We start from the raw sequence: 142,457 nt of genomic DNA, 5'->3' as shown, positions 1-142,457 counted from the left end.
CATTAGTTACCTGGACGCACCTCCCTTCCCACCACAATGAAAAATGCTTCTTCACGCTGCTTTCGGGACCCTCCCACACACACTCGCCCATTACCCCCAAGGAACAACACACCCGTTAAGAGCTCTTCAAGACTTCTGAGCCCCTGAATTGCTGGACCCCTCCTGCTAGGGCCCAGCTCCCCCCCCCAAGCAAGCCTCAGGCTACTACTTCCCTCTGAGGGGAGAAAGGTGGGCTGCCGAAATAACACATTCTTCACTCATGTTTCCCTAGCCTGAAGGAAGAGGATAAAAGGGAATTGCTCCTGCACTCAGTAGCCTTAAGGGGAGTCAGCCACACAAACTCTGGGAACCCTAAGACTGATGGGAGAGACAAGATGCAGCTGATACTAGTGGAGTCAGTGCTGTCCCATCTCGGAAGAGGCAGTTCCAGTCTTATGCAGACCCACTCTCTAAGGAAGTTACCAAGGTGACTTGGGAGGCACTAAGCCTAACTTTTTTTAGTGGTACTGGGGATTGAATACAGAAGCACTTGACCACTAAGCTACATTTCCAACCATTTTCATTTTTTAGAGACAAAGTCTCACTAAGTCACTGAGAATCTCACTAAATTGCAGAGGCTAGTCTTAAACTTGTCATCCTCTTGTCTCAGCTTCCCCAGTAGCTGAGATTTTAAGCATGTGCCATGAGGCTGGCTACACGTAACTTCTTAAGGCAGAGACCACAGATTTTCAAGTCAGAAAAGGAAGACACTGTCAACTTCTGAGAAGGATAACTTGTCACGTACCCATAGGATAGTACTTTTCAGATTAAAAAAAAAAATTGCTTGTATTTTCACTGTATTGTGTGTGTAAAGTCCCTCAGATGTTATTGCTAATTGTGTTTTGCAGAGAGGAAGCTTGAAGCATAAAGAGGTTAAAGGCAATTTGCCTAAGGTCACCTAACCTGTAAGGAAGCAAACTGAGATTCCAATCCATATCGACTTAACTCCTGTGTCTGAGCAATGCTCAGGATAGAACCCAGGGCCACACATGCTAGGAAAGCACTCTACCACTGAACTATGCCCACTAGCCTCTAAGAATCTGAATATTTAAACATTTCCTGTCCCTGCTGTGAAGACTAGGCAGCACTTACCCTCAGGATGGACTAGATATACATATCAGCACTCACAGTGTTTGTCCCATGTTTATCACTCTGTGAATTGCTTTTTTCCCAATTCTGCTTTCATAATAGTCTGTGAGCTCCCAAAGGGTGATTCCTCCCCATATGGAAGAATAAAAACCTACTCTCACAAATTCAGCTTATAAAGCTTTTCATGCCTTTCTCCTAAAAATGTTTTGGTCATTCCTCCTGACCTTTCCCTGACAGCTGTTCCACTGACTATGAAAGAATCATAGACTTTGGAACTAGAAGAAAACTTTATCATCTATCAGCTGCAGTTACAATTGATTATTTTCTATGAGAGGTACTCACTTGTGCACTCATCCCCCAGTCATGTCCTCTATGAATGTCTACACATATGTGTACACATATACATTCACACATACTAACTCATTTGACCCTCACAACCACTTTATGAGTTAAGTATTATTCTTATTCCCATTTTACACAGAAGAAACAAGAGACTCAAAAGGTGGTTAGGGGCTGGGGATATATCTCAGTAGTTAGGGTACTTGCCTAGCATGTGCTAGGACCTGAGTTTCATCCCCAGCACTACAAAGAACATAAAGTTAAGTTCAAAATCAGACATGGCTCCAAGCCATTAGTATATTCAGATTAACTGAAGAGAAGAGAGAATTTCCTAACAAATAGAGCTGGACTACTTTGAGAGGGTATGAGTTTTCTCTTTCTGCTAGTAGAGGCTATATAATCACATGTCCAGGACACTCTAGAAACAATTATTATATTGGGTAGATATTTAATTATTCCAATATTCCCTGATTTGGTTTTTGGAAGCAGACAAACCTTATTTAAATAAATATGGAAGCTGGGCACAGTGATGTACACCTGCAATCCTAGCGACTCAGGAGGCTGAGGCAGAAGGATTACAAAAGTTCAAGGCCTGCCTGGGAAATTGGTGAGGCCCTGTCTCAAAATAAAATAAGTAAATAAACAAATCCCTAGTGCCACAAAACAAAACAACGATAACAACAACAAAAAGCTTATGGCAGCAAATGAAAATAGCTGCCTTTTTCTCTTTAAGAGGATCAGCTGAAGCTGGGCATAGTGCAGGCCTGTAATCCCAGCAATTTAGGAGGCTGAAACAGAACAGCAAGTTCAAGGCCAGCCTCAGTGACTTAGACTTAGCAAGGTCTTAAGCAATTTAGTGAGACTCTGTCTCAAAAAAAAAAAAAAAAATCGGGGTGAGGGATGGGGTGCTAGGATGCACCACAGTGGTAAAATGCCTCTGGGTTCAATCCCAGTACAAAAAGAAAGAAAAAAAATAATTTCATTGTTTAAACAATTAATGAAATAAAACCTCTTTTAAAACTTCTGGTTGAAAAGATTTTGTTTGGTACTGGGGATGGAATCAGGGGCAATTCACCTCTGAGCTACATCCCTTATCTTTTTTTTTTTTTTTTTTTGGTACTGGGGATTGAACTCAGGGGCACTCAACCACTGAGCCACATCCCCAGACCATTTTGTATTTTTAGAGACAGAGTCTCACTGAGTTGCTTAGCACCTCGCTATTGCTGAGGCTGGCTTTGAACTCTCAATCCTCCTGTCTCAGCCTCCCAAGCTGCTAGGATTACAGGCATGTACCCCCATACCCAGCTTGCAAAGTCTTTTAGGGTTACAATCTAGATCACTGTGAGTAAAGGATGAGACTCATTGTTTTTAGTTTTTCCCTTCATTTAACCAAGTTGGGGAGGGACTATGGCACAGAACAATTTGATGATTTGCCTAAAGCCCCAAATTGTCAAGGGTCCAGATTATACACTCCAGTCCTGGAGTCGTTGGAGAGTATCTTTTTTTTTTTTTTCGTTTTTCTTTTTTTTCTTCGAGAGAGAGAGAGAGAGAGAGAGAGAGAATTTTTAATATTTATTTTCTAGTTCTCGGCAGACACAACGTCTTTGTTGGTATGTGGTGCTGAGGATCGAACCCGGGCAGCATGCATGCCAGGCGAGTGCGCTACTGCTTGAGCCACCGTTGGAGAGTATCTCATCTTATCTTATGCACATTACACTTATGGTTGGGCTGTTTCTTCCACTTGGAATCATTCTCCTTCTCCCATTTACCTACTGATTCGTTTCCTTCTTGAAAATCCTACTTAGCTAGGCTACCAAAGAATTAGCCCATCTTACTCCCCAGACTTGAGTCTAAATCAGAGTCAGATTGTCCCTATTGGTTTTCCTTCTTGGCTTCTCCACCCCACTTCATTCCTATGAAGAAAACAAGCTCTCTGTCTCACATAGCAACATGTTTTCCTGTTTGAACTATTCTGATCACTAGGTAGTTGGATTTTTTAAGGGGGCGGTGAAAGGGAGGTATTGGGGATTGAACCTAGTGTCTGAGCATGCTAGGTAAGAACTCCATTACTAAGCTACACCCCCAGTCCTTTTTTTAAGGGTATCACTAAATTTCTCAGGCTTGCATGAATTTAGTAACCCTCCTGCCTCAGCTGGGATTATGGGCCTGCACCACCACACCTAGAATTCTTTTTTTTTTTTTAATAGTTGTGTGTGGACAGCATGCTTTATTTGTTTATTTTTATGCGGTGCTGAGGATCAAATCCAGTGCCTCACACGTGCTAGGCAAGCATTTTGCCACTGAGGTACAGCCCCAGCCCAGTAGCTTTTAATAATATAGTTCTTATTTTTTTTGTCCCAACTCTGTTCTCTATGGCAACATAGGTTTTGTGTATTAAATGAAGGGTTTGGGGCCAGTTTTGAGGGGAATTTGTAAAAGTAGTTGTTAATTTTTGCTCTGAAACTTCAGATAACAAAGCTCTTCTCTCCCCATTGAGTTTTCTCTTTCCCAAGCTAAATGTCTTTCAATCCAGTCCAAAAAGGCAAAGATTGCTACCAGTGGGGATTCAAGAAAATATGTCAGGGGTTCCTGGGCATTTCCAAAAGAGGCATTCTTCTGGTATTGGGGGTTGAACTCAGGGGAACGTCACCACTAAGTTGCATCCCCAGATCGTTGGAGAGTATCTCTTTTTTTTTTTTTCGTTTTTCTTTTTTTTCTTCTTGTTTTTTTATTTTATTTTATTTTTTTAGAGAGAGTGAGAGAGGAGAGGGGGAGAGAGAGAGAGAGAGAGAGAGAGAGAGAGAGAGAGAGAGAGAGAGAGAGAGAGAATTTTTAATATTTATTTTCTAGTTCTCGGCAGACACAACATCTTTGTTGGTATGTGGTGCTAAGGATCGAACCACATAATTTTGAGACAGAATCTTGCAGAGTTGTTGAGGCTGGCCTGGAACTTGTGATTCTCCTGCCTCAGCCTGCCATGTCAATGGGATTGCAGGCATTCACCATCCCACCCGGCAGTAAGTAATAAATAATATGATCACTAGTAGCTTAAACACATGAGATCAAGTTTTCTCACACAAGAAACCTTGAAGTAGGTGATTGCTGAAATTAGTTCACCCAGTCTACATAATTAATTTCTACTTTTTCCTGCTCTAGAATCTTTAGTTTTCATTTTCCCTATGGTGACAACATTGCTGCTACAGTACCACGCATCAGGGCAGAAAGAACAAAGAAAGAAAAAATGTAAATGCTTTTTATAAAAAATAAAAAAGTAAAAACCCTTTAGAAGACGTCAACAGATTTGTTCATGTCTCACTTGCCAGCAAAGCACATCTTGCAATCTATCTACTAGGTAGGTCTGGAAATGTCAGGGAAGTGATTATTTTTTGCCATTTCTAGCCTGTGTGTTGTAAGAGGAAGCAAAAGTAAAGAAATTGAGGTAAGGATCAGGACTAACCAACCAGAAATACCTGCTACAGGACACTTAAAAGTGATAATTTGGAGCATAATTCAAAATCCAAGACCCAAGCCTAGTTTTGTATAGTCAGACTCTTTAGTAGTGCCAATCAAAAATCAGAGCAGATGACATCTGCTGATCAAACTCCAGACAGAACAAGTAGAATTCCCATGTTGTTGTTTTTTGGGTTTTTAAAATATTTATTTAGTTGTAGATGAACACATAGTATCTTTATGTATTTTTATGTGGTGCTGAGGACTGAACCCAGTGCCTCACACATAGGAGGCAAGCACTTTACCATTGAGCCCACATTCCCATGTTTTAACACACAGGAGGAATAGTCATTAACCTTGCTGACAATAGACAGAGTGTGGTTCCTTTCTCAGGGAGCAGGATACTGTGCCCAGGCACTGAAACACCAGGACCATTACCTGTTGAATGAGCAGGTACTTTAGCCTCTTATTCCCTACCCATAGGGAATTCCATACATCACCACCTACTTGACAAGAGTTAATTGTAGAGATTCACAGCATGTTTGCATGTTGAAATTATGACATTCAATTTTAAAACACCAATGAATTTGAGGACTGGCATTACTTCACTTCAAGACTTATTTATGGGTTAAAGAATTGCCAAATAGATCAAAGGAACCAAATACAGAACTCAAAAGTAGACCCACACAAATATAGTCAACTGATCTTTGACGAAGTAGAAAAAGTGATTCAATGCAGACAGGATATTCATTTTAACAAATGATGGCTGGAACAAATGGACAGCCATATAAAAAATAAACCTAGGGTGATGGTCTGAATGTTCATGCCCCTCTCTCTCCCACACATATATTGAAATTCTACTCTCCAAACTGGAGACATTAGGAAATAGGGGCATTTGAGAGGTGATTAGGTTGTGAGGGTGGATCCCTCCTGAATGGAATTAGTGCTCTGATGGAAGTCACCCCAAGGAGCTTGTTCAGTCCCTTTTACAGTGTAGAGATAAAGCAAAAAAGACATCTGCCTAAAACCAGGAAGTGAGATGTCACCATACTCTAAACTTACCAGTACCTGGTCTTTGTACTTCCCAGCCTTCAGTATTGTGAAAAATAAATTTCTGTTTTTTTGTTTGGGGTTTTTTTTGTTTGTTTTTTGTTTTGGTTGGGGTTTTTTTTTGGTAGTGGATATTGAACCCAGGGACACTTTGTCACTAGGCTACATTCCCAGCTTTTTTTTTTATGATTATTATTTTTTATTTTGAGACAGGTCTCACTAAGTTGCTAAGGGTCTCACTGTGTTGCTGAGGCTGTCCTTGAACTTGTGATCCTCTTGCCTCCCTAGTTGCTGGAATTACAGATATGTGTCACCACACCTGACAAATTTCTTTTGTTTATAAACTATTCAATCTACAGTATATTTTTTAAAGAGAGAGAGAGAGAGAGAGAGAGAGAGAGAGAGTTTTAATATTTATTTTTTAGTTTTTGGCGGACACAACATCTTTGTTTGTATGTGGTGCTGAGGATCGAACCCGGGTGGACGCAAGCCAGGCGAGCACACTACTGCTTGAGCCACATCCCCAGCCCATCAATCTACAGTATATTTTATTATAGCAGACTGAATAGACTAAGTAAGACATTGAGACACTGACAAACTTTTTATAAATTTAACTCAAAATGGATCACAGGGGACTGGAGTTGTGGCTCAATGGTAGAGCACTTGCCTAGCACATGTGAGGCACTGGGTTCAATCCTTAGCACCACATAAAAATAAATAAAATAAAGGTATGTGTCCATCTACAACTAAAAAAATATTTTAAAAATGGATCATAGACCTAAATGTGACATGTCAAATTATAAAATTTCTAGAAGATGTTATAGGAGAAAACGTAGGTGACCTTGAGTGAATGTGTTTTTAGATCCATGAAAATAAAATGGAAGGGTATGGGGGAGGAAGGAAGGAAGAGAGGATGTTTAATGGGTACAAAGGTACAAATGGATAAGAGGAATTAGATACAGAGAATGATTATGGTTGACAATAATGAATTAATATTTTAAATTAAGAAAAAGAAATAATATATGTCTGAAGTTTTTTTAATATGCCTATTGTACATTTTATACATGTATTTAAATGCCAAACTGTACAATATGTACAATTACCGTGTCAATTTAAAATACATGTTAATTTAAAATTGAAAAAAATTTATGAAAAAGCAAACAATTTAACACACACACAAAAGTAAAAAATCCTAAGTTGAACTTCATTAAAATGAAAAACTTCTCTGCAAAAGACTTGGTTAAAAGAATGAAGACCAACCACATACTGGAAAAAAAAATTATAAAATGCTTATCAGGTAATCTACTTGTAACCAAGATGTTCTTCAAAAGGTGAATGGAGGGCTGGAGTTGTGGCTCAGTAGTAGAGAGCTCACCTAGCACGTGCAAGGCCCTGGGTTCGATCCTCAGCAAAACATAGCAATAAATAAATAAAATAAAGATATTGTGTCCAACTACAACTAAAAAATAAATATTTTTTAAAAAGGTGAATGGATAAACAAACTAGTACAATTTTCAATGGAATATTATTCATGATAAAATGAGCTACCAGTCCACAAAAAATGTGGAGGATACTTAACTGCACACTGCAATGTGAAAGAAGCCAGTCTGAAAAAGCTATAATAGTATGATTCTAACTATATGACTTTTGGAAAAAGCAAAATTATAAAGACAGTAAAAAGATCAGCGGTTGTCAGGAGTTTTGGGGAAAGAGGGAGGAGGCAATAAGAAGGATTTTTAGCAGTAAAACCATATTATATGATATTGTAACTACTTTGTAACTACTCCATGCTCTTAATCATTGCACTAGGCCACCTTACAAATAATTCCAGGCCTTGTCCACTTGAAAGAGTGAAGAGAGGTGATAAGATTTGGGGGCACTGACTCTGACAGCTATATGACATTATGCATTTGTCAAAACCAAATTGATGCTGGGCACAGTAGCACAATCCTGAAATTCCAGTGATTCTGTAGGCTGATGCAGGAGTTGTTCACAAGTTCAAGGCCAGCCTGGGCAATTTAGGCCCTGTCTCAAAATTAAAAATAAGGGTTGGAGATGTAGCTCAGTGGTAAAGTACACCTGGGTTTAATCCTCAGTACCAAACAGATCAATAAAAAAAAACCATGTTGCTACAAAACCTAGTGAACCATAACAACTATGGACTTTAGTTAATCATAGTGTGCTAGTATTGGTTTGAGTGTAACAAATACACCACACTAATGCAAGATATTAGTAATAGGGAAACAAGGTGGAGAGTAACTCATTGGTAAAATGCTTGTCTAGCATGTATGAGACCCTAGTGTGGGTGCACAGAGGATCTCCCCAGCCCCCACGGAAAACTATGAGGGAAGTGGAAATTGGGAATACGGGAATTTTGTATTCCCAGCTCAGCTTTTTTTTTTTTTTTTTTAATTTTGAGACAGGATCTCACTAAATTACTTAAGGCCTTGCTAAAGTTGCTGAGGCTGGCTTTGAACTTGTGATTCTCCTGCCTCAGCCTCCTGAGCCACTGGGATTATTGGTATATGCCACCATGCCCAGCTTCAGTTTTTTGTTTCTGTTTTTCTTTTTTCTTTATGATATTACCACTGAGCTACATCCCCAGCCAATATTATTATTATTATTATTATTATTATTATTATTATTATTATTTTAATTTGAAACAGGTTCTTTCTAAATTTCCCAGACTGGCCTACAATTTATGATCCTCCTGCCTCAGTCTACAGAGTTACTGAGATTATAGGTGTACATCACTACACTCAGCAGTCTTTTGCTATTTTAATAAACAATGCCGCACTGGGATTGATTTCATGCAACTTTCCAAACAAGGCAACTTCTCATAAAAAAAAAACAACACATTAATTATTTACATAATGCATAGATAAATACCTTGCCCTTTGAAAATTGCATGTGATATCACGGTAATAGTTGGTTTCAGAAGTTCAGTTGATGGTCAGCAGCAAAAAGAAAGGCCTGGCAGAAGGGCAGCCTCTTGCTGACAGGCACTAATGAGGAGACTATCTTGGTTAAAAAATTTCCAAGGGATCAGTTTGGGTAGGAGAGGTGAGGCCTAATCGAAAGAACTAGAAAGCCCAGATGAGAAGTTGAGAGTACATCCCCATAGGCACTAGAGAGTCTGTGAAAATGCCTGGTCAGGGAAATGCATTCAATCCTCGGAGATTCACTGAATATCCACTCTGCATTGTGCACCAAACTTGGTAGATATCAGGCACTGTGCTAGGCAATCATAATATAGTGAGAGACGTATATACATCCATGGTCAAAGCAATAAATTTGTTGTGTTTCATAGAGGTTTATGTGGTTTACCCACAAAAAGAGCAATATACTCTGTTTGGGGGGAAGGGAGCCAGAGAGGGGTTCAAAGTGGGCCTAGAGTTCAACAGAAGTTTAGGCATGGCATGAAATCACAGACTTAAAACTTATATTCAAAAAAGTAGCTACCAATAGGCATGGTAGTGCACACCTGTAATCCCAGAGACTTGGAAGGCTTAGGCAGGAGAATGATAAGTAAAAGGTCAGTCTCAGCAATTTAGTAAGGCCCTAAGCAACTTAGTGATTCCCTATCTCAGTGGTTAAATGCCCCTGGGTTCAATCCCTAGTGCACCCCAAAAATAGACACTACCTTTAGGTGAAGAACAGTGGCTGTAGGAGAGGGGAAGGAAGGAGGTTTATCTGCTTTTTGTTTTGTACCTTTGGTACTTTGGAATTTAGCACATGCATCAGGATCTTTCCTAAAGTTTTGTTGTAAGATCTGTGTAACTACTCCATACTCTCAATCATCGCACTAGGCCACCTTCCAAATAATTCCAGGCCTCGTCCATTTGAAAGAGAGAAGAGAGGTGATAAGATTTGGGGGCACTGACTCTGATGGGTGAAGGAGACAAAACTCAAACAGAATCCCAAGGGTAATGCCAATGACCAATGGGTAATCCTGCGAAGGTCCGTAGTTTGGGAAGGAAGATAAAGAGTTTGTTTCTGGAACAGTAAAATAGAAATTTGGTAGAAACATTTAAACAAAGATACCTTGTAGACCAGACCCCAAGACCCTTCCAGGGAATCTGAAAATTCAAAATAATGTCCACCAAAGAAAAAAATTAAAATAGCTGGGCACAGTGGTCAATGCCTATAATCCCAGCAATTTGGGAGGCTGAGGCAGGAGGACCACAAATTTCAGGCAAGCCTGGGCAATTTAGCAAGATCCTGTCTCAAAATAAAAAAATAAAAGGTCTGGGGATATAGCTTAGTTGTAGAGTGCCCCTGGGTTCAATCCCCAGTACCACAAAAGAAAAACAAACAAAAAACCAAAAGCATCCAATATTCTTAATTAGAACTAAGTACATAAAGTAAAAAGTTACCTTTTGAGGGGCTGAGGTTGTGGCTCAGTATAGAGCACTTGGCTAACATATATGAGGCACTGGGTTCAATCCTCAGCACCACATGAAAATAAATAAATAAAGGTGTTGTGTCCATCTACAACTAAAAAATAAAAAATTCTTTAAAAAGTTATCTTTTTTGCTGTTATTCTTTCACAAGGGTACAGTGTTTTCCAGAGGCTTCAAGACATGTAATGACAAATTCATTCTGTTAACTAACTGCATATGTGCTTGCATATTCCTGTAATTTAATTTTTTTGTTTTAATTTTATTTATTTATTTATGGAAATGAATCCAGGGTCTCACACATGCAAGGCTACCACTAAGCTACATCCCCAGTCCCCTTAAGTTTTAATTTCTAATATGGCAAAATACCAATAGATAAAACCTAAAAAAAAAAAAATGGGGGGGAGGAATTCTCATTATTCTTTTAAAATTAAAGGGGGTGCTAGGACCAAAAGTTTGAGATGCTCTGCTACTTAATATCTTTTAAATTCTTCAACAAGGCCTAATAGGAAGAAAACCATTTTATATCATGACCCTGTATCTGCATGTGCAGATGTGTAATCGAATCAGACTTCCACAGGACAGTACTCTGGCTCACTATTTGGGTTGAACCATATGTTTTCTGTTTCATTTTAAAAAATTAAAATGTTGGTAACAGTTCAATAAATTGATTTCATGATCCACTAACAGATAAAAATCTGCAACCTGCAAACTGCTGCTCTGAGGCCTAGCTGATGGGAAACATGGAAGGAAGCTAGGGCATTAGAAAGAGCCACCCTCAATAGAAAGTGGCATGTACTTAATATTAGTCAAGAAAGTGAATAGAGTGATCATAATAGTCCTTGAGCCTCTAGTTCTCCAAGTGTGTAACATTTTGCAGAAAGTAAAGAGGCCATGGGCTGAGTGCATCCTTATCATGCTCTGGGTTCAGTGCCCAGCACGGACAAAAAAAAGATTATTATAAGGATCAATTAAGAAAATATTGGTGAAGTGTTTCTATACCACAGAATGCCGCAGAGATAGGAAGGTTTGCTGTTAGAATAAACTGATGGAAAAGTATAAAGATCATTGGCCGCAGGCCTGGCCCACTCCGGTAATCCCAGTGGCTCCAGAGGCTGAGGCAAGAGAATCAAGAGTTCAAAGCAGCCTCAGCAATTTAGCAAACCCCTAAGCAAGTCAGCATGACTCTGTCTCTAAATAAAATATAAAAAGGGCTAGGGATGTGCCTCAGTGGTTAAGCGTCTCTGGGTTCAATCCCTGGTACAAAAGGTGGGGTGGGGAGGGGTGGCGGTGGTGGTGGGTTGTCATTGGCTGCTATGGTTTGAATGTATCCCCTAAAGTTCACAGTTAGGAACTTAATTCCCAAATTCATACATTGATGATACTTAGAGGTGTGGGCATGTGGGAGATGGTTAGGGTTAATGGGGTCATGAATGAGGACCTCTAGGATGGAATTAATGGCTTTATAAGGAAAAAAAGAGAGACCTAGGTTTACTTGCTGCCCCTTCTTATCATGTGATGACGTCCAACAAGTGATGACTTAGCAAAAAGACCTTCACCAGATATAGCCCCTCTGCCTCAGGCTTCCAGCCTCTAGAACTATGACAAATTTCTTTTCTTTACAAATTACCCAGTCTCAGGTATTCTGTTATAATACAAAATAGACTAAGGCACTGGCCTCATGAAAATTTAGGTTTAAGTCCAGGTCCCAGCTACATGATTTGTTAACTCCATGACTTGGGTATCACTAACAATAACTGCTATTGATTGCTTACTGTAAGCTTGATATGGAGCCAAGCTTTCATTTTATATACATGGAAACAGGCTCAGAGAGTTGACTTTACAAGGTTATTTACTATAGGCTCAGAGAGTTGACTTTACAAGGTTATTTACTATAGCAGACTTGAAATTTCTGTTAGCTTGTTTGCCTGTCTAGCATCTATTCCCTTTCTTCTTCTCCCTCTCCTTCTTCTTTCGGTGCTGGAGAATTAAACACAAGACCTTGAACATGCCAGGCAAGACTCTTCCACTGATCTATACCCCTAGCCTGCTTTTCTTTGAAGAACACCTACATCCTTGGGAAAACCACTCCTCCTAAGGCTCAGTGGTAGAGCATTTGCCTGGCAGGTGTGAAGCCCTGGGTTTGATCCCCAACACTCCAAGAATCAGCCCTTCTACCACTTCTATCCATGTGGTTTGAAAGAACCTGGCTCCACCATTTAGACTCAGGGCTGTATATATAACCAGGATGGCCAAGCAGCAGAGCTCTCCCTATTAGTTACAGTGATTGATTGAGGAAGGGACATGTGACTCAGGTAAGACCTGAGAAGAACTCAGAACTCATGGTGCTGGGGATTGAACCCAGGGCTTTATGCATACAAAGCAAGCAGCACTCTACCAACTGAGTTATATCCCCAGCCACCCAGAAGGCACCTCTTATCTCTGGTAGTTGCTGAGGCTGTCACCCTGTATCTGCAGCAGCCACCTTGCCAATATTGGGTTCGAAGTAGAGCAGAGCTGAACTGTAAAGAGGTTGGGGAAGAGGGAGGAGAGAAGGAGACGTGGGGATGGAGTGGATAGAGATAACCAGTGACATACTTTGAGGCTGTTGGATCCAGCATAGACACCCATACATTTTTTAGTTACAAGAGCCAATACATTCGCTTCTGTTGTTAAATCAATTAATTAACTTTGGTATTTAGCACTTATATAACACTTGCTGAATGCCAGGAGCTCTTACAAGCACTTTACGAATACTGATTTATTCTTCATGATAACTCTAGGAAGGGAGGTAATGAAGTTATTTTCATCTTAAAGAAGAGAAAAATAGGGAACTAGGCCTAGGGAAGTTAAATAACTGATCTGGCTCTTTCTTGGAAACTGGCCAGGATTTGATCTAGTTCTGGATTCTAAACACTTACTCTTTCACCAGTATTTCCCACATTCTCCTCATTTACTATCCTCCTTTATCATTATTACCAAAGTAATACTTGAAATTATTACTATTATTATATAATTATTCATTTAATAATTTCCCTTATGTCCACCTTAAATCAATTTACTTCTTTATTTGTCCAGAGCTCCAATAATAATTGAAATCATGAGTGTAAAGTCGTAGACATATTTTTCAATGAAAAAAATTACATGAATGGTTAACATACAGAATGTTTATCTGTGTGGCACCTGAAATCCCTGAGACTCCTGTTGCCCTGCATCTCCTCCCACCTCAGTTCATGGATGCTTAGTTTCTTCATCTGAAAAATGGGGCTATTGGGGCTGGGGATGTGGCTCAAGCAGTAGCGCGCTCGCCTGGCATGCGTGCGGCCCGGGTTCAATCCTCAGCACCACATACCAACAAAGATGTTGTGTCCGCCGAGAACTAAAAAATAAATATTAAAAATTCTCTCTCTCTCTCTCTCCTCTCTCACTCTGTCTTTAAAAAAAATGGGGCTATTAATGTATTATCCTTCATGAGATTGTTGTTTGAAACAAATGAGGAAATAGCTGAGACCTCATTTTGTTGTTTGTAAAGCACTTTAGCTGTTAAGATGATAAATTCTGGGCTGGGGGTGTAAAGCGCTTGCCTAGCTTGCAAGAGGCCCTGGGTTTGATCCCTAATTCTGCAAATAATAATAAGAAGATCATAAACTCCTCAGGCTGTGAGCATAGCTCAGCGATACAATGCTTGTGTGGGCCCTAGATTGCATCACGAACACACAAAGATCCACAAAAGAAAAACTCAAGGGAAAGGAAAGAATAAGGGCTCTGGTTTTCAACCCCTTAAGCCTCATCTTCTACCAGTTTCTTCTCTTGGCTACATGCCATCCTTGCTAGGCTCCTTTAGCCCTGCCTTCTCCCACGGAAGACTTCTGCTCAAGCACTCTCTCCCACTGACACCGTCTTCCCACTGTGGCAGATTGTGTTTTCCAAAAACGGTCACAGCAATATCTCTGCTCTTTTAGAACCTTGCCACTCCTGGACTGAAAGATGAAGTCTGTTTCCCTCTGCCTTGAAACTAAACGGGGAGCTTTGGACTGTTACCAATTAGAAGGTAGTAGAAGTAATGCCAAGGGCTGGGGCTATAGCTCAGTTGGTAGAGTGCTTGCCTCACATGCACAAAGCCATGGGTTCAATCCCCAGCACCACAAAAAAAAAAAAAAAGTAATGCTGAGTAACTTCTGAAGTTGGGTCATAGATGATAATGTTTCTACCTGGCCCTCTTTCTTGGATTTTTTTTTTTTTTTTTTGTACTGGGGATTGAACCCAGGGGCACTTAACCACTAAGCCACATCCCCAGCTCTTTTTTACATTTTATTTTGAGAGAAGGTCTCACTGAGTTGCTTAGGGCCTCACTAAGTTGGTGAGGCTGGCTTTGAACTCATGATCCTCCTGCCTCAGCCTCTTGAGCCATTGGGATTACAGGCATGTTACACCACACCTGGCCTTTCTTGGGATGTGTGTTCCTTAGCAACCCTACTAAGGAAGCCCAAACTCCATCACAGGGAGAGACCACTTGGAGAGACTCACGTGGAGGGGAGCTGAGGCTCCTGACAACATCTACCATCAACCACCAGACAAGTGATAAACAACCTTTCAAGGACTCCAAGCCTTGACCTCTGAGTCTCCCAGCTGAGACCCCAGACACTAGCATAGAGACAAGCCATCCTGTAGAACCCTATCTGAATTCCTGACCTAGAGAACTTGTGATTGGAATAAATGGTTGTTTTATGCCAATAAAATTTGGAGGAATTTGATATGTACACATATTAATACCTTTTATGGGATATAAAAGGGCTAACTCCTACCTTCTCCATTTTGGGGTGTGTGGTACTGGGGATTGAACCCATTTAGCCATATCCCCAGTCCCTCCTACCTATTCTTTAGCTTTTAATTAAAATTCTTTTTCAGAAATACTTTTCCTGCATCAAAAGATAGAGTCTGTTTCCCTTTGCCTTGAAATTGAGTGGGGGCTTTGGACTGTTTCACCAATTAGAATGTAGTAGAAGTAATGCCAAGTGACTTCAGAAGTCGGGTCATTTTCTGGCCATAATCTTTCATAGAACCCTCTACTTGTACTTTTTTTTTGGTACCAGGGATTGAACCCAGGGGCATTTAAGCACTGAGCCACACCCTCGGCCCTTATTTACTTATTTATTTATTTATTTATTTTTTGGAGACAGGGTCTCTCTAAATTTCTTAGGGCCTTGCAAAGTTACTAAAGCTAGCTTCAAACTTGGGATCTTCCTACCTCAGCCTCCTGAGCTGTTGGGATTACAGGCATGCACACTGCACCCAGCTACTTGCACTTTTTTTTTTAAACACTTATCACACTTCTCATGATTTTGCCTTCACTGTCTGCTTTGCCATACATTAAGCCCTGTGAAGGCTGGGACCATGTTTGCCTGCAGAATCCTCCACAACTAGCCTGGCAGATTCCTGCACACAGGATGCTTTCAGTGAATACTTACTGAGTGACACTGCTATGGTTTGGATACTGTGGGAGTGTGTCCCCCACGGGTTTCTATACTGGAGACTTGGTCCTCAGTGTGGCACTGTTGAGATGGTGGATCCAAAGACTACCTCATAGACCCTACCTCTTAAAGATTCCATTACCTCCCAAGAATGCTACCCTAGGAAACAACTATTTAATACATGGGTGTTTGGGAAATATTGACGATCCAAACTATAACAAGATGTTTTCCTTTTCATTTGTCTGCCATGTTGTGATTCAGCCAAGGTTGCCTTCCCCAGAGGCCAAACAGATGGGCCCTCCTGATCTTGGACTTTAAATTACAAGAGTCATGAACAAAATAAACCTCTTTTCTTCATAAAGTATCCAGGCTCAGGTAGTTTGTCAGAGCAAAATGGACTAATACAGATGCACCTGATAGAAATGCTGGAAATGCAGCAGGAGTTGGACTACCATAGAGGGGTTATTTTTGGCACTATTCCTATGTGGGGTCCTCCATTACAATGGGAGTAGTCTTGAATTACTATATAAATCCTTTATTATTGCCATAAAAAGATATCCAAAATATTTTTTTTTCAGTTACAAAAGGTAAATTTCAAGAAAGTTTATAGGCTCCCACTTCTACCTGGCGTGAAGAAAGTAGCAAAGAACATTGCTTCCAACCTAACAGTGAGGAAAAGGCACTTGATTTATGATGTCAAATTTTTCTTAAACTCACCAGAGAGCTTAAGACTACAAGAAAACCAAGTCAACTGAACTGCAAAGGGAAACAAGCTTTTCAAAGGTGTGATGGGCTGGGCTGGGGCTCAGCGGTAGTGCACTTGCTTGGCATGTGTAAGGCACTGGGTTTGATTCTCAGTACCACATATAAATAAATAAATGAAGGTCTATAAACAAGTTAAAAAATTTTTTAAAATAAATTTTAAAAAAAGATGTGATGGGCTGGGAACAGTGGCATGTACCTGTAATCCCAGTGACTAGGGAGGCTGAGGTAGGAGGATCATAAGTTCAAGGCCAGCCTCAACAACTTACAGAGACCCTAAGCAACTCTCAAAATAAAAAAAAAAAGAAAAAGAAAAAAGGGCTGAAGATGTGGTTTAGTGGTAGAGCACTCTGGGGTTCAATCTATGGTACCAAAAAAAAGATGTGATAGAATACAAATGTGTCACCTTTGTTACAGCATGGGGAAAAGGTGGCTACCATCCAAGTGGGTAAGGAAAAACCAGCTGAAATTTTAATAAGATTTTAAAGATCAAATGTGGCCTGATGGGGTGCACCTGTAATCTCAGCTACCTGGGAGACTGGATCAGGAGAATCTCAAGTTTGAGGCTAGCCTGAACAACATAGCAAGCCCCTGTCTCAGAGAAAATCAAGATAAGTAAGGTCTGGGAATGTAGATCAGTGATAGATCGCTTGCCTGACACGCTCAAGGTCCTGGGGATTGAGTCCCAGCACTGAGAAAACAAAACAAAACAAAATCCACAAAGGGAGATTGCATTTACTCCAAGCTCTTTACCACAGACTTCCAGTGGGTGCCTCAAGAATGACTGGAGGCAGGGAAGGGGGAGAGAGGGGGAGAAGAAGAGAGAGAGAGAGAGAGAGAGAGAGAGAGAGAGAGAGAGAGAGAGGGAGGGAGAGCAAGCATTCTCAGTGGCACAGGTCTGCAAGAGATAATGGGCTGCTACAAATATGAGCATAGAGTCTTTTCCAGATTCAAGCTTTTCCAGATTCTTCTATCTTCCCAACAAAGCCATCTGGGATAGGAATAGCCAACCCCCTTCATGGTAGCTCTCAGCAAAAATTAATCCTATCCAGGTGGAATAATAATAATAATAATAGTAATAATAATTTTATTAATTCTGAGGGAATAGTAGGGAAAAAAATCATTTGCCTGGGGTGGTGAAAGGGTAGGAAACACTCATGACACAAATAAAGACACACAGCATCTGGGGGAAGGCTAGATTTAAAAAGCCTGCTGCTGCCAGGTGTGGTGGCACATACCTGTAATCCCAGTGGCTCTAGAAACTGAGGCAGGAGGATCACGAGTTCAAAGCCAGCCTCAGCAACTTAGCAAGGCTCTAAGCAACTCGGCGAGACCCTGTCTCTAAATAAAATATTAAAAAAATGACTGGTGATGTGACTCAGTGGTTAAGCACCTCTGGGTTCAATCCCCTGGCACCAAAAACAAAAACAAAAAAACCTTTGTCTTCCTAGAAGGGGCAGGAAACTGCCTTGGGCCTAGGATCCTACATCAGTCCCAAGCTAAAGTCTGCTAACACTAGTGGAGTCCAACCAAAATACAAGGTGGAATTTGGCTGCCACCAGGAGGAGGGGCAGGAATTGAGAAAGCTCCAACTGGAGCCCCAGATGCAAAAGGCCTACCTGAGACTGAGGCTGGGATCAGGAGGTATAGCTCAGTGGCAAGCACTCGCTTAGCATGCCCCAGGCCCTGGGTTAAGATCCTCAGCACCAACAAAACAAAACACTGAGACTACCTCAGGACGAAAGGGAAAACTACCCCACTCTGTGAGGAGCGCAGGATCAATTAATAGGCATCAGCAGTCTGCCACGGGCAACAGCCTCTGCCACAGGAAAGATGTCACAGCGTGGAGAAGGAGTGCCTCTGTGGCACCCGTGTGCAGGGGTGGCTGAATGCCCATGAAAATAGCAACAAAATAGCTGGGACAATCCATTGTCCGCAGCCCTCCTCCTTCAGGCAGGAGTATGTTTCCAGAGGCAAATAGGAACTATATAAAGAAACGAAGAGGCCAGGCACGGTGGTGCACCACATAGTGGATTGGGAAACTGAGACAGGAAGATCACAAGTTCAATTGCCAGCCTCAGTAATTTAGCAAGGCCCAAGCAACTTAGTGAAACCCTGTTTCAAAAAAAAAAAGTGTGTGTGTGTGTGGCTGCAGATGTAACTCAGTGGTTAAGCACCCCTGGGTTAAATTCCCAGTACCAAAATAATAATAATAATGATGATGATGATGATGATAATAATAATAATAATGGAAAACAATTTCTGCTCTTTAAAAGATACAATGAGGCTGTACATTTTGGCTACTCCTGTAATTCTAGCAACTCAGGAGGCAGAGGATCTCAGGCTCAAGACTGAGAATTGTCCTCAAAAAAAACCCCAAACAAACAAACAAAAACCTGCTGGGAATGTGGCTCAGTGGTAAAGCACATCCTCTAATCCTTGCACAGAGGATTCACAGGATACTAAAGCTGGGAGCACATTCAATGTTGTCTAATAGAACCATCTGCAATAGTGGAAATGTTCCCTATTTATGCTGTCCAATATGAAGTTACTATCCACAACTATCTCCTGAGCTCCTGAAATATTGCTAATGTAACTAAGGACTGATTTTTTTTTTAAAGAGAGAGTGAGAGAGAGAGAGAGAGAGAGAGAGAGAGAGAGAGTGAGAGAGAGAATTTTTTAATATTTATTTTTCAGTTTTCGGCGGACACAACATCTTTGTTGGTATGTGGTGCTGAGGATCGAACCCGGGCCGCACGCATGCCAGGGGAGCGCGCTACTGCTCGAGCCACATCCCCAGCCCTGAGGACTGAATTTTAACCTCTAATTAGTTTTAAAAAATTTAAACTTAAAAAGTCTCATGTGGCTAGTGGCAACCATATTGACATCAGGGATCTAGACTAATCCTCCATTCCATGGACAGAAAGACTGAGGCTCATATCAGTGACTTGATGGGTGGAAATCTGCAGATGTGCTTTAATGATCATGTAAGGGTAGGTGCTCTATACCTAGACCTGGGTCTCCAGTACTGGCTCAATCACAAAACTGGGCAACTTGGATAACTTCTCTGGACTACCCATCTCTTCTACAAAACAAAGAGTTTACATTTCCTTGCTCTAAAATCCCTTCAAGTTCTTGAGGTTGAGAGGGCTAACAGGGTATTTGTGTGCCCTCCTCTTATTGTGCCACCTAGTGGTTCCCTGTAAACCATGCATCTTCTCCTGAATCAATTTCTTGGTGAGGGAGGATGGAAACCCTTGGGACTGACTACCCTCTTATTGCAAGTGATCTGGCCATCAGAACCCACTCCAACCTATTTTCCTTTTCCTTACATAATATGTGGGTGACATTTCAATTCTGACACTGCTAGAAGATGTCTCAGAGTTTTCCTTGACCATCTCTCACCCACTGCATCCACAGAACCAGGGCTTTGTGATAGTGCAGCCATATTTTAATTCCTTGTCAGTGGTATGACAGCCACCTCCCCTGCTGTACTCCCCATCATACTTTTTCCTCTTTCTCTGGACACAACTCATCTGATAACCAAGAGAAGATCCAGCAGTTGGAAAACCACAAGCCTTTTAACATCAACCTGGAGACAGGGTCAGAAAGAGTCCCAATGCCCTTTCTCTAAGGTCCCCAAAACTCTGTGACCTTGGATAAGTTCCTTTTTTTTCCCTGAGTGTCAGGTTGCATAGTGAAGATTTAAAAAATAGCTGTCTCTTGGGTAGTTTTGAGAATTAGAAATAATATATGCAAAGTACTTAGTGCATAATAAGTGATCCATAAATAGTAGTTGGTTATAATCATAGAAATCACATAACACCTATTTGCTGGACACCAATCTCTGAAAGTTAGGGGATGCATAACAGCCAGAGAAGGCGTGATTACAGCCGCTGGGAGCTTGCCTTCCACACAGAGAACAGAGAGCAGATGATTGGAAGCAGAGTATGATGAAATTCAGAGGGCAAGTCATGGCCTGTGGGTGCTATAGGAGCACAATACCAGGGAAGAGAATCATCATCCTCAGGTCTACCTAACAGACTTGATGCTCTGCTTTAGCATCTGTAATTTTACTCATAACCATCACGAAGTGGATATTATTAATGTGATCATTTCCATTTTAAGTGGAATTGAGGTTCTCAAAGAAAAAGCACCATGCTCAAGGAGGTCACATGACTAGAAATAGTAGAGGTGAGACTTGAGCTAAGAACATCCTGAGAATGCCTTTTCACTCCCCAGGTTTTCTGGATAACTCCACACTTGAGACAGGTCTTAAGGAATGAGAGGCATCAGAGAAGCAGAGGAGACTATGGAAACAGTGGCATCCCTTTGGAAAATGAAGAAGGGTAGAAAATTGGACCATGTGACTACTGGGAATGCTCCAGGTTGTGGGAATTCCAATTTTTTGGGTGGGCGGGGGGTGCTGGGGATTGAACCTGGGGTACTTTACCACTGAGCTATATCCCCAGTCCTTTTTACTTTTGTTTTGAAACAGGTTCTCACTAAATTGCTGAGCTGGCCTTGAACTTGCCATCTTCCTGCTTTAACCTCTCATGGGATTATAGGCTTGCACCACCACACCCAGCTTCCCTAATTCTATATTTTAAGGATTCTTATTTGAGACAGGGTCTCTTTGGCCAGGTGGAAGAGATTGGGAATGGCTTTCTGGAAAAAGTGACAACCAGGATGAGGCCTGAATGATGATGATGAGGAGGAGTTAGTCAGAACTTCTAGGCAAAAGAAATATCATTAGGAACAACCAACAATAAAAAAAAGAAAAGAAATATCATTAGGATATTTGGAGAACTACAAGTAGTTCAACCAAACAGAAGAAGAGTGTGGTTAAAAATGAGGCTGTGGTCAGATTGGGAAGGGTTTTTAAACCACATTAACATTGTGGATTTTGCCTCAAGCAACTGAGGACTCAATGGGATATTTACCCAGGCAAAGAAAGCTATAAAACTGGGTGTAGTGGTGCACACCTGTGATCCCATCTACTCGGGAGGCTGAGGCAGGAGGATCACAAGTTGGAGACCAGCCTCAGCAACTTAGTGAGACTTTGTCGCAAAATAAAAAATAATAAAGAAAAAAAAAATAAAGGCTGGGGATGCAGCTTAGTGGTAAAATGCCCCTGGGTTCAATCCCCAGTACCAACCAACCAAACAAAAAACAGAATTGGAGATGTAGCTCAATGCTTGCCTCAGCTTAACTAAGTGTTTATGCAAAGCCCTGGGTTCAATTCACAGTACCTCAAAGAGAGAGGGATGTATAGATCTGTTTCTCTTGGGTCCAAGAATGGAGGGAAGGAGGCTGGTGAGGAAGCTGTTGAAGTAACTGAGGCAAGAGAGGAGGTTGCCAGTGGAGGGGCAGCAGAGATTGGAGACAATTAAGAGGCAGAATGGGACAGGTACAGTGGTGAGTGCCTGTAGTCCCAGCAACTTGGGAGGCTGAGACAGGAGGATCACAGGTTCAAGTCCAGCCTCAGCAATTTAGCAAGGCCATAAGAAATTTAGCGAGGCTATAAGCAACTTAGCGAGACCCTGTCTCAAAATAAATTTTAAAAAATTTAAAGGACTGTGAATGTAGCTCAGTGGTAAATTGCCGCTGGGTTCAATTCCCAGTACCAAAAACAAGAAACAAAAACAAACAAACAAAAATAACAATGACAAAAAAAAAAAATAGAAGGGAAGGATTATATGGCTCAAATCAGTGGTGAGAACCATAAACAAGGTTTTAAGTTTTCTCTAAGATGCAGGGATTCTTGACCCACAGCCATTTCTGCCTGCTACGGAGCAAGGGGCATTTGTGTATAGACCAAGGAGAACTGGGAGAAGTGCAAATGCACTCAGGGGTTGCACTATGAGTGCCAAATGCGCATTCTCAACTTGGTTACTGTAAAAAAGGAGAGAATATTCCTGTACTGACCAATCCCACTGTGCATGGTTGCTTGGGGCCCCAAAGAGTGAGCAGAATCTGCACAGTTTTCAGTATCTCTAAAGATGACGATGTGTGCCAATACATTGTCAGAAAATCCTTAAAGAAGATGAGAAACGCAGGACCCAAGCACCCAAGATCCAGCGTCTTGTTATTTCACCTCTTCTGCAACATGTATTTGGCAGACTGCTCTGAAGAACCAGAGAATTAAGAAAAATAAGGAAGTATATGATAAGCTTTTAGCCAAAGAAAAATGCCAAGAACAGATTGCCAAGTGACACAGGCTGTCCCCTCTGAGAGATGCCATTTCTGAGTACAGTAAAAATGGGAATTTTAAAGAGGAACAGATAGGCTGGGGGTGTGGCATAGTGGTAGAGCATTTGGCTAATGTGAATAGGACCCCGGTTTTGATCCCTAGCACCATGAAACAAAGAAAAGAAACAGTGTTTGAGAATGACTTCTGGTTTCTAGCTGGAGCAGCCACAGGAATAGCTGTGTGGACCCCTGTCCTGGGGAAGATGCGTGAACAGTGGTCTCTGCTGGGAGAGCAAAGGACAGAGAGGCTTGGAAATGCAAGAGGGCTTTATATCAAGGCTGATGGAGAGGCAGGGCCAAATACTCTGGAAGAGAGATTAATTTTCCCTTCTTATTCATTCAACACATGTTTGATAGAGGCCTGCTATGTGTCTGTCCATTATTCCAAGAACTAGGAATACATAAGTGAAGAAATTAGCCCAGATCCTTTTCCTCATGGAGTACATATTCTAGTGGGCAGAGACAGATAAGTAAAGAAATAAGTCTATAAACATGCACAGGGGTGTTGAAATGAGACATTTTCAAACCCATAAGTTTTCTAAAGACTTGAACTTGTTTTGCTATCTCCCAGCTTTGGCACTTACCAATTTATGTAATCTTGAGCAAGTCACTAAACCCAAACCTCAGTTATCTCATTTATAAATATGGGTATACCAATAGCATTGCTGTGAAGATCAAGTAAATTATGCCACATGCAGAACAGATTGTTCAATAATGTTAACCTTGCCAGGCACAGTGGTATGTGCCACAACTCAGGAGGCTAAGGTAAGAAGATTACAGTTTGCAAGTTTGAGGTGGGCCTGGGCAATTTAATGAAACCCTGTTTCAAAATAAAATAAAGAGCCAGGAGCTTGGAGCATACCTGTAATCCCAGCCACGTGGAAGGCTGAGGCAGGAGGATGGCAAGTTCAAGGCCAGATTTAGCAATATAGTGAGACCCTATCTCACAATAATAAATAAAAAAGGCTGGGGATGTGGCTTAGTAGTTAAGCACTCCTGGGTTAAATCCTCAGCCCTCAAAAGTAAATAAGTAAAATAAAAAGGGCTGGGGGTACACCATATTTAAGCAAATGACAGCTGGCTGGCTGCCTATCTTTGTAAATAAAATTTTACTAGAACATAGCCAGGCTTCATTTATTGCAACAAATACAATAAGACCAACAAAGCTAAATATCAATACTAATTATGTCAAACCCTGATGCATCTAAATTGCCTGAGATTCTTTCTGCTTCCCTTATCTGTTCTACATATTTTTTCTATAATATTTGAATACTTACAACAAATGTAATATTTTTTAATTAACAAAAATGGGGGCTCTGGGGGAGTGACTCAGTGGTTCAATCTCCAGTTCCCCTCCCCCAGAGTTAGCCTTTTGTTTTTCCACAGAGGGATAAAAAAGGATCCAGAAAACTAGTTTCACTGGGTATGAGAATCTGATTATTCTACCATCATTGCTATTATTGCTGGCAGTAAGAGTGTCTATTGATCACCCCCTTCACTTCCTTTTATCTCCACCCCCCCCCCCACCGGTTGCTGGCCTGTACATGTTTGTGGTTCCAAGCAGGCCTATTGAACAGAGGCCCATAATAGACAATTTACCTTGTGGTACCAGCACTTGGCTCAGTCTTGAAGCTCCTTTTTCTGTCCCAGAACTTCCTCCCCCCACCACTGGACTGGGATTCTTTTCAAGCTGTGAAGAGGGAGTGAGCAGGGGGGATGAGGTGGAAGAAATGACTCAGTGGAGAACTTGTGAAATTTGACACAAATATGCTCCACCCACAACTCTCTGCCCAGGGGTCTACGGGTTGGGTGGGTTGAAAGGTGGCTCCACGCCTTTACCAGGTGTGTCAGGTTGAGATTCTAAATGTTGAGCCAGAGCTGAACCTGGCTGGGGTTGGGGGTAGGAGGGTGGGCAGTGGAGGAGACCATCTCTAGTTTTAGTGACTTGATTCATGCCAAAGCTAGACCTCTGGAGGCAAAGAAGGAAGAGTGTGTGGAAAGAAGGGGCATTGGGTGGAGGAAGGGACCTCAGGAAGCTGAACTAAGTGAGTTTAGCTGAGTCATTAAGTAATCAGGCCACACCCTTGCTGAATAGCCTCCCTTTGCCTCTCCGCTGCCTCAGGATAAAGTCCCAAAGACCCACCCTTCAATTTCAGCTAGGCCTTCTGGGCTGCTCCATCCTTTCCCCTTCTGGCAAGGCAGCCTCTTTAAAAGAGTTACCTAAAGATTACAGGAGACCAGGGTTGGGGATAGAACTCAGTGGTAGAGCCTGTGTTGTGTAGGCCCAAAGCCCTAGGTTCAATCCCCAGCACTGCAAAAAGAAAAAGAAAACCACAAGAGTTGATTATTTTGGACTAAGCGCCTTGTATCAGGCTCCAATGGACTAGAGTAAAAACCAAAACAGAGGGAGTAGGGACTTAAGCTCAGGGTAGCGTGCATACCTGCATACTTGAGGCCTTGGATTTAATCCCCAGGAGCACATAAAAAAATAAATAAATAAAAATGGAGCAATTCATACTAAAAGTCAAACCAAAAAACCAAGCTGTTTCTGGGTGCAGTGGTGCATGCCTATCATCCCAGCAACTCAGCAACTCTGGAGGCTGAAGCAAGAGGATCACAAGTTTGAGGCCAGGCTAAGCAACTCAGCAAGACCCTTTCTCAAAATATAGAAAAGGCTAGGAATGTTGCTCCACAGTAAAGCATCCTGACTTCAAACCCCAGTATCAAAGTAAATAAATAAATAAAAGGTTGTTATCTGATCTTTAAGAAGAAGGGGAAATGAGAGATAACAGGCAAACTTTCCAGAAAAGCTAGTTTCAATTCTTGTGATAATCAAGTTTCCTCCATCTTTAATCCTTACAGAAAACAGTATGTTGTTAATTATCCAAATCAGTTATTTTTCTAATGCTGTGTCCTTGCTTTACAAGGTAACTTTGTAATGAACGAACTATTATTTATTTTATTTTTCTGCTTTTTTTTTTCCCCCCCAGCCTTTATGTGTCTGTAAAGCCAACTTCTTGTGACTTAAGAGGCTGAGGCAGGAGGAACACAAGTTTAAGACCAGTCTGGACAACTTTTGAAACCTGTCTCAAAATAAAAATAAGAAAAAAAAAAAAAAAAAAGACTTGGGGTGTAGTTCAGTGGTAAAGCACTTGTCTAGCATTTTTGAGGGTCTGGGTTTAATCCTAGCACTGTAAACAACAACAACAACATCAAATACCTAGCTTCTTCTGCTGAACTCACCAAGGCAGAGCATTTTATGGAATTAAGGGCTGACTGATTCTAGAATTGAAAAATAAAGCCAATTAAGACCTTTAAGCGGGATGTGAGGGTGATCTGGCTGTGACATCTGTCACTCCATTGATCTCTAGGCTGATCTGGCTGGCTAAATCTGTGTCCCCTTCCTCCCTCACCATTCCTCCCAAGGTTGCACACATTCTCTCAGTTGAAGAGGATGACCTTCTCCAGTGATCTTTCTTAGATCAAGGATTTGTGAGTAGCTGTGCTCCTCTGCTAGAACCTCCAAACAAGCTCTCAAGACCTTTAAGCTAAATTGCAATTTTGTCCTTTAACAAAAGTCTCAGTTTGAAATAAGCAAGACCTACTTTCTCTCCTTTCTCTTTTTTTTATAACTCTCCCCAGATTGGTTGGTTGGTTGGTTTCTTTCTTTCCTTCTCCTTCTTCCTTTTTTTAAATTTATTTTTTTATTTTTGGTACTAGGGATTGAACCCAGAACCCAGGAGTGCTTTACCACTGAGCTACATCCCCAGCCTTTTTTATTTTGTATCTTGAGACACGTTCTTGCTAAATACCTGGGGCTGGCCTTGCATTTTCCATCCTTCTGCCTCAACCTCCTGACTTGCTGGGATTACAGATATGTGCCACTGTGCCCAGCTTCCCCAGGGTTTTATATATACTATAAACACATTGTATGTTTACACACACACATATATACACATTGTGTATACATACACATATATACATATATGTAATAAAATTTTACTTTGGAATAATTTTACATTTACAATAAAGTTGCAAAGATAGTGTTCCAGAACAACCTGGTCCTAGTACATCAGAACCATCTTGGAGGTGCTATGAGATCAAAGAGCGAGGGTCATATCCAGAATTGCAGAGAGTGCAATTTATTGGGGGAGCTTGCTGATGGAAGTGTGGTCCAAGGCAGCACCAAGACCAATTGGATCCCTGAACTTTGGGTAATAAGGAGGGATGCATAGCTGGGTTCAGTACTGCACACTTGTAATTTTAACCACTTGGGAAGCTGAGGCAGGAAGATCATAAGTTTGAAGTCAGCCTGGACAACTTAGGGAGACCCTGTCTCAAAATAAAAAATGAAGGGGCTGGGGATGTGGCTCAAGCAGGAGCATGCTCGCCCAGCATGCCTGCGGCCCGGGTTCGATCCTCAGCACCACATACAAAACAAAGATGTTGTGTCCGCCGATAACTAAAAAATAAATATTAAATTCATTCTCTCTCTCTCTCTTTCTCTCTCTCTCTCTCTCTTAAAAAAAAAAAGAAAAGAAAAAATAAAAAATGAAAAGGACTGGGCATTTAGCTTGATGGTAAAGTGCCCTGGATTCAATCCCCAGTACCAAAAAAAGAAAAAGAAAAAGGAAGAGGAGGAGGAGGAGGAAGAGGAAGAAGAAGGAAGAAGAACATTCAGTGTTGGTATATTATCATCAATAAACTCTGGACTTTATCTTTTTTAAAATATTTTTTTAGTTGTAGATGGACACAATATCTTTATATTATTGATTTATTTTACGTGGTGCTGAGGCTTGAACCCAGTGCCTCACACGTGTGGGGCAAGTGCTCTACCACTGAGCTTCAACCCCAGCCCTGGACTTCATCTTCATCTCTTTCATTTACTCATTAATGTCCTTTTTCTGTCCCAGGATCCCATCCAGGATATTATGCTGCTTTAGTCCTCAGGTCTCCTTAGTCCCCTCTGGTCTATGACAGTTTCTCAGTCTTTCCTTGTTTCTGTGACAAATACAGGCTTAAGGAATACCGATCGGGTATTTTGCAAATGTTGCTCAGTTTAGGTTTGCTTGATGTTTTTCTCTTGACTGGGTTATGGGCTTGGGGAAGAATCCCACAAAAATAGGATTCTTCTCTTTATATCATGTCAGGGGGCACATGCCTCATCATGGGTGATGCTAACCTTGATTATTTGGTAATGTTTGCAGGGTTTCTCCACTGTAAAGTTACTTCCAGCCATACCCACCTGCTCCTTCCTGACAAGGGAGGAACATAAACATAAATTAATGGAATTCTTTATTTATTTTTCTTATTCTGATACTGGGGATTGAACTCAGGGTCGCTTTACCACCAAGCTACATCCCGGGCCCTTTTTTTTAAGGGGGTGGACCGGAAATTGAACCCAGGGGCACTTAACGACTGAGCCACACTCACAGCCCTTTTTTACATTTTATTAGAGACAGGGTCTCCTCAAGTTACTTAGGGACTCATTAAGCTGCTGAGACTGACTTTGAAATTGTGATCCTCCTGCCTCAGCCACCCAAGCCACTGCACCCGGCTTCCCCTGCCCTTTTTATTTTTTATTTTGAAACAGGGTCTTGCTAAATTGAGAGGCTGGCTTTGAGCTTCCAATTTTGCCTCAGCCTCTGAAGTAATAGGATTATAGGCGTACACAACTGCACCTGGCTGAGATTCTTTAAAGGGTTATCTTTTCTTTCCTATTTATTTATTCATTCAATCGTGTAGCTGTGTCAGTATGGACTCATGTATGTTTATTTTATATTTTTGGTTCTAATCCCACCCTGTTATATTTTTGTGCCTGAAGTCAAGTCATCTCAACTTTGGTGATTGGGAACTCTTTCAAGTTGACGCCTATGACATGTTCCCATCTTTCGTTTTGGAACATTTCCTTACTTTCTGGTATTACAAGTTGCTCAGGACTTCTCTTGCTTTTTCCATGTCCAATTCCCAGAATCCATCATTTCTCTAAAGTTCTTTTTATTGGAGAAGAATGTTATTTAGAAGCCAATATCTGAGTGCCTGTTCATTGCTCATTGCCAGTGGGAAGTAGACCTGTTTTGAAATTGTGAAATATGTCATACATAAAGAAGAGTACAGCAAGCATGTAAATACAGTTTAAAGAATAATTATAAACTGAACCCAGTCGATCTGTTTTTAGCATTAATTATACTCATTCCTCTGTATCTTCCTCCTGCAAACTTTCCGTGACCTGCAAAGCTAGGATTGGTTGCCCCTTTTAGGGGTGCTCATAGAACCTGGTATTTATTCCTACTTTGATTGCATGTTAAATCATGTCCATGGTGCCGGCACAGTGGTGCAGCAACTTGGGGAACTAAGATAGGAGGACTGCAAGTTCAAGGTCTGTCTCAGCAACTTAGTGATACCCTGTCTCAAAATAAAAAATAAAAAGGCCATGCACAGTGCTGCATGCCTGTAATCCCAGTGGCTCAGGAGGCTGAGACAGGAGGATCATGGTTTCAAAGAAGGCCTCAGCAATGGTGAGGAGCTAAGCAACTCAGTGAGACCCTGTCTCTAAATAAAATACAAAATAGGGCTGGGGATGTGGCTGGTTGAGTGCCCCTGAGTTCAATCCTTAGTGCCAAAAAAATAAATAAACAACAAAAAGGGCTACAATGCAGCTCAGTGGTAAAGTGCCCCTGGGTTAAATCCCTAGTACCAATAAAATTTGAAAAAATAATAATATTCATGATAAACAAGTGAGAAGATGCAGAAGATTTTAAAGCAGAAACCAAATCAACTTTATTCTCCAGCCATACAAGGGGAAACTGTCAAATGACCAGAGGAATCTGAGAATATAATGTGCTTCCTCTGTATTTGTGCTTCATTCATTAGCCACCCAGGACTAATGAATGCATGAAATAAGCTGGTATAGACTAAAATGATTTAGTACAAGAAAATAATATAAAGTATCTCATCAACAATTTTTATAGGGCTGGTAATGTTATTTAGTGATTAGAGTACTTGCCTAACACCAGGGAAACTCTAGATTTGAAACCCAGCACCACAAAAAAAAAAAAAAAGTTGTTTTTTTTTTAATTGATTACATGTTGAAAGGATATTATTTGGAAATGTTGAGTTAAATAAAATACAAAAGAAATTTTATCTGTTTATTTTTACTTTTTTTGATAATTACTAGAAATTTTTAAATTATATACATGATTCGTGATAGACTTGTATCAGACAGGTGTGCTCTATAGAGTGAGTTTCCCATGACCAGATGTTCTTGAGCATTTAGTGGATTTGGGTGTGTGGGGGCAGGGGTGGTAGATGTGGAAACTGGACTAAGTTATTTATTTATTTTTGTGGGCAACATAAACCCTGGCCTGCATGCCAGCATGCATGCTAAGGATGCCCTCTATCACTGAGCTATACACTCAGCTCAGATTTTTAAGGTGGAATTTAGCCTTTCAAGGGTTTATGATTGGGCTGGGGATGTGGCTCAAGCGGTAGTGCGCTCGCCTGGCATGCGTGCGGCCCGGGTTCAATCCTCAGCACCACATACCAACAAAGATGTTGTGTCCGCAGAGAACTAAAAAATAAATATTAAAAATTCTCTCTCTCTCCTCTCTCACTCTCTCTTTAAAAAAAAAAAAGGGTTTATGATTCTACCAGGTGTGATAGTGCACACCTGTAATTCTAGCAACTTGAGAGACTGAGACAGGAGGATCACAAGTTCAAGGCCAACCTTAGGAACTGAGATCCCATTTCAAAATAAAAAAATAAAATAAAAAGGGCTGGGATGTAGTTCAATGGTAAAGCATTCCTTAGTTAAATCTCTGGTAACAACAACAAAAAAAAGGGTTTATGATTCTGAGGCTAGGGACATAGTTCAATGATAGAATACTTGCCTAGCATGTACAAGGCTCTGGATTCGATTGTACAACCACCACCACCACAAAAAAAAAAAAAAAAAAAAAAGTTTATGATTCTGTGGGTATAACTACTCAGGAGACTGAGAGAGGAGGACAGAAAGTTCAAGGTTAGCATGGGCAATTTAGTGAATCCTGTCCCAAAATAAAAATAAAAAAATATAGGAATGTAACTCAGTGATAGAGCACTTGCCTGACATGTACAAGGGCTTAATCACAAGCACCAAAAAAAAAAAAAAAAAAGAGTTTTGTTTTATGTCTCCATTATTTTCTCCTACTCTGCCTATGCCTAAACCATTTCCACCAAACCAGTGGTTTTTGTTCTGTTGTGTATTTTGGTACTGGGGATTGAACCCAGGGGTACTCTATCATGAGCTACATCCCCAATCCTTTTTAATTTTTGTTTGGAGACAGGGATGGAGACCTGGCTCAGTGGTGGAGGGCCTGCTGGGCATGCATGAAGCCCAAGTTTGATCCCCGCACTGCCAAGAGGGGAGGCTGTAGGGCTGGGGATCTAGCTCAGAGAATATATCTTATTTCTAGGCTGGATTTCGATAAATTAGCCCAGCTGGCCTCAAACTTGTAATCCTCCTACCTCAGCCTCCAGAGCCACTGGGATTACAGTTATGCACAACCACATCAGGCTTGTTTTTATTTCCCAAACATGCCTCTGGGTTCTTGTCTATAAGTCTTTCTTCATGGTTACACTCCATCTGGAATGCCCTTTCCATTATTTCTTCTGTCAAAATCCTACCTAACCTGGAAACAAGCTCCCTCATCACCTAATCCATGAAGCCTTTCCTGGTCCCCCACAGCCAGAGGTAAACTCTGAGGGCCTCCAGCCCCTCAGTACATTTTATCCCTTGGCAATTTGCTAACTTCTCTCCCTTAGTGGACTGGAAGTGTCTTGAGGGCATGCTTCTTACCTATTCCTAGGTGGTGGAGGGGGAGGAAGAGAATCATGCAGAAGTAGGCTTGGATCATGGCTGTACCAATTCCTTGCTGGATGACCTGGCATGTTAACATCACTGAGCCTTTGTTCTTCCTCCTCCTTCTCCTTCTGGATTGAACCCAGAAACACTTAACCACTAAGCCACATCCCCGGTCCTTTGTTGTCTTTTATTTAGATACAGGTCTTACTGAGTTGCTTAGGGCCTCACTAAGTTTCTGAGACTGGCTTTGAACTGGCAATCCTCCTGCCTCAGCCTCTGGAGCCTCTGGGATTACAGGTGTGCACCACCATGCTCAGCTGCTTCTTTATTTCTTTACTTTTCTGTAAAATGGGGATTAGTGAGACCTATGCTTGATGTCGAGTAGGTCTGCTCTTTCCTAAAGCATAGTAAATGCACAGTAAGTGTGGAATGCATGAAGGGTAACCCCTATCCTCAAAGTTTATAGTCCTGTTGGGCTGAGAATCTAGCTCAAGGGTAGAGCATTTGACTAGCATGCACAAGGCCCTGGGTTCAAACCCCAGTTTGGGGGAAAAAAAAAAAAAATATATATATATATATATATATATATATATATACATACACACACACCCACCCTGTAAGGGAAGGCATGGTGGGTGAGAAGGTACCCTGAGGCAAAAAAAAAAAAAAAAAGAGACCCACAGAGAAGGAGGAGGTCACTGAGTGCTGTAGGAGAGGGAGGAAAGGGATGGTGGAGGTGAAGAGGAGCAGGCAGGTCTTTGGGGCCTTAAGAAGCCCAAGTTGGGGGCTGGGGATGTGGCTCAAGCAGTAGCGCGCTCACCTGGCATGCGTGGAGCGCTGGGTTCGATCCTCAGCACCACATAAAAAAATAATAATAATAAAATAAAGATGTTGTGTCCACCGAAAACTAAAAAATAAATATTAAAAAAAAAAAAAAAAAGAAGCCCAAGTTGCTGAACAACTTGATTGTCAGGGGGATAAGTTGGTGAAGGGACAAGGAGGATCTACAGCCAATGACCAGCACTAGAGAACAGAGTATAGGATCAGGACTCTCTGCCCCACGTTTATGTGTTTTGGAGACCTGTAGGCTGCACAGCTAGTACTTCTGGAAGTAGCACTTTGCTGCTGGCTTTCAGCCTGAAGGGAAACCTGTTTTTTCTTAACTTTTTTTTTTTCTCAAGAAGCAAACAGGTTTCTTTTGCCAGACCCACAGCCCTGTGTGATCTTCCATGTGATTAGGGTATTTGGGCTCAGCCGAATACACAGGAGAGAGGTGAGCACCAGCTTACCATCCTAGTCCTGAGGGCCCCAGGTTCATGCTGACAGTTCCAGTTGAACACACCTGGAGTAAAGCCACGTCAACACCTTCTCTGGAACAATAAGGAGAACAATATCTTGAGGACCCCATCCTCCTGGGAAAATGCTGGGCCACCAGTGAATAGAGCTGTTCTTGCTTGGAGGTTTACTTTGCATTTTCATTTTACCTTCTATCTTTAATTCTCTCAGGAATCTCATTCTTTCCATCCATTTCTTAAGTTCACGGACAACCTGTCCTTCAAATGCTATTCATTCGTTCATGCATTCATTCATGCAGCCAGTGAGTTGAGCATTTCCTGAGCCTTCTATGCCTCAAGTCTTTGCCAGCCCTGGAAATTCCCTGGGAAACATGTTCAGTGTGGGAAACAGGAGCAACAACTGAAGTGCAGGTGGTTGGTTCCCAATCAGAGGAGCCAAAGTCAGCCTGGGAGGGTGGGTGGTAGGAGCCTTTTCTGACCCTAGCCTCTTTATTCCATTGTGGAAGTTCCCTTCTTTTGGAATCCCAAGGGCATAGAGCATCTTTCTTTTGCATTGGTTTCCTGTGTTATTTTCTTGTCTTCCTAGCCAAACCAGCAATCTTCAGATCTTGGTTCATGAAGATTTTTCACAGGTGGCACCAATAACTTCAAGTATACTGATCAAGACCCCAACTTCTATTTGTGCTCTTTCCTATGACCCATGTTCTAGATAATAGGTCATACCTCTCTCTTCCCACTTCTACTCAGAAGGCTAAGGCAGGAGGATTACAAGTTAGAAGCCAGTCTCAGCAATTTAGTGAGACCCTGTCTTGAAGTAAAAAATAAAAAGGACTGGGGATATGGCTTAGTGGTAGAGTGTACTTGGATTCAATCCCCAGTACCAAAATAAGAAAACAAAGATCTGAACTTTCCTCCATAGATTTTTAACCCCCAGTATTGTCCCAGGGTGAGGCAGGAGGTAAAAACCTCCAAGGCACCAAAGAAAGTTAAGAGCCCTACTTCCCACCCTTCCTAGTACTGGGAGTCTGACCCAGGATCTCCTATATACAGAGCAAGCGCTCCCACTGAATTACACCCTCAGTTCTATTTTTAATTTTTTAAAATACTTTAATTTTATTTGTTTTATTTTTATGTGGTGCTGAGGATTGAACCCATTGCCTCACTCATGCCAGGCAAGCGCTCTACCCTTGTACTACAGCTCCAAGTCTATTTATTTTTTGTAATAGGATTTTTTTGTTTGTTTTTTCGGGGGGGTTGTTTTTTGATATAGGAGATTGAAGCCAGGGCACTTTTCCCACTGAGCTACATATCCCTGCCCCCCCCTTTTTTTTTTTTTTTGAGACAGGGTCTAAGCTTCCCAGACTGGTCTGGAACTCATTATCTTCTTGCCTTGGCCTCAAATAGCTGAAATTGCAAGCAAACACCTCAAAACCTGGGTGCAAAGGATTCTTATTATGTAGTTCCTGGCCTCAAGGAATCCATTCATCTGCCTCAACTCCCCCCCCCCCCCCCCCCCCCCCCCGCTGGAACTATAGACATGTGCCACTGCACCTGGCTTGAAGGGCCCTAATAACCAATAACAGGGACCTTTCCAGTTGTTTGCTTTCAACAAAGTTGCAAGAGGTTCTAATTGTGTTGTCATTAAAAATTAGTTTATGCAGGCACTGTGGTGCATGCCTGTAATTCCAGTGGCTTTGGAGTCTGAGGCAGGAGAATCACGAATTTGAAGTCAGCTTCAGCAAATTAGTAAGACCCTAAACAACTTAGTGAAACCCATCTCAAAATAAAACATAACTGGGGTGTAGTTCAGTGGAAAAGCACTGAAAGTAGTTCATTCTCCAGTACAAATCATCATCATCATCATCATCATCATCATCATCATCATCATCCAACAACAACAAAAACCAACTCGTTTTTACCTGGTAATGTAGCTTACTGGTAGAATGTTTGCCTGTTATGTGTGAGGCTCTGGGGATCAAGCACTGAAAACAAACAAAAAGTAGAAAACCACACACCTAAGAAAAACTTCTGGTGGTAGATCGCTATGTGGTTTTTGGCTTGTAACCCAGAAAGAATTCAAATAACTAAGTGATGCTACTGTAACAAAGTTCCCTCCATTCTCTCTATTTAGGTAAACATGTTTCCCAGTGATTGTATCTATAAAAATGAAAACTAGAGAGAATTGATGCTGAGTCCGGGATCATTAGAGAAAGAAGTAATGTTTATCCACAAATACATAAATTAATTTTAAAAAGTTTCATTGAGATGTCCACTTCTTCCCTCAAAAAGATGTATTTTTCGATATCATTTACTCTTAGTTTTATAATTACTTATCAAAAGTTATATTTTATGTTGTTTTGATCAATTTTGTACTACTATGATAATAATTGTAAATCATACTTCCATCCAGAAGTACATTTTAGAAACATAGAGTCTTTGAGTCAGGGGAAACTTAAAATTATTTAAATTTCAAGAATTTTTTTTTTTTTAAGAGAGAGTGAGAGAGAGAGAGAGTGAGAGAGAATTTTAATATTTATTTTTTAGTATTCGGTGGACACAACATCTTTGTATGTGGTGCTGAGGATTGAACCTCGGGCCGCACGCATGCCAGGCGAGCGTGCTACCGCTTGAGCCACATCCCCAGCCCCAAAATTTCAAGAACTTTTAAATCATAATTTTATACATAAATTTCTGTTGAAGTATGAATAAGGTGATGCATAGCAAATTTTCAAGTGTCAACATATTACATCAGGATTGCATTCTGTGAGAGGAACCAAAATGTAGCTATACATTCAAAAAGAAAAATAATGATTTTTTCACAGGCATTTCTGCCTGTGAAAGTGGAACTTGTTCCAGTACCTTCTTTAAATGAATGAAAGTGGGTGTCAAATCATGATGGTCCTCAGATTCAGTGGAGTGATGGGACAATTTTATTTAAAATATTAATATTCACAATATGTTAGGTAGTATGTCCTTTGCAATGATTTATTTTGTGTGTGTATGTGATTCAGGGGATTTGACCCAGGGATGCTCTACCATTGTGCTGCATTCCTAGCCCTTTTTACTTTTTATTTTGAGACAAGATCTCATTAAGTTACCCAGGCAGGCTTTGAACTTGTGATCTCTTGCCTCAACCTACCTAGTAGTAGTAGGTGTTACTACATGTGTGCCTCCATGTTCAGCTGACTTTTTAAAAAAGTATATTTATTTTTTAGGTGTAGATGGGCACAACACAATGCCTTTATTTTTATGTGGTGCTGAGGGTGGAACCTGGGTCCAGCCCGTGCTAGGCGAGTGCTCTACCACTGAGCCACAATCCCCTCCCCCTCAGCTGACTTTCTTTCTTTCTTTCTTTCTTTCTTTCTTTCTTTCTTTCTTTCTTTCTTTCTTTCTTTCTTTCTTTCTTTCTTTCTTTCTTTTTTTTTTTTTTTTTCAATTGCTGGGAAACTCCCAGCTTCCAGCATGTTAGCCAAGTTTTCTACCACTGATTTACACCCCCATCCCTGGTAGATGAACATTTTAGTAATTCATTTAAAAATGTGCCAGAGATCCTGCATGTGTCCGAGAAGGTCCATTTTCTGTCCTTTACTCTGCCTCTCTCCCTGGCTAGATGAATTGGATGGTGGTCATCAATAGCTCCTCTGTCCCCTGGCTTTGGTTTGGGTTTGGCCAATGGGGAGTTCTAGCAGGAGAGCAGAGGGAAGGATGAGATTGAGGTCAAGAACTATTCCTTTGGTTTCTGCCCTGTGACATTGACTCAGGTTGGCCTTGGCAATGAGTCAGAAGTTAGTGTCCCTGTTTTTGGTATCAGGGATTGAACCCAGGGGAACTCAACCACGGAGCCACATCCCCTTTTTGTTTTTTATTTTGAGATAGGGTCTCACTAAATTGCTTAGGGCCTTGCTAATTTGCTGAGGTTGGCTTTGAACGTAGGATCCTCCTGCCTCAGCCTCCTGAGCCATTGGAATTACAGGTGAGGAACACCATACCTGGCTCAGAGCCCCTCTTAAGAGGCCCTTTACACCCAGTGTGCTAATAGCCTGGCCATAGCCATTTCTAGCTTCTTGTATGATCCTTTGTGATCTTCTTAGTCCTCTTAGTCCAAATTAGTCCTCCCACGAATTGTCTTTTTTTTTTTTTTCCTGCACTCTGCAGATGGAAGCCAGGACCTTATGCATGCTAGGCAGGTGCTCTATACCCACAGCCTAAATTGTCTTGAGTCATTTGTATCTTCTTTCAATCCTCACAGATATGGTGGGTGTGGTGCAGAGTTTTACAGTTCTTCAGGAGCACAAGAACAAAATATCTGAAGACCACTGATCCAGACTACGGCCTCATTCACTCATGTATTGCATTCATTTATTTACATTGGCTGTACTGAGCTCGGTGCTCCATTAAAGACAAACTAGATGGGGTCCCTCTTCTTCAGTAACAACAGCCGACTTGGTGAGACAGATATACAATTAAACAAAGCTCTATAATAGAGTGCAACATGTGCTTTAATAAAAATTTGGACAGCTGGGTACCATGGTGCACACCTTTTTTTTTTTTTTTTTAAGAGAGAGTGAGAGGCAGAGAGAGAGAGAGGAGAGAATTTTTTAATCTTTATTTTTTAGTTTTCGGCAGGCACAACATCTTTGTTTGTATGTGGTGCTGAGGATCGAACCCGGGCGGCACGCATGCCAGGGGAGCGTGGTACCACTTGAGCCACGTCCCCAGCCCTGGTGCACACCTTTAATCTCAGTAACTCAGGAGGTTGAGGCAGGAAGATGGCAAGTTAGAGATGAACCTGGGCTATTTATTTATTTGTTTGTTTGTTTATTTATTTATTTATTTTTGGCTTGCTTGAATCTTTTTTTAAAATATATGACAGCAAAATGCATTACAATTCTTATTATATAGAGAGCACAATTTTTCATATCTCTGGTTGTAATCAAAGTATATTCACACCAATTTGTGTCTTCATAATGATCTTCACATTTCACCATCATTTATAATCCCATGCCCGCTCCCTTCCTCTTCCAACCCCTTTGCCATATCTAGAGTTTGTCTGTTCCTCCCATGCTCCCTCTCCCTATCCCACTATTGATCAGCCTCCTTTTATCAAAGAAAACATTCAACATTTGGTTTTTTGGGATTGGCTAACTTCACTTAGCATTATCTTCTCTAATTCTATCCATTTACCTGCAAATTCCATGATTTTATTCTCTTTTATTGCTGAGTAATATTCCATTGTGTTTATATGCCACATTTTTTTTTTATCCATTCATCTATTGAAGGGCATCTAGGTTGGTTCCACAGGTTAGCTATTGTGAATTGTGCTGCTATAAACATTGATGTGGCTGTGTCCCTATAGTATGCTGTTTTTAAGTTCTTTGGGTATAGACTGAGGAGAGGGATAGCTGGGTCAAATGGTGGTTCCATTCCCAATTTTCCAAGAAATCTCCGTACTGCTTTCCATATTGGCTGCAGCACCAATTTTCGGTGAACCTGGGCGATTTAGAGAGGCCCTATTTAAAAAATAAAAAATAAAAAAATAAAAACACCCTTGAGTTCAATCCTCAGTGCTGAAAAAGAGATTTTGGGGGGACCATTTGTGCAAACACTGTGGGGAGAACAACTAATTCCACCTGGGGAATGGCTTCACAGAGGAGGTTTCCTTCCATTTATGATGTTAAAGTAAGAAGGAACTGGGCGAGGCAGTACACACCTCTAATCCCAATGATTTGGGAGGCTGAATCAGGAGGATTGCAAGTTAGAGGCTAGCCTCGTAATTTAGTGAGATTGTGTCTCAAAAATAAAACAAAAAGGGTTGGGGATGCGGTTTAGTGGCAAAATGTCCTTGGGTTCAGTCGAAGGAAGGAAGGAAGGAAGGAAGGAAGGAAGGAAGGAAGGAAGGAAGGAAGGAAGGAAGGAAGGAAGGAAGGAAGGAAGGAAGGAAGGAAGACAAGTAGGTGCTTGCCTGTAAGCAAAAGAGAGGAAGGACATTTGAGGCAAAGGGGGCACATGAATATGTCATGGTTATTAGGGGATAAATGAGTCATGGCTGGGTGTTCAAAAGATAGTTCCAAAAGCACAAATAATAAAAGAAACAATATTTAAACATGACTAAATTAAAATTTAAAACTGATAGATGATACAAGACATTATAAACAAAATTTTTAAAATCTAAATGACTCCCTGGGAGAAGATAATTGGGACTGATATATTAATAACATCTAGAAATCACTAAGAACTAAGGACAAGCAAACAAGTTGAAACATAGGCAAAAGACTGAGTAGGCAATTCCTGTAAGAAGGATGCCCTGCAGCCAAAATCACGAAGAGGTGTTCAGCATCATTGGTAACCAGAGAAATGAAATTAAAATAATCAGACACCATTTCCCACGAACAGAGTACAGAAAGGGAAAAAGTAGTTACAGTGGAGAAACCTGGAGATTCTCTGTGAATAAACAAGCAATCAAGTTATCATCACTAATGATAAGTCACGAGAGCAGTGCGTACCCCTGACATGTGGGATACCTCTGTGGGATCCTTCCCCAAGTCTCACAACCTCAGTCAGGTCATGAGGAAACTTTCAGGCAACCCATGTTGAGCAACATTTTGCAAAATACCCAATAATTCTTTTTATCAAGAGTATCCCTGTCTATAAAAAGGACTGTCATAGGAGCAAGGAAAGGCAGAAATTGTCACAGACCACAGGAGACTAAGGAGAACGAGAACTAATCCTGGATGGGATCCTGGAACAGAAAAAAAAAAAAGGAAATCAGTGCAATTTGAAGACAGTTTGCCAATGTTAACTTTCTTTCTTTTTTTTTTAGCACCAGGTATTGAAACCAAAGGTGTTTAACCACTGAGCCACATCCCCAGTCCTTTTTAGTTTTTCTTTTTGAGACAGAGTCTTGCTGAGTTGCTCAGGGACTCACTAAAGTGCTGAAGCTGGCCTTGAACTTGTGATCCTTCCCCTCCACTCTGAGTACATATGTTTGGCCTGAGTAAGTGGGAAGATGGAGGGACTTTTTAGTGGATGGGAAGGCAGTGGGAGAAACAGGTTTTCGAGGGAGTGGGAAGGTCTGCAGTTCAATTTTGGAAATACTGAGTTTTAGGTGGTCTGTTTACAAACAGGTATAGATGTTGACTGTTCAGTTGGACATAAGAGTCTGGAGTTGAAAGCAGAGAACTGGGCTAGAGATGTGTATCTGTGAGCTGTCCTCATGTGGATGCGGTTTGAAATCATGAGAAAAGATGAGGTCACCGAGAAATGAATGCAGACAGAGCAGGGGGAAGGGTGGGATCAAGCCCTGGGTGGCCCAAAATTTAGAGTTGTGCCTGGGGAGGAGGAAGAGCAAGAGGAAGATTCAGCAAGGGGACACAAAGAAGGAACTCAGAGAGGTGAGAGCAAAACCAGGAGGGTTGCCAGGGTCTAGTAAGCTACCTGAAGAAAGTATTTTTAAGAAGCACGTGTCCAAGTGTGTCCCAAGGTTGCTGATAAAGGAAGAAAGGGACTGGTACGGTTTGAGTGTCCCACAAGGTTTCAAGCATTGAAGTTTAACCACTGTCGTGTGGCATTAGGAGAGTGGAACTTAATATCACTGTGTCATTTAGAGGTGGGGTCTACAAAAGTGATGAGGATGAGGTAAGTTCATCAAGGTGAAATCCCCAGGACCAAATCCTGGTGACTTTATAAAAGGGGGGAGAAAGATCACATGTTATAATCTTTTGCTATGTGCCACCTTGGGACCCTACCAACAAGAAAGCCATCATTGGATAAGATGCCTACGGAATTGTGAGCCAGAATGAACCTCTTTTCTTTTTAACTAAGCAGTCTGACTCCATGATTTCATTATAGTGATGAAAAGATGACTAAAAAGAGGACCAAGTACCATTTGATTGAACAAAATGGAGGTCATTGGTGATGCTGGAGAGCCGTGTAGATAGAGATATTGAGGTGAAAGCCCAGTCAGACCATTCAAGAGAATCGGAGGAGGCACATTTTAAGTTGTGGGCCTTGCTAGAGAAGGATGTGGGTGAAGAGATGTGTGTTCAAGTGTCAAGATGATATATAACACTCACGAAAGAGGTCGCCTGGGAGTTGGAGGAAAGGAGAGAAAATGTCACTGATGGTTCAAAGGATTTTAAATTTCAGTAAAACAGCACTAACATTTGTCAAGCACAAAAGGAAAACATACTGAAAGCAAATATAACAGCTGATAATTCTGAAGGTTGAAGGTTTGGGTGTTTATTATGATATCTTTATTCTTTGAAAGTTTCTTACAAGTAATTAGGAAAAAGTTTGTAGGCCAAAAGGTATAAAAGGTTTAAAGCCGTGCCAGGGTGGGGTGCACACCTTTATTTAAGGAATAGTAAAGAGTCCCTAAGTTCAATTTCTAGCACTGAAAAAAAAAAAAAAAAAAAAAAAAGGTTTTTCCTGGAGGGTGGGGTAGGGATGGGAATGATTCCAAATTCACTTTAATGGTATAGGCCAGAGATTTCCAAAGTGTGGGTTATGAATTGTCTGCATCAGAATCTTTTTGGGGTACTTAATAAAACTGCAGGTTCTGGATCTGTCTCCTCAGGACATTAAATCCTAAACTCTCCAGCTGGGTGAGGTGGCGTACACTGGGAATCCCTAGCAACTTGGGAAGCAGAGGCAGGAGGATTGCAAGTTCAAAGTCAGCCTCAGCAATTTAGCAAGATCTGTCTCAAAATAAAAATTAAAAAGGGCTGGGGATGTAGCTCAGTAGTAGAATGCCCCTGAGTTCAAACCCTAGCACCTAGTACCACAAAAATAAGTAAATAAGTAAATTATACCATATGTGAGAAACATATATAATAACATATATGATGTTGTTGGGTTTTTTTGTTTGTTTGTTTTGGTACTGGGGACTGAATCCAGGGCTGCTTAACCACTGAACCACACTTCCAGCCCTTTCTATTTTTTATTTTCAGACAGGGCTTTGCTCAGTTTACCAGGCTGGCCTCAAACTTGCAGTCCTCCTGCCTCAGCCTTCTCAGGATTTGAGATTATGGAACACACCACCACACCTGGCTGGTCTTGAAGGAGGAAGGGAGTAAGCCGAATAGCTCTCTGGGGTACACTGTTCTAGGCAGAAGGAATAGCAAGTGTTAAGACCCTGGAGCAGAAGTGTGTTTGACAAATGTTTGAGAACTAGCACAGAGCCAGAAGCGATTTGGTTGGAGCCCAGTGAGTGAAGGGGAGATTGGTAGAAGACCTTGTGGGCCTGTGACATTATGACAAAAGAAAGAAGGAAATGAACTCAGTTACTGGACACTGACTATGTGCTAGGAACTGTGCTTGACAAACGTTAACCTTTATTTTTCTTTTAAATATTTTTTTTTTGTTTTAGATAGACACAATATCTTTGTTCTATTTATTTATTTTCTTACTTATTTATATACATATGGTGCTGAGAATTGAACCCAGTACCTCACACATGCTAGGCAAGCATTCTACCACTGAGCCACAACCCCAGCCCAATATTTTATTTATTTTTATGTGGTGCTGAGAATGGAACCCAGTTCCTTACACGTGCGAGGCAGGCGCTCTACCACTGAGCCCCAGCCCCAGCCCCAGCCCCATACATTGACCTTTTAATCCTTGTGGTAAACTTACAAGGCTGGTAGCATGACCCCCCCACACTTTTAAAAAATATATTTTTCTAGTTGTAGATGGTCACAGTACCTTTATTTTGCTTATGTGGTGCTGAGGATCGAACCCAGTTTCTCACACATGTGAGGCAAGTGTTCTACCACTGAGCCACAACCCCAGCCCCTCCCCCCACTTTTTTATACCTGAACAAACTGAGGGACAGAAATCAGACAAGATGTGCCCATGATGCACAGTTATTAAGTGACCATTAAGTGGGGGATGGAGATATAGCTCAGCCCTAGACTCCTTGCCTAGCATATGCAAGTCCTTGGGTTCAAGTCCCAGCTGTTGAAATTTTTTTAAAAAAATATATGACCTAGTGGATCCTTTCTCAGTGCCATGCATTATTGGGCATACGTCTGTTGATATCATAGCTATAGCAATTCCATAAAATTCTCAGTCCTTTTAGTGAAATGTTACCAAGGGAAAAAAATAGACCCTGTAGCTTTTCTTGCTTCTAATTGACTTTTAAAATCACTAATTTTGGAGGATGCATGACGAGGCAATACATTATTAGTCTCCCACTAACTTTGCTGCAGACACCCCTCTGACGTATGGGTTATGACAACAGTTGTCTAGGTTACTCTTCAGGGACCTGCAGGCTGCTTTTGTTGAAAACATTGACTCTTTTTTTTTTTTTTTTCCCTGTGGTGCTTGGGGATTGAACCCAGGGCCTTGTGCATGTGAGGCAAGCACTCTACCAACTGAGCTATATCCCCCGCCTCCAAAAACATTGACCCTTCACTTGGGCCTGCAGATGTCCAATGGCTGACTGGAATGGGATGGGGAGACTTGGCCTCTCTGTCTTGCTATTGTATCTGTCTCCTTTGTTGCCTTAACCTTTGGGTCAGATTCTACTCAGCACTGCACATAAACATGTTTATTTATTTGAGATATGTTTTGCCCAAAACTATAATATAGGGTTAACTTGACCTAGACTTGACAACTGCCCCCACCCCAACCTCCTGCCCCCCACTTAAAGGTTAAAGACACTTATCAGCCATCATGATCAGAAATACCAGGCCATGAAAGAATGACAAGTGGTGGCACCCAAATTCCTGGAAGGGCTCCACCTAGTCCCCTTTACCAACCTTCTTCCTCTCCTTTATCATTCTCTCTTTATGTCTGGAATCCTTCAACTCCCTGGAATTGGGAAGCCGATTTGTGAGCAAAGCTCCTTCTTCTCCATTCCTTGGCTACTTGTCTCTTGGACATTGATTTTTCCATGGGAATGAGCCTCTGAACCTGGATTTAGTAACAAAAGAATTCAATGAGGGGCTTAGGGAACAGACATGGCCTATTCAGGGGTTGATGGTGCCCAGGGCTGGGAATCCTGAGGCTGTCCTAGGTCCCAGCAGGAGGAAGAATCTGCAGAGACTTGGCCTCTCTGAGTTAAGAACAGTGTGGGCATGGAATGGTTTAAAAAAGTAAGACTATGCTTGGCTAGGCACGGTGGTGCATGTCTAATTCCAGCCAGCCTCAGCAACTTAGTGACCAAAAAACCAAAATGGGCTGAGGATGTGGCTCAATGGTTAAGTACCTCTGGGTTCAATCTCTGGTACCAAAATAAATAAATTAATTAATTAATAATGTGAGGATATGCTTAAAAAGGTCACAAATATTGCAGCGATTTTGTTTCTTATTTTATTTTGGTGCCAGGGATCAAACCCAGGGCTCCATGCATGCTAGGCAAGTATTCTACCCTTGGTTACATTCCCAGTCTCCTGTGTATTTTAACTGACTACTTTAAACAATATAATTCATTTAACACAAACAGTACACAACAGTATAATTTACTTCAAAGTGTTAAATTCGGCTGGGTGCAGTGGCACATGCCTATAATCCCAGAGATTTGGGAGGCTGAGGCAGGAGGATTGCAAATTGGAGATCAGCTTCAGCAACTCAAAGAAACTCTCAGCAACTTAACCTGTCTCAAAATAAAAAAATAAAATAAAATAAAAAGGCCTGGGGATGTAGCTCAGTGGTAAAATTTTCCCAGGGTTAAATCCCCAATACCTCACCCCCACAAAATAGTATGCAATCCAGGCCCTCCAAACTTGCAAACAAAGGTAATGATGGCAAATATTCCTGGAGCTTGCTGGATGCTGCTCAAAATCGACTGCGTGTTCATTGGTTAATACCCTCACCACAGCATCACCAGTTGGTACTACTGCTGCCCCCCCCCCCCATTATGAAGAAAGAAACTATGGAACAGAGACTGATTTACTCTGCTTTTAGGGAGTTGTGGTGCTGGAATTTGAACCCAGACAATGTGCTTAATGTGTCTTTATTAGGCAGCCCCTTCCTCCACCCTGGGGATAGTAGGCCTTAGCCACAGGTTATCTCACGTGGTTTCTCCCAAGAACCATTTCCTGGTATTATCATATTTTTATAACCTTCTCCAGGCCATGGATCTCAAGGGTGACATTTCCTTGTTCTCTGGGGATCTGCACCTCCCAGGCTGGCCCCCAAGCACTCAACGAGGATTGGAGAGCAAGAGAACCAAGAGACTGGATGGTAAGAGTGCACCAGTGAAAATCACCCCCAGACTGGAAAGGACTGCGGGTCTCAGGGTTCTGGCCCCAGGGCACCTCTGGAAAGTCCTTTTTATTATCGCCTCCCTTTCAAACTCTCCTCTTTATTCTAACCTGAACCTGTGGTATTTTGAAAGAACAGTGGACTCAGACATTAGAGGCCTAGATTAGTTCCTAATTGCCGTGTGACCTTGGGAAAATGGCTTTGTGTCTCTGAGTCTTGGTTTTTTTCATTTGTAGAATGGGGATGAGAATCATCACTACTATGCACTGACCCTGACTATGCAACAGGATTTGGATCATTGATAAACCTGGTTGAATGGTTGTAACTTATCAAAGGCTGAACAATTTTGAGGCAATATTGTTGTTGTTGTTCTTCTTCTTCTTCTTGTTTTGGTACTAGGAATTGAGACCAGAGGTACTTAACCATTGAGCCACATCCACAGCCATTAATTAATTAATTAATTTATAGACAGGGCCTTACTAAGTTGCTGAGACTGGCTTTGAACTTGTGATCTTCCTGCCTCAGTCTCCAGAGCCAATGGAATTACAGGCATGCACCACCATGCTCAGCAATATTGTCATTATTCTGATCCTTGAACTAAACATTACTCTTCTCTTTGGTTACTTCCATTATAGCTGATATTTTTTCATCTGCTCCCATATGACACATCTACACTTGGCTTTCTTTGAATATGTTTCCTGCTTGTTGTCATCTTCCAGATGGTTTAAACTCTGTCTGAAAAATGTGAGGTACAGAGAACCCAGTCTAATGTGTTTACCACCATCTCACTCTACTGTTATTTATTTATTTAGTTTTTGCATGCCTTTATTTCATTTGCTTATTTTTATGTGGTGCTGAGGATCGAACCCAGTGCCTCCCACATGCAAGGCAAGCACTCTGCCACTGAGCTACAATCCCAGCCCTCTACTGTTATTTTAATATACCTTTGTGTGGAAGGATAACATAGCTAGAGAAAAGTGCGCTATGAGTGCTCCATGAGTTATCACAAAACAACTACCTCTCTGTAACCTTGGTAACTCAGTAAAGAAATTGAACGTTATCAACTCAGAAGCCCTTGCTGTGTCCACATTGTGCCCTGGCCCAGTCATTATTGCCTCATGTCTTATCTTTTGTGTTGCTAGAATCCAGCACAAACCCTGGCTAAGAAGCCCAGAAAATATTTATTAAACTGCCCTGAGCCCCTCTGAGATTACTGTGTGATCTTGAGCTAGTCACTTTGACTTTCTTTCTTTTTTATTTTATTTTTTTGTATTTGTGTATGGACAGCATGGCTTTATTTTATTTGTTTATTTGTATGCAGTGCTAAGGATGGAACCAAGTGCCTCAAACATGTCAGGCAAGCACTCTTGCCACTGAGCTACAGCCCCAGCCCCACTTTGACTCTCTTTACCTTAATTTACTCTCCTATAATAGAGAACAGCAATTCAGTTATTTCAAAACTTCTCACCCTAGTTGTATATTAGAAATTTTGAAAAAAATTCACATGCTGGGGCACGACGGTGGAACAATTGAACTTAAATCTCCCAAGGTAGATCCCAGGTAATTAATGGTATTTGGTAGTGTGTGTGTGTGTGTGTGTGTGTGTGTGTGTGTGTGTGTATGTGTGTGAGAGAGAGGGTGTATGTGTGTTTTTACTGGGAATTGAACCCAGGCTTGCTCTACCATTGATCACATCTCCATCCCTTTTTATTTATTTATTTTGAGACAGGGCCTCACTAAATTGCTGAGGCTGGCGTTCAATTTGCAGTCTTCCTGTCTTGGTCATCTGAGTGGCTGGGGTTACAGATGTGTGCCACCACTCCTGGCTAGTAATTTTTTTTTTTTTTTAAGGCTTTCCAATGATTCCACCATTTCAGTAGTATGTCCTTAACAGGTTAGAAAGCTGTGAAACAGACCTAAATAACTTGCTCAAGGTCACACGGTAACTAGATACATAAGATAATGTATCCTTCACAGTGTTATTGGGAAGCCTTCATAAGACTGCGGATGTAGATGTGAAAGATCTTTATAAACAGAACGGAATTTTGCCCCTGTTAGAATTTGTGGGTTCTGAACTTTTTTTTTTTTTTTTTTCCCCATCTGACTTGGCTTCCTCTTCCTACGTGATGCTTCCTCCCTCAGCGACAGGGGCCGCTGCGCCGAGCCGGCGCTGACAGGTCCCTCTAGCCCGCGCGCCGGCTGCTCGCTGGTGCCTATAAATTGCAGCGCCCGGCTTAGCCGGGCATCAGTCCGCTGCCGCCGGGGCTGAGGTCGGCGCTAGAGCTGGAGCCAGCCGTGGAAGAACTGCAACTGGGCCGGGGCGGAGCGCAGCGACGCGCCGGGGTCGCAAGGAGGGGCGTGTTGCTGCTGGCCCACAGCAAGCCCACCCCAGCCCGCGCCGAGGCACCTTCCCGCCAGGCCGCCTGCCTCCTCCTTCCGCCTCCCTCCATTTCCCCCGGAATCTCAGCCCGGCGCTCCAGGACCCCGGCCCTCCCCTGGGTGGAGAAGCTCCGGCCGCTTTCCCGCTTCACTCTTTTTCTCACGGGCTGGGCTTCCAGCCCTCTGTCTCCTTTCCCTGGTCCCCCCCCCCCTCTTCCTCCTCTTCCTTTAGCTCAGGTTCCCTACCCCTTCCTCTAGTCTCAGCGCCTCAGTCACTTTCCTTAGCCAAAGGTCCCCAGGTCCTTTCCTCTTCCTTTCCCTTGCCCGGGGTCCAGCCTATCCTGTCCCTTCCTTATTCCCTAGGGTGCAATCCCTCCCATTCCCCTCTCCCTGGCCCGGAGTTCCAGACCTTTTGGTCTTCGTGGTCCCTTCTGGGTCCTTGTCCCTCTTCCCACAGTTCGGAGTCCAGTTGCAAGCCCCGCCTCTCTCCACCCTCAAGAAGACTGCTTCCACGAAAATACTTCTCTAAAACATGAACTTTTCCTAGAGACTGCTCCAGTCTTTCCTCCCTGCAACCCATGCTCCAGGTCTTATTCTCACTTTACTAAGGATTGAGGCCTTCTGGGCTGAGGGAGCAGCATGATGCTTTGGTGGTCTGGTTTCTGGGGACCCTCTTCGCTTCGGATCTTCCCCTCCTTGCTGGTGGCGGTGGCCTTGGTGGGGCTACTACCTGTTCTCAGGAGCCATGCCAGCACCATCGGAGGGTCTGAGCCACCACAGGAACGCTCAATTGGGGATGTCACCACTGCCCCACCAGAGCCACCCCATCCAGAGAGCCGCCCTGTTAACCATTCTGTCACCGAACATGGCATGAAGCCGCGAAAGGCCTTTCCAGTCCTGAGCATTGACTACCCACATGTTCGCACACCCTTCGAGATCTCTCTGTGGATCCTGCTGGCCTGCCTCATGAAGATAGGTAAGTCCAATTTGCTTGATGCTACTGTCATTGCCACTGCCACCAGACAACTGAGCTTCTTGCCCCATCTCTTACCATTTGAGGCTACCCAGGATTTACAGGTCTGAACTACTCCTATAAAGCAGGGAGCCTGCACCCTGCCATCTTGGTTTTTCTCAAACTCCAGCTCTGTGGCCTCTGTTCTGAGACCTGTCAAGATTAGAACCTCCATTTTGCATGGGAGAGAGAGCAGGATTCAAGGATGGGACACTTTTGATACTAGGTATCTTCAGCAAGGCTTCCAGACCTGGCAGGTATCCTCTGAATAAGCCAGACCCAGAGCCAGGCATCCAGCTATGTGTGAGACATAGAGAAGTGTCTTCTAGCAAGTGACACTTTTTGCTCTGTCAACAGCATCCAGTACAATTTATTACCTGCTTCACTGGAGGGTGTCCCAGGATGGAGTATATTTCTACTTGGCCTATCTGAGGAGTTTGGGTATAGCAGAGACCTGGGTGCAAGGAACATAAGGGGTTCCCATAGTCTCCTCTTCCTTGATCCCCAGGATGTTATCTGATAGTTTCTGGTGGCAGCAATGCCATCCTTTATACAGTTAATGAGAATTTCTGAAGGCTGTTTGGGGGTGGTAAGAGTGGAGGAGGCTGAAGCTTGGTCTGATCCCAGCTTACCCCAGGTTGGTATCTGGTTCTGCTCGAGGTGCTGCCTGGGCTGATATTGGTCACTTATTTATAGGAGAGGCATAGGGAGAAGGGTTAGGGGTGTTCTGATCTGAAGATACTTTGAAAGGTCCCTCCTGGAGAATTGGGCTCACTGCCCAGCTTGAGCACCCTGTTCTGCTGGGTGATTGGTGGAACTCCCCAGAGTCTGCGTAACCCAGAAATTCCTGGAAGAGGTGTCTAGGGGGGCTTTGCAAGCTGCCTTTGCAAGCTGCCTTTGCTTCTTCAACCCACCCCCAGCTAGCTGTGGAAGACATGAGGTCCTGGGACTCTGCTCTCCTCTTTGCCTGATTTTTATTGGGCTTGGAGAGTTTTGAGACTTGGCAGGAAGCCTCTCGGCTATCCCAAGGACATGCAGGAGCTGAGAGCTGATGCCAGGCTGGTGTGAGGCAGGCTCTGGGACGTGCTGCAGGAATGAACTGGTGCCTCTGTTTTGATAGATCCAGGAGCTTGCTTCCTGGTGCAAGACTTTGGTGCTGAGCCAGTCACAGTGGTGGGGCCTGGTCATGGAGCTGGGCCATCAGCACCTATACTCTGATGGTAGCCAGCTTCCTGGAAAAAATCAAGGACTGGACAAGGGGAACCATGTGTACTGATTCTGACATAAATTCATGACCTTGAAGAGCATGGGCCTTTTTCTGCAGGATTCACTTGTGCAGTGGGCAAGAATATTAACTGCTGTTTGAACATATCAATTGAGGCATTAAACCTTGTGTCTGAATTTGTTGTAAGACACTAAAGTGACCATGGTATGTCATTTGCTTGTGTGAGACCAGGAAGAGATCTCACAAATGCTATCTATAAATTGCTTCCTCCCTCCAATTCCCTCACCTTCCAACTACACCTGGCATTGTATGGGGCATTAGGGACTGGCACTTACACTGAGGGTTTCAGTGCCTGCTGAAGTTTCTACCTGCAGGCCTGACGTGGCTTGACCTAATAGGGTCAGGCTGGGTCTGGCCTGCTTTGTCACCACCAGAGTGCTGGGCCCAGGACTCTGGGCAGCTGGAGAGCAGAGATGGTTCTGTGGCAAGGATATCAGTCTTGAAGTCCGGAAACCCAGCTTCTCATCCATCCTCCCTTTGTGACCTTGGGCCAGTCATGCTTCCACACCAGGCAGTTGATCTTTATGACCCTTTCTAGATCTGACATTTCTGCCATTCCCCTCACTGTGAAATCCTGGCAAAGTCATTTAACCCTGGGCCTCAGTTTTCCCATTGTAAAATGACGAGGGTGGGTATGATCTCCTTTTCAGTTCCAAAAGTCTGTGTCTTTGGCTTGGAATGCATTTTTTCCCCCCTGCCTCTGAAAATAAGAGCACTAGCATCTGGCCATCTGGGGAAGAGAGTGGAGGGAAAGGTGGCCAGAAGATCTGAAGGGTTCATGTTCAGACCCCCACCTCTTTTTTCCCCCTTTACCTTTGTATTGTAGAATTGAGGTTAGAGTTGAGGTTGCAGTGTAAAATTCAGCTACCACTCTGCCACTTATGCTGTCTGAGCCTCAGTTTCCCCATGCATAAAATGGGAAATAAAGGCTGGGGTTGTAGCTCAGTGATAGAGTACTTGCCTAGCATGTCCAAGGCCCTGAGTTCCATCTGCAGCACCACAAAAAAAAAAAAAAAAAAAGGGGAGATAATGGTGTCTAGCTATAGTGCTACTGATGTGATGATGACATTAATTAATCCACATAAAACTGACTTTGTACACACAGGGAGGGCTCAGTGAGCAGCAGCTGCCCCTTGTAATATTTTAACCACATAAGGCAGACATGACCCTGCCTTTTACAGTCTTCCTGCAAGGCAAGAGGATCATAAATCTCTTAATCCTAGGTTGACACTGGATTTTCTTCCTTAAGGTTTCAAGATTTTGGGTGTGTCCAGCTGACTATGTCTTCCAGAGCTGGCCCTGGGAGGAGGGGAGATGGTACCAACTGACTTGGGAATAGGACTAGTGGGCTGATGCCGTGCTCTCTGCACTGTCAGATACCTGGGAGCCTATTTCAGGGTCTTATCTATTCTCTATTCTCTCATCACCCCAGCGTGGGCAGGAGTTAGGTTGAAGCCCTCATTCTGTCAGCTTTGGCAGCTGCCTCCCTTACAAGGTACCCCTCCTTTAAGAATGGAAAGTGCTGTGTGCAGTTTTCCTTCCTATCCTAATCTCAGAGCAGAGCCTCAAGGAGCCTTCTTGCAGAGGCTGGTGTGGGAGGGGCAGGGTCAAGCTGCCATTCTAGAGTAATTGATGCCTATGGATTCTCTACTAACTTGGACTCAAGGGGTGACATTAGGCAAATCACTTCCTTCTCTGGGCCTTTTAAAAAAAATCTCTAGGATAGTCAGGGATTCTTGTCTTTTCTTGATGGGGAGCGGCTGGTGGCACAAGGGAGATTTAGAGTATAGGGAGAAGTGTGAGAAAGTCCCTTAGCCTTAAGGGTAGGACCATTCCCCACCTGCTTCCCATACTGTGGTTTGGCTCCTGCATGAATTCTGCTTTGTCCCAGTTCACCTGACTCCTAGGCAATGCTGTTCCGAGGGAGAGCCTCATCCAGCTCACCACTGGCAGCACCCGCTATGTTATTTGTCCATATTTCTGACCTGGAACTCCTGGCAGAGGCCCAGAAGCCTATAAAGCAGGTATTCATCTTGTCTTCTGAACAGGGACAAAAAAAGCTTCTTTTGTACCTTTATATCTTATAGCATTTTTGGTTTTGGTCTTTGTAAAATATATGCTGCCATTTCCTCCTTAGAAGAAGTATGCACAGGGAAAATAAGGTCATTGTTGCCCACTTCACATGCACAGATATCAGGTCCAGCAACTGGTTTCCAGTAAAAATGAGGCTAGAGCTTGCCTCACCCACTTCAAAAAAAGAGAGAGGAAGAAACAGCTTGAAGGTCACCTTGAAGTTGTTCAAGAAGTCCAGCAACTGTAATCCCAGCAACTTGGCAGGCTGAGGCAGGAAGATGCTGAGTTCGAGGCCAGCAGCAGAAATTTAGCAAGACTCTGCCTCAAGACCCTGCCTCAAGTGGTAAAGCACCACTGTATTTAATCCCCGGTACAAACAAAACAAAACCCAGACAAGACTCAGTACAAAGGAAGAGGCATCTTTTTTTCTCTTTGGGAAAACAACTGCCTGGCTGCAAGGTGGTGGGAGGGATGGGCTGGGGCTGTAGCTCAGTGGAAGAGCATTTGCCTAGCATGTGTGAGGCACTGGGTTTGATTCTCAGCACCACATAAATAAATAAAATAAAGATCCATCAACAACAAACAAACAAACAAACAAACAAACAAAAAAGATGGTGGGAGGGAGATCAGTTGAGGCTTGGGAGGAAAGGATCAGGCAGGATGCATGTCTTCAGGAGTACCGGGGCACCTGGAGATTCTTGCTTGGTCAGATGGCCTGGACTTCATTCAGCTGAGCACCCGTGAGGTTTGCCTTTCCTCTGTCTCAGTCAGCCCAGCTTATCCAGGTCTAGTATAAAGGGAAGATGTGGTCAGAAACCCTGGGCTTCACCCCTGCCACTGTCTCTTGGTGACTGCGGACTGTGGGGTTCATGCACATCATTTCTTGAATCAGTGAGGTGAAGGTGCTGTTTCTACTTTCTAAGACTGAGGTAGATTTGAGGTTGCCTAGTTCACTATAGTGACTTTCACAATCTTCCTTCCTGTGTTAATTAACTTTCTGTCACCATATCAAAATAACTGAGATAATCAACTTATAAAGAGAAAAGTTTTGACTTAACTCATGGTTTTGGAGGTTCCAATACATGATTGGTTGGCCTTGTTGCTTTTGGCCTATGGTGAGGCAGCACATCGTGGCATGAATACTGCCTACCTCATAGTCAAGAAGGAAAAGCGGGGATTGCCGATATAGCTCAGTTGGTAGAGTGCCTGCCTCATATGGCACAAGGCCCTGGATTTAATCCCCAGCACCACCACCCAAAAAAAAAAAAACAGAAGGAGAAGAGGATCAGGTGTGGTAGTTTACACTCCTGTAATGCCAGCAGCTTGGGAGACTGAGGCAGGGGAATCGCAAGTTTGAGGGCAGCCTCAGCAATTTGGCAAGGCCCTAAGCAACTTAATGGGACTATCTCAAAATAAAAAAATAAAAACGTGCTGGGGATCCTCAGTACCAAAAAAAAGAAATGAGGGCAGAAGTCCCACAGTTCCCCTTCAGGGGTACACTCCCAGTGACCTAAAGATCCCCACTAGGCCCTATACTTTCTTAAAGTTTCACGGCATCCCAATATCACCACTCTGGGACCTTTAACACATGGCCCCTTGGGGGACATTTAAGATTCAAACTATAGCAGTCCCCTTTGGGGAGGTCTTGCCAGTCCCCTGTAGCCTGCAGCAATTGCTTTCCCTTTCTCCTCGGAACCCTTCTCCCTTATTGTTTATCCACAGCTTTGGCATTAGGCCTAGCCTGTCCTGTGACATCTCCTCTGTTGGGGTTGGGGGATTGTTTTTAATAATAATTACCATTTATTGAGTATCTGCAGAGTAGTGTCAGGCACTTTGTAAGAGTAATCTCATTTAATTCCTACTAAAATCCTAGGAGATAAAGACTCTCTCTGTTTGGCAGATGAGGAAACAGCTCAGGGGTTAACTTCAGTGATGCTGAACTGCTGTTTATTTTCTGTTCGAGTATTGGCACAGCCTCCTGGAGGGGTGCAGCTGCGGCCTGCCTCTCACATTGCTCTCAGCAGATGTACATGGCCCTGTGCCGAGTGGTACCCAGCTCAAAACACCTGCATTTGGGGACCGTAGGGCTCCCTCTATGGTGTGGGCAGATGTCCACAGTGGGAACTCTTTCCCTGCCTGAGAAAGCTATAGGTGTTTTGCACCTGGCTTTGGGCCTGTCCTCTATCACTGAATTTGTTGTGGATATGCATAAATCATGTGGTCAGGTTCTTGATGAAGACCCTGCCTGCTACCTTTCTGCTGGTAGCCTCTTAGCTGTCTAACCAGTGCTTGCTTCTTCCCTTCTTAGGCAGGGAAGTCACAAAGCTGTGTGTATCTATTGAAGAGGGGGGAAATCTTGTGACTATGACCTCTTATCCCTAAGCAGGAACAGTACTGGGCTGCTCTTGGTTACCCTCAGGGCCCAGCAGGATCCCCTGAGAGGGAGCCTTTGTGTTGGGAGCAGGTGGCACAACTTTCTTTAGCCCTACAAGGCAGGAGGAGTAGCCATTCCCATTAGTGCTGTAATTTGATTCCAAAATCCTTGTGTGTACAGGATTTAATTTTTTTTTTTCTTTACATCTCAGGAATCAGTCTTGGACTGTGATATGCTTGAGGTCACTTAGCAAGTAACTTGCAAAAGACACAATCCCTGGATATTTCACCTAAGGCCTTATCCTTTTTCCTCCCTGGCTAACATGGTGGGTTATTGTAAGGATCTAGGGGGCTGGGCATAGTGGCTCCTGCCTTAATCTCAGTTACTCAGGAGGCTGAGTCAGGAGGATGGCAACTGTTTGAAGACAGTCTGGGCAATTTAATGAGACCCTGTCTCAAAATAAGAAATAAGCTGCTGGGGTTGGGGATGTGGCTCAAGCGGTAGCATGCTCGCCTGGCATGTGTGCGGCCAGGGTTCAATCCTCAGCACCACATACAAACAAAGATGTTTTGTCTGCCGAAAACTAAAAAAAAAAATAAATATTAAAAAATTCTCTCTAAAAAAAAAAAAAAAAAAGAAATAAGCTGGGGTTGTGGCTCAGTGGTAGAGCACTCTCCTAGCACAGGTGAGGCCCTGGGTTTGATCCTCAGCACCATATAAAAATAAATAAATTAATTAAAGATATTTAATCCAACAATAACTAAAAAATAAATATAAAAAAATAAGAAATAAAAAGGATTAGGGATATAACTAACTTAGTGGTAGAGTGCTCCTGATTTTAATCCCCAACACTATTAAAAAAAAGAAAAAAACAAAAAAACGGAGGTGGGGGAGGAATCCAGGGGAACCAGAGATCCAAAAGGGCCTTTTTTTTTTTTTCTTTTTTTTTTGGTACCAGGGATTGAACCCAAGGGTGCTTAACCACTGAGCCACAACTCCAGCCCCTTTAATTTCTTATTTTGCGACAGGGTCTTACTAAGTTGCTTACAGCCTTACTAAGTTGCTGAGGCTAGCTTTGAACTTGCCATTCTCTTGCCTCAGTTTCCTGAGCTGCTGAGGAAGCACTCTGGCTTGCTCTCTTCTCTTCTCTCCTCTCTTCTCTTCTCTCCTCTCTTCTCTTTTCTCTTCTCTTTCTCTCTCTCTCTCTCTCTCTCTCTCTCTCTCTCTCTCTCTCTCTCTCTCTTTCTCTTTCTTTCTTTCCAGTGGATTGGACTCAGTAATATTTTGCCTCTGAGCTATAACCCTAGCTCTCATTTTTTATTTTGAGACAGGGTCTCACCAAGTTATTTATGGCCTAAGTTGCTGAGGTTGGCCTTGAACTTGGGATTCTTCTGCCTTGGCCTCCCAGGTTGCTGATATTATAGGCATGCACCCAGTCCAGGGGAACTTTGAAGAAAGTAGATGACCAGACATAACCCACATTGGTAGCCTGGATGGTTGTCAGAGGGACACCAGTTTCTCCTGTGGGAGGAAAGAACTGAAGGGGTTGGGTGGTCTGGAGTCCTGGCTGGATCAGCAGCAAGTGCACTGCATTTTTGTGAAGGAGTGTGGGGGCTGCAGTCACATGGAACAGTCATTCTCATAGCCCTTGTTTGTGAAACAGGAGACTTTATAAGTGGGGGGCTTTTACTTTCCCTCCAAGTGTTGTAGGCTTTCCAGAAGAGACAGGAGATGCAGGGAAGTAAGTTACAGTGAAAAACTTTCTAAATGGAAGTGGGGAGTTTGGAGGGGGTGAGAAGCAAGGGATCTGACTTTTTTTTTTTTTTTTTTTGGTACCAGGGTTTGAATCCAGAGGCTTTAACCACTGAGCCAAATCCCCAGCCACCCCCACCCTTAATTTTTTTTTTTTTTTTTCTTAGAGACATGGTCACTCTGAGTTGCTTGGGGCCTCTCTAAGTTGCTGAGGCTGGCTTTGAACTTGTGATCCTCCTGCCACAGCCTCCCAAGTTGCTGGGATTACAGCCTTGTGCCACTGTGCCCTTTTTTTTTTTTTTTTTTTTTGTGGTGCTAGGGCTTGAACCCTGGGCCTCATATATGCTAAGCCTGTGCTTTACCACTGAGCTACACCTCTAGCCCTGATCTTAGCTCTTTGCTGCCCTGCTGTGTGATCTTAGGCAAGATATAACTTCTCTGAGCTCCTCTCTCCTAATTTGTAATATTTTTGTTAAGTATTTGCTTAAGAAAAAAAAGTTTTTGAGACAGCCTTGCTATGTTGCCCAGGCTGATGTCAAACTCCTGTGCTCAGGTGATCCATCTTACCATCTCAGCCTCCCAACTAGCTGAGACTACAGGTGCGTTCAGCCCTGCCCAGCTTGTTAAATATTGTTAATTACATTAGCTACCATTTATTGAGCTGTTTCAGAGATTGTGTCAGGTACTTGCACAGCTAGAAAATATTGGGGTTTAAGTCCAGATATTTCTGACTTTGGAGCCCATGTTCTTTTTATCGTCATGCCCTGATTTCAAGAGCCTTTCAGTTTATAAATTTAATTTTTCCTGTAATCATTCTAGAGGCTTGCAGGTTTGGCTGTTTTCTGTTGATTGCTTCTTGGATTTGGGGGAAAAAATTGTGACCTACTCCAAGTCCCACAGTGAAGAAATTTTCTGTCTCACAAGTAATGGGGGCTGGGGATGTGGCTTAAGCGGTAGCGCGCTAGCCTGTCATGTGCGGAGCACTGGGTTCAATCCTCAGCACCACATTAAAAAATAAAATAAAGATGTTGTGTCCACTGAAAACTAAAAAATAAAAAAAAAAATAAATAAATAAAAGAAGTAATGGTATTCCTGAACACATAGGAGTGATAGGGACGAGGAACTAAGGGCCTCAGGCTGCTTCCGGAATGCAGCCTGTGCACAGCTGGATGGTCTGCCTCCTTCCCCCCTCCTCCCGCTACCTGCCTTCCCCACTCTCCCCCTTTCCTTCTGAGGCAGGCAGAGAAGCCACGCTCAGCAAAGCTGAGACCTAGGTTATTCCTGAGTCATCCATCGCCTGTGTGGGCCGCCTCTCGCAATGCTCACTCCCCCTGCAAATGTCTGAGTCAGACGTGTCTCCCCAAGGTTGTCTGCACACACCGCACTGGGCCAAACCGTCTCTTTAGATGCCAATAAACATCAACTGATACTTTAAGGCAGCCCGTGATTATATGTGGGTATTTTTAATCTTATAGGCTAATCTAATTTTAACTGAACTAAGTTTTGGGTTGGGTCTGGATCAGTGGGCTGTCCCCATTCCCTAGAATCATGCTGATTTCATTTCCTTTCCCCTAAAGCTCATCCAACATGCAGGACCAGTTTGGGGGGTTATTAGACCCTAGACCTGAACCATGAATTCTAATACAATTTGCTACAAATCTGGAGTTTCCCAGATTATTGCAGCAAGATCTTTTTGCAACAGTGTGTCCTTAAGTAGCTCTGACAATGATTCAGGGTGAGAGAGGTTTTTTTCCCTTCCTAGGCTCTTGGAGGATTCTTACCTGTAAGCTGGACTGGGCCTTCCACACAGTTCTGAGCCTTTTTGAAATCAGGGCACTGAAGACGGACGGGTGACATCACAGCTGTGAGGTGAATCCCACAAATTCACCAAAATAATAATAGCTAATACTTACACAGCACTTGCTGTGGGCCAGGTAAAGCTCAGGAAGACCCTGTCTTTCTGCTCGCAACTGGGACCAAACAGCCAAGAACCAGGTTCGAAGAGGCATGGCAGCTGTAATCAGCAAGCAAGCATTAGCGTGTGGCCACTGGGAACTAAGAAGAGTGAAACCCAGGCCCTGCTCAGTAGGAGCTTCCAGTCAGTTTAGGACCATACAAGAAGGGACAAGTTGAGACAAGATGTGATCTGTGCTGAGGGCTGGGCTGACTCCTGGCAGAGGCAAAGTTCAGAGGGAGCCAGCAGTGCGTGAGGGGTGGGGTGTTAAGAGAAAGGCCTCTTGTAGGAGTTGGCACTTGAGCAGGGTCTAGAAGGAGGGAAGGAATTGGATAAACAGGCTATACTTAGTATCTGATTCCATAAGAATGTGAACCCCTTGAAGAGCCTTTGTGTTCACTTTCTGCATTTTTAAAAATTGTTGTTGTTGTTGTTTTTTTTTTTTCTTCCTTGTTTTGAGGGTCTGGGGATGGAACCCCAGGACCTTGACCATGCTAGGCAAGTACTCTACCACTGACCTACATCCCCAGCCCTGTTTGTTCACTTTCTTATCTGTGTACGGCACAGAGCAAGGGCACTGCAAATATTTAGGAAGTGACTGAAGGAAGGAACACAGGACTAATGTCCATGTGGACATAGGGACCATGCAGAGATTGGGACACAGAGAAAACCAGGTCGATTGCTCTGAGAGGAGGGAGAAAAGGGGTCCAGGGGCTCTCTGGCGCCAGGCTGACTTCCAGGCCAGGGAGTTTAACCAAAAGTGACAGTTCATACATAGAATGATGCTTTAGGTGTTAACTGATGTCTAAGTGGTGCTGCGGTGGCCACCTCCCTCCTGGGCCTGGCTCTAATGGAGGGTCTTTAAGGGCATCCTCTTTGGGCTGGGTGGGGTCCCTCTAGGAAGTTCTGTTTGGTCTGCTCTCCATCTGTGTAAGTAAAAGTGAGATACCAGAACTTCCTTAGGGAGCCGCTGAGAGGCCTAATTGAATTAAGCTCTTCCTGAGAAGTTTCCTCAAGCCGTAAACTGCACTGTGACCATGAATTAATGAGACCAATGCCCATAAACTTGTATAAGAAGACAGTCTTGTTAATTTATAGTTGTTCTAGATAGGTTTACTTATGGCTTACCTTTGTTTTGGGGGGGCTGGGGATTAAACCCAGGGGCACTTAACCACTGAGCCACATACCTAATCCTTTTTATTTTTAATTTTGGGACAGGGTCTTGCTAAGTTGCTTTGGGCCTTGCTAAATTGCTGAGGCCGGCTTTGAACGGCAATCCTCCTGTCTCAGCCTCCTGAATCACTGGTATTATAGGTGTGCAACACTGTGCCCAGCTTTGTGTTTATGTTTTTGTGTGTAGTCAGTGGACTAGAGCCAGAATCTATATGGTAGATTTTTATTTGTTCATTTGTTTGTTTTGAGGAACCCAGGGGCCCTCTACCACTGAGCTATATCTCCAGCTCTTTTTAATTTTTATTTTGAGACAGAGTCTCACTAAATTGCCCAGGCTGGCCTCGAACTTGTGATCCTCCTACCTCAGCCTCTGAGTTTCTGAGATTATAGGTGTGCACCACCGTGCCTGGCTGGTAGATTTATTTTTATATGAATAAATAAAACATGTAAAATAGAACAGCAGAGTAAAACCCAGCAATAGTATAGAGGAGAATTAAAGTGAAAAGTAAGTCTTCCTCTTGATCTCCTTGACTGTCCCCTCTATCATACTCCCTAGATGTTACCACTTTTAACTGTCTTGTACATCTTTTTAGGTATTCCCCATTCATATTTGAACATGTGAGTGTGTGTTCTTAGGGGCAATTTTTTTTTAAATATTTATTTTTTAGTTGTAGTGAAACACAATACCTTTTTATTTTATTTATTTTTATGTGGTGCTGAGGATCGAACCCAGGGCCTCTCACATGGTGAGCAAGCTCTCTATTGCTGAGCCACAACCCTAGCCCCAAATTTGGTTTTTATAAAGCTACTTGGTAAAGAGCTCTAAGCTGGGAATTAAGGACCTGGGACCTAGTCCTGGATCCTCCTCTTTCCTTCATGTGACTGTGGTCAGTTATTTTGCCTCCTGGGTCTTAGTTTCCCTGTCTATTGATTTCACTGTAGAAAGCTCTGGGGGCTTTCCAGCAGGAAGGCCTGTCAGTTTAGGGGAGCCCCTGCTCTGGTGGGGCCTGAGCAGACTGTGAGACACTGGAGGGAAATTCCACAGCCTCATCCTTTGAGGTTAGGCCAAGGCCACCATGGAGTCCTGGCTTCAAAGCACAGAATTCTTGAGTGTAGGTTCATGGTCATGTCTGACTCCAACTCATGCTTGGGCTTAAAGAAATGGGGGAAGTAAGACAACACATAAGGGAGAAAGCACAGGTGGGAAATTGTGTGGTTCAGGCTTGGGGAGGGTGGTCAGAGAAGAGGAGGAGAGATGAGGGAAGCTTCTGGAAGGAGATGGTCTAAAGAATGGGCCAGGAGAGGAAAGGAACATCGTCCAGCAGTGGTTGCTAAGGGATTCTGGCCTAGATGGGAGAAGGGACTGGCTGATCTGCTGTTCTTCTGGGATCTACATTTCTAAGTTTCTTTGAGTCATGCTTCCTCCATAATAGTCACACAATTGTGTATGTGGGCCTTTGTCAGGGAGACAAGGCCTGTAGTAGCCCCAGGTTCTGAAGGTTAAGTTCTTCCTTTTGTGCTGTGGGAAATTGAAGAAGGATAAAGGACAGGATGGCCTGGAATGGCCCCTTGGACAAAGTGTTTCTTGATCCTGGATTGAGTAGGATTTGCCTGAGAGACGGCGGAACACCCTTGGGGAAGGGGGAATGAGCCCCTCAGAAAAAGCAGGCTGTGTCCTGAGGGAAGAGAAGGGCAAATGACTCCTCAGAGAAAACCTTTTCCGAGTTGGGGATTAAAGACATGAGCAGGTTCCTCCTGCACTGTGCAGCTGGGAAGGTACCTGGCTTCCCTCTACCCCTTGGGGCAGCTGCGTTGCTATGGTGAGTTGACTCACACCCCAGGTGTGGCTCAGGTGTCCTGCTCTTTTTCTTAAAGTGGCTGGGGCCCAAATACATCTCTGAGTCCCTGTGAGGGGAACAGCCTCCTTGGAGACAGCAGATTCAAGGGCCAGCTTCAGAAGGAGGGTAGGCTCGGGGTGGTGATGGTGGGAAGGGGCACCCAAGGAAGCACTGACTTGCCTCTGCTTCTTCTTGAACCAAGGATCCCACTCTCTGTTCATAACTTGCTTCTGGGAGTGAGAGTATAAAATATTCTAACTCTAGAAGGTTAGCGGTAGAAAGAATCTTCTCTCAGCCTGTGGCCCCCAGGCCTAAAGGGAGAGTGGGATATTTTGAACCAGTCCTTTCATTTTCCATTTAAGGCCCAGAGAGGACATGAACTAATGGCAGAGGCAGGGCCTTCTCTAACTCAGGGGTCTCTAGACAGTAGGACCTACACAGTGGACTAAGAGGCAGTGTTGTGGTCTTTGACCTGGATGTTGGTATCTAAGCATTGGCAAATCTCAGGTTTTCCAAAAAAAGCAGCATCCTGCTGGGATGGTACCTATCAGGGAACAAGGAAACCCTTGGGCTTTGGCCACTCTGATCCTTATAGAAGAACCAAGTGCAGGGCTCAGAACCTTTCCCTCAGCCATTGACTCCCTCAGGCCTAGAGCCTGCCACAAGCCAGTGTTAAGCTTGGGTGCTGTGCTTTTTATAGTATCTTTGCCATTAAACAAAATCCTATCTCTTGGGTCCCCTGCCAGGCCCCACAGGAATCTGGATGCTGTACCAGGTAGGCAGGATGCCAGCGTGGGGTGGAGCCCAAGACTGAGGTTACAGCTTGATGGGGGAGGGGGAGCAAGCACCCCTTCCACCCTCCCCTTACTGACTCCACCCTACCTGGCTGTATAGATGTAGATCTTTTTCTTACAGAGCTCAGGGACTGATCTGAGGAGTGCAGAAGAGACATAGAATAGTCAGGCAGTAGACAGTGAATGGGACTTGAGGTGCAGGCGGGATTCTATGGTTTAGAGTAGGGGGAGAGATCTTGCCACTGCGAGGATTAGAAGAAGCTTTATGAAGTGACCATTGAGATGGGTCTTGAAGGATAGCTAGGGTGTCAATGAGATGCTTGGAGAGCTCCCTGGGCCTGGTCAGAAGCTTCTACCTGGGACAGAAGGGTCCCAGAGCAGTTCCCTTTGGAAACACGCTCACAAGCATGGTGTTAGGAACCCAGGCTTTGCAGCCCAACAGACCTGAGTTCAATCAGTACCACTGCTTTTGGCACTGTGACTTTGAGCAAGTCACTTATCTTCATTGAGTCTCAATTCGATCATCCTTAACATGGGGTAACACAGCCGGAAGGGATGTTGGAAGGATTCAGAGTACCCGTGTAAGATGGATAGTACAGAGTTTGGCACATCCAGAACACAAGATAAATGGTGGCTTTTGGGATTAGGAAGAAGAGAAATGCAGCTTGTTTTCCTGGTTGTTGATTTCTTGGTGTCCTGCTTTATATGCAGTGATGCTAAACACAGAGGTGAGGTGGCTATGGATAAAAAATATTGATCCTTTTGATGAATATACCCCTAAGGTAGGTAGAGCACTTTATTCTATGTATTAGGAAACTTTTTTGGGCAGGGGATGCTGTTGATTAAGCCCACTGCCTTGCACATGCTAAGCACATGCACTACCACTGAGTTATGTACCAAGGCCCTTGGGAAACCTTTTGAGGAAGATGCAGTTATTGTTCCTCCCACACACCTTTTTTTTTCTTTAGTACTGGGTATTAAACCCAGGGGTGATTTACCACTGAGCCACATCCCTGGCCCTTTTTATTTTTTTTCTTTTGAGATAAGGTCTCTAGGTTGTTTAGGGCCTCAAAGTTGCTAAGGCTGGCCTTGAATATGTGATCCTCCTGTCTCAGCCTCCCGAGTCACTGGAATTACAGGCATGCATCACTGCGTCCAGCTGTTATTCCCTTTATTTTTTCAGTTGTCAATGGACTTTATTTAATTAATTTATTTATACGCAATGCTGAGAATCGAACCCAATACCTCACATACACTAGGTGAGTGCTCTGCCACTGAACACCACCCCAGCCCTTTTCCCTTTTTTTTTAGTAAATGTGGAAGCTGAGGCCCAGGGGTTAGGTGGGTTAGGTGGGTTAGGGTTCGGTGACTATAGCACAGTTGACGCCAGAGCCAGGACTTCTCATTCCAAGTCCAGTGCTATCTCCCACATAGCGTTTACGTTACATTATGCCACCTCGCTGTAGTAGCAAGCCTGGAACATTTAATGAGTAAATCAGTAACTACTATATGACAACCTGATGTATAGCTGTAAAAACACCCAATTGTGCAAAACAGATAATGGCTTTAAAAATAGGCCCAGCCGTGGTAAGTGTCAGGTGAGCTGTGCCAGTTAGGGGCAGGAGGTTCTGCCACTAGCTGTGTCACCCTTTCCGAGCCTCATTTTCCCCAGTCAAATGTGGTAAGGTCCATCAAGTCCTGAGCACTGTGAGGATTTAGTAGTTGGAGCTGCCACACTAGCCTTCTAGCATTAAAGGAAGAGAGGAGGGTGGAGTTTAAGTATGTGAGCCAGAGGGCAGTAGAATATGAAAGTCACCAGTGGTGGGGGTGGGGCTACAAATAGGGTCTGAGCTGAATTGTTTGATTTTGGTCTTTAGTTGGGGGAGATGGAGACATACACTCAGCAAACATTGACTTGAGCTGATAAAAGTGCAGAAGATGGAAAGTGAACAAACGTAATCCTAGCCTCAAGGGAGAGGCCGACACGAAAACATCACTTGTGGTGTTCTGTGAAGTGCCGCAGCAGGGGCCCACAGAGTGCTGGTGTTCTGGAGGGAGCTTCAGGGAGTCTTCCCAGAGCTCTGAGCTGGGTCCTGAAGGTTAAGCAGGAGTTTGCTCAGCTCACGTAGAGAGAGAACTGGAGAGAGGCACAGAGACATAAACAGCACAGAGCAGAGGTTGTGCGGAACCATTCCCCTTGGCCTTTTGAAACCCAGTGGGATATTTCCAGCCCTTCCACCAAACTCATCTCACCCACCTACTTGGCTAGCGGAGAAGGCAAAGGTGCTCAGCCACATTTGTGGTGGTGAACAGTTGTGATGGGTGTCACTCTATGGGGGCAGTGAGGAGGGAGCGGCCACTAACTGTGCCCCTGCTAGTGACTGGCCTTGTGCTGAGGGCTCCACATGGGACATCACACTACCTCATCTTCACGGCAACCCCGAGGATGCAGGCATGGCATCTGCCTTTAGCCAGCTTGCAGTTACATTGGAAAAGTTAAGTAGGGAATAATTAAGTGCTTGGTGTTTGCTGTGCTATTCTGCTCAAAGCATAGGAGGCCTCCAGGGATGGGCCCTATGTGGTTGGGAGAGGCAAAAGCCTTGGTGCAGGAATCTTGCCAGATCCCATAAGAGCAGGGGGGGTGGGCTGGGGATGAGGCTCAAGTGGTAGTGCACTTGCCTGGCATGCGTGCAGCCCAGGTTCGATGCTCAGCACCACATACAAAGATGTTGTGTCTGCCGAAAAACTAAAAAATAAATATTAAAATTCTCTCTCTCTCCCTCTTAAAAAAAAAATCTTAAAAAAAAAAAAAAAAGAGGGCTGGGGATGTGGCTCAAGCGGTAGTGCGCTCGCCTAGCATGCGTGCGGCCCGGGTTCGATCCTCAGCACCACATACCAACAAAGATGTTGTGTCCGCCGAGAACTAAAAAAAAAAAAAAAAAAAAAAAAAAAAAAAAAAAAAACACGGGGGCTGCTGGGCGCAGTGGCGCATGGCTGTAGTCCCAGTGGCTTAGGAGGCTGAGGCAGGAGGATCATGAATTAAAAGCCATCCTCAGCAGAAGAAAGGTGCTAATCAACTCAGTGAGACCCTGTCTCTAAATAAAATACAAAATTTATAATAAATAAAAAATATACAATAAAATACAAAATATACAAACAGAGATATGAAAAATTGTTCTCTATATGTGTAATAAGAATTGTAATGCATTCTGCTGTCATGTATTTTAAAAAAATCAATTAGATTTAAAAAAAAAAAATTGGGCTGGGGAATGTGGCTCAGTGGTCGAGTGCCCCTGAGTTCAATCCCAGTACCAAAAAAAAAAAAGGAGGGGGGCTAAGCAGGTGAGAGTCGCAACAGCAGCTGAGTCTCAGAGCAGCCAGCGTGGGTGACCAGTTGGAAGGATACCTAGTCAGCTGGGACCAGGGGGATGAGTTGGGGATCAGTGAGAATAAGATTGGTTAGGGGAGCTGGGGATGTGGCTCAAGGGGTAGCGTGCTCACCTGGCATGCGTGCGGCCCGGGTTCGATCCTCAGCACCACATACCAACAAAGATGTTGTGTCCGTCGAGAACTAAAAAATAAATATTAAAAAAAAAAAAAAAAAAGATTGGTTAGGTGGCTTCATCTGAATTGCTGTGCATCCAGACTTAGCCAGAAGGGTGTGGCCTTGGCCAGGGCGCCTCGGGCTGGTGAGAGCACGGCCACGCAAGTCAAAGGCTTGCCCCTGTGCTGCATTTTTACCACCTGCTGTCCCTGTCCATGCCATGATCATCTCATGGTGACTCCTGTGGCTGCCGGAGTGGTTTCCCAGCTCCACTCCTGCCTGGATTCATCAGCTCCACGGGCAGCCAGAGGGAGTTTGTAGAAGTGTAAACCAGAACATGCTGTTCCCTGCTGAAAACCTTTCTGATACTTCCTCATGGACGTGGGATGGAATCCAAGACCATGTGGCCTGCAGCTTTGTCATCATCATCCTCTCTCCTCTCTCCCCTGAACCACACCAACCTTCCCATGTTCCTCTGACACAGTGTCCCTTGCCAGGCCCCTTTTTCCATGCAGCTGTGGCACTTGTCCCCCACCCTGGAATATTGTCCATAGACTGTCTCAGGCTGATGTTCTCATTCATGTGTCAGTCACATGTCCTCTCTTCAGAGGGGCCTCCAAATATGAGCACAACCAGCCAGCTTCCTCGCTCCCAGGGCCAGACTCTATTCTGGATGCTGAGAACACAGCCAGGGCAAGACAGAAGAGGCCGCTGATGGCAGGGGGCTCACGTGCTGGCATGGAGTAGTGGATGGACTTGACAGTACCAGGCGGTGATAAGTATCCCAAAGGAGATAACTATGAGAGGGAGGTGGGGGCTACTTTGGATGGTCAGCGAAGGCTCTCTAAGGAGATAACTGAAAGATGGAAGGATCCCACCTGAAAGACCAGGCCTCTGAGAAGGGTGCGTTTGAGGAAGCTGGAGTGGAGTAAGAGGGGAAGCGTGGTGTGAGAGTGGAGAGGAAGGCAGGGCCAGGCCATATGGGGCCTGTGGGCCTCAGGTTGGGTGTTAGAGTCGATGTCAGAGGCTGTGAGGTGCTCTTGCATGGTCTGACCAGCTGCAAGTCAGATGAGGTATTGGCTGGGGCTCCAGTGAAAATATCAAAGTGCTCAAAGAACCTGTAAAGCGGAAGCTGGATCCTATTGCAGGTGCAACTGGCAGCAGGCTACGAGCAAAGCAGGTCCCTGCCCACCAGCACCTGAGCCTGGGCTTGTGGGACAGCAGAATAAGCTTCTAAATATCTCTGGCCAGGCCAACAGTGGGGCAGGAGCACCAGCCTAGGAGAGCTGCTCCCCAGGAGGCAAGAGGGAGCTGGGACAGAGAGCGAGGCCATAAGGACACATGGCTAGGTGGGGTGCCAGGCTCTATAAAACTCCTGCTGGCCACCCCCTCTCCTGCCCAGTCTCAGGGCTGGTCAGCAGGCAAATGGTCGTCAGATACATCTTGTCAGAAATGGGGTACTACAGAGCTCTAGGATCTGGTTCAGCTCTCCCCAGCTGAACCTAGTGGCCATGGCCTGAGGTTGTCGAGGTCAGAGATGGGCAGACTAGAATCAGAGATCAGATGTTAGAGTCAAGAGGCATCCTAGAGACAACAGGCAGGGTCCAGAAAGCCTAAAGGAAGAGACAAGGGTTTGGGAACCAAAAGTCTTGGTTCTTGCATTTGTGGCCATGTGGACCCCAGGAGGTCACATGAGCACGTCAAGGAGAGTGCATAGCAGTAAGGCTCATAAATGTTTGGTGAACAATGACAGAGCCTGGCCCACCCCCTCACCTTACAGAGGAGGAAGCAGAAGGTCAGAGCGGAAGTGACTTGCCCAAGAGCTGCAGCAGCTAATGGCAGAGCTGGGGTTGAGCTCAGCATTCTCAAACCCCAGCCTGGGCCCTTCTGCCATGATGCAAGTGGCCCTCCTCTCCCACCCCATTCCCTCAGAAACAGTTCTTCCTTCTGGAGAGGAAGGTGGTTTTCCCTGGCGTCCTACCTTTCCAGCTTGCCTCTGTGCACCTACTATGCATCAGCACAGCTGTGGGAGGTGGTTCCCAGCCTTGAGGCACTCACACTCGTGTGGGAGGCAGATGTAAACAGCTAAAGTACAAGGCAGTCAAAATGACACAGGGACACAGCACAGTGCAGCGTGGGCCCTGGTGGCAGACGGGTCTTGGTAATCTGCTGCTTAGAATGTGTTGGTGACAAGTGTGAACCTAGGTTAGAACCAATCAAGGAGGTCTCAGATTCAGTGCAGAGGAGTGGGGACTCTGCAGATGGTGACTGCAGATGTTTTAGGGGGAGGCTTGACTGTGGCTGGCCCTGATTAGGACTGAGGCTGTCCTGGCAGGTAGAGAACAGACTAGACAAAGTTTTCTCCCCGTGTTCTTGGCTCTCAGAGTTTTCCGCCTCCTCCCTCCATGGATAATTATCCTTCCTAAGAAACTGATCAGATGGGAAGCTGCAGGAAATGGTTTGGGACAGGGATTGTGTAGGAGTTGGGGGGAGAGTGGAGAGGATGTCGCAGGAGAGGGGGATCTGTGCCAAGCAGCAGGAGGTGGCTCCCTTCAGAAGGGGAAAGGAAGGGGGAGAGAAGCCTGGGCAGGGGTGGGAATGCAAAGCAGGATGCAGGTGGCTCTGAGGGCTGAGTCCCTCTAATTCCTCTGGTCTTGATCTCTGGTCAGGGAGAGGGCTGAGGCTGACTGGCAGGATCTGGCTTTTCTCAGTCAACAGAAGCTGGGGTCCTCATGGAAAGTGTGAGGCTCTGTCGCCCAGAGGCTAGACTGTTTGGCCAGGTGTTGGAGCCAAGCCCAGGCCCCTGTACTGTTTACCTGTTACCTGGCTTGTGGGCCCTGGTCTTTCACATCTGAAATCTCATTCATGTGACCAGAGCCCTCTTGTGAGTGATGGGCATGACTGGGCACCCTCTCCTGGAACCGAGCCACCCTCCTCCTGCCCCATCTCCCAGGATACCAAAGCTTTTTAGTGCGGGACTGACTGTGGCCCCCATTTGGTCTCACTGACTAAAGGGTAGCTCTCAGTGTGCTGGAGCTTCTGGAGAGCCTGGCTCCACTTAGGACCTGAAGCACAGTGGCCAGTGACTGACTGACTGCAGGAGTAAGTGGCTGCACACATCTGAGCCCAGGAGTAAGGTGGCCTCCAGAGGGTGTGCATGATGCCACAGGGGGAGATTTAAGGCATCCTCTGGGCAGTCAGGGCTCAATGTAGCTTGATAACTTAAGATCATCAGAGTCCAATAGACCTGGTTTGGGTCCCAGCTCCACTACCTGCCAGCTTTGTGACCACAAGCTGATAACCTGACCTCCAAGTATCATTTTTCTACAGATAATTCTCTTCCCCGTTTTTAAAAATTTCCCTTCCATCCATCTATCTATCTGTCTATCTATCTATCCATTTATTTATTCATTTAAACTGGAGATCAAACTCAGAGGTGCTCTACCACACTTTTTATTTTTATTTTTTATTTTGAGTCAGGGTTTACTAGTTGCCAAGGCTGGCCTCTAACTTGTGATCCTCCTACCTCAGCCTCCCAAGTTGCTGAGATCGCAGGCATGCACCACCATACCAGGCTTCCCTCCATTTATTTGATTAATTACATGCATACATATCGCCATGTGTGCTAATCTTGGTGTGCAGCTCAGAGAAATTTTATGATGTCTACATCCATGTCTGCCACCCAGATCAAAATAAAGGACATCTAGGTACCACCCGAGTTCCCTCGTGCCCATACTTCCCTGGAGTACACCATACTCCCCTGGAGTAATCTCTCTTCTGATGTCTGTCATCATTAATTATTTTTACCTGTTCTTGAACTTCATATAAATGGAATCATACAGTAGGAACTCTTTTGTGTCTGGCTTCTTTTGCTCGGCATATTTGTGAGATTTCTCTTTGTTGTTGCATATACCAGTGGCCTGTTCTTTCTGTTGCCGTTCCATATTGCTTCAGATGAATGCGGCACAGTTGGCACATTCTCCTGTGGATAGGCATTTGAGTTACTTCCTTTTTTGACAATTATGAAGAAAGCTGCTCCGAGGATCCTTATACTCCATAGGGTTTTTGTGAGAATTAAATGAGATAATCGATTATAGTAAAGTATTTAATACTGAATCATGACTCAAAGCAGGTGCTCAGAAAAATTTCCCCCGGGTTTTTTTTTTCCCCCCAGAGAAAGGAGGAAAACAATCCAAATACTATGTAAGTATTAAAGAAAAAAAGCAAGTCATATCCCTTTCATTTCCCTGCCCCTGAGGCTGAACGCTCTTACTGTTTGTGTCTAACTGGGCTTTTCTCTACAGTGATGTGAACTTCTTTTCTTTATAATAATAATAAAAAAGTAGTTGGCATAAAAACTAGCATGTTGTCCATACTCTTTTTTTAAAATATATTTTTAATTGGCACATATGATTGTACATATTTAGGGGAACAGTGTGACATTTCAGTACATGTAGTCAACATATCTTGATCAGAGTAATTGGCATATCTGGCACCTCACTTATCATTTCTTTGTGTTGGGAACATTCAAAATCCTCTCTACTAGCTACTTTGAAATATTTACTTAGTTGTTGTCAACCGTAGTTACCCTCCCGTGCTGTGGAGCGCTGGACTTCTCCCCTCTGGTCTGTACCTCTGTACCCAATTACCATCCTTTCTGCATCTCCCCCTTCTCCTGACCTTTCCGGCCCTGGTACCCACTGTTCTACTCTTGACTTCCGTGAACTCAACTTTTTAATTTCTATGTCCGTATTCTTTTTGAAACTGATTTTTAAAATTAAATCTGATTTTTTAAAGAGTTCCCTTATTTGCATGAAGGGAACAGCTTCTGGAGGGAGAAGCTGGGATGAGCCTGGGAACCAGTCACTGGGGGCCTTCCACCCCAGGCTGGCTGCTCTCTCAGGCTTCCCTCCATGTGGAACCCAGGGTTGGGTTTCCAGAGACCTGGCAGCAAGTCCTGGCTGTATTGCTCTCTCTGTGTGTATTCTTGGGCCTCGATGCCTTGAGCTTTGTTCTCATCATTAAAGTCATAGAAGCCATACCCACCTTAGATGTCACAAGGTTTAAATGAGCTAAGTGGATATGAAAATACAAAGCAAGTTGGAAAGCAATGCATGTGCACTAGTTATCAGGTAAAATCATGGGCTGCCAGATTCGGAGGAGACCTCAGAAGTGAACCAGCCCCATCGTCTTAGATGTGAGGAAACGGTAGCTCAGGGAAGGCCACAGAACTGACAAATAATAGAACCAGAACTAGACCAAGGGGTTCTGACTCTGGGAGTGTGTGCTGCCACCCCCTCCTAGATGAGAGCTCCCTGGAGGCTTCCAGTCTTTGGGCCCTAGTTTATCTCTTTTTTTTTTTTTGAGAATTTTAATATTTATTTTTTTAGTTTTCGGCGGACACAACATCTTTGTTTGTATGTGATGCTGAGGATTGAACCCGGGCCGCATGCATGCCAGGCCGCGAGCGCTTGAGCCATATCCCTAGCCCCGGGCCCCAGTTTATCTGTGATCCACTCCTTTCTTATTCTGCTTGGGAGAAAGGGTGCTTTAGGAAATGCTCAAGTCTGAGGTTGGGGACATGACTCAGTGGCAGAATCTTTGCCTAGTATCCACGAGGCCCTGGGTTCCAGCCCCATTCACACACACACACACACACACACACACACACACACACACACACACACACAAGAAAATGTCCAAGGCTCCAGTCTCCCTACCATACTCCTCCTCCCTTGTCCCTGCCTAAGGCCACTGGGTGCTTACAGCTTCAGACAGTGAGATGTGCTCAGCACCCTCTGATCTAAGAAGGCAGAGAAGCAGGAGGGCAGGATGGAGGAGTGGGATCCTGGGGAGGGGGATGCTGTCCCATAGTCCTCAGTACTTTCCCTGTCCTCTCTATTCCCCTGAACTTGTGCCTAGGCTTGCACCCCACCCTCCAGAAGTCAAGCTAGGGCCCTGCTTCCTTTCTTCTCAGGCACCACCACAGTCCTGGAATTGAGTAGTTTCTTGGATTTCTGATTCAGTATTTGGATATTCTGAGCCGTTGCCCTCACAGCTTCTCCAAGAGAATAGAGAGGGTTCCCCAGATCTTTTGAGGCTGAGTCAAGAATCTGGAAACAAATTAGAACAAATTATATTCTATGTTTTCATAATTATGTCAAAATGAATCCTTTTGTTATAAATAACTAAAAAGAACAAACAAACAAACAAAAATCTGGAAATAGACCTGACTGGGGTGGATGGGGCCTGGGCCTCACTCACCCTGCTCTGTCCCAGGAAGCATTTGGCACAGGGAAGTTTACATAGCACAGGCCCAGGTGGCCCTCCTCTCCCAGGTGTTTAATCACTATACTCTGTACCAGGTACATGGCAGCAGAAATGGCTCCCAGTGCCCCAGGTCTCGCCCCCTCTTGGAGCTGCAGCCCATTATGGAAGTGCCAAGGCAGTGATAATCAGGGAGCCAGGCAAGGGCGCTTGGGAGTGCCCTGTTGGCCCAGGGCGGGGTCTCGGGAGAGCCCTGGTATCTGCTCTCAGGGTGAGGTCCTGGAGTGACACATGTTGTAGTGGCAGTGAGTCGTGATGAGAAAGTCCTGCACTGGGAGAGGGAGGCGCCACCCCCTCATGCTTTAGCACTGGCCTTACCTGCTCCTCCTGGGCTCTCTGCCTTCATCACCTCTGAGGAAACGTTACCAATTTTAAAGGAGGCCCCTGAGGTCCAGAGAGGTCAGCTAATTTACTAGGAAAGCAGTGAAGCCGGATGACCTTGAATACTGGGAAGTCAGAGTAAAAGAGCCATTTAAGGTTATCTGGTCTCCTCCCTTCATTATATGCCTGAGCAGACCCAAGGCCCCAATGTCACTTACTGAAAGCCACTTACTGAAAGCGTTAGGGCAGCGTAGGGACTGGTATTCAGGAAGTGTTCTTTCCGTTCCACCACCAGCAGCTGCCATGCTGAGGCCTCATCTGCTCCTGTGGGCATTCTGAGACTGTCCTGCTTCTGTCCACCTTTAGAACATTGAGAAGGTCATCACCCAGATCATTTTCCCAGAGGTACAGATGAGGAACTGTTGAGAAAATGCCCTGGAGGGTCAGCGCTGATTGGCTCTTGAAGCAACTTCTTGGGCCTGAATCCAGCTTGGCCCCACCACTTACTAGCTAGGTCGCCTCAAGTACCTCCCCTCTTTGAGCCTCAGTTTCCTCATCTGTGATATGGGTGTGACAGTGCCTAGCTCACTGAGTAGTTGTGAAGACTAAGAAGCCCTCCTCAACATGGGCTATCATTATCCCCCACATCCCAATCTCACAAGTGAGCTGGGTGGCTGAGCTGATGAGATCAAGCTGCCCAAGTTCCAGATCCTCTGTGTTCCTGCCCAGTGGTGGCTGCTTCCCCATTTTTAGCTGCCCCAGGCATCTGCCCTGTCCTGCCGCAGGGAGGCACGCACAGCCTGCCTCTGCACCCTGTGCAGGATCACACAATGGGCCCTGTGCAGGCCCAGCAGCCAGCACCCAGCCAGGCGGAAGCAGGCGCCAACAAAGGCTTCCTTATCTCCTTCTTGGGCTCTGTGCACTTGCTTCTGCGGGGTGGATTGGCAGGCAGCCCCTTACCCTGCTTGGGACCCTTAGCCCTCTGTGATCCACTCATCACTCAGGGGCTCCTAGCCTCCAGCCCTGGTCTTCTTCTAGAACCTGTTCCCTGAGACTGAACCTGTTCCCTGGAAGTTACCAGGCCTGGCGTGAGGACAGAGTGTGGCCTCTGGAGTCAAGCATTCCTGAGATCCAATACCAGTTTGGTTGCTTACTGCCTGTGTATCATTTGAGCAAGTTCTTTAAGCTGAGCCTGTTTCTCCACTGGAAAATAGAAACAGTAATGTCTGCTGCATGGCACTGCTGAGGCTTAGAGAGAAAGTACAGGGCCTGGTGATGATTCCCCCCTCCCCCTTGGTGGTATATGGCCAGAGACATGCACTGTGTCCCCAGGTGCTAAGCAGAGGCCTGCAGGCAAGATCCAGGCCTGAGAGGTGCTGCCAACAGGGCCCCATACCCCTTTGCTGGGGTCCTAGATAGCTCCTGCTTCTTTCCTTACAGGGCACACACAGAACCAGGGCCTGTTGGTACCGCTCTGGGTCTTACAGGGGCCAGGGGTAAAGAGATCTGGCAGTGGACCTTGGCTTCCTGCTCCCCACACTTCCCAGTTTGTCCAGCAACAGAAAAGGTAGAGAGCTGCTGGCAGCATGGCTGAGTACTATGGCTCTGCAGTCAGAAAGACTAGGCTGTGAGGCCTGGGTTAAGTCCTTTTTCCACTCTCTGCCTCAGTTTTTCAGCAGGAGAATTAGGAAGTTGACAATCAGAGGGCTGTGAGGAAAATCATGACATTAAGATATATAGAAATTCTTCCTGAGAACCGGTTTTGATGTAGATCCTTGTGAGTGGTGGGAGTCCCAGCTTTGTTACCACTTTGCTGTGTAACCTTGGCCAAGTTCCTGACCCTCTCTGGGCTTCACTTTTGCAGCTGTGAAATAGATTGGATGGTCTTGGAGGACGCTGCCTCTTCTAATTTTCCGTGCCTTCTTGCTGCCCCTCTTCTGCCCTAGGAGAGGCTATGAGTCTTGCTCCCTCCTGGTTTGGGACCAAGGCCTGCTGCTGGTCATGTCCTCATCACTTCTCTGCAGTGTCCTCTAAAGGGCAGCCTTCTCTGAGCATGCTCAGCTTTCCCATCCACTCAGTACATCTCCTGCCTCCTAGAAGCGTGAGCGACAAACCGTCCCCAGTGTCGGGGAGAGGAGGCAGGGAGAGGCCCTCCCAGCATGCACTGTGTCCCTGAGCCCCAGGAAGGTGGCTCAGCCAGCTGGATTGTCTTTGGAAGAAGCATGTGGGAGACTCTCAGGATGTCACCTGAAGATGGGCGCCTCAGCCCTGCCAGCCTGCCTCAGAGACCCTACGGCTTCAGGGAATGTGCATGTGCACGGGAGCATTCAGCTTTTACAGAGCCTGGTCACACCCACAGCTCTTGTGACCTGTACTCACAGTCTCTGTGAGGAAGTTTTACAGATTTTACAGATGATAAGGAGCATGTTTTATGGGTCTCAAAGGGTTTCTGCTTCCCTCATTTCCTCTGGAGACTCAGTCTGAAACCAAGATCACAGGGACAGGGTGCCAGGCTCTGCTTCTGCAGGGCCTTTGTGTGTGACTCCCGTCTCCTGGCCTTTGGCTACTTCTCTGGCAGCTGTGTCCTGAGGCCAACAGGCTGTCTGCAGGACTGAGTTGGGAGGACGCAGAGACAGTACCCTTGGCTGAATGCTTTCTTTGGCTCCAGCTTGAGATGCATAATGATTCCCCCTGGTACTAGGGACAGAACCCAGGGGTGTTCTACCACTGATCTACATCCCCAGCCTTTTAAATTTTTTAATTTTAAGAGTCTGGCTAAGTTTCTGAAGCTGACCATGAACTTGTGATCCTCCTACCTCAGCCTCCAGAGTAGCCAGGATTATAGGCATGTGCCACTATGTCTGGCTAAGGCATATAAGCTTATTAGTTGCTCAAAACAGCCCTTGGCTTTGTTGTTGTTGTTCTGTTTTGTTTTTGTAGACTTATCTTTTTGTTGTTGTTTAATTATTGGTGCATAGTACTTACACATTACAGTGGGATTCCTGTGACATGCTTACACAAACTTAGTATAATCTGGTCAGTTTCATTCCCTGGTCTCTCCCCTTGCCCTCCTCTCATCTCTCCCCTGGAATCCCTTCCTCTCTTGCACTGTTCTCCTTTCTGTTTTCATGAGATTCTTCTTTCCTCTCTAGCTTCTATATATGAGAGAAAACATAAGACCCTTGACTTTCTGTGTCTAGCTTTTTTCCCTTAACCTGATGTTCTCTGATTCCATCTGTTTTCCTGCAGATGACATGATTTCATTCTTTATTGCTCCATTGTGGATATATACCACATTTTCTTATCCATTCATTGTTTTTTTTTATTTGTTTGTTTTGGGGTTTTTTTTTTTTGGTACCAGGGATTGAATTTAAGGACACTTGACCACTGAGCCACATCCCCAACCCTGTTTTGTAGTTTATTTAGAGACAGGGTCTCACTGAGTTGTTTAGTGCCTCATTTTTTGCTGAGGATGACTTTGAACTCGTGATCCTCCTGCCTTAGCCTCCTGAACTGCTGGGATTATAGGCATGCACCTGGCTCCATTCATTATTGATGGACCTCTACGCTGGGTCTCTAACTTGGCTGTTGTAAATTGTGCTGCTATAAACCTGGGTGTGCATGTATCACTATAGTATATTGCCTTTTTAATTCTTTGGGTAAATAGTGAGGAGTAGTGTGGCTGTATATGGTAGTTCCAGGCCTGGTTTTCTGAGAAACCTCCACACTGATTTCCACAGTGTCTGCTGGTTTACAGTCCCACCAACAGTGTATGAGTTCCCTCTCTCCTGTATCCTCTCTAGCATTTATCATTATTTGTATTCTTGATGATTGCCATTCTAACTGGAATAGGATGAAATCTCACTGTAGTCTTGATTTGTATTTCCCTGATTGTTAGAGATGTTGAACATTTTTTTTATATATATATTTGTTGACTGTTTTGTACTCCTTTTGGAAAATGTCTATTTAGTTCATTTACCTATTTCTTGATGGGGCACTTTTTTGTGTGGTAAGTTTTATTTTTGAACTGGGGATTGAACCTAGGGGCACTTTACCACTGAGCTATATCTCCAGTACTTTGTATTTTTTTTAAATTTGAGACAAGGTCTTACGAAGTTGAGCCCAAACTTGGGATCCTCCTACCTCAGTCTCCTGAATTGCTGGGTTTACAGGCCTGCGCCACATGCCTGGCTTGGTATTACTTTTTTGAGTTCTTTATGTATTCTGAGTATTAATCCTCTGCTAGAGGAAGCTCTGATGAAGATTTTTCTCTCATTCTGTAGGATCTCTCTTCATGCTTTAATTACAGAATGGCCCCTTGAGATGGAAATGGTTGAGCCCTCCTCCCCACTTTCAGATGAAGACAGTGAGAGTCAGAGGTTGAATACCTGCCAAGCAGCCATGGCTGATTGGTGGCAGGAGACCAGGCTGCCTGGTTCGCAGCCTGTGCGGCCTCTTAACCATGGAGCCCTCCTGCTTCCCTGACTGGTAGCTGAATCTGGGTTGAAACTCTGGACAGATCCCTGAGCTGACTTTCTCCTGGTTCTTCTGGATGCCCCCTTCCCAGCCATCTTCCTCAGCATCTCCCAGCTTGAATGTGGGGTCCCTGTCCCTGTGCATTAGGCCTCAGAGTGCTGGATACCCACCCCTAAATAGAAGCTGCCCCCAGCATAGCCTACTGTCCTGGCCCCTGGATCCTCACCTCAGCAGGGCCTGGCTGTAGGGTGCGCAGAGAGTGACCTCTGTTCCAACAGAAGGCCACCCCCTGCTTTTGCATCCCATCCATGCTGATGTCGAACCCATATCAGGGCAGGTGGCAGCCACACTAGGCTACCAAGCCCTAGAAGGTGGGCACGCCATGCCCCCTGCAGAACAGAGAAGCTCCTTGACCTCCCACTTCCATCCAAGGTGCCGTTATCTACTCCTTTCTTGATTTTTTTGAGGGGAAAGCAGAGTTGGGGATCCGCCTCAGGGCCTTGCACATTCTAGGTGAGCACTCTGCCACCAGCTGTTATACCCACGGCCCCTGTGTCTTCCTCGAAAGCACAGCTGTCAGCTGGGTGCGGTGATACACACCGCCATCCTGGCTACTCAGATGGGCATCTTGGCAAAATCTGTTTCAAAATTAAAAACAAACAAACAAAAAACTGTCAGTGATGGCCATACTTCTCTGGGTGGGTAGCTGGCTTTTGCTTTCTTTGTGTTTTCACCTCCATCCCTCTTCTGTGTCCCAGCAACTCTGTGCTGTGGGGCATTTCTTATCCCAGTGTAAGAGGAATAAACTGAGCTCAGGACAGTACAGTGATCTGCCTTAGGCCACAGAGAGGTTGACCTTCCAACCAGAGCCGAAGCCAGCTCCCTGTTAGCAGGCCAGGGTTCCTTACACTGCCCTGCCCTGCCATCTTGCTGTGGCTCCATCAATGTCCTGGGCCCAGATGCCGCACTTGTTGGCAGAGTCAGCGGCAGTGAGTGTGATGGAGCCTGGCTTTGTCCGAAAGCAGAGCTCCTCCATCAGATGCCAGAGATGGAGAGGTTCTCAAAAGTCCCTGGGGCAGGAGAAACTGAGGCCAGAGATCTCCTGATCCCCAGCCTAGGCTTAACTCAGGCTCCTCCCCTGCCCCCGGCTTTTTTTTTTTTTTGGTGGGGATCGAACCCAGGGCACTTGCTAGGCAAGTGCACTACTCCCTGAACTATACCCCCAGCCTTTTAAAAAATTTTATTTTGAGACAGGGTCTCACTAAGTTGCCCAGGCTGGCCTTGAACTTACAATCCTCCTGCCTCAGCTCCTAGAGTAGCTGGGAATACAGGTGTGCACCACTGCTCCCAGCCCCTTCCCCCCTCTGAATGTAGCTCTCTGGTCTCTGGAAGCTTTGGGAGATTGGAGGGGGAGGCTCCTCACACCACAGATATTGTGCAGAAGGCAGTGCCAGCCATCCCTGGGACCTGGACTTAATGGCTGGGTGGCTGGACAGCTTTGCCCCACCCCAGGATGAGGAGCCTGGGTGGCCAGTGCCATCTCCCTTGACTCTCTCCCCGAGGAGCCTGGTCATCTCCACCTGGTTCTTCAGGTTGATTAGAAATCCGCCCCCAGCATCCCCACAGTGTATGTAAGACCTTTTTCCATCTGGCCATAGGCAAGCACTGGACTGGGAGTTGGCAGTACTGGAACTGTGACCTGCCTCCACTGCTACCCATGTGATCTTGGGTCTCTGGACCTCTCTGAACTTCTGTTTCCTTGTCTACTATCCACTGTCCAGGCTCATTGTGAGGACCAGAGCAAAGATTGCTTTATGACCATCTAGGTAATGACTTCCTCTCCAGCTTTCAATGCCTTTTGCTCTTGGTAGAACTCCTCTTCCTCCACTTGCCGTTCCTTGTCCTGCCTTGCCGGATGCTTGTGCTTTACCTGCAAGGCCTTCACAGTGCCTCCCCGACTCTTACCTCCTTCAAGGTGAGGGCCACTTCTTCTGGAGTTTAGCACCAACATGCCTGCCATCAAACGCTGGAGAGTAAGAGAGCAGGAATTCAACCCTTAAGTAGTAGCGCAGGCTCAACAAGCAAGTCTCAGGCCCCACCATGTGCTCTGAGCTCTGAGCTCTGTGCTCTGTGCTCTGTGCTGGAGAGTCGGAGATGAACAGCACAGGTCTCCCCTTGCTTGTAGGTGGGAACCTGCCTGTGGCCTGGAAGGGGAGACAAAGCATCCCACTTTGCAGTGCAGCCAGACTCTCAGTAGAGCCATGTGTCAGTTCTGCAGGACTCTGGGGACAAGATGTTAGTGACTCAGCCCAATAGGGTCTTGTGCTCTGTGCTTTTCTACCTGTGGTCTCATGTGACCCCTCACTATAACCTCAGATGGTGATGAGGCAAGAGATAATCATCTATTCATCAGATATCAAGTGTGGGCTTATTGTACACCAGGCACAAGTCTAGGTGCCAAGGACACATCAGTGATGGGGACTGAACCCACCTTCACTCAGCTTGGTTCTTGGTGGGAATCGTCAGCAAGTACTGTCTAGAAGTGATGAGTGCCATAGGAAAGGTAAAGCAGGGTGAGGGAACAGAGAGGGTGAGGAAGACCTTCCTGAGGAGGTGACCTTTGAGTAAGGACTTGAAGAGAGGGAGGGAGCCTGGCAAAGAGTGTTTCAGACAGAGGGAACAGCAAATGCAAAGGTCCTGAGGTGGAGTCTCATATATGCTCAAGGAAAAGCAAGAAGGCCAGGAGAGCTGGCAGGGAATGGGTGGAGATTTAAGTGTGAGGTCGAAGTCTCTAAAAGGGTTCATCCCTCCCTTTCAAAAGTACATCCTACCTCTGAAAAGGTTCATTCTTGGCTGGTGTAGCAAGAGCCTAGGGTCTAGAGCGGATTCAGGAATGTTATTGCATTGGGCTAGGCGAGTGGTCCCATGACTCAAGTCCGGCCTTAGCAGAGGAGGTGGTAAGGGGGCCGAGTGGGCACACATCTGGAAGGAGGGGCCAGCACGTTTTGTCCATGGTTAGAGTGGAGTGAGAAAGGCAGAAAGGAGTCAGGGTGATTCCAGGGTTGGAGCCTGAGCAACTGAAGGAGGAACAGGTTTGGGAACAGGTAAATGAGAATCACCTTGGGTCTTCACCACCCTGTAGGTAGATCCTCCCATGCCCCTCTTTACATCCCTCCAGGAAGTTCCTTATCCTCTTGGTCTATGCCAAACTTTGTCCTCTGAGAGTCACCAAGATGCCCACAATGAGGAGTGGTTGACACCCCTGCTACATCACTGTCCAGACCCTGAAAAACAGGTAATAGACCTCGAAAAACGGATTGAGCTGCAAGGGAAAGAAGGGTCCAGTTGCCTCCCTGAGGTTGCTGATCCTTTTCTCCCACCCAACCAATGCCATCTGAATCTTGTTCTTCTATGCAACCCCCAGCCCCTGCCAAATAGCACTTGAGAATCGGATGTTGTGCCAGGCACAGTGACACATGCCTGTAATCCCTGTACCTTGGGAGACCAAGGCAGGAGAATCACAAGTTTGCGGCTGACCTTAGCAACTTAGTGAAACCCTGTCTCAAAATGAAAAACAAAAAGGGCTGGGGATGTGGCTCAGTGGTAGAGCATCCTGGGTTCAATCCCCAGGGCCAACCAAAAAGAAAAAGAAAGAAAGAAAGAGAGAGAGAGAGAGAGAGAGAGAGAGAGAGAGAGAGAGAGAGAGAGAGAGAGAGAAAGAAAGAAAAAGAGAAAAGAAAAAATGGATGTCATCACTGGGGTGTTTTCTATGTAGTTGTCCTAGAAATTGGAGGAATTCTTTGTGCTGCTTTCTGCTACCTTTCTATTTCCCACTGTTCTATCCAAATATGATATTTCAAGCAGTTCAAGTTATGTGTAATAGATTTAATATGTGTAAGCTAACTGACTTCAAAGGATGCGGAAACAAGTATTTTGTATGCCTGATTTTGGTTTTCTCCCAAATTCACATTTTGCACACAATACTCTATCCCCCACCCAAAAGAAGAGGAAAAATTAGCTTTCCTGTGGTTGTAAAGTTTCTAGAAATGGGCCCTCTCTTCTTTTTCTTCCCCCTGTCTCACAACTCAGGTGTGGGACAAACTGGCATTGGAACTCCCAATATGTCTTGAGAGCATCTCTAGAGGCATGGACAGGCAATGACAGGCGGGCACAGGAGGGCAAGCCCCAGCACAGGAGGGCAAGCCCCACACACCAAGGCCACCCATGTTCTTTTCCCACCCCAGCGTTCTGTTTTTACTTCCCCCACACTCCAAGATTGAAATCTGGGAAGCCCCAAATGGCCCCCTTCGCTGAGAATGTCATTTAGATTTTTCTAATGCCAGTAGTGCCATTGGGTTAGGTGACAGTGGAGATAAACCAGAAGCCAAAATTTTACTGCCAGCGACACAGGCAAGGCCTGCACGGGGCTCCTAGTGGAGGATGTTGGGGTGTGAGAAACCTGCCTCTGCTCTGATGCACTGAGGTCACTGAGTTTTTATGGCGCAGGCAAGGCAGCACCTACAGAGGTGGCTTCTACAGAGGTGGCAGGGGTAGAGAGTGGAAGGATGGGGTCAGCATTGTGTCAGGTGGCTCTGAAACAGTGCTGTGTAGCCCTGGCCGTGCATCCTTGGGGCAAGTAGTGGCCATGCTCTGACCTTCTCCTTGTGTGTCTTAAAACAGGGAGAATAAAAGTACCTACTGAATTAGGGGTGTTGAAAGAAATTAAATGAGATGCTGAGGTCAAGTGCTTAGAGCAGTCTGTGCCCCACAGAAGCAGTTTGACCATTTACATGTAATTTTTAAAAATATTTTTAAGTTGTAGATGGATCTTTATTTTATTTATTTGTATGTAGTGCTGAGAATCTAACCCAGTGCCTCACACATGCTCCACCACTGAGCCACAACCCCAGCCCACATGTAATTTTTAATATTTTTTAACTGATACAAATTTATCAAAATTATATATATTAGGGGCTGAGGATCTCACTCCATGGGAGAGCACTTGCCTAGCATGTGTGAGGCCCTAGATCTGATCCCCCAACACTGCAAAAAGAGAAAAAAAGAATCATACATTATTAGTGAGGTTATGTGATATTTCAAAATGTGTACATTGTATAATGTTTAAAGTAGATGAAACATATCTCCTCAAACATATATCATTTCTCTATGGTGAAAACTTCCATTTACACATGATTTTATTATTTAGTTTTTTTTAATATTTATTTTTTAGTTGTAGTTGGACACAATACCTTTATTTTATTTATTTATTGTTACATGGCGCTGAGGATCGAACCCAGGGCCTTGCACATGCTAGGCAAATGCTCTACCACTGAGCCACAACCCCAGCCCTATTTACTGTTTTTTTTTTTTTGTTGTTGTTGTTGTTTAATGTGGTGCTGGGGATCCAACCAGGGCCTCACGCATTCTAGGCAAGCGCTCTACCACTGAGCCCCAGCCCCAGCCCTATACATGATTTTAAAACTAGAGATGCAGAAAAGTTTGAAACTTAACAGTGTAGATTGGCGTGGAACCTGGGATAATGAGTTTAGGGAAGGGGGGAGAAGCACCAGGAGATGTTTCTCTTACTGAAAAGCACTTATATATGTTGGGGAATTTTTTTTTTTTCAAATGACCACAGGTTCTATTTAAAATCATCAAAGCAAGCCAGGCGTGATGGCTCACACCTGTAATCCCAGCAACTTGGATGGCTGAAGCCGTTAGATAGAAAGTTCAAGGTCAGCCCCAGTACCACAAAATGAATTGAGAGATAGATAGGCAGATCACCAAAGCAACATATTTCCACTTTGAAAGTCAAACCAGGGCGAATCACATGGTCATTTATCAGGGGCCCAGTCCAGCCCTGAGCATCAGGAGCTAGAGGTCCTACCCCACCTGTCCCAAGTAAAGCCCACTCCCTGAGCTTCCCCTATCCAGGTAACCTCCCTGCTGGCTGCTGGAGCCCTCTCCCTTGCCAGGCACTGTTGCTGCCTGTTGTTATGTCTCCTGTCAACACACGCTGTTTACTGCTGTCCTGGTCCCTGTCCCTCCCCTCCCCCTGTGTGAGTCATCCTCCGCCTCACTGCGGGGGCAGAGAATCTGCCGAGTGGAATTCATTCAATATGGATTCATGGAGAGCCTGGACTTCAAAACATGCTGCTCAGTGTGGAGTGAGATGGAGTGGGGGCTACGAAATTGGGTCTTTGAGCCCCAGGGCAGTAGAGCCTCACTGCAGGCTGAGACAGTGGCATTCTTGGTCAGGCTTTGGCCCAGCCCAAAGGTGGTAGGACTTTTGAGTCCTGTAGTGTCTGCCTGCTTCAGGACCATGTGCCAGCAGCTCCCTCTGTCCAGCCTCATTTCCCCGCAGGCTGTAGGCCCCAGCAGCCTCTGGTGGCTTTTGAGGTTCACTCTCTGTTCATTTGCCCACAGTCTTGCCCCATCTTTGAGACCAAGCTTTAGCCCCACATCCTTTAGGAAGTGCCCATCATTCCCTTAAACCACACATCCTGGGTGTCACCCTTGCAGGGCCCAGAGCTGTGTGTCGTGTGCCTCACAGACCTGAGAGCTAACGACAGAGCATCCAGTTCCTCAGTTTGGAGGAGCACCAGACTCAGCCTGGAGGTGCAGGGAAGGCTTCCCAGAGGAGGCAACAGCTGACTGTCTTTTGAGAAGAGGACAGAAGTTTAAGATGATGTTTCCCACTGTATGCTCAGAGATGGGGTTGGGAAACTTCTGGTAACTGGAATAGAAGGGTTGATGGAGATAGGAGGATAAAAAGAGAGGGACTATAAATTGGGAGGGAGCTTGTCCCCACTGCTAAAGTTCTTATCCCTGGGATCTTTGAGCACAATAATCTGTCCTCCGGAACAGCCTCTCTTGCTAAGCCACAGATGACTCCTGGTTGCCTCACTCTGCTTATTGTTCTGAGGCTGCCCGGCCCCCTCTGACCTGCCATGGTGCTTCTGTCCTTCCTTGTCTGTTATCAGCCATCTCTGCCACTTCACAGTGTACAAGGTGCTTCTATGCCCAATGCTTGATTCTCACTTGCTGGCACACAAGAAAAATGGCTTGATGATTTGCCCAAAGTCCATAGCTACTGAAGGAAAGAGCCGGACCTGGAACCTGGCTCTGGCCCCCAGCCCAGCCTTCTTTTCTCCAGGCCTTGGGTGCCCAGCGTTGTTGTTTATGTGTTCAGGGAGCCTTTTAGCTCTTCCCCATCAAGGCCTGATGTTCCTGGAGGGTGGGACCCTGTCTCACTAGCCAAGTAGGACTCCCTGAAATGTGGATTGACATAAGCAAGAAACAGAGGCACTCTCTGGAAGAATGTTGGGAAAGGCACAGAGATTGACTGGGGATGGGGAGCCATTCCTGCCCAGGTACTCGGAACAGATTTATTTATGGCTGTTTCTGTGGGGGAGGCATATTGCAGACTTGAATCTCTTCCTGTTGATCCTGACAGGCTTAGTTTTCACTGCAGCGGCATGGCACGAGGAACTGGCAATTAGGAGCCCTGGGTTCTCATTATGACTGCCCTTCCCAGCTAGGGAGCCTTAGGCAAGTCACCTCACCTCTCTGACCCTCAGTTTTCTCACCTGTCACCTGGGGTCAGTGTCTAAGGTGAAACAAGAGGAGGTGTGAAACGGCCCAGCCCAGATTCCTGCCTCAGCATCTCTCCCTCCCTCCCTCCCCCGTGCTGGAGAGTGTGTCTCACAGAGGGACACAACACGTGCAGTGCTTCTGAGTGGCCATTATGGGTTTACATTTTTTTAAAAATGTTATTCGTTGAGTTACTGCTGTGGGCTAGGAGTTCTAATTAAATGATCTCAGTGACACTTCCAGCCACTCTGGAGGTGGCATCATCGTCCCAATTACAGACAGCAAATGAGACCAGACACGTGTCCCAGGTATTGTGCTCAGTGCTTTAAAATAATCCTTTCATCACATCTTCACGACAGCTCTCATGTTGGGATTTGGCGAAGGCTTGGGGAAGCCAACCTGCCTTCCTGTTTGATTTCTTTCCTTGTTTTTCATTAATTCATCACACATATATCCATTTGCTATGTGATGGCTACTATGTGCTAGGCTTTTTAGAGGATACCAACCCAACCCTTCCCCTGGCCTCCACCCCACGTGTGTGTGTGTGTGTGTGTGTGTGTGTGTGTGTGTGTGTGTGTGTGTGTATGTTATTGGGAACTGAACCCAGAGCCCAGTACATGATAAGCAAGTGTTCTACCACTGAGTTACATCCCCAGCCCTTTTTAAAATTTTATTTTGAGACAGGGGCTGCTAAGTTGCCCAAATTGACCTTGAACTTGAGATTATCCTCCTTCTTCAGTCCCAAGTAGCTGGGATTATAGGTGTGTGCCAGCATGCCCAACTAACCCTTCTCTTCAGGCAGACTTCTATTGATTCTTCAAAGCCCAATTCAAACAGCCCCTACTCTGGGAACACCACCTACTCTTTCTTTAACAACAACATGCACTCTTGAAAGCACACAGTCATCCCTTTATATCTAACATATAAGTTTGATCTCAGTCTACAAAGAGTTGATGCCTGCCTACTCCATGCTAGAAGCTGGATACCAGGATAACACTAGAAAGTTTCCACCTTGGGGAGCTTATAGCCCATACAGCAATAGGTCTTATTATATTCACGTTATTCTCAGATTTTGAAGAAGATGACCTAGTCACCACTTTTGCTAACATTGAATTGCAATGTTGGTTGGCATTTTTTTTTTTTTTTTTTTTTTTACCGTTATTATCTCTTCTTGTGCTCCAGACACCCTCTGAAGTCAGTTTTTGCACAGGTGGGGAAATTGACTACCCATCTAGTTGGTGGCTACACCCTGACTTGGAGCTCAATTTGCTGGAGGTGGGAACACAGGGCAGGATGGCTAATGCCACACGTCTGTCTCCTCTGCAAGTCTGGCCGGGAACCTGCTGAGGCAGTGGCTGAGTCACTTCCAATCTAGTTTATCTTTCTCCCTGTCTCACGGCCGGGCTTGGTGGGGGAAGAATCAACAGTCTGATAATTCCCACCTGCTTCCCTGAGAGTTGATAGAAAAGACTAACCCCTCCCCGCTCAGTTAACTCTAGAAGCTTCAGGTAGGGTGAGCTTCACAGGTGGAAGAACTGTACCTGGCCCCAAGAGAGGAAGGGAGAGGGGGGAGATGTCCCTGGAGAAGGGCTCTTGGAAAGAAACGGCTACCCTGGACTTCTGGGAACCGCTTTGTGTCTCTAGTGCTGGGTGGACACTCCCCTTGGAATCAAAATAAGACTAAATCTAGGGATAATGTAGCGAGTGGCTAAATTAATAAGACTCCAGAGCCAGTCTGACTGGGTTTTGGATGCCAGCAGGCACCTGTGTGATGCTGAGCAGGTTGTTGAACTTTTCTGAGCCTTCATTTCCTTACTTTAAAATTGAGACCTCCTGGAGCGTGGGGAGCTGACGAATTTTAAAAATATCGGTGTGTCCTACTATAAACTGTAGAGTGCTGAGCTTTCATTGTGAGGTATTATCTTTCATTGCTGTAGTTGAGACTGGTTGCTGGGGCAGTTGAAGAGGGAGTTAAAGAAATGGAATCACTGTACAACTAGGAATCCCTTGGGACCTGGCCGAGTTGCAGCCCCAGAGCAGTCCCCAGGCCTGGAAGTAGGGCGGCAGAGCCCCCAGCCTGCACCTCGGTCCCTGATGACCTGGTACTCTGGTGGGCCTCAGAGACCCCTCTTCCCAGAACTCCCTTCTGACTTCCCAGGCCAGGGGAGTGTTGTGGGAAGTGGGATCTGGAGTATCTGGTCACCCTGGCAACTGACAGTGACCTGGGGCAGCCTTGCCTGCTCCACTGTGCCAGTCCAAGCAGATGAGGATAATCTGAGAGATGTAGATAAAACATTTTCCTGGTGAAGGGCAGAGCAGCTACAGAGGGGCCGGGAGCCCCTGCCAACCCAGGTTTGGCGATGTGTCTGCCAGTATGCCTCTGTGTGTGTGTGTGTGTGTTTTTTCAAACTACCACCTACACTGGATGGAATGAGAAACATTTCCTACCCAGCCTCTTTTCTTCAAGGGGAGGCCAGCCTTGAACTTGACTAAGGGTTTGTCCCAGGGCTGGGTGATGCTGAATTCCACACCTTCTCACCTCCTTGCTCTGGGAGGACAGAATGTCTGGAAGGAGGCCGTGTGGCTTTGATGGATCACTGGACTTGGAACGTCACAGCTCTTGTGGTGGAACTGGTCGTGTGACAACAGACAGGTCACTCACTCTCTTTGAGTCTCCATTTCTCTATCCACGTAATGGAGAATTAAATGAGGTCCGTTCCAGCTCTCATGTCTCTGGATCTGATTCTAACTGCCTCTGCCCAGTCCCGATTCCATCCTGGTGATGTCACCATTGTCATGAGTTTGAGTGTTAGAGAAGTTTTGCCTCATTTCTTGGCCTCCTGGGATCTTGCCTCAATACTGGGCCTTTGTCAGGCTCTAGGGACCCCAGCCATTCTCTGTTGCCCCTTCACCATACCTGGAGTCAGCCAGCTTCCTGTGCTTTGAGGAGACTTTTCAGGCGTGCAGAGTGGGAAGATTGGTGGAATCAGGGCCTTGGGAGAAAGCAAGCTAGAACAGGCCCCCATGCGCTCCTCACTTCTCAGAGCCTGAAGGAGCCTCCTCCTCCTGACGGGATCCACTCTCCCCCAGCCCTGGAAGGCTTTCCAGTAATGTGCCGCCCATCACGGGCCAGGAGCCAAGAGTGGATCCAGACTTCCCCCGCCGCCTGGCCCTGGCCCTGCCCTAGGCCCAGAGCACTGATGAGGGCCCAGAGCTCTTGCTGGTCCCTGGGAGGCAGGACCAAACAGAAGACTGAGGAGGCTACTCCAGGAACAGGGCTCCAGCCCCAGTTCCCTGGGAACCGGCTTACGCAGAAGAAAGTGCTGTCTCCTGGTCGGTCAGGAGGCCTGGGAGCCAGTCCTGGGTGGCCTAGCAGGGAATGTCCTGCCTCCTCTCAGAGCTCCAGCTCCTCATCTGTCCCATGGGAATGCCAGCTGTCTGTTTACCTGGGTTGGCAGTCCTATGGCCTGGAAAAGCATGGCTATCCCCATGAGCTTCCTATGAGGTGCAGAGCCTGAGGAGCCACTGCACTGTCCCAAGTGCCCAGCCCAGCCCAGCCCAGTTCAGAAAGAATACTGGTGCTTCAGCAGAGGGCTAATTAGCGTTCAGCTCCAGGGCTGAGATACCGAAGCTGGGGTAGTGCTCCTCCTGCAGACATCAGGAAGCCACACTACTCACGGAGCCCACTTTGTCCTCTGCAAAATGGGGACAGTACCTACCCCACAAAGCTATTGTGAGAGCCAAATGGAATGGCACTTGCCAAGCTCCCGGCACAGCGCTGGGTTGTAGGACACCTCCAGGCACATGAGCATCCCTGTGTTTCTGCTCTTGGCTCCCTTTACACGCCTTCTCGGCCCCAGGCCGGAGCTGTGGGCTTCCAGCTCACTCTCTGGTATTTCCTAGGCCAGGAAAGCTCTGTGGATTGGACCTATGGATGGCCCAGGGGTGAGAGGCATTTTCTGAGCTTTCTTTGCTAGGCAGAGTTGGAAGCTGTCATCTGTCTGTCCTGGGCTGTCTCTTTAGACTCTATCTCCTCCTGAGGCAGCTGTAGGTTCCCCTTCTAGGGCTAAGCCTGGGAGACTTGAGGAGGGTCAGTTGGCTGGAGCAGGACTTCTGGCCTGGGAAAGCTGGTCTCTGGCCTGTGCCTGCAGGAATTACTCCCCTAAGCCCCATATCAGTCAGCTTTCTGTCATTATAATGAAATACCTGAGATAATCAACTTATAGAGAGAAAATGTTTGTTTTGACTCACAGTTTTGGAGGTTTTAGTCCATGATTGATTGGCCCTTGCTTTAGGCCTGTGACATCATGGCAGGAACACATGGCAGAGAAAAACCACTTCGATCATCAGCCAGGGAAGAGAAAACAAGGAGAGGACTGGGGGTTCCACAGTCCCCTTTGGGGCAGACCCCTAGGCTTCCTCTGGGCCCTACCTCTTAAAGATTTCTCCACCTCTCAATAGTGCCACCCTTTAAAACATGGGCCTTTGAGGGACATTTAAGATCCAACTGTAGCAACCCCCAGGCCTTCCTATCTCCCCTGGAGGGCAGCACAGGTTGTGGGTAGGGTGCCATGGTCCTCCACTACTTCTGCTGGGGCTCTCTGGCCTCAGTGGGTGCTGGGGTGAGAGGAACTGGGTGAATTGCATTGGAAGTTATGAGAGAAGAAAGTGTCAGGGAAAGGCTCTTGCCCTGACCTGGGCAGCCAGGGTGGTCAGAGAACGCTTTCTGGCAGAGAAGTCACCAGCACATGGTGCCAGCCACACAGGAGGGGTGGAGTTGCAGGAATGGTGTCTAGAGAGAGGAAATAAACTCGGCAGAGGTCTGCAGGCAAAAGAGAATGTGGCTATTCGGGCCAATGACAAGGACTTTGGCGAGGCTGAAACATAAGGTTGACTGTGGGGAGAAGGAAGGGGACCCAGGGCAAGACGGGTCGGCAGAGGCAGTGCTGAGCATTTGGGCTTTATCCTGTACAGCAAGACAGACTGGGACCAACGTGACCTAGCCCTCCCCTGTGTATCAGCTGGCTGAACTCTGGGTGTTATCAGTGGACTTTAAAGACTGGGGGACTTTCAACACAAAAGATGACTTTTGATTAGGTCTGTTTTGAAATGAAGAAAATGCACAAGGTAATTTTGAGGTCCCCTCCCAACCTAGGATGGAGACATATCTTTTCCCGGCACATTCTGAGTGTCTCCTGGGAACTTGGCACCATGCTGGGGTGCTGGGCCTGGGTAGTGTTTTCAGTTGAGCCTTGACTTGTGGCTGTGTTAGCATTACCTGCTCAGTGACTGAGAGGAGCAGGGTCTTCAATTCCCCCTCCTTCCCAAGGAACTCAGGGCAGTGAGAGCAGAGGCCTGGCTAGACAGGTTCTCTGAAATCATGTGGGTATGTCTCAGCCCTCTGCATTTTCAAATCAGCAGATATTTGTTCAACATCTACTGTGTCCTCAGTCCTGGGCAAATAATAATGAGCAGATAGGAAATCTGCCTGCTCAGAGGTTCCTGGCTATGAAGGGGAGGGAGTGAGCTTTCTCCTTGAGCACAGGGTCATACCCTCAGTTGACCAAGTGGGCCCTGGGGGTTAGAGGACCCTACATGCAGATGGATGCCCAGGTCTTCTTCACCCACCACCCTACCCCAAAACAAAACTGTCAAATAAAACCAAATAACTCAGGGAATTTGGAGCTCTGGACAAACCTGGCAATGAGAGAAAGGCCCTTTCTGCTGGGGATTTTTACTACCTCTGAGACCTGGGTTTGGACCCCAAGATGGACCACAAAAGAGTAGCATGTGCTGCCAGGACCAGCTTGGGGGAATGGTTAGTGGGTCCTGGGCAAAGGGACATATGGAATCTTCATGGGACAGAAGGCTAGGAGAGCTTGAATTTCAGAAATATAGTTTGATGGGAGCCTGGGGGTCACACCTGGATTCCCTCTTGGTTCTGCTACTTATTTGCCCTGTGACTTTGAGCAAATCCCTTCTTCTTTCTGAGCCTCAGCTCTCCCATCTTTAGAATGGGTAGGATTGGGCTTTAGAATAGTGACTCATAGATTAATCTCACAAGCTGAAACTAACCGATCCCTGCTGACTTCTTGGAGCCTGTCTCCAGCTGTCACCTGGCCTTCCAAGGACATGCCTGCCTCCTGCAAGGCTGGGATCGGAGCTCACTGCATGTGCTCTGTGGGCTTGCAGACCCCAGGCTGCAATGTCCCTGAGTTCCTTCCTGCACCAAAGTTCTTTGATTCTTCTGTGCTTTTTTCCTGTCTCCTATGTGCCACTTCACCCTCTATTGTTTGCCTTTGGCTTAAGTATCTCCATGACAGAACTTGCCACCTTCCCTCAGACAGAATTGTTAGATTGCTATTCTTTGTGTGAAGCTCATGTCTGTCTGCCTCTCCGTCTGGAAAGATGCCCTGGGTTCAGGAGGAGTTTATGGCCTTAGGTACAGGGCACCTTAGTAATCAATTTATTGTTACTGCCTTCTGGAGGCATGCAGAATTTCTGCTTTCTAATATTATATGTCAGTGACAGAGAAAGCTTGGGAATATCCTCTGAGAAAAGCACTTTAAAAACATGGTGGTCACTGCTTTTATACTGCAACCCTGTGAAGCTGGTATTGTCCCTTCCATCCTACAGGCCAGGAAGCCGAGGCTCAGAGTTAACAGAGCGGCCTTCTGAGACCAAGCCTGAGCACCTCTCGCCAGCTGCCCTCCTGGTCCCCAGCCCTGTCCCCAACCTTCTGTTCTGGCTCCCCCGAAAGCCCACGGCCTCCCGTTCTCTCGCCCCCCGCAGGTTTCCATGTGATCCCCACCATCTCCAGCATCGTCCCAGAGAGCTGCCTGCTGATCGTGGTGGGGCTGCTGGTGGGGGGCCTGATCAAGGGCGTGGGCGAGACGCCCCCCTTCCTGCAGTCAGACGTCTTCTTCCTCTTCCTGCTGCCGCCCATCATCCTGGACGCGGGCTACTTCCTGCCACTGCGGCAGTTCACAGAGAACCTGGGCACCATCCTGATCTTTGCCGTGGTGGGCACGCTGTGGAACGCCTTCTTCCTGGGCGGCCTCATGTACGCCGTGTGCCTGGTGGGCGGCGAGCAGATCAACAACATCGGCCTCCTCGACACCCTGCTCTTTGGCAGCATCATCTCAGCCGTGGACCCAGTGGCCGTGCTGGCCGTCTTCGAGGAGATCCACATCAATGAGCTGCTGCACATCCTTGTCTTCGGGGAGTCCCTGCTCAATGACGCCGTCACTGTGGTGAGGGGGCCAGGGGCGCTGCACACAGGGCACAGGCCCCAATCCAGGTCCAGGAGCCTGTCCCTCTCCCGCCCACTAAAACCAATGCTAAAAACAGCCAAGTCACTTGGTGCTTGCTGTGCACCAGGCACCATGCTGAGCACTTTGACAGGGATCCTCTCATTTCATCCTCAGGACAACCTGAGGAGAGCCGTACCGTTCTCATTTTACAGAGGAAGAAACAGCCTCAAAGAAGTTAAATAGCTTGCTAGAATGTCATAGAACCAGTTTGTGCTTGAACCAGGTCTGTCACACTCCAGATTTCTTGCTTTATGAGGTCAGCGTGCTCCCTCCTTATAGTTTGATGTGATCTTGGCTAAAGTGCTTGTCCTCCTTGTGCCTCAGGTTCCTCTTTACGCCCCATTTCATCTCCGAGGGGCCTTTCAGCTCTTACATAGGCTACTTAAGTTAGAATTTGTTATGTGCAGAGTTTTGGGGTAGAGATTGTGGAAAAGGGTCAAACCTGCAGAAGATGATAAGTGAAATGGATTAGCCACTTGCTTGCTATGTGTCCTTAAGCAAATGACACTACCTCTCTGGACCTCACCTTAGATAGAAGAAAAGTGATTTTCTCCCAGGGTCTAGTGAGGACAGGCACCCAACTCAGGAACTTCACACACACTCCCAGCTAGTTTCCTCACACCCAGTTAGTTTCCTCAGGAAACAGGTATGTGTGTGCACACATTCATGATCCCCTCCTAAGCTGGACCCCTCAAAGAGGAGCTGCTCATATAGGAAAACACACACACACTCCCTGTGCCCCAGCCTCTCAGGAAGCAACACCGCAGATAGTGATAGTAGAGGTCCAAGTGCTGCCTGTCTAGATGTGTACTGCCTCTTCTGATCTGCACAGTAACTCCATGAGATTGGCACTATTATTATCCCAGTTTTTCTAGATGAAGAACCAGGCACTGAGAGGTCACATTCACTGATAAGTGATGCAGCAAGGGCTCATGTCTGCACAGTCTAGTGCAGAGCCCAAGCATGGAACTCTGCCCCTCTGCCTTTCTGTGTGCCACTAACAGTAGTACCAGACCAGCAAGGAGGACCTTGCCCTCTATGCCTTGCCCCTTTGTTCCAGGTGGTAGACCATGAGAACCCTAGTCCCTGTAGCCCTGTAGTCCCTACAGGCCAGGAGTGAGCTGAGGTAGCCCAGGGCTAGGGTTCACCTGCTGACAAGCCTATCTGCTGCTGGTGCCCACCCTGTTTCCCAGACAACAGTGGTCCAAGCAGCAAGAGACCTGGCCAGTACCCAACATGTGCCCTTCTTTCTCTAGACATGAGTGCGTGTGTCCTGTTTCCCAGACAATAAGGCTGCTCCTGAGCTGCCTGGCATCAGATCTGTACCCTTATGCAGGTCACTCCCCATGTCCCACATCTTCTGCCTCCAGACACTGTGCAGGTGCTGAGAGCTTTGGAGAGTTCCCTCTCATGGATTCCCAGGTCCTGTACCCCTTCCCACCAGGCCTGTAAACTCTCTAGCTGGTTCCTGGCAGCGCCATCTAGAACTGGTAGAATCGGGCTCATGTGGGCCTGGGAGCCTCTGTGCCAGCCCCTAGGAAAGTGAAACTTCAAAGCTGAACCTCCTGGGGAGGCATCAGCCTACAGACATCAAGGAAGGAGTCCTGGGCCCAGTCCTGCGGCTCCTGGGCTGGGGCCCTCTGGCCTGTTGTTTCACCTCTGAGCCTCAAGTTTCATTCCTTGGCATGCCCCCTCAGAAGTTGTTGAGTGTCCTCTAGGATAAAGACTGTTCAAAGGACTTTATAGTGTATGAAGTGCCATTTACACATCCAGTAGTAGTGTCAGAGGCCATCTATTTCCCTGATGCCTTAGAGAATCTCCAATTCCACAGCATCTGAACCTGGGGAGCTTGTTAATAGAGATTTCTCAGTCTTGCCCAGAATGTCCAAGTCAGGTGTGGCCTGGCCAGGTATCTATTCAGAGGTTGAGAAATCTATTCTGAGCCAGCACAGTGGCACACGCCTGACATTTCAGCGACTCAGAAGGCTAAAGCCAGGAGGATCATCAGTTTGAGGCTAACTTCAGAAACTTAGCAAGATCCTGTCTCAATATAAAAAGGATATATTGAGTGTAAAGTACCCTTGGGTTCAATCCCCACTGCCAAAAAGAAAAGAAATCCTGTCCCCTGCTTTGCCCTAAAAGGGACACTGTAATCCAGAGAGAAGTGTGATTTGTGCAAGGTCAAACAGTGAGAGAGAAGGTGTAACCAGACCAGTGGCCACTAACACTACCTGTGAACTGGCACTTCTCAGCACTTACCCTTACTAACCAACTAAATCCTCATGGCCACCCATTTCAAGCTCATTTTATAGATGGGAAACTAAAGCTCAGGGAGATAGAGGGCTGGGCCTGTGCACACAGCGAGGGAGCAGCAGGGCCGTTTGATTGGCTCTGGCTCAGAACCAGTGTTGGCATGCTGTGGGCCCCTCTGGCCCCTAGTCATGGTTGGCACTAGGGTTTCTCTGCTACCACGTGGCTTCTTGTGGCCATGGTCCACTCAAGGGATGGATTCACCCCGGGTGGACCCCCAGGGAGCAGTGGGCCCACCCTGCTCTCCTGCCCACCAGCCTGCACGTCCTCCCCAGGTCCTGTATCACCTCTTTGAGGAGTTTGCCAACTATGACCACGTGGGCATTGTGGACATCGTCCTCGGCTTCCTGAGCTTCTTCGTGGTGGCCCTGGGCGGGGTGTTTGTGGGCGTGGTCTACGGGGTCATCGCAGCCTTCACCTCCCGATTCACCTCCCACATCCGGGTCATCGAGCCGCTCTTCGTCTTCCTCTACAGCTATATGGCCTACCTGTCAGCCGAGCTCTTCCACCTGTCCGGGATCATGGCGTGAGTCTGGGCACCGCAGGCTGTGAGCTTGATAGGCAAGGTCACCAGTGTGCAGGGTCATGAGGGAGCTCCCCAGGACTCGGCCTCCAGCCTCCAGGCATGAGACACAAGCTCCAGGCTCCAGGACTGCTTGCTTGGTAGCCGTTTAAATGACCAAGGTCATCAGAGGCTTCCTAGAAGAAGAGCACTTCTGTGGGCTCTGTGGGATTCAGGAAGCCGGAGAGGGCATTCCTGACTGGAAGTAGATGAGGCAGGAGCAGCCTGTGTTCCAGTTACCCCAGGGTTCAGGAGCGCAGACCCGGGCTGCCCTCGGGAGCACTGAACCCAAACTCCTGGAATGGCCAGGCCCTCCGCTTCCTCCCTGTGTCTTCAAAGGGAGTCCCATAGTTGGAGCTGGACACAGGCTCTCATGCACCCCTCCCCTCGTGGCCCCAGTAAGGGGCTTACCAGGCCTGAGTGGTGGAGGTCCGGATGCCTCCATGTTGAAGGAGGGAACGAGCTGTGGAGAGGCGGTGAGGAGCAGAGGGGTTCCCTGGGAGAAAAGCAGAAGTAGCTCCGTGGTGCCCGTCTGGAGTCCCAACAACTCAGGAGCCTGAGGCAGGAGGAGCACAAGTTCCAGACCAACCTCAGCAACTTTGTGAGACACTAAGAATTTAGCATGACCCTGTCTCCAAACAAAAGAAGGGTTGAGGATGCAGATCCGTGGTTAAGTGACCCTGGGTTCAAACCCTGGTACAAAAAGAAAAAAAGGAAATGCAGAGGCCTAGTTGAACAGGGAGATTCAGGGTGGTAGGGAGGAGGCCTGGGCAGCAGGAGCCGAGCCCACTGCGGTTGCTGGGCTTGGAGGACTCCGGTTACTGCCTAGAACAAAGCTCCCTGTGGGGACCCCATGCATTGAGAGGAGGGGGACAGGTCACAGTTGGGAGTTAACCCAAGATACCATGGAGTGTGTTGGTGAGTCTCCTTGGGCAGAAGGCGCAGGCTTTGGAGTTGGACAGACCCTAGTGTGCATCTCAGCCCTGCTGCTTACCACAGTGTGACCATGGGCAGGGGCGTCATATCCCTCACCTGAAAAATGCAAGAGTGTACCCAGCCCTGTGGGTTCATGCGGGGATTGAGTGTGAACAGTCGTGCAAGGCCTGGCCCTGAGCGTTGCTGAGTAAACAGGCATCTGTTCGTCCTGGTGCCCTAGGCCACAGAGGGCGCTGAGAAGGTGCGGCTCACCCTGAACTCCACTCTCCCCCCACCCTAGACTCATCGCCTCTGGAGTGGTGATGCGCCCCTATGTGGAGGCCAACATCTCCCACAAGTCCCACACCACCATTAAGTACTTCCTGAAGATGTGGAGCAGCGTCAGTGAGACCCTCATCTTCATCTTCCTCGGCGTCTCCACTGTGGCCGGCTCCCACCACTGGAACTGGACCTTCGTCATCAGCACCCTGCTCTTCTGCCTCATCGCCCGGGTGCTGGGTGAGGGATGGACCCAGGCCATGGGAGGAATGAGTGTGTGTGTGTGGTGTATCGTGTGGAGGGGCCAGGCCCTGGGGTTCAGTGGGGGGAGAGTATGTGTGTGTGTGTGTGTGTGTGTGTATTTTCATAGGGACTGGGCTCTGGGGGGTGTTGTGTGAAGGAGCTGGGCTGTGGTTTATGGGGTGTGTGTTATTTTTATGTGTATGTGTGTCAGTAGGGACTGGGCTGTGGTGGTGGGGTGCATAGTGTGGAGGGTGTGTGTGTGTGTGTGTGTGTGTGTGTGTGTGTGTGTGTTGGAGGGGCTTCAGGTGGCTCCTGGCTTCTCCCATTCCTTTTCTTCAATGTCAATGCCACAATGGGCCCGGGCTCACAGTGAGTGAATGACTCCTGGAAATAGAGTCACTGTGTGTCAGAGTGAGGAGTCTTTGAGACTCTGACTCTGAGCCTTTTGGTTTTCTAAGGAGGATCTGAGGCCCTCAGACCCAGGTCTGTGACTCTGGGCCAAGTGTTGGGACGTCACAGCATGGATGTCATAAGAACTTGCAGAGCTGTCTGCTGCTCCCCAGCCTTGTGCTGCCAGAACCAGGTCACCTGTGGGGACCAGGGCTTGAGTTCTTGGGTTCCACTCCCATGGGCCAAATGTGCCTTACCTCTGTGGCTAGGCCACTCCCCTCTCTGGACCTCACTTACCTCCCTTGAAATAAGGCCTGGGGCTGTGTGCCCGAGCCTGGCTGGGTGTTGCATTGACTTGGGTTCTGCTTTAAATCCCTGTTGTTCCTGATCTTCATTCTCCAGGAATTCTAGTTCTATGGACTGAGGTTAGACCCCAACTGCATTTTAAAATAATACTTTATTATGGTCAAATACATAGAAAAGTAGGGAGAATCGGATAATGATTCCCACTGTGCCCTTCATACTCAACAAGTATCAACTTGTGACCAGCCTTGTTTCATCTTTTCCCTCTCCCGCTCCTGACCTCCAGCCACTGGAGGCCTCTGTGTAGTCTCCAAACCACACCCAGCTGGAAACCCCCTGAAGGATCCAGCTCTTGGATTGAGGGATTTGGAGCGGCCTGGGCTGAGGGACCCAGGAAATGAGTGGGCTGGGTGGCTTAGTGGTAGAGGCTTCCTGGGTAAGCACTGAAGTCCCTGGTGCAGGGCCAGGGGGTGCTGGGGACACCCTGACCCCTCTCCCCTTCCCTGGCAGGCGTGCTGGGCCTGACCTGGTTCATCAACAAATTCCGCATCGTGAAGCTGACCCCCAAGGACCAGTTCATCATTGCCTACGGGGGCCTGCGAGGGGCCATTGCCTTCTCCCTGGGTTACCTCCTGGACAAGAAGCACTTCCCCATGTGTGACCTGTTCCTCACTGCCATCATCACCGTCATCTTCTTCACCGTCTTTGTGCAGGTGCTGAGCAGGCCCAACCTTGGGGACCCTGACTTTCCTCTGGGAAGAGGAAAGTGTGTTACTCAACATGGGCCCGTGGGTTCCAGTCCAGGCTTCAACATTAACTTTCCATGTGGCCTTGGGCAAGCCACTGCCCCTTTTGGGCCTTAGTTTCCTCAGTTGCAAGGTGAAAACTGTGACATGAGTCATTGAGAAGTGACTAATCAGAATGTAAGGTGTACAGAGAGCTGCCTCCTGCACTGAGGGACTTGACGGGGTGGGGGTCAAGTCAGCAGGCCCAGGTTGAATTCTACCCCCAGGCCATCGCCAGCCTTCAGCGAGTTGGTATCTTGGAATCTTAGTTTCTGCAGCTATAAAGTGGGAAAAGCAGCATAGCACAGGCAACTGGAGGAAGCCTGGAGTCAACTCTGGTTCTGCTGCTGTGGGACCCTGGGAAAGACCCTCCCATCTCTGTCTCATTTCCCCACTTGTGATGTGAAGGGTCTAGCCTAGATGTTCCCCAAGAATCCTTTTATTGTGCTGGTTAGGGTTTCTTTCCTTCTTTCCTTTTTCTTTTTTTTTTTTTTTTGTACTGGGCCCTTTTAATTATTTATTCAGAGACAGGTTCTCACTAAGTTGCTTAGGGTCTCAAAATTGCTGAGTCTGGCTTTTGAACTTGCAATCCTCCTGTCTCAGCCTGCAGAGCTGCAGGGATTACAGGTGGCCCCCACTGTGCCCAACCTGTTAGGGGTTTCTGTATACTTCAGTGACAGTCCCCAGGAAGCCCAGCCTGGGATAGTGCACATTGCTTCATAACTCTTGAGTGGCCTTGGGCAGGTGAGATGCTGTCTGGGCCTCCATTTCTTTCCTATCCCTCCTGTCTTTCCTGGGCACTGATCTTTGAAGTGCTAGATGGGACACATCTGTCTTCTCAAGAGAAAAAATTACAGGGGAAACCAGGGGCTGGGTATATTTTCTGTCCTTTAAAAAGCAAGAGGGGCTGGGTGTGGTGTTACATGTCTATAACCCCAGTTACTTGGGAGGCTGAGGCAGGAGGATCCTAGGTGCCAGACCAGTCTCGGTAACTTAACAAGAACCTGCCTCAAAATAAAAAGGGGTGGGATGTAACTCAGAGGTAGAGCACTTGCCTGTCCCAGAGTTCAAACTCCAGCACCAAACACACACACACACACACACACACACACACACACACACGCGAGCGCGCAAGGGAATTGTCTCTTTTGTGCTCTTATCCTGCCTCTATCACTAAAGTATTGTTTCACCTTGACTTTGTAGTTGTATATGCTAATGGTGTTCCAAGCCTATTTTCACTGAAGGCTACATTGGGGTGAAGACCCTTCTTGGAGCCATCCTACTGGAGTTGTTATTTTGTTTTTTAGATCTTTTCTTAGTTGTGATGGACACAATCTCAATCAATCAATATCTCTCTCTCTCTCTCTCTCTCTCTCTCTCTCTCTCTCCCTCTCTCTCCCCCCCTCCCTCTCTCCCTCTCCCTCTCCTCTCTCCTCTCTCCCTCTTCTCTCTCTCCTCTCTCTCTCTCCTCTCTCCCTGAACCCAGTGCTTCATACTTGCTAGGCAAGTGCTTTGCCATGAGCCACAGGCCCAGCCCCCTGCTGGAGTTTTCGGCTATATTGCTTCAGTAGGACATTGGGAAGTTGCTTATTCTCTTTTGAGCCTCAGTTTCTTTATGTGTAAAATGGAGGCAGGGGAAAGGATTGTTGTCTCCTTAGGCTATTATAGGTATTGAAGAGCTAATGCTTAGGAGACATAGTCACCAGGCAAGTGTGCAATGCAGATAGGCACTGCTATTATCTCTAGGTCCTCCCAGTGGCCTGTGAGGGTGGCAGAGCACAGCCAGTTCCCCCTATATGCCATCCCTCACTCCTTGGGTTGCAGAGCAAGTCTGGTGGAGCCCACATTTGAACTCAGGCCCCAGCTAGATGACCAGTCATTTGGCTGTGGGCTGCCAGACCTCTGGCTATGTCTCCTGGAAGCAGCAGGCCTCAAGGACCCGCCTTTATCTAAGTGCTGGGGTGGAGGTGGGAAATCCTAACACCCTGGGTCCCGGGAGACTGAGGACCTACCTCAGAGCAGAGGTATCCTTATCTCAGGGAGGCTGGGGGAGGTGGGATGCTCCACAGCCCCCTGCCAGGATAGCAGAACTGGAGTGTGTGATACCCACCTGCCTCCCTAGGGCATGACCATTCGGCCCCTGGTAGACCTGTTGGCTGTGAAGAAAAAGCAAGAAACGAAACGCTCCATTAATGAAGAGATTCACACACAGGTACCAGAAGCTGGGGCTGGACTCTGGGTTGCAGGAGGAAGCTCAAGGAGCTGGGGAGCAACTAAACCTCCACTGCCCTCACCTCTTCCTCCCTTATCCCAGTACTGGAGTGATCCAGCAGCCCTTGGGGCTACCTGTCAGAGTTCAGCCATAGGGAAAGTGTGGTGTGAGTGGCTGGAAGCCATCTCTGCCTCTAGTTGAAACCTGCTGTAGGTGTTGGGTTCAGGTGGGTCCAGGAAGGGGCTCCACAGACTCCAGGAGTAAGGGTTTGCAGTAGATACCCAGGCCACTGGACTTCAGGATGTGGGTGGTGGATGCCACCTCCTGGCTGCTCCTGGAACTACAGGCTGTGCTGAGCAGGGCTGCAAGCAGGGTGGAAAGTCGGGTCCTGGTCAGAGGTCTGGGTAGGGAAGGAGCCCAGTAGTAAGGCTTGACCTGGCCCTGGGCCCGTTTCAGTTCCTGGACCACCTTCTGACAGGCATCGAGGACATCTGTGGCCACTACGGCCACCACCACTGGAAGGACAAGTAGGTGACAGACTTTGGTGGGTGGGGGAGGGGCGGGAAGGGGCAGGCAAGGGTCTCCCGGGGCCTGGGCATCTCCCCATGCCCAAGAGCTGGCTTCATCCGTCTCCCTCCTCCTCTCATCAGGCTCAACCGATTTAATAAGAAGTATGTGAAGAAGTGTCTGATCGCTGGTGAGCGCTCCAAGGAGCCCCAGCTCATTGCCTTCTACCACAAGATGGAGATGAAACAGGCCATCGAGCTGGTGGAAAGTGGGGGCATGGGCAAGATCCCCTCTGCTGTCTCCACCGTCTCCATGCAGTAAGTGCCAATGGCTCATCTGGGCATTGTCTATACCCACACACTGACCCATCTTGCCCAGGCTGGGGCAACCAACTGGTGGGAGTGGTGCTGTGCTGCCAGTCAGGGAGGGTGTGAGATCTTCAGGGCCTCACCAAGAGCCTGAGACTTTGGCCACCCACCCAGGCCATCCCCAGCATGATCTGCTTCTGGCCCAGCCCAGTAGAATCTAGGGTCACAAGAATGGGGTCCTCATGTATGCTCTGTTGTCCCAGGAACATCCACCCCAAGTCCCTGCCTACTGAGCGCATCCTGCCAGCATTGTCTAAGGACAAGGAGGAGGAGATTCGCAAAATCCTGAGGAACAACCTGCAGAAGACCAGGCAGCGGGTGAAGGCCTACCCCAGCTGGGAAGCCCAGCCCTGTGGTCTCCTCTGCAGCCTTCCCCTGCATGTGCCTTGGCACCCTCTCCAGAGTTTCTGCCCAGCCTCCTGCACTATCCTGCATGTAGCCAGAGCCTCCCTAACCCTGGACATCCAGGGGGCCTGCCCTAACGTCAGTTCCTCCTACAGCTGCGGTCCTACAACAGACACACATTGGTAGCTGACCCCTATGAGGAGGCCTGGAACCAGATGCTGCTCCGGAGACAGAAGGCCCGGCAGCTGGAGCAGAAGGTATGCACCCGATGAAACTGGCCCCACTGCCTCCCTCAGGGAATCTGGGTTCTTCCTGTACCCAAAACTCTAGTGCTTCACCAGATCCCTCCAAAGAAATATTCCTATTCTAGAAACTAAGAGGAGTTTGAGGGGGTTTGTTGCTGGTGTCAGGGTTTGAGCTTTATCCCAGGGGAGTGATATGTGGAGGGCATAAGGGTGGCCTGAGTTAAGGCCATGGCAGGAGAGAGAAGAGAGGAGTGGGTAGGTTTAAAGGACACTAAGGAAGCCAGTGCAGTGGTGCACACCTGTAATCCCAGCAACTCCGGAGGCTGAGGTAGGAAGATCGTAAGTTCAAGACCAGCCTCAGCAACTTAGCAAGACTGCCTCAAAATAAAAGGGCTGGGGGTGTAGCTCAGTGGTAAAGTGCCCCTGGGTTCAATCTCCAGTCCCCTGTTTTTTGGGGAAAAAAAAAAGGATACTGAGGAAGTACAACTAATAAGACTTGGTCACCAGTTGGAGGTGGAGCCAAAGTTCAGTTGTGACATGTCAAATTTAAGATGCCTGGGAGCCAGCCAGGGCCCAGGTGTTCCCTTTCAAGTTGACTTTTTGGTCTGGAACCTCAGGGGCAGGAGTATTTAAGGCTTCCCAGGGGGATCACCTAGGGGAATAAGACCCCAAGAGCCCCCAGAGTGCCAGTGTGGGTCCCAGTGCAAGCACAGGAAGGAGCCTCATGAGGAACCAGCAGCCTAGTTGCCATCCGGCTCCCTCCTGCCCAGCTGCCCAGCTTACCCTGACTGCTCTCTCTGTCAGATCAACAACTATCTGACGGTGCCGGCCCACAAGCTGGACTCGCCCACCATGTCACGGGCCCGCATCGGCTCAGGTAAGGGCCTGGAGAGAGGCCTTCAGCTGGCCGCTTTGCACTATCACCTCCTGATGCTGAGGTTCCAGCAGGAACAGGCATCTGGGAGCCAGTGGGGAGGAGAGGCTTCCTCCTCGCTGACCTCGCCTCTTTCCAAGCCATCAGTTATGTCTACATCAGGCGGGGCTGGGGGTGGACGCAGCAGGCAGGATGGCCCTACTTTTATTCGCAAACACAGAGATGCTCCAGGGGCCACTCACAGTGAGGACTGTGACAAGAGCTGGAGCAGATCCAGGCCTTGAGCCCATGTGGCGGAAGAGGGCAGAACTCTTTATAGGCCTAGGCCTCTGGGACAGGCCATGACTTGGGAGGGAGGCTTAATTCTTGACCTGTGGAGAAACACCTATGGGAGACCCTGATCTAAAAGAACAGTTTGAGGGAAGAGAAGCTGGGGACGGAACTGTCAATCAGCCTGTATAGAGTTCTGAGGCAACAGGATGGCTGCACTCATGGGGGCTCTGGGGGTTACTAACTCAGGCTGGGGAGCCCTTCTTGCAGTGCAGCACATGCTGGGCAGGGCAGAGGGGCAGAACCAGAGTGCCAATGTGGGTCCCAGTGCAAGCACAGGAAAGCGCCTCATGAGGAACCACCAGCCTCGGGTGCCATCCGGCTCCCTCCTGCCCAGCTGCCCAGCTTACCCTGACTGCTCTCTCTGTCAGATCAGCAACTCTCTGATGGTGCCTTGTATCTTGCTCTTGGTTCCCAGACCCACTGGCCTACGAGCCAAAGGCCGACTTGCCTGTCATCACCATCGATCCTGCCTCCCCACAGTCTCCTGAGTCTGTGGACCTGGTGAATGAAGAGCTGAAGGGCAAGATCTTGGGGCTGAACCGGGATCCAGCAAGGTTGACTGAGGAGGATGAGGATGAGGACGGGGTCATTATGATGCGGACCAAAGAGCCTTCATCCCCAGGCACTGATGATGTCTTCACCCCTGGGCCAAGTGACAGTCCCAACTCCCAGAGGATACAGCGCTGCCTTAGTGACCCAGGCCCCCACCCTGAGCCTGGGGAGGGGGAGCCCTTCATCCCCAAGGGGCAGTAGCACCAGGGCCAGGGGCAGTGCCCATCCCACAGACTCTCCCACCAGAGCAGGGCTGGGGAGCTGAGGGCTCCCCTCACCCCTCCTGACCTGGATTGGCCTTGCCCCTCCCCCCGCCGCATGGCAGCTGGGCCCACAGCCCCCACAGCAGCACGGCTTCCCCCTGCCTCCTGGGAAGCATCCTCCTCCCATTGGAACTGTCTTTCTAATCATTTGGCAGAACTGCTGGGTGGTGAGGCAGGCCCTGTCCCTTCTCCAGATCCAGGCTCCCCCATACCCAGACCAGGACCATAAGGCCGCTAGTCTCCCAAGCCACAAGGCTCCTCTCTCCACTGCATCACCTCCTTCAGACAAATCTTCATTTCTAACCAAAGAGCCTCTGGCTCCACTGTGGTTCTACCCAGGAAAGGAAGGAGCTGAGGCCTCCCTTGCCCTTGGCCAGGCCCTCCTTTATCAGGAGATGCCAGGGCACAGACATTTGGCTGGGGGAGGGATCAACGGTCCCACCCTACTCCTGCCAGCCATGTCACCCTGGCCCACCACCTGAACTGTCCTCACTCAGAACTGCAGGCTGGGGGAAGGTCTGAGCTTCTCTGACTGGAGCTGAGGCGCTTTGGAGTCATCTGATGGGGACCATTAGGCTTTCTGGGGCTGCCGCCTAGGGAGGAACCGTCTAGGATTTCAGAAAGTGCTGCCATTTTTTGTTGTTTGTTCACACTTCCACACACCATTCTATTTGCACAGAGGTACTCCTTTTTTTAGAGCATCTGAAAACCCCTGGACAGTCAGGGCCCCTCTCACCCCTCCTCTTGCTCCAGAGAGTCCCCCCTCATATTCCCATGTCTCTCCCACACTCCCCAAACCTGTCTCATGCCTGCTGGGCTCTTGACTCTCACCCAAGGTTCTGATTTTAGATGTGGCCCCAACCATGACCCTATCATGATTCTCAGAGGCGTGGGGCCTCCTGGTGCCTGTCTTGTTCTTGGCCTGTCCCCAGGAACCCCTCCTTCATATGTCCACCCAGCTTGCTGTGAAGTCCAGCCTGGGGAGAAGGTCTCCCCTGAAGTTCTCCCACCTGGTTGGGGCTGCTGGGATAGACAGAGTCCTGGGCCCCCAGAGGCCTTTGCTCACAGGCACATACTCCCTAGCCCCCACTGCCACCATGACTGGGCCCAGGTCTATGGGTGTCTGCATTCCCACTGGGCACTCCCTCCCCCAGGATCGTGCAATAGTCAGAGCACCCTCTCCCAGGGGATAGGGCCATGGGTGCTCGGCCCATCTGTCCATCTCCTCTCCATGCAAGTGCTGTCTGGGGCAGGAGTCACCATGCAAAATGACGTCGACAACCATATACAAAGCCACCACAGCTGCTGCAGCTCTGCCGCCTGTATAGAAGAAACTGAACCTTTTTCATATTCTAATAAATCAATGTGAGTTTTTGATAAGAGTCCAGGGCTGCTTCCTGGGGGTGAGGGATTTCAGGAGAGAGGAGGACCTAAGGTACTTGGCTCAAAGGCTGGCACAGAAGTGCTTAGCCACCATCAGCTGCTGGTGTGGTCATTTCTATGTGCCAGGCACCAGAGATACAGCAGCATGAGCAGGATGTGCTTGCCCTTGGGCGGCCTCGGCCTAGCATGGAGGAGCAGCGCTCATCAACATTGACACAGCCGTGGAAAATCCCAGTGCGTGTGGCATGAATAAAAGGCTGGGGAGGGGTGGATGAAGAGGACTCTCCCAATTATGTGACATCCTAGAAGATTGATGCAGGCACCAATGTAACCAGGTGGAGAAGGTCTTGGGGAGGTTCCAGTTGTTCTAATTGAGAGCTGCATATGCAGTAGCTGAGGTCTGGGAAATGCTCATGCGGCTGGGTCAGAGTAACAGCAGAGGAAGGATAGGCCCTGTAGTCTTATGGCCTAGTCCTTAAACTAGGAAAGTCACTGAAGCCCTGTGTTCTTACCTGTGAAATGGGGACAGTGACCCCTGGATGACATGTGCTCAGGTGCAGGTAAATAGCCAAGGTTGGATTCCTGAGGTGCATTTATAAGAACTGACCACCAGAGGGCAGTGGGGCCTTGGCCCACACCTCAGATCCCCTTAAGACAGACCTGAGCTGTCCAGAAAAGATCGTGACCCAGCCTGGAGCAGGAGCTAGTGTAACTTACAAAGTCCAAAGTACGCAGTGCCAAAAGAACTGTAGAGAGGGACCACACTGCATTTTTGTACTGATGTCCTAGCAGGAAATGGATGGCACACTCAAAGGGTGTGGGCAGGATTATGGGAATCTACCAGGGATGGGACCCAGTGGGGTTCCCTACAGGAAACTGTGACAACCCCTAGAGATGAAAGGGCAAGAGGAGGAACTGAAATTCTGGAAGGAGTGGGAGGTGTGCTCAGCTAGAACTGTGGCTGCAGGGAGCAGAACACAGCCCCTGCCAGAGGAGAACCAGGGAGCACCTGTTCTGACTTCTTTGCTCCTCGTGGTGCCTCCATTGGCCAAATCCAATGGAAAACAGGAGAGGAGAGCAACCTGAGTGAGTGAATTTGGATGGGAAACAGGATATCCAAGCAGAGTCATCCCTGTGTCCCTCAACATCAACCCTTGTCCTTTGGGTAAAAAACTTCAGTTCCTGTTGCTTTATAGTTATAGAATTTCTGTTTAACATTTAAAAAAAAAGTTTTAGAAATCAATTGATGTACAACATTGTGAATGTACTAAATGCAACTTAACTATTCACTTTAAAGCGGTTGATTTTATATAAATGTCACTTCAATTTTTCTTTAATGGAAGGAAGAAAAAAGACCCTCACCACCAAGAGGGGAAACAAAAATTTTCACCACCATCATATCTTGTCATATTTCAGTCATACTCACTTGGAGACTAAACATATTAGTTGTCAGCATGGCTCTTTAGAACAAGAGAAGCACAAATAACAACAGAGAATTGTAATGGCTCCCATTTTGGTAGTTAGTCTTGGGGCCTAAGATAATAGTCCCAACATCCTGCTACCCGCTTCCTTGTCCCTCTTACCAGCACTGTGGCTGGCTGGAATTTTTATCTAGTGGGGTATCCAAAACTTTTTTTGGTGGGGCAAGGGCCTCACATATACTTGGCAAAATCCTCAGCCCTGTCCTAAAGCTTTGTTCCTACATAGCTGAGCTTCTTACAGCTCTGATGTCAATTGGGCTGCCAAGTTTCCCACTAACATCATTATTAGAGGCTTCTGGTGAATCTCCTGAATCCAGTCATAGTCTTCTTGTCCCCTCTGCTTGCCGGATTATGTAGCAGGAACTTGTTTTCCTTCTGGTAATCCAAACTAATCACCCTGTTTGGTGCAGTTGACTTGCCTCTCGGCCTTTTGGTTAAGCAACTGGCCAAGCTCACTCCCAACTTGAACCATACTTGTGTTCCCTGGAAGCACCCCACATCCAGGCATTAAGGACTCCAGACCCTCTGAACCACAAAGTCGAGGGGATAAAAAGCAAAAACCCCTCCAGTAAATGAGTTGGAATGATAGAAGGGACACTCCTGTATCCACCCCTGGGTCCCTGGGCCTATCATTTGAGCTGTGGGAGGGGAAGCCATACCTTGGCTGCTGACTTAAAGGATGTGCTGCCTCCATCATCAACCCAGCCTCCCAGCCTGCTGCCCCCCAGCTGGTGCCCTAACCCTGCTGTGCACCACTGCGCCCGGCAACAGGGCACATCGTTCAGGGTTCATCATAAGACCAGTGCAGACCGTGGCTGAGACCGTTGCTGGACGTCCTTCACCATAAAATGAAGGTAGGCGGGCAGTGTGTGGGATGGCAGAGTGATGAATGAGATGTGCTATGGAATCCAGAAGGGAGGGTGCTGGCAGAAGCACCGAGGCGGGAAGGCAAGTCCAGATTGGGAACACACATTTATTACCACGAAGTAATGCATAACGACTCCTTCATGAAGGAGGGGAAGGCGTCAGTTATCCACCGACTCATAGGTGGCTGGCTGTTCCCTATAGGCCAGTGTTTCTCAGTTGTTTTGATCTTAGGAACCCTTCACACTCAGAAATTATTGAGGCTCCTAAGGTGTTTTGTGGGGACTCTATGTATCAATTATGCTGAATTAGAACTTAAAGTCAAGTTTAAAATAGTAATTTATTTAAGTGAATAAACAGGTTAATATAATAAATATAACATTTTTCATGAAAAATAACTTTCAAAACAAGAATGATGAGATGAGGGACATTATTTGACAGAGTCTGGCTTAATGGCAAATAACAAAAATCTTAATTCTTCAGCATTTCATCTGTATATCTGGAAGATTCATATATATATATATACGTTTATATGTTTATATATATGTAAAGATTCATATAATTGAATAAAGATTCATATAATTGGCACTAGAATTTGAACTTAGGGACACTTTTTCCACTAAACTATATCCCCAGTCCTTTAGAAGTTGCTGAGAGTTTCTAAATTGCTGAGGTTGGCCTCCAACTTGTGATCCTCCTGCCTCATCTTCCAGAGTCCCAGGGATTACACATGTGTGCCATTGCACACTTTTACTATACAATTTTTTTTTTTTTTTGTATCAGGGATTGAATTCAGGGGCACTCGCCTACTGAGCCACATCCCATCCCCGCCTTTTTTTGGCATTTTATTTAGAGACAGGGTCTCACTGAGTTGCTTAGCACCTCGCTGTTGCTGAAGCTGGCTTTGAACTCGAAATCCTCCTGCCTCAGCCTCTTGAGCTGCTAGGATTACAGGCATGCACTCCCATGCCTGGCCTACTATATACTCTTGAAAGAATGGCAGTGAAAAACGCAAATGATGTCCTACTATATATGAAATTAGAATTGACTTCACAGAACTGAAGAGACTTGGGAACCCCAGGGAAGAGAGTACCTTACGGGAAACTTAGTCTGGCCTTTTGCTGTTGACAACTGGGACACAGCATTGCCCGCTTGCCAGGTCAGATTTGATGAGGGAAATGTGTTGAGTCTCTGTGTATTATCCCTGCTATCAAATGAGCACAACCTTGGAAGTCAGATGTCTGAACCGGTCTTATTGGTCTAAAATCAAGGTGCCAGCGAGTCTGCATTCCTTTCTGGAGGCTCTAGTGGAGATCTGTTTTCCTGCCCTTTCCTGCTTCCAGAGGGGCCCCGCCATCCTTAAAGTCAACTGTGGCTGGTCAAGTGTTCACCTCACATTTCTCTCACACTGGCTCATCTGTTTCCTTCTTCCTAATTTTAAAACCTTTCGATTACATTGGGTTCACTCAGATAATTCAGGCTTATCTCCCTTTTAAGTCAGCTGATTAGCAATCTTAATTCCATCCGCCACCTGAGTTCACACTTTGTCATATAGCATGTAATATATTTGCAGGTTCCAAGGATTAGAGTATGGACATTTGGTAGGAAAGCTCTTATTCTACCTACCATGCCATGCATAGCTTCTGTCCCTGCCACCATGGCTTCTGTGAATGTGGGCTCATTGAGGAAGAACCAGAGTAGCCAGGGAAAGAAGTTGATCTCTTTCTGCAGGAGAGAGCGTTTTGTCCATCCAATTACAGAGAGCCTCCCCCATATAAGATGCCCTCTCAGAGCATCCAGTAGGTTAAAAATAGCTCCACCACTTACACCTGTGTCAAGCAGTCCATCCATGACCTCCCTCAGCACCTCCTCCTCATCAATCTCAGCCTTGTGGCTTTCAAGCCCCCGACCAGCCAGCTAAGTTGTTAGCCACTGCTCATAAATCAGTGCAGATCTGTAGGTTGGATCGTCTCTCCTTCTACAAGAAGTGGGTCATCCACATGGTCAGCGATCTGCCACCAGGAAGCTCTCCCCTCAATCCTGTCCTTCAGGGGCACCCTGAGTGTGCCTGTGAAGCAGCGGCTGTCTGCTAGCTTGCCATGCAGACTCATTTGGAAATCTTGTCTATGCTTTTCCTTTGTGCTAACAGGTCATAGCAATTTCACCAAGTGTGGACTGAGGGAAGATCAGCGAAGCAATCAGAGGAAGCACCAGGGGGATTTGAATCACCTGCTCTTGCAATTTCCTTGTGCCTTCCGGACCTGCTCAGACCCGATCTCATCTACACTATGTAATAACAGAGTGCCACCATGTGTGTCCGACATTATGATGAGGTGGGGCAGAGTATCTCCAGTTCTGGCTGCACGGGTCACTTGGTGTCCCACAGTCAGGCATTCTGTCTCTACCACATCCAGTGTGAGCTAGGAGCTGTTTTTAAAATGGAGAATAGTTGTTGGCAGGAGAGGGCACAATTTAATCCAAAACCCTAAGGTTTTGTGCCGTGGGTCTTGGATTGGAGCTTGTCCATATGGCATCGTTTTCTGCCATGGTCACTTCCCAGTGATAACACTCACATGACAGGGCAGCGAGCACTGAAGCCTGCACCTGCTTCAGAGCCTTCTCTTGCTCCAGGCCTCACTCAGAACTTACAGTCTTATGGGTTTTCCAGTAAATGGCTAAAACAACACAGCCGAATGTGCCATATGTTGCCTCAAAAATCCAAAGTCCCATCTTTTGCCTCTTTCTTTTATAGTGGGAAGTATAAAGTTCAACAACTTGTCTCTCATTTTTAAAAAGTATCTATTTATTTATATGTGGTGCTGAGAATCGAACCCAGTGCCTCACACATGCTAGGCAAGCTCTCCACCACCAAACCACAACCCCAGCCCTTGTCTCTCATTTTTGAAGACAGATCCTGACATGTCTGGATCCCCTAGAAACCATATCCCCTAGAAACTTCATTGATATGGAAACCCCCAAATTTTTTTGTAGGATTTATCCCCCTTCGTTTGGCAAACATGTTTTTACAAAATTATTTATAATTTCTTGTTCACTTGGCCCAATTAACCATCACATTATCAGTGTAATTGGCTAGCATACTGTTTTTAACTCTGTCAACATAAGCAATGACCTTTGGGCTATACTGTGATAGACACTGGGAGAGTAGTCAAAGCCCTGAGGTCAGAGTAAAGGTCACTGCTGTCCCTGTGTTTATAACTACCTTTACTTTGTGGAATGGAAAGGAGAGCATTTGGGGATGGAAGATGCACACAAACCCAAGGATGGGCTGACTTGTTCCAGTAAAAATTCCTCATCTGGGAGCATGGCTGCAACTGGCAGCATTCCTAACTCTCCAGTCATCTGCCACCATCCCAAGGCCAGCTGGTTTTGACATCAGTCAGATAGGTGAGTTACACTGGATCAGGTTAGGAAGGACTGTCTCTACCTTTTGGATATTTAATGGCAGCTCTAATAGCTGAAATTATACTAGGGATGCATATTGCCTTTGGCTTGATATTTTTTTTTTTTAAAGATAGAGTGAGAGAGAGGAGAGAGAGAGAGAGAGAGAATTTTTTTTTTTAATATTTATTTTTTAGTTCTCGGTGGACACAACATCTTTGTTGGTATGTGGTGCTGAGGATCGAACCCGGGCCGCACGCATGCCAGGCCAGCGCGCTACCGCTTGAGCCACATCCCCAGCCCCTGGCTTGATATTTTGATGGTAAATTCAGTGACTTCCATTTGGCACTTTCCAATGAAGGTCAGTTTTTAACCCTCACTGTGAGTCAGGAAATCAGTGGGGATTTGGCCACTTAATATCCAGACACGGGGTAGGTCTGTGGTCCCAGTTTATGCACTCAGGCTGAGACTTGACTTTCATAAGCCGCCTCTAACTGGTGGGCCATGTGGAGTGTTGAGTCTCCAGAGGTTATCATCAGTTCAGAGCCAGAATTTTCCTCTTTCACAAGGAGACTACAGGCCTTGCTGGAGGAGACGGGGAATTCGCAGTGCCCACTTATGGCAGCCTTGCCGAGTTGTTCCTCAAAGGCCCCCTCAGCCAAGGAATTTGGAAAACTGGGTAATAGGTAGTGACCCCCCATCAGGAAAACTTCAACCAGGTTCCTACCCACCAGATCTAGTAGAGTTTTTCCACTTATTTAAGTTAAAAATAAAAAAAAAATTAGATGCTATGCCTCCCACCCCCTAGCATTCTAGGGACCCATGATCAATTAGCCTTCACACGGATCCAAATGGATCAAAAACACCGATCAGGTGGAATTGGGGAAAGAAATGTAGCCAAGAGAATTTCAAGGACATTGTAAGAGTAACATTGCAGCCGATGCCCGCTGCAGGGAGACCGGGCCGGGGAGGTGACGCCGCACCCACTTTCTGTCTCAGGGATCCCCTCCCCCCAATCAAACTACCATAGGGAAGGGGCACCTGAGGACCCACCGGAACGCGGTCCTCGTTCCCCCCGGAAGCCAGGCTGTATGGGGCAGAACCCTGGGGGAGACGGAGCAGAACCTGGGGCCAACCCGAACCCCTGAAGTTCCATCCAGGGGCGCCCCCGGAACACCCTGCCCGTGGGCGCGCCGCCAGCCGCCGAGCAGCCAGAGCGAGACGGTTATCTGTTCCAGCCGGCTACTGTGATGCTTTGTGACGATGGCAACGAGCGGTGGCTACCTGCCAGCACGGGTCCCCAGGCTTCAGCCGTGTCCAGATCTACCACAACCCCGCGGCCAATTCCTTCCAGGTTGTCGGAGGAAGGCAAGATGCAGCCCGGCCAGCAGGTGGTCAGCAACTGTGCCATCGTCCGGGGCGTCAGGTACAATCAGGCCACCCCCAACTTCCATCAGTGGCGAGACGCCCGCCAGGTCTGGGGCCTCAACTTCAGCATCAAAGAAGACGTGGTGCAGCCGGCTGCCGGCAGGGCCAGTGCTCTACAGGCCTTGGAAGGAGACGGGCCGCCGGCACCCCCAGCACCCCCAGCACCCCCAGTACTCCCAGCACCCTCAGCACCCTCAGCACCCCTTGCCTGGGCACGCTCCACCAGGGAGGAGGTGGAGCAGCAGAAAAGGCAGTGGCCCAGCCAGCCCGAGGAAGTGGAGAGGAAGGGATGGGTCACCAAGGCAGGAAGCCCACCTGTTCACCCAGTGGGGGGACCACCCCCGCCTCCAGGACCTCCCTGTCCTCCGGGTCCCTCCGCACCCCCAGGATTGCCCTCCTCAGGGGTCCTGGCTTCAAGGCATGGAGTAGGGGGAGGCACATCTCCTGCGATCCCTCTCTCTGCAGCACAAGGATGGAATGGTGGAGATGCAGGAGCCCCTGGCTTGGCTGCAGCCATTTGGGGAGCCAAACTTAGAAAAGTCAACAAGCAGAAGGAGACCTCAGGAAGACCGCTGGGCCCCAAAGCTGAGAACAGTCGAAGCACCGGTCCAGGGTTCATGGAGGAGATGGCTGCCTTGCTGGCCCAGAGAAGAAAAGCCACACAGATTGGAGGGAAACCCAAGGAAGAATCTGCTAGTCAGGAGGAGCCAGGGGCCAGAGGCCCAGCCCAGAGTGAACCTGTGCCAAGACCCTGGGAGAAGAACAGCACAGCCTTGCTGAGGATGAAGTCCTCTTCTTCGAGGACTGCTTCCAAGGCCCAGCCCTCCAGCCATGGGGAAGAGTCAGACCTGGAGAGGGTGAAAAGGGAGCTTCTGGAAGAGGTGAGGAAGGAATTACAGAAGGTTAAAGAGGAGATAATTGAAGCCCTTGTCCAGGAGCTGAGGAATTGGGGTTCCCCCTGACCACAGGAACCCCCAAACCCCATTCCTTTTTTCCATACTCCCCACCTGTCACCCTGCCTCTTCTTGACATGGAATTGACTGAAGACTACACAGGAATTCTTCTTCTCCCCTCCTGGTCCCACCTAGAAAATTTCAAGGGGGTGTGGTTTCCCTGGTGCCCTGCCCTCATCCATGCTGGCTTATTGAGTAGCTGGGGAGGCCCCCACCCTTTGCTCCCATTGGTCTCTCCCATCTGCTGTCCCTTTGGGGCTGGTTCCTCTTCCGGGGATGTACCAATGAATCCCATAATAAGGGGGGAAGGAAAGAGGGAATTTCACATTCCCTTGTTCTGGATTCACTTTCACGCCTAATGTCTTCGGATTTTTCTGTTTTCATTTTTAAGAAAAAGTATACACACATATATATATATATATACCCATATATTTAGTTGGGTTTGGGAGAAAGGGAAAATTTTTTTCCTCTTTGGTTTTCATAAAATGGGGTGTGGAAATGTTTAATTGCTATATTCCCAGGCTAGCCCATTTGGGGCAGCTGTTTAAGGGTGGATGTCTCACCAGGCTGGGGTACTTCCCCCCACCCCAGGGAACCACCTGCCTGCCCTCTGGCTCCTTCCCTTTTCTATGAGGAATTAAGATGCTTTAACTTTCTGAAACCTCAATTTGTTTTTTGTTTTGGGGGGTTTTTTTATTAGGGCAAGTTTGGGGGTCTGGACCATTTTTAACTCCTGGGCAGAAAGGGAGGGAGAAGGAGAGGAAGGGGAGGAATCACCTCCACCTCCACCCTTCACCTCCAGCTTCTTAGATTGGGCCCTTGCAGAATAAATCTGCAGTTTTTATTTTTAAAAATATAACAATAACAAAATACTGATCACTATTCCTTCCCTGGGCTTTATTATCAAAAGTCCCTTGTCCCTGGCTCATTGTTGTCAGCTGGTTTCTACCACCACAGGATCTTTTTCTCGTTAGGGGTAGAAAATCAAGAAGCCAAATTCCATTTGGCATCTCCTACATTATCTCCAGTCTATAGAAGAAAACCAGCCCAGAGCCTTTCAGAAAAAGGGCCGTGAGCAGAGTAGGCACATTCCCACATTCCCATCTCCCTCAGCCTTCCTCTACAGCTGGTCAGGAAAGTCCGAGCCCCTCTGCCTCTTTGTTAGGCCATGATTGAATCCAGGTTCCAATTAGTCAGACTGGCCAAGCTGACACAATTCAGGATCTCACCGGATCCTGGTGAGAACACCCACAACAACCAATATTGGCCCCATCTAAGATTTTGTCTTCCTTAGTCTAACGCTCCAAGATGCTACCCAGACTCTGCCAGTACAAATTGGCAAGATTCTGGCAGCTCTTTGAATGCATAAGGTACCTCCTCCTGGGGGTGGGCCTTGTCCTTTTCTGATTGGATTCTACTGGAATATAATTCTCATTGTAGGCCTGGAGGTGAGGAGAAGTGTTAGGAGTCACCTGGGGGAGTCCAATGTCCCAAGTGAAGTCACTGAATGACTTTTACACAAAGACTGGTTTCCTCCAACCCAAGGTGGTAGGGGGTTGCCTTTGAAAGGGAGACTCAGTGGTTCAAAGTTCTATCCAAACAGCTCTATCCCATGTCCCAGAGTCCCACTCCACCTTTACCAGTATTGGGGCTGGGACTGTGGCTCAGCAGTAGAGTGTTCACCTAGCACGTGCAAGTCCCTGGGTTCGATCCTCAGCACCATATAAAAATAAAATAAAGGTATTGTGTCAAATCTACAACTAAAAAAATAAATATTAAAAACAAAAAAACGGTGTTGTTCTCTGGGTGTGTTGTTCTCTGGGAGTAAGAAGCTTGGTGGGGCTGTGCATTTAATTGATTTTGTGATCCTTATGGTCAGACTGAAGCTAGTCCTCAGCCATATCCACCCTGTGGCAGGTAGAGATCAAAGATTCCTACCGCCAGGGGCAGTGATTCAGGAGCCTCAGGCAGGGAAATTGCAAATTCAAGGCCAGCTTCAGCAATTCAGCCAGACCTTGTCTCAAAATAAAAAGGGCTGGGGATGTAGCTCAGTGGTAGAAAGCACTCCAGGGTTCAATTCCCAGTACCAAAAAAAAAAAAAAAAACACTTCTCAAGCTATCCTGGGCCTTTCTGAATCTCCAATCTCACACTAAACTGGGAATTCATGGCTTTCAGTCTGTCCTGTTCTTTGTGTGAGTTTCTAGGGCAATCCAAAGCCCACACCACAGTCTTTGTCACTATTTCTTAGTTACTGTTGTCACCATAGTGACTAAATGCCACAGTTACTTGATCTGCCAGCATCGTAACAATCATCTCATGCCATTGCTGGTTGTGAAGTGAGTAACCATGACACTGTGTGCCACAGATTACCATGGTCCATTAGTGCCTGCCCAGTTTATTCATGCGAGAGCAGCCCAATCCCAGCGTCCCACCGAGTCTCTGCTTCCCAAGGCCTTTCTGTACTCAGTATTATAGCAGCTAGGCCCTGCGTGGAGACGGACGGCACACTCAGGGGGGGTGACTGAAAGGGTTTGATGAAGGGAAACTTACAGAGCAAGTAGAGAGAGACCAAAAAAAGGCTGGTGAAGCGGTCGGGGATAGAAGCCGCAGAAGTTCTTTCCATCTGGAGCAAGGGAAGGCACTAGAACCTATGAGAGCTATAAGCTTGGGAAAGGTTGGCCTCTGGGGCCCAGGGCAGAATGGAGAACAGAGAAGGGGGCACTGCACTGACAGTGAACGCGCAAGATGAAAGGCCCATTTTATATACAAGCAAACTAAGGCTTAGCTGCCAGAAGAACCTGAGGCTGCTGGGGCACATGCTTACACTCAGCCTCATTTCCTCACCCCTAACAGGCCATTTGAGTTTCTGCCCACATCACAGGCCTGGTGAAAGGGTCACATGAGGGCCAGAAAAGCAGTTTCTCATCAAGACATCTTCTCTAAGGGCCACCGTGTGCTGTCTGTCCTCTGATCAGAGAAAGCGAAAAGCTGAAGGGGGCACTGAGGCAGAGCTGAAGGTGCCTCTTGAGCCCCCAGAATGCCCAGAGAGGGACTTGAGGAAGGAGGGCCAAGAGACTTGAGCCCAGGAACTGCAGGCTAACTCCAAGGTGGAAAGTCTAGAGGTGAAGAGAGAGGAGTGGCTTTGGTCATATCCCTGGAACTGTCCTTCCTTCCACATCCCAAGGGAGCAACTGATGCCACCCTACATTGGTCAAGGAGAACACAGAGGTCAGAGGTGGCTCTGAAACCAGGCGGCAGGCATTCCCAGAAGAACATGCTCAGGGATGGGCTGAGGTGAGCTATATGCTAGGCTGGACATACACCCCAGAGGACACTATATTGGGCTCCCATCTAGGAGACTCACTGACTCAGCAGGCCACCTGCCCTGGGTTCCCTGGCTGACTTTCCAGGCCTCCCAGGCATCCCCTCACCCCCATGTCCCCCGTGTCCCCAGAGCTGAGCTTGTCCTGCTGGTCTTACTTTGCTGTGAGTCTGAATTTTTGCAGATTCAGTGTGGTGTCTGATGTCCATTAGCTTAATCTCTGCTCCAGAGCAGACAGGTGCTCCTATTAGTGCACTGCTGGAGGACATGGGCCATAGGTCCCTGGGTAGCCAGAAGGGCCATTCTTCAGCAGGTCACCCAAGAGCATCAACATCCCCCCCCCATCAACCACAGAGGCCGTTCCAGTCAGCACACTGGACATTAGAAACATGTCTCATTGGCAAAAACCGTGGTGTCAAGATCAGCAGCCTGGGCCAGGTGTGGTGGCGCACATCTCTAACCCCAGCAGCTTGGGTGGCTGAGGCAGGAGGATCTAGAGTTCAAAGCCAGCCTCAGCAATTGAGCGAGGCCCTGAGCAACTCAGTGAGACCCTGACTTAAATAAAATTCAAAAAAGGTCTGGGATGTGGCTCAGTGGTTAAGCGCCCCTGGTTTCAAGCCCTGGTACCAATAAAAAAAAAAAAAAAAAGATAAGTGGCCTGACTGGAACATCACAGAACCATGCCACTTGGTATGATAATCCAACAGCTGGGGTCTGGGTGACAGGAGGGAATCTCTAGGGTGATGGAGGTGTTTTAGATTTTTTTTTTTTTTTGGTCCTAGGAATTGAACCCAGGGGTGCTTAACCACTGAGCCACATCCTCAACCTTTTTTATATATTTATTTAGAGATAGTGAAAAGAAAACAAAGAACGAGAGATGGATAAGCAAGAAATGAAAGATGGAGACCAGGCAGAGATACACACGAGAGTTTGTCAGAGCTGATAAGTAAAGGCCGTCTCCCTATAGGAGAGAGAGAGGCAAAACAGGTTTGAGTTCTGGGACTTTTATGGGGGAGGCTCAGAAATCAGAGCCAGGCGGGTCCTAATGCAGGGGGTTAGGGGTGGGGTTGTGTTAGGGTCTGTAAAGAAGTCAAGATGGCGCCTGGCATTTTGCCAGGGGGAGTGGTTTGTGAAGTAACGCCAGCGAGCCATTCAGTGTGGAGATTCCTTATTGGTTGACTGCAGTATCTAGTTTATGTTAAATTAAGATAAGCTGTGTGGAATGTATATATACCCCTCCTGTCCTACAATAAATGGCTCCCACTCCTGCTGTATCAATGTACACAAGTTGTTCGTCACCCACCCACCCCCACCCCCTGGTTATTTTGCTACAGCCGGACTGCGGCAGGGTTGGTAGGAGGGAGTGGGTGGTGAGCCTTTCTCAGAAAGACCCTTGGGCAAGAAAGTAAAACTTTTTCCTTAAAATGGCGGCTGTCATTTAAGATGGCCATCCAGATGCTAAGCAAGGGCCTTATAGACAGGGTCTTCACTAAGTTACTTAGGGATTCACTAAGTTGCTAAGGCTGTGATCCTCCTACCTCAGCCTTCTGAGCCACTGGGATTACAGGAATGTGTAACTGTTGGGCGGTTGGAGTGTTGTCAAAATTGTATATTTAGAATCTGTACATTTTATTATAAATCTTACCTCCATTTTTAAAAACTGATTTTAAAAAATCTAACCTCCAGCCTGGTGACATCCTGAATAACTGTCCATGTAGCACGAAGTGTCCTGATGCTACTTGGGGGCTTTTCTTGGGAGGTTGGTTGGTTGGACATTGGCCCCATCCTACAGCTGGAGTAGGGTTCCATTCTCCCAAGCTCTCTGCTTCTACAAGGGTCAATCCAACATGGTCTGTAGGGGAAGATGGACAGTAAACCAGGGCAATGGCATTCAATGAGCAGAGTGCACCAAGGAGACAAAATGGAGAAGAGAAGGAGGGGACCAATAGGCTGAGCAGTGAGGGAAAGACCCCTGAGAAGGTGCTGAAGAATCATAAGGAAACAGCCACGGAGTATTAGGAACAATGTCCTGGTCGGAGGGACGGGCAGGACTGTGGCATCTGGGGGAAGCTAAGAGAAGGCCTTTTGTGGCTAAGGTTTGGTAAGCAGACAGGAGAATGGTCCAGTACAGGAAGCACAATGGTCCAGGACAGGCCTTCTTGATGCACAAGGATAATGTATGCAGATGACATAAGAAGAAGAATTATCTGACTTATGCTTTTAAAGGATCACTTTGGGCTGTGGAGAATTGGTTGACGGGGTCGGGAATGAAAGTAGGGAGTCAGGAGCCTGGAGCAGATGTCCAGGGAAGAGGGCAGGGGGCCAGGCCACAGGTGGAGGCTGGAGACACACTGGGCAGATGCTGTGGCTTAGAGGAGGGATGACGGGATCTGCTGGGTCGAATCTGGGGCATGAGGGAATCCTGGGGATCCTGCCTCCAATGGCTAAGTGCATGTGGGGCCATTCAGTCGAGGGAGAGGGAGAATGACCAGGGAGCAGGAGCCCCAGCACCCCCTCAGGGACAGGGCAAGGTGGAGATGCTGGAGACAGTGAGGGGCCTGAATGAGGCCAGGGCTGTAGATAAAATGTCCTGAATCTTTCAAGGTCTAAGTGGCATTTCAAGCCACAGAACCAGAGAAGACGACCCAGAGAGAATGGATAAAGAGGGAAGAGGGACCCAACCCAGAGCTTCCAGAAACATCAGGTTTCAAGGGCAGAAGGAAATGAGGAGGATGTGGCACCCTCTAGACCTGGAGAGGAGAGGATGTCAGGAGAAAGGGACCAGTGTTAATGCTGCCTAGAAGGGGTGCCGGGTGGCAGTGGAAAAGGGCCCAGTGGACAGAGGAACATGTTAAAGGACATCAGAGGGATTCCACGAGCCAAAACCAGAATGCAGGGAACTCCACACAAACCATCACTCCCTTCCTTAAAAAACTAAGTGATGAGACAAAAGGGGGAAAAAAAAGTGAAAGGATTAAATGAAATTTCAGGAACAAATAAGCCAAATGCAATGAATGGCTGTTATCTGGATCTTGATTCAAATAACCCATTATAAAAGACATGTATAAAGTAATCAAGGAAATGTGAAAACCGGTATCAGGCAGTATTAAGGAATCATTGCTAAATTTTAAAGTTACAATATCCTGGGGTCCCTTTTTCTGACAGTCCTGGGATTGAACCCAAGGCCTTGTGTGTGCTGAGTAAGTGCCCTACATAGAAGTTAGTCCAGCTGAATTATGGTCAGATTTTAAAGAGTCATTATTATCTTTTAGGAATTCATACCAAAGTAGTAACTTATTTACTAATGCTATAAATAACTGGATTCATTTTAGGGGAGAGGAGAGGTACTGGGGATTGAACCCCAGAGGCACTCCCACTGAGCTACATTCCCAGCCCTTTTTATTTTTTTTTTATTTTGAGGCAGGGTCTTACTAAGATTCTGAGACTGGCCTCAAATTTATGATCCTCTCGCCTCAGCCTTCCAAGTCACTGGGATTACAGGCCTGTGCCACCTCACCTGGCTTGAATTTCTTTAACATAACCCAGAAGAATAGAGGGAAAAGAAATTGTGGGATATATATATATATATATATATATATATATATATATATAATAGCTACTTGTTGACTTTGTTGAATCTGAGTGTTGGAGTTCATATATGAGCATTACATTATTAATTCTATTTTACTTCTTTTAAAATTTTCCATAAAAAAAATATTTTCTTAAGATGAAAAAAAAATTGAAAGGAAAGTGCTTTTTGGATTTGGCAAGAAGGGTCACCTGGCAAGAGCAATCTCCGTGGATGGGAGCCAGACAGGTGGGTAGAGGAGTGAATGGGAAGTGGAGGCAGCAAGTCTAGACTGCTCTGATAAGGTTCCTGGGTCAGGGAGAGGGGACTCCAGACAGGAACTAGAGCAGAGCAGGAAAGAGTCAAGGGATGCTGAGGTAGGCAAAGTTCACAGATGGCCCCCAAGACTTCTGCCTCTCAATGTACGTGACTCATATAACCCTATCCCCATGGGTAGAGCTAGAACCTGTAAGTAGGATGGGATGTCACTGTGATTAGGTTACATTATATGGCAAAGGTGAATTTTGCAGATATAATTAAGGTCCCTAATTAGAGTTGACTTAGAATAAATCAAAAGGGAGACTTCCTGGGGCTGGGGTTGTGGCTTAGTGGTGAAGTACTTGCCTAGCATGTGTGAGGCACTGGGTTCAATCCTCAGCACCACATAGAAATAAATAAAAAATAAAGGTCCATCAACAACTAAAAAATATTTTTTTTTTAAAAGGGAGACTTCCTGATGGGCCTGACCTAATCAGATGAACCCTTTAAAGAAAGTGATTCTACTGCTGGCCTTAAGGAGCAAACGTACCTTCTGTGAGTTCAGAAGAGTGCCACATGACTGAGAATAAATGGCCTCTAGGAGTTAAGAATGACAGTCAGCAAGAGTGAAAACCTCAGGTCAACCATGCCAGGATACTGAACTCTGCCAACAACCAATGGAAGACGGTCCTGAGCCCTAGCTGAGGTCACAGAGTTGGCTGGTGCCTTGACTTCAGATTGGTGAGACACTGAGCAGAGGACCCAGTGAAAACCTGCTGGACTTCTGACCCACAGAAACTGCAATGCAAGACACTCATGTTGTTTGAGGCCACAGAGTCTGTGATCCCAGGCTATACAACCAATACAGATATTCTTTTTTGTTGTTGTTGTTGTTGTTTTGTTTGTTTGTTTTCTTTTTGGTACTGGAGATTGAACTGAGGGCCCTTGACCCTGAGGTCACATCCCCAGCTCTTTTTGTATTTTATTGAGAGACAAGAGCTCACTGAGTTGCTTAGGGCCTCACTAAGTAGCTGAGGCTGGCTTGGAACGGCAATCCTCCTGCCTCAGCCTCTGAGCCGCTGGTTTTACAGGTGTGCGCCACCTTCCCCGGCTCTGTTTTGTTTTGATGGGGGAGGGGGGCTATCTTAGAGATTTTTTGAGCTGTTGGGAAATGGCCAGGTAGAGAAGGAAACACTTTGGGAACAGGAAATGCATAAAGCCTCAGAATGAAGACAGCCTTGAGAGAGTGGAGGCAGCTTCGCAGAGGGTGCTGAAGCAGACTGGTTTGCAGATTGGGTGGAGGAGCTGGGCACAGTGTGGTCACTGTAATCACAATGTCTCTGGGGGCTGAGACAGGAGGATGGCTAGTTCAAGGCCAGACTGGGCACCTCAGCAAGACCCTGTCTCAAAATAAAAATAAAAAGGCCTGGGGATATAGCTAAGTGAGAGCCCCTGGGTTCAACACCCAGTACTAAAAGAAGAAGAAGAAAAAAAACAAGGTCACCAAATGACAATGAGTCTAGAAAGGGAGGAAGAATCTAGAAATTTGAGGAAGGAGGAAAAGGAATGGAATAGTCATCTGAAGAGAGAGGAAAGGAAGGAAATTGGACTTATTAGGAAAGCAGTAGAATTTCCCACGTTGAATCTATTTGATGTTTGAAAACAGTGAAACCAAAATATAGTTTGACCTCACTGTGGTTTTTTTTTTTTGTTGTTGTTGTTTTTTGAGTAAACCTCAGATACTTGAGTATGAGCACCATGTAAGATGGGGGTTTGTGGAGAAAATAAGAGGAAGTGAAAGAGATGCTAAGCAGTTAGGAGTATTTGTAAGGATGTGGTTAGAATGATGAACCATAGAGTCTAGAACAGGCCCAAAGAGAAGAAATGATTGCAGGAAGTTGCTATAAATTAGGGCCAATGAACTGGACATCTCTGAAAGACGGAAACCTTAAATTGTGTATTAGTTAGGAAAATGGTTAAGATGCTGTATCAAGATACCAAAAAATACAGTTAATTTCACAGAAGTTAATTTTTTTTCTGATGTAACTATACTGAGCTAAGTGGCCCAGGGGGACACTATGCTTCCTGCTGTCATTTAGTGACCATATTCCTTCCATCTTATTGCTTTGACATCCACAAAGGTATGAGCTTCATCTTTACAGCCAAAGCACTGTCCATGTTTAGCCTAATAGAAGGAAACAGGCATGAAGAATACACCTTGTGTGAAAAACACACTCACCTTCCAAATCCAAAGAATGGACTGGGAGACATAAGGTACAGTGGAAGCAAGATTTTTTTGACACTTTTGCAAGATCAGATGTCTGGGTGAGCAGGCACACCCAGAGATGTTACAACCAGCATTTTATCGCCTCAGGAACAAGGTCTCACTGGCTGAGTACTATAGGGTGTACAGTCTTCCCTAACATTGCCTAGGTTTTACTGTCTCCTATTGAGTTTTTCAAAGAAATGCACCTTTAGTTGTCTCCACCTCCCTTTGTTCTCTTGTGGTGGAAGGGCCCTTTGGGGATGAGTACATGTTGGCATACACTCAGTGCATTTCTGTGGGTCAGGCTGGCTCCTTCACCCACTTCCTGTTTGTATGGATTTTTCAATCTGCCACATTCAGGTAATAAATGCTGGTAACCAGGTAACTAGGTTCTATTTCCCCTTTGGCTCTTTTTCTTACATCCCCAGTAATTTTACATTGAAAGCTGAATCCTGCATTCTGAAAATGGACCACTGGGCTTTCTATTTCTCACACCTTGGAAATGACACCCATCTCTTTCATTCACCTCCATTGAAAACAACTTCTCACATAGCCTCGCCCAGCTGCAAGGGAGGCTGGGAATTATAGTCTCTAGGTGGGCAGCTAAATAACCCTACTGTTAATACAAAACAAGGAAAGATGTCAGGCGTGGTGGTGTGTAATCCCAGCAACTCAGGAGACTGAGGCAGGAGGACTGCAATTTTGAGGCCATTCTTGGTGACTCTCAGCAATTTAGTGGACCTTATCTCAAAATAAAAAATAAAAAAGGCTGGGGATGTGGCACAGTGGTAAAACACTCCTGGGTTCAATCCCAAATCCTAAAGCCAAACAAAATAAAAGGAAGGAGAGAATAGATTAGACTTCCAGCAATCTTTGCCAGAGGGGATATTTCAGCAAATGAGCATAGTAATTGTCATATGTGATCCCATAATTTACTTACTAAGTCTGTCTTTGTCTTTGAACACATAAGTTGTCTTTACCTATTATAATGAGTTTGCCAATTAACATCCTACTCCATAAGTCTTTGGGAATGCAGTTTCTGGAAAACATCTTCCTACCAACATCTTCCTGGAAAGAGCCGACAAGCTAATGACCCAGCAAATTATTAACCGCCCAGCTGAAATGGGAGTGAAAAACCAAGGTCTACAGCTGCTGTTCCCTGGTGTGGATTTGTTAAGCAGGTACACAGGGACTTCAGGTCAGTGGTCTCACAAAGTCCAGAACTTAAGATGAGGAGTCTGCTAAGAGACCCCAAAAGGTCACATTCCCAATGTAAGGATGAACCAGAAAAAAACCAACCCCTGCCCAAGAGGACTGCAAGGAAATGTGTCATCCTGCCAGAAAGAGCAGGAAGAAAAATCATGTCCCTGAGAAGTCGCATCTATATGTAGAATTGCGTTCCGTGTTCACTGATCACCTGTCATGGTCTACAAATCTTCAAACTGTGAATTTAGTTTAAAATCATCCTGGCCTTGCGATGCCCCCTGGTACCTGATAAAAACAAATGCAAATGCTCTCCAAGGAGTGCAATGTCCTTCTAACCCCCAAGAATTTCAACAAATTGTGTTTTTTAAAATGTGAACTGTTAACCATGCAAATGAGGGAACAAGGTACCATGGGTAGGTAATCAGCATGGACTGCTATCCCAGGAGGCTGAGACAGGAGGATAGCAGGTTCAAGGCCAGCCTGGGCATCCTGGTGAGATTCCATGCGAAAAAGAAAAAAAAAGGTAGATAGCTAAAAGTATATAAAAATTCAGAGACTCCACAAAGAAAATAAAAAGACAGGCCATACAATGACATAAACACATGAAATTAATAAAGGAGTCCTATCCCAAATAAAGAACTCCTACAAATCAACAAGCAAAAAACAAAACCACCAACAGAAAAAATGGACAAATAAATAGGATCTGCACTTCACACAAAAAATAAAATCCAAATCACCAATAAGTATATGAAAAAGTGCTTCATTCCAGGAAAATGCAAGAACTACAGTGAAATACCATTATCCACATAGCAAGTAAAATTCAAAAGTCTCACACCACCAAGTTGTGACAGGATGTGGTGCACCCACTTCTGTACAGTGCTGGTGTGCGACCTGGGGAAGTGAATAAGAACCCATGCCTTGCAGTTGCAGGGCACACAACTGTCATCCTAGCCACTCAGGAAGCTGAGACAGGAGGATCACAAGTTCCAGGTCAGCCTCAGCAATTTAGCAATAACCCCGTCTCAACAGTAAAAAGGTCTGAGGATGTAGCTCAGTGGTAGAGCACCCCTGGGTTTAATCCCCAGTACCAAAACAACAACAACAACAACAACCAAAAACCTGAAACAAAAAAATTCATGCCCTAGGACCCAACAACACCACTACCAGAAAAATTCCCAAGAAATGTGTGTAGTATGGACCATAATATTCACAATATGTACAAAAAATATTCAGAGTAGAAATACTTAGGTAGCCCCACACTGGCAACAATTCAAATGCCTGTTGATAGTAAAATGGATAAATAAATTTTTATAATCATAGTATGGAATATTAAACAGCAATGAAAATAAATAAGCTAGAACTTTACAACACAGATTGATGTTGTAAATCTAATACTAAGTGAAAAAAAAAAACCTTGAGATATACTGGGAATGATTCTATTTACATAAAGTTCAAAAACAGAAAAATCTAAATTATATTGTATTGCATGGATGAACTATAAAGAACCATAAAACTATAACAGTAGGCAGAGATTATCATAAAAACACAAGCATGATTACCCTTGAGAGGAAAGGAGCTCACAGTGATTCCTGTGGTGCTAGCAATCTGCCTTTTCTTGAGTTGGGTGGTGAATATACAGATGTTTATTTTATAATTACACATCATACTATGCACTCATATTCTATGCACCCTTCTATGTGTGAGTTATATTTTGCAACCAAGCTTTTAAACAGAAGATATGAAAAGCTTTGTGCCAAACATATTTGAAATTTTAGGCAAAATGAACATATTTCTAAAAAGCTTTTACTTTCTAAAACCGAACCAAAATAATTAAAATGTTTAAATAGTCCTATAACTAGCTATACTAACGACCTACCACTATGGAACAAATTAGCACAAACCTAACAACTTAAAAGCACACACATATTACCTCATAGTATCTGTAGGTTAGGAATCTGGGGTCAGCTTAGCTGGATGCTTGGCATCAAGGTCTCTCACAAGACTGCGATTGTTGGGCTGGGGCTATAGCTCAGTGGTAGAGTGCTTGCCTTGCACATGTGAGGCACTGGGTTCAAGCTTCAGCACCACATTAAAAAATACATTTAAAAAGATATTGTGGGCTGGGGATGTGGCTCAAGTGGTAGCGTGCTCACTTGGCATGCGTGCGGCCCGGGTTCGATCCCCATCACCACATACAAAACAAAGATGTTGTGTTCGCCGGAAAAACTAAAATAAATATTAAAAATTCTCTCTCTCTCTCTCTCTCTCTCTCTCTCTCTCTCTCTCTCTCTCTTTAAAAAAAATAAAGTATTTCTCTTAAAATAGTTTCTTAAAAAAAAAAAGATATTGTGTCCATTTACAACCTCAATATTTAAAAAAAAAAAAGTCTGCAATTGTCATCAGGGCTGGGGTCTCATTTGAAGGCTCAACTGAGAAAGGATCCACTTCCAAGTTCATGTGGAACTCACTGGCAGAATCCAGTTCCTTAAAGGTTGTTGGACTGAGGGTCTCAGTTCCTAGTTGGGTGTTGATCAGAGGCAACCCTCTCATTCTGTCAAGTGTGCCTCTCCAACACAGCCACTTGCTTTGCCAGAGTGCAAGCCACAAAGGCAATAGGAACAGTTTGCAGCAAAAAAAGAAGTTATAATGCTCTAAAACCTAATCATGGAAGAGATATCTCACTACCTTTGCTATATTCTATTGGTTAGAAGCAAACCATCTGTCCTGCCTGTACTCAAGGGGAGGGATTCTATAAAAGATTAATAGTAGAAAGCAGGTATCACTGGCTATGTATAAGACTTAAGAAATTGGATGAGTCACATATCTTCCCATAAGAAAGCTCCAGCCATCCCTACTCAATATTAAACTAACAATTTGGATCTTGCATAGATCTTTGCCCTCATTTCTTTTTCTTTTTTTTTCTTTTTTTTGATACTGAGAATTTAACCCAGGGGCAATTTACAACTGAGCCACATTCCCAGCCCTTTTTATTATATATATATATATATATATATATATATATATATATATAGAGAGAGAGAGAGAGAGAGAGAGAGAGAGAGAGAGAGAGAGAGAAAGAGAGAGGCTTTCACTAAGTTGCTTAGAGTCTTGCTAAGTTGCTAAGGCTGGCCTTAACTTGAAATCCTCTTGTCTCAGCTGGCTATCCTATAACTTAATCCAATTCTGATGCCAGCTACCATCAAGGAGTGTCAGATCCCACAGTTTAAGGGCTCAGCCCCACAAGGCTGCTCCCATGTCAGAGGCACTTTTATTTCTGACCAGCCAGTTATAAACTGGGGTCCCCATTCCCTGTTCCTTGGGTTAGATTAATTTACTAGGACGACTCAGAGGACTCAGGGAAACACTTACTTGATGGCCACCAGTTTATCATATTGATAAAGGACGTTACAGAGGGTAGAGGTGATCTGGAGACTTCATCTGGAGCAGCTTGGAGGGTCCTGAGAGCCTGGCCCTGTGGAGCTGGGCTGATCCTCTCTCCCAGCACCTGGATGTGTTTGCCATCTTCAGAGCCCTCCAGACCCCACAGTTCAGGGATCTTTAGGGAGGCTTCCTCTTGACAGCATGATTGATAATTAACTCTCTCTTCAGTCCCTCTCCCCTCCCCAGAGCACGGAGGTGGGGCTGCAAGCTGCAGGTTTGTAATAATCATGGTTTGATCTTTTTTTTTTTTTTTAAGAGAGAGAGAGAGAATTTTTTAATATTTATTTTTTAGTTTTTGGCGGACACAACATCTTTGTTGGTATGTGGTGCTGAGGATCGAACCTGGGCCGCACGCATGCCAGGAGATCGTGCTACCACTTGAGCCACATCCCCAGCCCATGGATTGATCTTTCTGATGCCCAGCCCCCATCCGGGAGCCCACCCAGACTCATCTCTTTAGAACAAAAGATGCTCCTATCATCCAGAGAAGTTCAGGGGTTTAGGAGCTCTATATTAAGAACTGGGGGCAGAGATCAATATGTATATTGCTCATTAGTGCAGAGTCAGGGAGTGATCTAGAGAGAGCCGAGCAGGGGTGGCGTGTGGGGTCGGGAGCATCCTTGTTCCTCCACATCCTGTGGTGAAAGTCAATGAAGCCATTTTACCCTATATGGGCAAACAAGCATAAAGCACCCAAGGGTTCAGATTCTTCAGGAATAAAGGTTTGAGTCATGAATTCTTTAGCTCTGGTGCTGGTTACAGGCAAAAGGAATGTAAAATAGGTTGTGCTGGAGAGAAATATGGCCCTAGGAGGACCAACAGAACCGGAAGCCCCTTCGTGGGTTGTGGGGGAGGTTAAAATGGGACACTCAGAGGAGCCAGCCAGACTAGTCCAGTCCCTCTGGGGACTTCTGGGTGGCACATGAGGAATCCCTGAACCTGGGGTGTCAGAAGCCTTGTGCTGGGTGGTGTGAGGGCTTTTCCTCCTCCCGCTGACTAATACCCTTCTTTAACACTCAGGGCCAATACCAAAGGGCACTTTATTGTCTGTTTTCTCAATGGTGACAACAGTCTCAGTGTCATTTAGAGGAATCATTGCGGTACCTCTTGATAGGGACAGTCCTCCCCTGGACACTAAGTAGGTGCCATTCCTACCTTGTGCCACTGGCTTCCAGACCCATGAGAGAAGTGGCGGCACCAGTTGTCCCTGGAGCAGAGCACACACTGAATTCTGCAGTCAGTAGCCTCATAAGATGGTGCATCTCCATGTACACTGTGACCAGGCCTGCAGCAGCGTGTCCCACCATGCAGTTGATACCACCTGTTACTGGTGACAAGTCCCGCTCCCTCACATGTTGAAGTATAACATTAGAGAAGCACGCCGAGGCAAGCAGATGAAGCAGGGTTTATTTAAAAGGGGGTAACATAGACTTCTCCTGGGAGGGAGAAGGGGGTCATAGCTGGTATCCTGGCATCCCAAGAAGCGAGAAGTTCCGCCTGTTTTATATGTCCTAGGCTTCCTTTGCTCTCCTGCTCTCTTCCCCTTGTCTCTCTCCTTCCTGTCTATGTGACTAGGCCCAGGAGATGCTCCGTGGGATGGCCAAAAGGTGAGAAGCAGATGGGCTGGAGGGGCCAAGCAGGAAGGGGGCGTAATTAACAACTCCCTGTAGGGGCCATCCCTGGGACAGGTTACCTTAGCAACAGGTTGGAGCAGAGACAGGTTATCTTGATGAAGGTGGAGGAAGGGCTCTGAAGGCATAAGCATTTCAATCTCTCTCCAATTTTCTGGACTCCCTCAAATTGGCCTCCTTGATCCAACCTGACCTGACTTACCTATCTCTACTGACTGCTAGTCTAATTCTGGCTTCACAGTGAGGTCACCTAGTCTTGGATAACACATACAAAGGAAGAGCAGTGAATGTCAGGACACCAGGGGCATGTCTGCATAGTCCTCAGTGGGAGGCATGGCCACACAGTGCACCGTGCCAAGTTCATGAGCAGAGGTGCAGAGGGAGAGAGGGAGAGCAATGCACCACTACAACAAAGACCTACTGCAGATGGACAAACTGCTTCCCTGCATGAGGGGAGGCCTTTGTGTAGTCATGCAGGCTCCAGGGGCCTTGCTGAGCCTCACAGGCTCAGGTTTGGCCACCAGAGGTGATGGTGGCCAGGGTGGCCTTGGTGCGGCAAGTCCATGCTGTAGAGGTCAAGCAGAGCCTCAGTGCCCACCTCTGTGGTCCCTTTGGTCCTGAGCCCATTAACTGAGGTTCGGACTAGCTGCTGCTTGTGAGAGCCACTCAGCACCTAGGATATCACCACGTAACAATTTGTCCTCCTCTTGGGGAGCAGATGGAATTAACAAACTGTGACTATTAAGCAAGTTATACCAGGAGACAAATTATACATATTGCAACAAGGGGAAAGAGAACATGTGACGTTTGCAAAATCCTTAAGGGAATTTGTCCTTGTCCTGGAAAAAAAAAAATGCTACCTTGCTGTTTAACATTTCTATTAGAAGATTAAGGCTCTTTGTGTCTCAAATAAGGTAAGAAAGTCATGCTGGACACCCTGACGCTGCCACAAATCAGGTAAGAGTCAGGACCTTGTTACAACCAGTTCTTCACCCAGGAACAAGTCAAGTGTTGCTTAGCGTTGTGAAACCAGGACGAGGGGACAGGACCATTCCCATCAATAACTTGGATGCCTTGTTCTAAAGTTTAAGTCTCATTGCAGTTAGAAGGATGTAAGGTGAGGCCTGACTGTGTTGGAAAGACCTTCTTGAATCTTGCCCAGATCCTAAAAAATAGAGGATGGGAAGATGGTGGCACCCACAGGATCACCTGATCATTAAGAGCCTCCTCTAGGGTCCTGGGTTTGCGTCTCAGTGGTAGAGCACTTGCCTGGCACGTGTGAGGCACTGGGTTTGATCCTCAGCACTGCATAAAAATAAATGAGTAAAATAAAGGTATTGTCCATCTACAACTAAAAAAAAAGGAGCCTCCTCTAGAGGGATGCCCTTTGGTGAACAGCCACATGGGACGGGCATTCTCTCACAACCTGAGCCCACACTGTGAGTAGAGTCACATAGCGCCTCCAGCACCTGTCACCAACCCTCCACTCGCCCTCCTCCAAGGGCTTGCCTCTGGGCAAGACCACCAGCCATTGCCCAGGGCTACCCAGAGCTGCCCAGGACCTGACCTCAGACCACTTCTCTTTTCACAAAAAAATGGCCCACACAGTGCAGCCTGGGTGGCCTCCTCCTGGCTCTCGTGGTGCGGACAGGCTGCCAGCACAGCGAGCACCTCAGGCTGGGGCTGCCACTTGCGGGACCATCTGTTCACCGGCTGAGGAGAAGCTCAGCGTTGTCTGAGAAATGACCTCGAAGGCTCATCCTGGGTTGCCTGGCAACTAGCAAGTGAGGACCAGTGGCTCCCTGTCTCTGCAGGGGGCAGCGCCTGAGCTCCACTCCCTGGGGATGGGGGTGTGAGGGTGAGGTGAGATGGAGAGACCCAAGGCCACCTACAGAGCTGACACTTCAGCTCACACGGCTCAGCATCTGAGCACAAAATATTCAGGTGCGTAGAGCACTCTGCGTTCCAGCCAGCACTGAGTGTTCCCGCCAGCATCCCCTCGCTGTCAGCACAGCACAGGCCCGAGCTCTCAATCCTTGTTCAGCTGGGCCTAGGGACCAGTGTGGAACGTTGGGTAGAGACAGGGGCAGCTGGGAAGCCTGAGAAGGGACTCTGGGGACTAAGCCACCTGCTCAGCAGCTCCCTTGGGCTTCAGGATGTGCTTGAGCTCTGTCCTCACCCATGTGAGTCCTCTTCCCTTGACGACAGATGCTGCAGGGCACACCTGACTTTGTGGCAAGGTCAGACAGCGCTCAGCTCTCATTGCAGGGTCCCCAGGTGCCTTGTCGGGCTTTTGGTCTCCTCCCCCACCAGCCGACCAGCTTACCAGAAAGAAGATGGTGGCTCGCAGAGGGAATCAGCAATGCACTGAAGCCCGGATCCTGAACCCAGCTCTGCTTCCTGGGGCTTGCCCCAGGCTCCCTAAGGGCATTTCAATATGCCCTAGATACTCAGGCCTCAGATGGTTCCAGCAGGCTTTGGAGCAGAGCTGTGTATGGGGAAGGGTATAGGGCTGGTCACCCCCACCACCCAGGACCCCCAGGAAAAGAGCTGGTCTCTCAGGAGGGGCTGCTCCACGCCTAGCTCAGGGCATGGGTACAGATCACCTGAGGACCTGGGCTCTTGGGACCACAGCCCTCCCAGCCCCCAATACCCGAGTTCTTCCTGCGTTTGTTTGGCCCAAATGATTAGAAGGGGCTCTTGACTTCCTTGAGACTTGTAAGAGGAAATAAAAATGCAGAGAGTGCCCTTCAACTTGAGTGTGCAACAGAACCCTCTGAGTGGGAACTTATTTAAAAGAGAACTGTTGGGTTTGGACTGGGGCTTAGTGGCAGAGCAATTGCCTTGCTTGTGGGAGGCACTGGTCCCTTACATGCAAGGCAATTAAAAAATAAAGGTCCACCAGCAACTAAAAAATATTAAAAGAAAAAAAAGAGAGAGAGAACTGTCTGGATTCCACATCTGGAGAATCTAATTCAGCAGAGCTAAAACGTTACCCTGGAATATCATTTTATTTTATTTTTAATCAATTAACTTGTGATACTGGGGATTGAACCCCAGGGCACTCTACCACTGAGCAGTATCCCCAGTCCTTTTTATTTCCTATTTTGAGACAAGTTCTCACTAAATTGCCCAGACTGGTCTCAAACTTGCCATCTTTCTGCCCTGGCCTCCTGAGTAACTGTGATGACAGGGGTGCACCACCAAGCCCAGCTGGAATATGCTTTTTTTTCTTTTTTTGTACTGGAGATTAAACCCAGGGGTGCTTAACCACTGAGCCACATCCCCAGCAACCCCCTTTTTAAATGCTTTATTTTGAGACAGGGTCACTAAGTTGCTTAGGGGCCTTGAACTTGTGATCCTCCTGTCTCATCCTCCCTAGTTGCTGAGATTACAGGCATGTGTCACTGCATAGAATATGCATTTTAAACAAGCTTCCTACCACATAGTTCTGATTCAGGTAATTTGTCATCTACAGTCTGAGAAATCTGGGAGTAATACTTCAGGGTTAGGCAAGTCTGGACCCAGATCCAAGGACTACTCCTGTATCAATCTGAATTTGTTTCAGCCCTGACTGATGGATACCTGAAATAGCAGGGGCATAAACAATACAGAAATTTATTTCTCTCATTTAAATGTCTAGGAATACAGTTCAGGGCAATAATACCCCACTCATTAGGGAACCAGACTTTTTCTGTCTTGTTGTGCTCAAATCACATTCCACATTTACCTCATGGTCCAAAACAGCTGCTCCAGGTCCAAACATCATGCCTTCATTTCATCCCAGAGGAAAGAGAAAAGGACAGGAGAGAAATTCCTGGAAGTTGTATTTACCACACTTCTTTATATTCCATTTGCCAGAACTTAATGATTTCAGCTAGATCTATTGCAAGGGAGGTGTGAAAGTGTAGTTTATCTGTTTGTAAATGGTGATTTAAGGCACAGAAAGTGTTCAAAGTAGCTGAGAGAGAGAAGTGATGCAACTAAAGATAAAAATCAGCTAATATCAATCATACACTTAACTAAATGCCAGTTACTGTTCCAAGCCCTTTCTGTGTAACTATGAATTTAATTCTTCTAACACTTCTGTAAGGTAGGTTTTACTATTCCAGAATCGGGATGTGCACACCTCTAAACCACACCGATGGAAAGATTAGCTTTGCCTAGTTACTCCCTGAATAACTCAAGAGTGAGTTCTTGGCTGACAAAAGGGAACAGGAAGACAGGTGTGGTGACACGTGCCTGTAAATTCAGTGGCTAGGGAGGCTGAGGCAGGAGGAGCATGAGTTCAAAGCCAGCCTCAGCAACTTAACGAGGCCCTAATCAATTTAGGAAAACCCTGTCTCTAAATAAAATACAAAATAGGGCTGGGGATGTGGCTCAGTGGTCGAGAGCCCCTGAGTTCAATCCCCGGTACCAAAAAAAAAAAAAAAAGGATAGTAAAACCACACTTAGTTCAAACCAGACATTGTTCACCCCAGACCTGGGGGTTTTGCCCTCAACACCTTGACAGAGTCAGACCCTGCCAGCCTGTAGGAAGGGGTTCATGTTGCCCTGATGTCTGTAAACCAGGTGTCAGCAAGGGTACCCTGTGGCCATTCGAGGCCCTGTACATTCTGTGCTTGTTCTCAGGGCACTTCTAGTTCTGGCTTCTTGCTTCTGCTAAATTCTTATGTCAGCGGATGTTTGGGACCTGGAGGTACAGTTGCTGGGCTCTGAAGTTTCCAGTAGGTCTGTGGTTGACATGGTGCCAGGCACAAAGTGGACTCTCAGTAGATGCTTGTTGAATGGTGATGATAACCATCATTGAGCAAGTGCTATCATTTGCCCAAGAGCTAAGAGCTCTACAGAGATAATGCCATTTGGTCCTGACAACTGCCACATCTTCATTTTACCATTAATAAAACAGACTCACAAAACTCCGGGATTTGCTTAAGGGGCGAGGGGCAGAACGGGGCTTCGAACCACAATGCTCAGGCGTCTCCAGCCCTCAATGGCTGTCCCCGCCCTCCCCACACGCATGCGCAGCGCAGAAGCCTGTCCGGGTTCCATGGGCTGACACCACAAACAGAACAAGTCTTGTCTGGGTTTCTGAGGATTCAAGCCACTGCCAGAAATGCATGTTCGGAGCCTTCGAGCTCCTGCTCCCGGCTTCCTAACACTCCTTGCCCCCAGCAGCTGTGTAGTGCAGAACCGAGGCCGCCTCCATGTGGCAGAAGGAGGCGCTCACGCCTTGGGACCAACTGGGGATTAGGCACAATTTCCAAAAAAGCAGCATAGTGCCCAACAGAGAGACTGGACCGCAGCCTGCCACTGCAGCGGTGTGGCCTTGGCCCATCTAGCAGGGATTCAAGTTCACAGAGGTCAATACGAGCTCTTGGAAAGTGGCCAGAGCCCCACCAGCACTCCAGCGCCAGATCTTCATATGAACTTGGAGCTATCATAGCACCGCAGGAGCCAACCACCCAGGAGGCGGCTGCGTGGGCCCCCTCCTCCTTCTTAGAAATAATAAAATTGGCTTTTATACAGCAAGTGACACGTGGTCAGCTATAGAAAATATAAAAATTCAGATTAAAAAAAAAATCACCTAAGACTGGGAGTGTAGTTCAGTAGTGAGCACTTGTCTAATGTGCAAGTCCCTGAGTTTCATTCTCAACACCAATAAGAAGAAAAAGAAAAAAAAAAAAAAGCCAAAAGAAATCACCTAGCCGGGTGTTCACACCTATAGTCCCAGCTACTCAGGAGGCTGAGGCAGGAGGATCACTTGAACCCAAGAGTCAAAAGGCCAGCCTGAGCAGCACAGCAACCCTGATTTCAAAATTAATAATAGAAAAAAATTATTATTCAGTTTTTCAAATAAATCACCCACAATTCCAGTTTCCAAATGTGACCTTTCTAGTCTCTTGTTTAATGGTATCACAGTGATTTGGCACTATTTGTTTCTTTCCTAGAGAGTGACTGGCATTTGTTGTTCCCTCACCCCATCAGCATCTGCCATGGAATCACTCTGGTCCCTGTCACCAGGGTTCTGGGTTTGCTAAGACATAGATGATTCAGAAACCAGGAAAAGAGGCTGAAGAAGAGGCTTCACAAGTACACTGGGCTTATCCCTATGAACAAAAGCATTTCCTAAACATTTAAAAGGAGATTCAGAGCCACCTGTGTCCAAAACCTTTCAACAGCTTCCTGTTACGATTAGCAGAAGTGTTTAGCCTCTAAACACTCTAAGACTTTGGTCATGGTAAATTATGGAGATTGGCCTCAAACTTGCAATCCTCCTCCATCAGACTCCTGAGTAGCTGGGATGACAAGTTTGTGCCACTGAATCCAATAAGTTGTATGACTCTGGACATGTTATTCAAACCTATCTGTGCCTGTTTCCTCATCTGTCTAATGTGCAAGGCCCGAGTTTCATTCTCAGACCTACCTTCCAGAACTGTTACAAGGGTAAAATACACTGGGCCTGACCTGGGGAAAGGCCTTGAAAAATAATACCCTCTCTTACTATTAGTATTTTGTCCCATTCATCTCCTTGTTCTCTACCCTAGGACACACATCCCAGCAGCCTGATTATAGAGCCCCCACTTATAAGCCCTCTGCCATGTGACCTGTGACAGCATCCAAAGGCAGAGGACAGGGCAAAGCTTCTCCTCAAAAGTCTTTCTTGTTATGAGGGGTGGGAATCTTTCTAGAACCTCCTTCTGCCTCATGGACCAGAACAGGAACTAGTCTGTCTCACATGAATAATTGGCAGAGATAATGGGAACACCTTAGTTACACAACACCTGAACAAAATCAGGCTTCAGTTAGCATAGATGAGTGGTGCATAGACTGCAGGTGCATCAGAATCGCCTGAGGGTTTGTTAAGACACAGACTGTGGGCTCCACCCTGAAGCTCAATTGAACAGGTCTGAGGGGGGTCTTGCATTCCTCACAAGTGTCTAGATGCTGCTGATGCTGCTGGTCCAGGGACCACACTTTGAGAATCCAGGCATGGGAAGGGGCCAAAGCTGTAACCCAGGCTACAGTTGTAGGCTCCACCTCTGGAGAGTGGTGCCAAGCCCGGCACATAGCCACTGAGGTCTCCACCAGCTCTCAGGGCTTGTGTTCTCAGGATTGTGTTCCTGCATCTGCTGCATTCTGGAAGCTGCTGCCTTTATTTCTGCCCTGGAGTTGACCCAAATGGAGATGAGAACTGGAGAATATTTCTCCCTGATCCCCGAGAAACCACAGGTGCAGGACTACAGGGTGAGGTGTAGCGTGAGCTATGGCGTGAGCAGGATTTTACTCAACACAGCACACAAGAGAAAAGAGCAGAAGACACATCCCTGCTCTTAACAGCCCTGAGGCCACCCCACAGCAGGCTCCTGTGCCCTCCTGTCCTTTCTTTCCCAGGGCTCCCTCCTCCTCTCTGCCCTGAGCAACCTGAGCAGCTTCAGCTCCCTCCGCCCCTCCTCTGCCTGTGGCCAAATGTTCTGGCAGAGGGAGCAGGGCAGGAGAGTTGTGGGATTGCTCCTGATGAGGACACTGGGCAAGAGGAGCTCCTGATGTGAGCAAAGCCCAGCACAAGAGGTTTGGGAGTGCCTAGGGCCAGCACCCGAGGGTGAGGGTATTGGTGGGGGCTGACTGGCCTCAGGCTGGAGTGATCCTGGTCCTGAGCACAGAAAACGTTAACAGCATCTGCAAAAGAAGACAGAGTTTCCTCCCAGTCTCTTCAGCTCCTCAGAACCTCATCCCAGGCTGGTAGAAGGAATCACTGAGTCCTCTGAGCCTCTGGGGTAGAGAGCCTGCTGGCCAGGCGAGGTAACCCCTCAAAGAGTCCAAAGGCACCAGTCTTGAGGACAGGAATTCTAAACTCAAGGAGGACAATGCATTTCTAGTGCCATGAGATTTATCTTCTCTGGTTCTGCAAAAGTGACTGTATCCTTCTCTGTGACCCTCCTAGGGACTATGAGGGCTAGACTGGCCCCATGGAGGGAGGGCCCCTTTAACTGCCTCTTATTCTGAAATTTGAATTTCCAGTGCTCCTAGAGGATTCCAGACAGTTGTTATTCACAACCACAGCTTCCTCCTAAGGAGAGTAGATCCTGCTTCATTAAATAAAAGGCCCTTTTGTTCTAAGGCCCTGTAGGTTTTGGCCTGGCAAAGGCAGCCTGGCAGCCTGAGTTTAGAATGGGCGGGAGGGCTGGCGAGAGCTCGACTGCTGGCATCACACGTGAGAGCTGGAAGACCCCAGGGCATGGAGATGGCCTGCAGAGGCTGGAGGGAGGAGGGAAAGGAGAAGAGCAGCCGGCAGATGGGAGCCCGAGGCTCTGCAGGGGCGGGTGCAAGCTGAATGAGGAACCAGGTTTAAGGACACGGATGTCCCAGTACATCCTTCACCTGTGTGCTGGGCACCTTCCTAAGTCCTACAAATCTCCAGTGAAATTCTGAGAGAAAAAATGGCTACATCCTACGTGCGCAATAATGGGAACAGCTGCTAGAATTCAAGCAAAGCAGAAAACCAGAGTCACACAATTGGAAGCCCAAGAAATTGCAGAAGTCTCTTGGAGAGTGAGGAATGGGATCTGAGCCAACCTTATTTTAATCCCAGTGGGCTGGCGACTCTGGCTAACCCCGGCTTCTATCTTGGGAGAATACATTTGCTTCCTTGATTAAAAAAAAAAGCCCATTTGATCAGGTGAGAGGGCAACGCACCTACCTGGCTTGGGGTGGGGTTTGAATGACTGGTCAAAGATTTGCTCCTCCCCCTCTGCCAGTGATTGGGTGAGAGGTAGACATGTGACTTGTTCTGGCCAATGAAACAGAAGCGGGCATCTGCTGGGGCTTCTGGGAAGGATTTTTTCCTTTCTAATAAAAGGAGAGGAGCTTTAGGACGAGCCCTGGCCTGGCCTTCCCTCCACAGGGTGCTACCCATGACGATACAGCAGAGCAGTGCAAAGAGAGGGCTCCATAACAAACCCGGCTAAAAAGCCGCCCTGCTCTGCTGGGCTGTGTTGTCTTATGCAGGTTACCTGACCTTTCTGTACCTCGTTTTCCTTATCTGCAAAATGAAAATAATAATTGTATCCTATTCATGGGGTTGCCGTGCAGATCAAATGAGTGACTATTCCTGAAATGGTTAGATGGTTCTGGCACATGGTATGCACTTGACAAAGAACAGCCTTTACTAGAATTTCGTTATCCCTGGGCACGATGCTGGGAGTCCCTGAAGCCATCTTTGAGCCAGGAAGGAGGACTTCACACCGAATGGGAGGGCAGAAAGAAGAAAGGGAACTATTGATTCAAAGACGGTCTACCTCAAGACCTCTGAAGATAAAGCTCTCAACTGTGTGGGGAGGTGGGTCGCAATAGGGATTGAGCCCAAGGGCGCTTTATCACTCAGCCCTATCCCCAGCCCTTTCTATTTTTCATTTTGAGACAGGTTCTAAGTTGTGAGGCTGTCCCTTGAACTTGTGATCCTGCCACAGCCTCCAGAGTCACTGGCATTACAGGTGTGCACCACCACACCCAGATGGTACTATACTTCTGTAAAATTGGGAACGTAGTAGGTGTGTTTACACCAACATCACTACAAACACCTACATAATGCCACATGCTGCAACATTGTAATGGGTATGAAGTCACTAGGCTATAGGAACTTTTCAACTCCAATTTAATCTTATGGGGCCACCATCATAAATGCAGTCCATTGGGCTGGGGATAGAGCTCAGCTGGTAGAGTGCTTGCCTCCCATGCACAAGACCCTAAGTTTAATCCCCAGCACCACAAATAATAATAATAATAATAATAATAATAATAATAATAATAATAATAATAATAATAATGCAGTCTATTATTGACTAAACTGTCATGACAATATATAGTCTCTCCTTTAATAAAAGAACTGCTGTTCAGGCTCAGGAGCATATGCTATAATCCCAGCTACTCAGGAGTCTGAGGCAGGAGGATCACAAATTAGGGGCCAGCCTTGGCAATTCAGCAAGACCCTGTCTTAAAATTTAAAGGGCTGGGGAGGTAGCTCAGTGGTAGAGCACCCCTGGCCCCAATTCTCAGCAATACGCACGGACATACACGCAAACTGCTATATATTAGCTGGATATGTGACTACATTTCCCAGTCATTTTGAAACTAGGTGAAGTCATGTGCCCACATTTTAGCAAAGAATGTGAATAGAAGTGATGTGTGCCACCCTGGGGCTCTGCCCTTAAAAGGTTCTGCATGTCTTGACCTCACTCTCCTTTCTTCATGCTGGCAGAAAGATAACGAGCTGAAGCACTCACCTTGAATCCAGAGGAGAGCCATTTTGAGAGTGGGCTCTTCTCCTGACCTCCTACATATAAGAAATAAACAATTTTGTCTAAGCCGCTATATTTTTGGATTGCTTCATTACAACAATTTATTAGTGACTTATTTGAGGTTTGCTATGCTTTTGGTGTGCCCCAAAGGTCCTTGTGTTAAAGGCTTGGTCCCCATGGTGGCACTATTGGGCCAGGTAGAATGTTTAGGAGGCAGGGCTTAGTGGGAGGTCCTTAGGTCAGTGACGGCTCACCCCCCCAGCAGGATTGCTGTACTCCAGCCCTGTCCTCTCTCTCTTCTGCCTCCAGGCTCAAGATTTAAGCAGTTTGTTTTGTATTTTTTGTTTGTTTGATTTTTGGTACTGGGAATTGAACCCAGGTGTGCTCTATCTCTAACCTACATCCCAGACCTTTTTCAACTTTTTTTTGAGACAGAGTCTCCCTAAGTTGCTGAGGCTGCCCTCAGCCTCCTGCGTTGTTGGCATTACAGGCGTGTGCCATTGTGCCTGGCTGATGTAAGCAGTTTTGGTTCTACCATGTGCTCTTGAGGTGATGCGTCACCCTGCCTGGGGCCCAAAGCAATGGCGTCACCTGATCATGAACTGGAACCTCCAGAACTGTAAGCCAAAATAATCCTTTTCTCTTTATTAGTGAATTGCCTCAGGTAGTTCAGATGGAAATGGAAGCTAATACAAAGCTGCAGAATATCAGGCAGGAATAATGACACAGAAATGCTGCTCTGTGATTATCACTGTGACCCTATATCAGCTGGATGCATAATAAACCGCACCAAATTTAGGGTGGAAAACAGCACTGATTTATTATTTCTCATGATTCTCTAGGTCAACTGCATTCTTCTACTGACTTTTCCACGGCTTCTTTGTGTGGCTGCATTCAGCTGAAGAGTGAAGGGCAGTGGGCTGTGTTCGCTGGGTCGGTGGGAGCTGGTAGGGCTCCCTCTCCAAGTTCACGTTCATCCCCAAGGAAGTAGTCCAGGCTATATTTCCACACAGTGGTTCCAAGAAAGCAAGCCCCAAGCAGGAGCATCTGCCAGCCACTGTCCTGTGGTAACTGATATCTCACTGGTCAAAGTCACATGGCCAAACCCAGAGTCAACGTGGGAGGGGCCTACAGAAGGGCTGGATACCAGGGGGCTTGATTCATGGGGCCATTTGAGTAACAATCAACCTCACCCTATTACACACCATGAATTTTGGAAGCTCATTAAGGATAATTAGAAATCCCAGTGCAATGCTCATTAGGCCCATCTGCACCGGGACTAATAACCCCTTGGATTAGGAGCAGATGAAATTCATTCCCTTATTTGGTATTCATCACCTAGCTACAAAAAAGAAGTTTGGAGTTGTTTATGTAAATACAAGAGTTTTCAATGATAAAATTAAAAATAAGTGTTGACGAGAATCAAAACAGAAAGAAAATGAAGGTAGGGAAAAAAGAAAAGATGGTTTCAGGAGGAGAGTTAGACCAAAACATGTGTGTCCAGGGGACAGGATCCTGCTGGAAAGGGCCATGGGGTCAATGGAGAGTGCTGGGATAAGGCTAGGGAGATGGTCAGGGGATGGTGAAGGGGATGGGGAGCCAGGATGTGGCCTCCCAGAGAGATATGGTGCCTTGTGGAATGGAGATGAGACCACCTTTCAAGCACTTTCAGGTTGTGGTCCTCAGCCTTTGCTGTCCATTAGATTCACCCAGGGAACAGGCTTCAATACAGATTCCCAGGCCTGGTCCCTAGAACTGACCCCTAGATTCTATGTTAACATACCTCCTGGGTGGTTCCAAAGCAGGTGGTCTTTGAACTACATTTTATTTATTTATTTGTTGGTATAGCAAGTTAAGTGCTCTTGGAGAGCATAGCAAGACTGTGCTCTCCAAGGGCACTTAACCACTAAGCCATATCTCAGCCCTTTTTTAAAATATCTTATTTAGAGGGGCTGGGGATGTGGTTCAAGTGGTAGCACGCTCGCCTGGCATGCACACGGCCCGGGTTCGATCCTCAGCACCACATACAAACAAAGATGTTGTGTCCGCAAAAAAAAAAAAAAAAAAAAAACCTAAAAAATAAAAAATATTAAAAATTCTCTAAAAAAAAAATATGTCTTATTTAGAGACAGGGTCTCACTGAGTTGCTTAGGGCTTTGCTAAGTTGCTGAAGCTGGCTTTGAACTCTGATCCTCCTGCTTCAGCCTCTTGAGTGGCTGGGATTACAGGTGTGTGCCACCTTACCAGGCTTGAACTACATTTTAAATGACTTCGAAATTCCTAAATGAGTGCCACAATCTGGGAAAGATGTCCACAAAGAAAGAATAAGTGAGGAAAGACTCTTGAATTGAGTGACTCTCAGAGTCCCAGGAAGATTCTAGAAAGAGATAGGGGCCAAATGTTTGGGGGTTTTTTTGTTTGTTTGTTTTTTGTTTTGGGTTTTGTTGTTGTTGTTGTTTGTTTTTGTACTATGGATTGAGGCCTTGGGGCCCTTTATCACTGAGCTACATCCCCAACCCTTTTTATCTTTTGAGACAGGGTTTTGTTAAATTGCCAAGGCTGTCCTTGAACTTGCAATCCCTCTGCTTCAGTCGCTAGGATTACAGGCGTGCGTCATTGTGTTAAGCAAGACTATGCTCTCCAAGTGCCTTGATCTCTGATACCCTGTGGTACACAGAACAACCCTCTTCCTCCCTGAATCTCTGCAATATTTCCTGCCCTAGGACTGGCCCCAGCCCCAGACACCATCATTGCTGTAGTCCCCCCCACCTTCCTTGGCCAGTGCTGATTGGACCAGTGTTGGGCACTGGACTCAGCAGGGCCAATCACATTCTGCCAGGAAATTGGAGCGCAGACAGGGGTCTTTAGTGACACATCCAACTGTGCTGCACAGGGAGAGCCCAGGAACCCCAGCTGTTCAGATCCACGCTCTGCTCTGGTCCCTGCCCTTCCTGCCTGTTGACTCTTCAGCTTCCCTGCGACACCCTCTGGCATCCTTCCACTAAATCCGTTTTTTAGCTGAGTTGGCTTCTGTCACTGCTTCCAAAAGAACCTTCACTGCAGCAAGCTTGCAGAGAAGGGAACAGAGTTAGTGGGTCCCTGGTGTCTCACACTGGGCTTTACTTCCTTCATCTCCTCTCAGGTTCTTGATTCCCGCAGGTGAGAGGCAGGCTCCCCCCTCCTCCTCTGGAGATGTCCTGACTGTGCAGAAGGCCACCGCTCCACCTCTCTTCTGCAGTCATTGCTGAGGCCAGAGACTGGCTGGATGCCACCCTCAGGCCTCACCACTTCCCTGGCCCTTCTCTGCACTCACACTCAAGAGTCCTGCCACCTCCCTGGCCCTTCCCAGGGGTCTGACAAGTGGCACCGCATCTCCACTGGCAGGGGGCTCTAGAGTGACCACACCTCCCTCCTCAGCTGGCCCAGGGGACGGAAATGGCAGGTGGGGTCCTGACAGCCATCATGATGTGAAGTCTGCTGGGACATCAGAAGAGTAGAGGGCAGGGAGTGGCGGGTAGGGGGGTTCCCAGAGGACGCATCCATTCCACTGGGACTGGGAAGGATTTCCCTGGCTCCTTCATCCTTCAGGATGTGTTGGACTGTGGGACATGGGGAAGAAAACCTTCCTCCTGTCATGGGAGTTGGGAGTGGTAGGATGAGGGTCTCTGACCCCCACCCCCACCCCACCCCCCCACCCCCGCCAACAGCATTCCCCACAGTGCTATTGTCAAGACGCTCAGGAGAGAAAAGAGCGCATCCTGGGGGTGGGGGAAAGGCCCCTGGTCTCTGAGCACCTTGGACCTGCAGGCAGGGAGGTTCAGTGAGCTAAAAAGCACTCAAAAAACTGGGAGGCAGGCAGGTGAAGAAGGATCACGAAACCGGAGAGCCTACTTTTCCATGAGGGAATGGCGGTCCGTCCAGGAGCCTCCTTTCTTCCCAGGGAAGCACACAGCCGGCCCAGCACTCCTGAAGGACGCCTTGAGCTGGTTGTGGTGGCATAATCTGGTAATCCCAGCTACTCTGGGGGCAGGAGGATCACAAGTTTGAGGACAGCCTGGGAAACTTAGT

At 46.6% G+C, this 142,457-nt stretch overlaps 1 protein-coding gene and 1 pseudogene across 1 annotated transcript; both read left to right on the top strand.

The window, feature by feature from the left end:
• Positions 1-47,429: 47,429 nt before the first annotated feature.
• On the top strand, positions 47,430-104,270 carry Slc9a1 (solute carrier family 9 member A1). The gene is made up of 12 exons (XM_005317656.5): positions 47,430-48,551; positions 90,884-91,344; positions 93,990-94,240; positions 95,493-95,710; positions 96,917-97,119; positions 99,314-99,403; positions 99,860-99,930; positions 100,054-100,227; positions 100,482-100,596; positions 100,779-100,880; positions 101,673-101,745; positions 102,491-104,270. Exons 1-12 carry the CDS (start codon positions 48,215-48,217, stop codon positions 102,826-102,828), a joined length of 2,433 nt encoding a protein of 810 aa, XP_005317713.1. The 5' UTR covers positions 47,430-48,214; the 3' UTR covers positions 102,829-104,270.
• A 6,743-nt stretch (positions 104,271-111,013) lies between these two features.
• Positions 111,014-114,143, top strand: LOC101960522 (vasodilator-stimulated phosphoprotein pseudogene; annotated as a pseudogene).
• Positions 114,144-142,457: the final 28,314 nt, after the last annotated feature.

The sequence above is a fragment of the Ictidomys tridecemlineatus genome, chromosome 11, assembly GCF_052094955.1.
Source record: "Ictidomys tridecemlineatus isolate mIctTri1 chromosome 11, mIctTri1.hap1, whole genome shotgun sequence".
Lineage (NCBI taxonomy): Eukaryota > Metazoa > Chordata > Mammalia > Rodentia > Sciuridae > Ictidomys > Ictidomys tridecemlineatus.
Note: the sequence above shows the minus strand (reverse complement) of the source record. Positions and strands in the feature narration are given on the sequence as shown.

Excerpts from the sequence above, each read along its gene's own strand:
- Slc9a1 (XM_005317656.5), top strand. The coding sequence starts at position 48,215 with ATGATGCTTTGGTGGTCTGGTTTCTGGGGACCCTCTTCGCTTCGGATC. Across the intron at positions 94,241-95,492 it reads CACCTGTCCGGGATCATGGC|ACTCATCGCCTCTGGAGTGG; the intron begins GTGAGTCTGGGC and ends CCCCCACCCTAG. Across the intron at positions 100,228-100,481 it reads GTCTCCACCGTCTCCATGCA|GAACATCCACCCCAAGTCCC; the intron begins GTAAGTGCCAAT and ends CTGTTGTCCCAG.